The following is a 121,896-nucleotide window of genomic DNA, read 5'->3' on the forward strand; positions in this document are numbered from 1 at the left end:
AACTAATCTTTGACAAACCAGAAAGAATATCCAATGGAATAAAGACAGTCTCTTCAGCAAGTGGTGCTGGGAGAACTGGACAGTGACATGCAGAAGAATGAACTGGACCACTGTCTTACACCATACACAAAAATAAACTCAAAATGGATGAAAGACCTAAATGTAAGACAGGAAGCCATCAAAATCCTCGCAGAGAAAGCAGGCAAAAACCTCTTTGGCCTTGGCTGCAGCAACTTCTTACTCAACAAGTCTCTGGAGGCAAGGGAAATAAAAGCAAAAATGAACTATTGGGACCTCATCAAAATAAAAAGCTCTGTACAGTGAAGGAAACAATCAGCAAAACTAAAAGGCAACTGACAGAATGGGAGAAGATATTTGCAAATGGCATATCAGATAAAAGGTTAGTACCCGAAATCTATAAAGAACTTATCAAACTCAACACCCAAAAAACAAAGAATCCAGTGAAGAAATGGGCAAAAGACATGAATAGACACTTCTCCAAAGAAGACATCCAGATGGCCAACCAACACATGAAAAAAATGCTCAACATCATTCATCATCAGGGAAATACAAATCAAAACCACAATGAGATACCACCTCACACCTGTCAGAATGGCTAACATTAACAACTCAAGCAACAACAGATGTTGGCAAGAACAGATGGGAATGCAAACTGGTGCAGCCACTCTGGAAAACAGTATGGAGGTTCCTCAAAAAAATTAAAAATAGAACTACCCTACGACCCAGCAATTGCACTACTAGGTATTTATCCAAGGGATACAGGTATGCTGTGTTGAAGGGGCACATGCACCCCAAGGTTTATAGCAGCACTGTCAACAACAGCCAAAGTATGGAAAGAGCCCAAATGTCCATCGATGGATAAATGGATAAAGAAGAGGTGGTATATATATATACAATGGAGTATTACTCAGCAATCAAAAGAATGAAATCTAGCCATTTGCAACTACATGGATGGAACTAGAGGGTATTATGCTAAGCAAAATTAGTCAGTCAGAGAAAGACAAATATCATATGACTTCACTCATATGAGGTATTTAAGACACAGAACAGATGAACACAAGAGAAGGGAAGCAAAAATAACAAAAACAGGGAGAGGGACAAAACATAAGAGACTCTCAAATATGGAGAACAAACAGAGGGTTGCTGGAGGGGTTGTGGAGGGGGGATGGGCTAAATGGGTAAGGGGCATTAAGGAATCTACTCCCGAAATCATTGTTGCACTATATGCTAACTAACTTGGATGTAAATTAAAAAAAAAAATAATATTATTAAATAAATAAATAAACAAGTACATGACATAATATTTTTTAACTTGTTTTATTTTTTATTTTTTTAAATTTACATCCAAATTAGTTAGCATATAGGGCAACAATGATTTCAGGATTAGATTCCTTAGTGCCCCTTACCCATTTAGCCCATCCCCCTCCCACAACCCCTCCAGCAACCCTCAGTTTGTTCTCCATATTTATGAGTCTCTTCTGTTTTGTCCCCTCCCTGTTTTTATATTACTTTTGTTTCCCTTCCCTTATGTTCATCCGTGTTGTCTCTTAAAGTCCTCATATGAGTGAAGTCATTTGACTTTTGCAGGACATACTATTTTTAAAAAATAAAAATAAAAGAAATTACTTCAGTAAAAATAAGAGGTGGTGACCCAAGTGTCACTTTTGCCACCAGAAGACAGTTACCTATACCTGCAATATAGGATCAGGACCAGTGTTTTGCCAACTGTGGTCCAAGGATTATCTTCCCTAAAAACATCTGGAGTACTAGTTAAAATATGGATTTCCTGGCCACACCCAATTAGAATTACTGGAGACGTAACCTTGGAATACTTATTTTTAAAAAGGCTTCCAGTTAATTCTAATGTACAATAAAGTTTGAAAATTGGTAGACTAGAAGCACCAGCAGGGGGAGGGGGGAGGAAGGGTGATAACTAGAAGTATTATCTACTTATCTACTTATAGAAGAGCAAGAGGTTAATAGAGGTAATTTTTTTAAACACATAGGCTTACATTGAAAACAACTTAGCTGAAGCTTCTATTTATTTTTACAAGTGTGCGCTATAGGTGAATTGTTTCATAATCTTTTTAGCACTAACCAATTATAGGTAAATAACAGGTCTTGGTTTAATTTTCAAACCATTTCATCTCCAGTTTTAGTTATGTTCTTCCCAACAAAAAATATGTAAAATGTGAATAGTAGAACACTTTCCATGCAAGTGAGTTAAGCTACTGGGAGCTTAGCCATACATTGTAAATTCTTCACCACAAATAGTTTCTTTTTCTACATTCATATAAAAGATTTTTTATAGTAAGAGGTTCAGTGACAGACTCATCTGGATGAAAGACAGCTTAAGGTAATTTAGTCTCACCTTCTTTACTCCTACTCAAGGTTTGTTTCAATTTCCTATACAGCAGACAGTATGAGTTCAGCATTTGTTTAAAAACCATCTGAAATAGGTCGATGCTTCACTTCCTCTGAACACGGCTTATTATATTTGGGATATTCAAATCATGACGAAGACTTTATTCTCTTGGGACACAGAGAAGACGCTCTCCTTGTCATGTTACTATCTCATTGGTGATTCCTTCTCAGTCTCTGGCTCAATTTTCCTGTGAATAATGAGGTTTGATCCTCAGTCTTCTCTTTTCTGTCATCCTTGCCTTAATTAGTCTTACCTGATCCCATGGCTTTGACTACAGGACATGTTGTGACTTTCAAATGTACAATCCTAGACTTTAGCTTCCCTGTTGAGCTCCAAACTCCTACATCCAACTTTCTATTTGATATCTCCATTTGTCTGTCTAACAGGTATCCAAAATTTAACCAGGCAAAACAGTACTCTTGATAATCAAGCCTTCACACTTCCATTCCAATCTTTTTCTGTCTCTGGTCTTCCTTAGCTCAGTAAACCAACCTGGTTATTCAAGGCACAATTCTCTTCTTTGATTCCTTTCTTTTCATCTCCTCCACATTCAATTTATCACCATGTCCTGTTGGTTTTATTTCAAGAATATATCCCAAATTTATCTGATTCTCTCCATTTTCTCTACCACCCTGGTCCAAGTCTTTATCCTCTATCCTAGACTACTACAATAGCCTCAGCCATAAAGTTATTTTTCCTTTGCCCCAGCATTGGCTACTAGGACCCACACCTGACAAAAAAAGAATGGCTAAGTACCCTAAATTCTAAAGAGAATCAGACACTTCCTCCAAGGCTTACTAGGAGGCTACAGAACTCAACTTCGTGGCCATTAACCACAACCCCCACTGCTGGAGCTCCTCCCCTAGTCTTTAGAGGACTTTGGAGGGAAAGGGAAATGGCATCATAGGAGCTGTTGGCTTTGTGGAAACAGTAGTGTTTATGGTAAGAGACTTTCCCCCCTTACTCTTGGGAGAAGGAAAGACAGAATGCTTTTCTTTCCCCAAAGTCAAGTGAGGGAGAGATTTAAGAAAATAACTCAAAGAAATAAGGGACCCTGCAAAAGGGGAAAATTGAGAAGCAATAGAACATAACAGTTAAGAGAAAGGATTCTGATTGCTTGAGTGTATTTTCCAATTCATCACCTACTAGCTGTGAAATGGGCAAACCTTAAACACTCATTTAATCTCTGTCTTTAAAATGGGGATAATAACAATACATATTCCATAGGATTGTTGTGGGGCTTAACATGTATTATAACATATAAATGAGTTAGAAAAGATTTTGGCCCATAGTAAGCACTCCATAAGGAGTAGTGATTATTGTCATCAGAACCATTATAATTATCATCATTATGTTGGTCACTCCATGTTGAGTTTCAGAAAATGCAAACCTAACCTGGAGCTATCTGCTACAATGAAGTTTGAGGAAAGTGTTTCTGAGAGAATTGGACATTTCCCCTTGGGTTGTGGGCATGTAGGAACATAGAAACTGATATGTGCTCATGCTGTATGACCTTTATAAAGTATGAATGAAAATATCTAAAAAGAAGCTATAGTAACCAACAAGGTATGGTTCTGGCATAAAAACAGCTACATATACAAACAAACAAACAAACAAACAAACAAATAAAACAGACACACAGACCAATGGAACAGAATCTAGAGCCCAGAAATAAATTTATACACATAGGGTCAACTATTATTTGACAAGGGAGACAAGAATATTCAATGGTGAAAGAAGAGTCTCTTCTATAAATGGTTTTGGGAAAACTGGAAATTCACGTGTAAAAGAATGAAATTGGACCCCTATCTTCCACCATTCATAAAAATTAACTTAAAACAGATTAAGAACATAACCATAAGACCTGACTAACTCCTAGATGAAAGCATAGTGAAAAAGCTCCTTGACATTGGTCTCGACTATGATTTTTTGGATATGAGACCAAAAGCAAAAACAACAACTAAAACCACATCAAACTAAAATCTTCTGCACAGCAAAAGAAATAATCAACAAAATTAAAATGCAATTACAGAGTGGGAGAAGATATTTGCAAACCACATATCTGATAAGAAATTAACATATAGAATATATAAAGAACTCATACAACTACATAGCAAAGAAGCCAAACAATCTGATTTTAAAATGGGCAGAGGACTTGTACAGACATTTCTCCAAGGAAGGCATTTAAATGGTTAATACGCACATGAAAGGTGTTGAACATCACTAATGACCAAGGAAATGCAAATCAAAACCACAATAAGATATCACCTCATATCTGTTAAAATGGCTATTATAATAACACAAGAGATAACAAATGCTGGTGAGGATGTGGAGAAAAGAGAACCCTGGTGCACTGTTGCTTAGAATATAGGGGCGCCTGGATGGCGCAGTCGGTTAAGCGTCCGACTTCAGCCAGGTCACGATCTCGCGGTCCGTGAGTTCGAGCCCCGCGTCGGGCTCTGGGCTGATGGCTCGGAGCCTGGAGCCTGTTTCTGGTTCTGTGTCTCCCTCTCTCTCTGCCCCTCCCCCGTTCGTGCTCTGTCTCTCTCTGTCCCAAAAATGAATAAACGTTGAAAAAAAAATTAAAAAAAAAATTAGAATATAAATTGGTACAGCCACTGTGGAAGACAGTACGAATGTTGTTCAAAAAATTAAAAATAGAACTACCATATGATCCAGCAATCCCACTTCTGGGTAACATCCAAAAGAATATCCAAAGGAAATTAAACCACTATTTCAAAGAGATACTTGCACACCTGTGTTCACTGAAGCATTACTCACAATAGCCAAGACATGGAAATAACCTAAGTGTCCATAAACACATGAATGAATAAATAAAATGTGATATATATGATGGAATATTTTTCAGCCATAAAACGGAGGGAAATTCTGCTATTTGTGACAACATGGGTGGACCTTAAGGGCATTTTGCTAAATGAAATTAAGTCAGAGAGACAAAAACAAATACTTTATGATCTCACTCATGTAGAATTTAAAAACATTGAACTCACAGAAACAGAGAGCAGAATTAGTGGTTGCCAGGGGCTGAGGGATGGGAGAAATGGGAAGAGGTTGGTCAAAAGGTACAAATTTCCAGTTATAAGATGTATCAGCTCCGGGGATATAAGGTATAGCATGGTGACTATAGTTACTAACATTGTATTGTACACTTAAAAGTTGCTATAAGAGAACTTTAATGTTCTCACCGTAACAACAACAAAAAAATGGTAATTATATGAGGTGAAGGATATGTTAACTAACTTTCCTGTGGTAACCATTTCACAATATATATGTATCAAATCATCACATTGTACACCTTAAACAGTTATATGCCAGCTATTTCTCAATAAAGCTGGAAAAGAAAAAGAATACATCCAGAGTTTTTCTGACTTGAGGGAAGAAGACAACACTCAGAAGAAGTGGGGCACCTAGGTGGCTCAGTCAGTTGAGCGTCCGACTTTGGCTCAGGTCATGATCTCGCAGTCTGTGAGTTTGAGCCCCACATCAGGCTCTGTGCTGACAGCTCGGAGCCTGGAGCCTGCTTCGGATTCTGTGTCTCCCTCTCTCTCTGCCCCTCCCCTGCTCATGCTCTGTCTCTCTCTGTCTCAGAAATAAATTTAAAAACATTAAAAAAAAATTTTGAAATAGCCTGAAACTGGAAGCAACCTAAATATCCATAAACAAATTGGATGAACCAATTGTGGCATGTTATTCAGCAATAAAAGCGAATGAACTGTTAACACACACAACATGGATGAATCTCAAAATAATTATTCTGAGTTAAAGAAGCCAGACAAAATACTTTAAAAAGAGTACATACAGTATGATTCCATATATTATATGTATATATATATATATATATATATAATTGAAATACACATTACAAAAATATAAAGTCATGTATTTTAAATATTATTTTGAAATTATATTTTGATATATTTATATTAAATTGTGTACTGTATTAACTAATTATTACCTTATTCAATTTAAATAATTATATTAAAATTGTAATTTTATAAAAATGATTCTTTTAATATAAATAATTCTAGAAAATGAAAGCAAACCTACAGTGACAGAAACCAGATCAATGATTGCCTAGGAAGGTAGGGACAGGGAGAGAAGGGAGGAAGGGAAAGATTACAAGGGTGCCTGGGGAAACTTTTGGAGAGGATGGATATGTTCATTATCTTAATGTGGTTACAAATCCTGACTATACACACGTCAAAATTTATTATACAGTTTAAAGGTGTGCATTTCATTGTATATCTATTAAATATCAAAAAAGCTGTTAAAAAAATTCACATCTTTATCAACAATGGCCAAACCATGGAAAGAGCCCAAATGTCCATTGACTGATGAATGGATAAGGAAGATGTGGTATGTGTACATATATATATATATATATATATATACACACACACACACATATATATATATATATATATATATATATACACTGTATATATACATACATACAGTGGAATATTACTTGGCTATCAGAAAGAGTGAAATCTTGCCATTTGCAATGGCATAGATGGAGCTAGAAAGTATTATGCTGAGTGAGATAAGTAAATCAGAGAAAGACAAATACCATAGGATTTCATTCGTATGTGGAATTTAAAAAACAAAACAGATGAACATATGAGAAGTGGGGGAGAAAAGAAGAGAGGGGAACAAACTCCAAGAGACTCTTAATGATAGAGAACAAACTATGGGTTGACAGAGGGAAATGGGTAGGAGATGGGATATAGGGGTGATGGGTACTAAGGAGAGCACTTGTTGTGAGGAGCACTGGGTGTTTTATATTAGTGATGAATCACTGAATTCTACTCTCCTGACACCAATATTGCACTGTATGTTAACTAAAATTTAAATTAAAAAAAAAAAAGGTGGGGGGAGAGAAGGTAGAATAATAGGAATTGAAAATCAAAGAAAAAAATGAAAAAATAGAAGTGTTATATAGGTAGAGGTGCAGAGTGATATTTTATTATAATTCTACTCTGTCAACTAGTTGAGTACCTACTATGTGCCAGATACTGTTCTAGATACTTGGACAAAAGTACTGTCTTCATGTTGCTTACATAGCAATGTTGCTTTTGTGAAGGTATTTGAGTACTTCATGTGTGAGATACTGTGGCTGGTATAAGATTGGTAAAATTGGAGATGTTAGTGATGTTCAGATTAGGGATATGTTTCATATGAACCAAATGTTCTATAACTACTGAAGTTGACATTTGGGAAAAGACAAGACAGATTTGTAGAAAAAATATTCAGAATTCAGTTTTTAAGTATGATGTTAGGTTTTCCTTGAATGTTCTTTATCAAGTTGAGGAAGTTCCCTCCTGTTCGTAGTTTGCTGAGATTTTTTTTTCAGAAATGGAGATGGCATTTTTTCAAATGCCTTTTCTCTGATTATTGAGATGACCATATGATTTTCCTTTTTTTATGTTTGTTAATACAGTGAGTTATAATGATTTTAAATGTTAAACTAACCTTGCATTTCTGGGGAAAACCCAACTTACTCATGATGTAATATCCTTTTTATAAATGGATGGATTCGATTTACAAAAATTTTGCTTTGAATTTTTGTATTTATGTTCATAAAGGATATTGGTCTGAAATTATTATTTTCTTATGTCTTTGCCTGGTTTTGTTTTCAGGATCATCCTGAATAGGATAAATCTAGAAGTATCCTTTCCTCTCCAATTTGCTGGAGGTGTTAAGTGTAGAATTAGTATGATTTTTTTCTTTATATGTTTGGCATATTTTGTCAGTGAGGCCAGGGCCTGGAAACTCTCTTAAGCTGGGGAAATTGCAGAGGACTTCACATTTGTTTTCTGTCTCTCAGAGATCATTGCCCTTTGTTGCCTAATGTCCGATCTCTTAAAAATCGTTTCATAAGTTTGACAGGTTCTTTAGTTGTTTCAGGTGGGAGGGTAAATCTGGTCTCTGTTACTTCATCTTGTTTCAGATTGGATGTTGGAGAAAGTGAGGTTGGGATATAAGTTTTTACACTGAAATAGACTTTTTTTTATGTGTATTTATTTTTGAGAGTGAGAGAGAGACAGAGACAGAGTGCAAGTGAGGGGAGGGGCAGAGAGAGAGGAAGACACAGAATCCGAAGCAGGCTGCAGGCTCTGAGCTGTCAGCACAGAGCCCAACGTGGGGCTTGAATTCACAGACTGAGATCATGACCTGAGCCAAAGTCGTACGCTTAACTGACTGAGCCACACAGGTGCCCCGACTTTCTTTTTTTTAATAAGCTACTCTTTAGACCTGTTTTAGGTTCAGAAAATAAATTAAACATTTAATGATGGAAAATTTCCAAAATTACTGCATCTTCTTAAAATATTGTCAGGGGAAGGCAAAGAAAAAATTAATTATGGTGATTTGGAAGCAATAATTAGTAGGAAAAAAATGGTTTATGTTTATAACGCATTAAACTATTCACTGCTCCAAACTCTTCTCTACATCCAGTCTTACCCCCATGACTCATTGCCCACTCAGCAGACAGTGATCTTTCAAAAGATAAGTCAGATCATATCTGACTCAAAACCCGCTACTGGCTTCTCATTACATTTAGAATAAATGCAAACTCATTATTTTACCTGATTTCCCACAATTCTCCCTTTCCCTCATCACTCTCCAGCTACTTACACTCAGGGCCTTTGTTCTTTTAAATCCCTCTGTATGAAATGCTTTTCATATCTTTGCATGGCTGTCCCCTCATCATCATTCAAGTCTCAAGTCAAAGGTCAGTGCCCCGGAGAGAATTTCCCTCATTGCTAATCACCCGAACCCAGTCACTGTCATATTACCCTGTTTTATTTTCTTCATAGTATTTATCATAGTTTGGATTTCTTATTTAGTTTATGTAGTATCTGTCTCCTACTCATTAGAATAAAAGCTCCTTGAGAAGGGCATTGTCTTGTTGCTCATTTCTGTTTCCAAGATCAAAGCACAAGAATACCTAAGATATACTGATTGAATAAAGGATGAATGGAGAACATTTTCATAGGGAGTTGAAAACTCTAGTTAAGTCCTCTAGCAGTATTAGTCTCTTTTCTGAACAGGCTCCATAGTGTCAATATATGCAATAGTCCAATTGCCATCTGACCTAGTATAAAGTAGCAGGACTGCAATATTTTTCAATAAATGCCACTTAGGATAACAGTATCTCTCTTTTGGCAGCTATGTCACCCTATTGGCTTCAAACAATTCTACAGTCAACCAAACTCCCCTTTTAAAAAATAAATGCTTCTATAAGGTAATAACTTCCCCACATTTAATACTTAAACAGTTGGAATTTGCGTATGAGATTTAGCATTGGTCCCTAAGTTTTATCTTGCTAAACTCAGACTAACATTACCACCTATTAGATTCTTTTTAAGTCCAGATTTAGTTAATTCTCTCAGCTTCACAGCATCTACAAACTTGATACACATGCCATCAGAATCCTTACTTAAGTTGTTAAGAAAAATATTCAATGGGTTAGTGCTGAAGACAGACTTCTTTGGCATACATCTAAAGTCTCACCTGTAAGCTAACACCAGTCCATTAATAGGCACATTTTGGTTAGAGCACTTCAGTTCAAGTTAATTCATATAATAACATCCTATCACACACAATGTAATTCCCCATGTCATCCGTAAGGATAGTATGAATACTTATCTTAAGAAATCAATCTCTCTTCAGCCTCTATCTTTAATGTCATGTGATTTCTCCCCTTGAAAGTCTTTCATAATATAAAAAGATCCTTGATATCCTGGCATCTGGCCACTTAAACACTTAAAAGGGATGATGATATTTTTTAATAGCCTTCTTGGCTTTAAATCCAAGATGTAGCTGAACTCTGATTTTCCTTTTAATGGATTAAATTCTGCATGTAGTGTAACAATTTAGTGTTCCCATTTGTCCTTGAACTTTATATGAAAAATAAGATTTGGTAATTAATACGACTGTCCAAATCAGCTCCAAAAACACAACATCTAAAATATGTTACAGGGTCATCAGGAACATGGCCTTTATACCTTATCTATATGTACTATATCTTTACCTTCTGTATCTCTGAGACACTAAACAATACAAAAGTAACTTTTGAATCAACCCAGAAAACTAAACTGAGAGGAGATCTTACTAGCACCAGAGGAAAGATCTTCTGCTGAGACAAGCCAACAAAAATTATCTCCAAGAGAAGTGAAGCAAAATAAAGCATTCAAAAGTGGAAAATTCTTTATGTGTGTGTATATATACACAGTATAATGAATATATAATTGCAACCAGTTTAACTTTGAGTATCCTGAAAGTCCCAAAACACCCTACACTCACTCAGAGTTCCACAAATCTGTTGTACATAGTTATTCACAAAGATTAAAGAGGGAATTTTCTAAAGTGAGCTAAAACCTTTTATCTGACTGCAATCTATTCGTCCCCACAAGATGATCCTGGCTGGGTTGCTCTGGACTTCCCAAAACTCCTGTAGAGCACTCTCTTTCCAACTCTACAAGAGCAGATGCAACTTATCAAGGACGATTAGCAGCTCTTTTCCATAGTGTCGTGGAGGAAGTAAGCTGCTTTAGGATGAAGCCGAACAACTCTTTCCCAGCTACTGGCCGCCATAAATTCACTGAAGTGCAAACTTCATACCTTTTATGATAAGCTTATGGCCAGAGACGTTGCTGTTGATGCCCTGGGTGAAGAATGGAAAGGTTACATGGTCCAAATCAGTGGTGGCAATGACAAACAAGGCTTCCCCATGTTTTGACCCATGGCTGTGTCCAGCTGCTGCTGCTGAGTAAGGGGCATTCCTGCTACAGACCAAGGAGGACTAGAGAAAGAAAGGGCGTTATGGATGCCAATCTCCGTGTTCTCAATTTGGTCACTGTAAAAAAAGGGGAGAAGAATATTTCTGGATTCACTGATCCTACTGTGCCTCATCGCCTGGGGCCCAAAATTGCTAGTGGAATCTGCAACCATTTCAGTCTCTCTGAAGAAGATGATGTCCACCAGTATGTTGTGAGAAAGCCCCTAAGTAATGAAGGTAAGACATCTAGGACCAAAGCACGCAAGATTCAGGGTCTTGTTACTCCATGCGTCCTCCAACACAAACATCGGTATACTGCTCTGAAGAAACAACGTACCAAGAAAGATAAGGAAGAGGCTGCAGAATATGCTAAACTTTTGGCTGAGAGAAAGGAGGCCAAAGAACAGTGCCAGGAACAGATAGATTGCTAAGAGATGGAGGCTGTCCTCTCTGAGAGCCTCTACCTTTAAGTCTGATTCCAGTCAAAATAAGATTTTCTACAAGTAATGAATAAATAAGATCAGACATCCAAAAGAAAAAAAGAAAAAAGAAAAGAACTATTATCAGTAAAAGTTTAAAGATATGCTTAGTAATGTTAAGGAGTATATAAGCAATTACAAGTGTATTTGTAACGCTCTATTTCTTAAACCAAGTCATAGAATGCATATGTTTGTTATATTATCTTTCACAGTTTATATATTCATAATAAATTAAAGACAAGAGTCATTATTAAAAAATAAAGACCAATTATCACTGCAAACAATGCATGCTTATCCCTTCCCTTTCAGAATCTTAATCCTGAAACTATTTTGTAGATTAAGAATTAAATAATGGTCCTACATTTTGCATATTATTATAGGTCAAGCAAATGTTGAGTATTAAGTGTAGAATTAAGAATACTAAACTTTAGGGGCGCCTGGGTGGCTTCGTCGGTTGGGCGGCCGACTTCGGCTCAGGTCATGATCTTGCGGTCCGTGAGTTCGAGCCCCGCGTTGGGCTCTGGGCTGACAGCTCAGAGCCTGGAGCCTGTTTCGGATTCTGTGTCTCCCTCTCCCTCTGCCCCTCCCCTGTTCATGCTCTGTCTCTCTCTGTCTGAAAGATAAATAAACGTAAAAAAAAAAAACTAAACTTTATTTCCAAAATTAATTTCTAATCTTTAAAAGCATATATAAATGCATTTTATATGATCATACTTCTGCGCAAATTACTTTGTGTTCTTTTTTGTCACTGGCACATTTTAACACCAGTTTCCAAAAATTGATACAGAGCACATGTTAACCTCTGAAGTAGTTAGGTAATATTTTATCATATTGATATACCATGGCTTACCATAAAGTCTCTACATCTCATTTGGGGTTACCCCATCTACTATTATATCAAAAACTACTTTTCAACAAATGTATGTTGCAGATCTAATATGTGTCTTATACGTTGTACACTTGATGCAAAGATACAGATGACCATAAGCAGCCGGGCCCTGCCTTCCCAGAGATTAAATTCTAGTGAGGAACACAGATAAGAAAAATAAGATAAACAAAATAATAATAATAATAATAATAATAATAATATCACCGTTTGCGATACATACAATGAAGGAAATAAACAAAGTTGTGTGACCAAGAGCAGGTGGGGCAGGGTTGAGGTAGTCTACTTTAGAAGACATACTCGGGAAAGGCCTCTCTAAGGAAACATCTAGACTAAAACAGGGGCCTGTACTGGCTTTCCACACCACTGTAACAAGTTACCCCAAACTGAGTGGTTTACAACACAAGGGTATTATCTCACAGTTCCATAACTCAGAAGTCCGGTAGGCTCAGCTAATTCCTCTGCTCCAATTTCACAATGTGGAAACCAAAGGGTCAGCCAGCCTGGCTCTTATCTTGAGGTTCTGGCAGAGAATCTACTTCTAAACTCATTCAGATTTTTGGAAGAATTTGGTCCCTTAAGGTTTTAGGGGTGACATCCCTATCCCCTTGCCTGCTGGGTAACAATAGTGGGATAAGTCCTTCTCTGGCCTCTGCTTTTGCCTCATCTCTCTTTCTCCCAGCTAGGGAAAGTTTTCTGCTTTTAGGGCCTCCTGTGATTACATTGGGCCCATCCAGACAATTGAGGATAATCTCCCCATTTTAAAGCCCACACCCATAGTCACATCTGCAAAATCTCTTTTGCTATGTAACAGGTCATACATGCACAGGTTCTAGGGATTAGGGCATGCACTTGAAGGGGGGTGGGTGCGTGCAGGGATGTTATTCTGCCTACCACAGAATCAGCCAGACACTGTTCCAAAATAAAGGAAACAGCAAGTAAAAGGCCCAAGATGGGAAAGAGCTTGGACAAAACGAGTAGCACGGAGGAAGGCTCTGGAACTGTGGCAGAGTGAAGGGAGAACTGCAGTAAATAGTACCATGCACTTCTTTATAGGAGTAACATTTTTTTCCCATTTGAATTGTGTAAGTTTAGGATCTACTTTGAATTTCAGAATTGGGGGCGCCTGGGTGGCTCAGTTGGTTAACCGTCCGACTTCAGCTCAGGTTATGATCACACAGTTCGTGGGTTTGGGCTGTGCTGACAGCTCAGAGCCTGGAACCTGCTTCAGATTCTGTGTCTCCCTCTCTCTCTGCCCCTCCCCTGCTCATGCTCTCTCTCTCTCTCTCTCACACTCAAAAATAAATAAGCATTAAAAAAATTTGAATTTCAGAATTAATCTTCGTCATTCTAAAGTTAAAGGAGCATAAGCCTCCTAACTTCCAGTCCAATTCACCTCCCACAAGACTAAAAGTCATTAATATTCTTTATATACATGGAGAAAATCCTTCTAATTCACATTTTTTAACCCTAAACATTTTTGCGTATTGCATACAGAATTTCTCAATATTGATCTGTATCTAATCACAGTATATGTAAAATTTATATTTAAATATTAGGAGGCAAAAACTAAGTTTAAAAAGAACTTAAAATACGAGGAAGAAACTTCATCCCAAATTCTTTTTAAAAATTAAAAAATTAAGACAAACAAAAAACTGAATTCTCTTTTTTTCCAACGGCTTTCCACATACACTTTATGGTCGTCTCTTGTGGTTAAATGTTTATAAGGAGAATTGCACCTGTGTTGTGGTCTGTTTTTAAATAAACTTGCACCTGCAGTGGCTTTTCACAGAACTGCTATTTGGGATATTACATGTCAGTCGTTTGACTATCATGCAGAGCTCTTTCCTCTTACACGACTTTCTGGGAAGGTCTTAATTTACAAACAGCCTATTTCCAAAAATCCATTAAAAAAATACCAACAGTAATTTCTCTCTAATTTCTCTCGAGATACAATAATAAACAGGTTTTCCAGAAAACTCCTCAAACAACAGTATGTTCCTTTCAATTCATAAAGTCCAGTGGTCTGGTCCCTCACTGCTTTAAGGAAATTCTATTTTCAGGAGAGGCCTCTGCTATCTATTCAAATATGCCTGCTTTCCTTTTCCTATATAGGATTTGCTAATTCCTGTTTCAGAATCTTTTTTACTCTGTTATTTTCCTCACCATAAACTTCTTCCTTTCTGCCAGCTCTTGTTAAAACTCCTAAAATCTTTGAAACTAATTCTAGTGTCTCCCCTGCATAATGTCATTCCACTCTGTTCACTCCTTTACTCTCTGTTACTTCATTGCCCATCTCCTATCTCTTTATATCATTTTACATGAGTGAGCACACTACTTTACACTTTTACCCCTTCTCTTCTTATGTGTGTAATTTATCTAAGTTAATGCTTTCCAGATGCAGGGAGAGGATCTCTTTACAGAGCAATAGCAATTGGCACCCAAAAACAGGATATGAGGAAACATATATAAAGACCCATTCTAAAGAGTCTTTATATATAAATTATAAAGAATTATTAAGACTCAGAAAAATAGATGGGAAAATAAAATTTTTCTTGCTAACTCTTCTATTCATATTTAAGTGCCACACTAAGTCTGTTTCCTCTAATAATAAGAAGAAAGAATAAATCCATGGTGGAGAATATTCAGTCAATTATTTTTAAGATACTGGATGCATTCTTTGAAGTCAATCGTAGTAATTCTTTTGTATCTCTCTTGGAGTTTCAAATAAATTGCTTTGGCCTAAAAGGTATGCCATAATTGATTATTTCCCAACTAATTTTACATTATAGCTATAAATGTATCTTAATTCTAATAATTTACAATACCTAAAACAACATAACACACTGTAAAGATGTGTTTTAAGAGACACACTATCTACCATCTTCCCATTGAACAAAGCAAAGGCTCTGGAGTCAGATTACTTGGTTCCAAATGTGACTCTATTCTCCTCAATTTCATCTACAAAATGAGCGTAACTGTGGTATATACTTCAGGGGATTGATGAGAATTAACAGTTGTAAGCACCTAGAACGTGCCTGCAGCATGTAAACATTCAAATATTTTAGCAAATTATTATTATTATTCTTTTATGTTGAGAAAAGATAGCATCTTCTTTTAGATTTACATAAATAAGTGCTAAGGTATAATGGTAGGCAGAATAGTGGCCCATCTAAGATACCCATGTCCTAATTCTCAGAACCTGTGAGTATGTTACATTACATGGCAAGGAGGAATATAGGTAGCAGGTGGAATTTTGGTTGCTAATCGGGTAACCTTCATATGGGAAGATTATCCTAGATTATCCAGGTAGGTCCAACGTAATCACAAAGGTCCCTAGAACGGAAAGAGGGAGGCAGGACAGTCCGTGAAAGAGTGAAAGAATGAAAGGGAGGCTGAAGATCCTACACTGCTGGCTTTGAAGTTAAAGGAAAAAGCCATGAGCCAGAGAATGAAGGCAGCATCTAGAAGCTGGAAAAGGCAAGGAAACATATTTTCCCCTAGAGCCTCCAGAAAGAACAGAGCCATGCTGACAGTTTGATTTTAACCCAATGAGACCATGTCGGACTTCTAATCCACCGAACTGTAAGGATATAAATTTGTATTGCTATAAGCTACTAAATTTGTGGTAATTTATTTTAGCACCAATCAGAAATTAATATAGCTATCATTTTGGCTCAAAATTTCCTAGTATAATTGGGGCAACCATGTCTTTTTATTTAAAAAAATTTCTCTTTAGGAGGACCTGGCTGGCTTAGTTGGTGGAGCATGCAACTCTTGATCTCAGGGTTGTGACATTGACGATTTGGATGAGAGAAAACGTGACTATTCAAGGAAATGAATGTTCAATATGGCAACAGAAATCCAGAGACAATGTGTTTTATATGTTTCAATATACCTTCATTCAAGTACCTATTACAGTGTTGTGGGCTGTGCACAATTAAAACATTTACATGGATGTAAACTTGGCATTACTGTATGATATGGTTGTAGAGTAGTGATTTTGTATAGATAATTATACTTGATTATTAAATATCTTCATTTAGTTCAGTTCCTTAGCAACATGAAACAAGTTTTCAAGTAGAATATTATCAGTTATTTACATTTATATAAAAGGAAACACTTATGTGAACACTAATGTGTTCACTGCTATTTTAAATATTGTATAGTAGAACATTAATTGTAGTAGCTGGTAATTTACAGTGTGAAGTAATATTCTGATATGGCGATCAGTGTAGACAAAAAGAAATTGAAAGAAAATAATTTATAGCAAATAAACAATTTTACCAAAATCACAGAAGAAAAAAAATAAATTTTCCCAAAATTAATCAATGAGGAAACAACAGACCAATCTCTGAATGAGAGCCTCTAATTATGCCTTATGATTATTTGCTTATACTCTGAACACATCTACTACATGCATAGTTTCCCAGGCCCCAGAACAAAACTGGAGAGATGAAATATGGCTGATGCCTCCTAATTCTCTTATATTTCTCTTTCATTATATTGGTTGAATTTGATACCGTATCTCTGAACGGTCTTAGTCTGTACATGTGAGGGTCCAAGTTATTTCAACACACCCTGAAGCAGAAATGAATGTCTCTGGGCTCTACAAGTTTTTCATTAGTGATAAAATATGAACTAGGAAAAGGTTCAATAAAATGACAAAACCAACTTCAGTGTGAGATAGACTTGGGTTTAAGTACCAGTTATATAACCTTGGGTAAATTACTTCACATTTCTGAGCCTCATCTGTGAAAAGAGGATAATAATGGCACCCTTCTCACTGATATCTTATAGTAAGATAAGGTATTTTAAATACCTAACACAGTGCCTGATACATAATTAGCATCTCCCAAAATATTCAATGTTATTGACAATAGCTACTGGAGACAGCCCAGAGATGTATTCAAACTTTTGGACATGATAAAAATGTGAGTCAAGCACGAATGGAGCCTTTATTCAGGTGTATTTTGTTGTTGTCTTTGTTGATAATTTTTCATGGCTTAGTTTTACAGGGTACATTTAGAATTCTTAAACTTTAATAAGTTTAAATTACATATTTAACTGTATCTAGCTCATTTATTAATCTGAACCTTTTAAATTTGACACTTGATAGACAGATAGATAGATAGATCTATAACTGTAGTGGCAGGCAGGTAGTATACTCCTTCTGGTCTAGTTTATGTGTGCTAGCTACTTAAGTAAAAACAATCCAAACCTTATTTTGTCTGTTTTCAATTATATATCAAGTATAGTCTCATGTTCCAACTGAATGCTGAAGACCCCCAAATGCCTTTTCTAGCTTGGATATTTCTCCCAAGCTTCAGACTTATATATTCTGTCAAAAGGCACCTGAACTTCTTCACAGACACCTCAAATGCACTATGTCCAAAATTTATTTACCCTTGTTTCCTGCACCCTGATAACCTCTTTCTTCTTGAGTTTTCTGTCTTAGTTGGGGGGGGGGGTACTATCATCCACTCAGTTGTCCAGAAAACCTGGGAGTCACTGTAACTCCTTGACCTTCACACTGAAACAGACACTAAGTCCTATAATACCATCTCCCAAAGAGCTCTTAATCTGCCCACTGTTTATATCCTTATTCCCAAGGCCCTAGTTTAGACACTAAAATTCATCACCTAAATGACTGTAACAACCTCACACATAATTTTACCTCTTCCCATAAATTCTCTAATTTTGTCCTGTTTAAAACCCTCCAATGGTTCCCCTTTGCTCTTAGCAGAGTCCAAGTTATCACATAACATCAAAAATGGAGACAGATCAATGTCCCATTTGCAGATGCTTATTAAATTCTTAGATTGTTCTTAATAATTTCTAATATCTTACTGAAATTTAACAGAGCTCAATTTAACTCTCATTTGATTAGCTATTTATCAGTACTTACTATACACAGTATACAGTACTTACACAGTATACAACTGAGTAATTGTATTAGATATTATAAGGGTTAAAGACGAACAGTGATATATCTGGCAGAAAAGATGAATATTCTTAACACAATGGAGAAAATGTTTTAAAATCCCAACATAGGAAGAGTTAAAGGGATATTAGATGCTAATGGAAGAACTATGTCAGAGAATACAGCCTGGAAAAGATAAGCTCTTAGCTGGGCCTTGAAGGACATCTAAGGATTGAGATGTAGGGCAGCATAAGCAAAGACCAAGAGAAAGAAATCTCAAAAAGAGAAAAAAAACAATGAGTGCTTTAGTTTGGCTAGACTGTAGAATTCATTGAGGAAAATAGAAGGAAAGTAGCTGGAAAAATAAGTTGGAGCCAAGTAAAGATAGATCCTGAACATACATAAGGCTAAGAACTAAGGCCTTCATTCTATAGAGAATGAGGAATGGCTTAAAGAAAAATATTCTACCTGAACCATGTTTCAGAAGACCTTCACCATCAAAGCTATAATTATCATTGAATCAATAGTTAATACATAAATAATTGTATCGACAAGGTTCCTCATGATAAAAAAAATCAAAAAGGATTAAAATAATGTTTACAAAATAATTACATAGTATTTAGTTATATTAGAGTTTGGAAAGGGAAGTGGTGTCACAATCTCATTAAATTCTTCATTTGGTAATTAAGGCCAACAAACCAAGTCATCTTTAAAAGCTTCAAAGTGTTCATATATTTATCCCATATTTCAGTACAAGTTCTATATTTTGCTTCACTTTTAGGACTTTTGTGTCTTTAAATAGATATAGACTTTAGTTGCAAAAATAATATATAACCTACTGGTTTCAGAGTAAGTGGTTTCTGAGAGAAATGAAAGCAGATGGCCACTATACCTCCTGTCTTCCATTTTCTTTTTTACACTTAAAAATAATCCTTCTTTCTTTTCCGTACCCAAAAATAGTTCAAGGAGTTTCTGTGATTATATCGAACTATCTGAATGAACTATCAGTGATGCATTTTCCCATTATTGCTATCATATAAAATTATTTTTTACCATTACTACTTCTCTAAGCATTAAAAATTTAAAAAACACACTACTTGTTTTTACTTCAGTCAACGCAACCTAGTCTATGACACTGGCATTGCAAGTAAATGTGCATTTAACTATTAGCTTAAGTACACAAAGCCATACATTAAATATTACATGTTACTTTTACCTTTAAAAGGAGAATAGTGATGACTAGAGAAGCACAAAAGATACTGCAATTCATTGTTAAAGGCTGCCACTTTGATAGGCTGACAGTGAGTATAGCAACATATTTACTCAAGTTCTGACCTAGATTCTGAAGATTTAAAAAATGACTACATGGACCCAGACTTAATGGGGCTCATAGACTTAGCGGAGGAAGAGCAGTAAGTATAAAGAGAAAGATGTACGAAACATTATGGGAAGGCAAAAGAGGAAGCTCTTCACCCTGTCTGAGGAGACCAGAAAAGGCTTTTAAGGTGACATTTAAAATTAGTCTTAAAGGATAAATAAGAGTTCTCTAAAAAGTATAGAAGAAACAATATGTACAAAGGAAAAGAGGCAAGAAAGAGCACAGCCTGTGTGTGTGTGTGTGCATGTGTGTGTATACATACACACATATATAAACAAGGCTATATTATGTATGGTGGCACTGAGCATGGGGTATGATGTAAAGTTTAAGACTCTTGTGTACACAAGAGCCAAATCATAAGGAATATAAACTTGATCCCATAGATATTGGAGGCTTTTAAAGGACTCTCAGTTAGGGACCTATATGGTCATTTTCTGTCTGCTTATTTGTTTTTTAATTGAACCTTAGATGCAAATAATTGATTATTCTCCTCAGTTTCTGGCACATTATCATTTTTTGCCAGAGAAGGCTCCTCTCCCATTCTTTCTAATCTCCAAGCATCATCCCATTCTTTGCCCCTTCATAAGCAATTGTTCTTTTTACATTATTTTGTTTATATGTATTTACAAAACGTGTATTTTTTGTGCATACATTTCTATATGTGAACAATATAGTAGTATGTATCTCATTTTTTGCTTTTCTCCCCAAGCACAATGTTTTTAATATCAATTCATGTTGCTCTGTGGATATATAATCCACTGTTTCCAGTCACTGTTTCTAATTACTATGTAGTTAAGATGGCCAAATAATTTATAACCTCAATCATGAGAGTAAAAGAGTGCTATTAATAATTGTACCAGAATAACAGATTAAACAGGACTGTACCAGGTCCACCCAGATATATGGTCATCCCATGCTTCTAAATTCCACGATGTTCATCCATGACCTTTTATTGATCTGCTCTTCCAGGGACAGGCATCCAGGTTGTCTCTAACTCCCTGCTATCAATAATAGTTCTTCAAAGAGTCTCAAACAGTTTCCCTTATGGACTTATGTGAGATTTCTTTGTTAGCCAAAAAGATATCTGCAATGATTTGTAAATTTCTAACATAAGTAATTATGAAGATACTGAAATTGCAAAGCAATGTTTGGAGACTAGAGCAGTAGACCACATAAGTTAGAATGAAAGGTTTCAATAGGGGAATAATAAAACGTATGGCTGGAAGGGCTACTTTTTGGCAAACTGAGGGAAGGTCATGTATGGTATGAACTTTATCTTGATAGTAACTGAGAGTCATTGAAAAAGGTTTTAAACAAGGATGTGGGATGATGGAAATGATATTCTAGGAGGATATATCGTATGATACTGAATCAAATGTACAGCAGAGACTGGAAATGAGAAAATCTATTAAGAGAATATATGAAAGCCAGTACTAGCTAAGCAGTTAGCTATAGTACAGTGTGGGTTTTAAGCCAGATTGTCTGGGTTCAAATCGAGTTCTACCACTTACTAGCCTTATGACCTCATTTAAGCTCTGTGTGTCTAATTTCTTAAATTGGAGATATTGTAGTACCTTCCTCATAGAGCTGAATTTCGAGAGCTTATAACACTTCTTGGCCCATAATAACTGTTCTCAATGTTATTGTTGTTGCTATTATAATTGCTATTGCTGTATAGTCCATAACTGAGATCAATTTAAGCAAATCTGGTGATAGAACACCTTCAACACCCAGAACTCATGCCCTGAATAAAGTATCCTAATAAAACTTAGTGTGTCATTTACAAACCCCTACCTTCCACAGTAAGAAAATCCTTTAATATTTATTCCTTTTCTCTGGGGACTATGAGTTTTTCTCTTTAATTGGCACAGGCTTATAACAAAGCCGCTAAGCTGTCTTTTCAAAAATACAAGTTTTTTAACAAGAAAAATTTCCTCACCTAAATAGTAAATAATTCTAAGATTAAGCTATGGAAGATCAGGCTATAGGAGCTGCTGGAATTGAATAATTAGCTTCTGAATGGTTCCTTATCAAAAAGATCCGAGAATGTTGGACTATAGCATTCTCTCAATATGCACTGGATATTGCAACTCTATTCTGAATAGTTAGGAAATGCAATCATTAGTATAAACTAAATAATATTAGAGCAATGTGATCATTCCCATTAAAAGTAACAAAAATATTTTTCTAATTTCTCTATAAAAACGTATGCATTCTGGTCCTGAAATATGGCCATAAATTCTCAAATAATTTGCAACAAAATTAAGCAGAAAAACTTGGATTTATGGGCCTAAATAAAACTTAATTTTTAATACATTTAAAGCAAGGATATAATTACAGTCCCACTTAGATGCAACATTTTTTTAAGCAATGTTCCAGAATAACAATCCAGAGGCAATCTCTCACCCCTCTGATCTCTCACAGCACTGGGTTTACATCACACACTGCTCTGTAATTTAGTAATCTGTGTATGCTTGTCTTCTTTTGTATCCAATTATAAACTCTTTAATGGAAGAGACTATGGCTAATTTACCTTTGTATCTACTACACATGTAGTATTCTGCTACAGTTAGTAAGCAGTTAATATTTGCTTAATGATAAAACCTATTAAAAATCACATTCAGAGGTGAATTCTTGCTTACCATCAGAACATAGGACTTTTACCCATACCTTTTTAATTCATTAAATTGTATTTTCTAAAATGTTGTAAAGGTTTTAAAATGCTTAACATAACTTTTAACACTTTAAAAATATTGTTTAGTTCAAAATACCACTTTTCTAAAAATTTGTATTTTTCTTAAAGACACTATATGTTCTCCAAAGAAATTGTGTGTCACTCTTAATTTTAGCATCATATAGAAAGTTCAACTCAACTCCCTACATTTGAAGGTGTCATTAATACTAAAAATCTTAATCTATCATATGCAATGTATGAAAACTTAAACCTTAAATTAGTCTAAGATTATAGGACAGTCCTTTCATACTTCTAGCCCTAAAAACACTTCTAAAGTTTGATTAATTCTTCTCTTATTATCACCCTCCTCCTCAAATATTTTAACCTATGCTCTTGGTTTCTTTCATCCACCCAGCAAAACCTACCCTCAGGAAAAGGTCTGAAACTCATTCACACTGAAGACGCAAAGGACTGATAACAGCTCAGTGTGAAAGCCTGGTGTGGGAGCCCTACCCCTGGTTTCTGTGCCAGGTATGCTAATGTAACCTCCCTAAGTCTGTTTCCACATGTATAAAATTAAAGTAGTTGAATTAATGTTTCTTAAAATCCATTCCAGCCAGGTTATTGCCTTTAGGAACGTTTGCAGCTTTATGCATCATTCATTCACTGTTGTATGTAGCATCTGAGATAAGGAATACTGTAATTTCAATACTTATTCATTAAACTTACTCTGTGCCAGACACTGTATTGGGTCCTTTCAGTACAAGTGCTTGCAGAGATCTACTAGGTATAAAGAAGGGAGGAAAAGACAAGTAGGTAAGTAAAGAGACCACACAGGAAATGCTTAAGATCTCTTCAATACAGTAAAAATTTCCCAAATTTGGGTAGGAGGACTACACCCTTTTTTTTAAATAAGGGGAATGGCGTGTACAAAGGCAGCGATGTGAAAGGCGCGTCGAGTGTTTCCGGCAGCTGAACGCTGCGTAACACTGGACGAAAGTTCACAATCCCTATCCCATTTAGAATTGCCAAGAGTCGTCAGATTGATTAACGCGTGTCCCTCGCGAGGCCACAAATTGCTTAAATGCGGGAACAGCGTCTGCTTTTGCCCACCATTGTCTTCCCAGAGTCTCACCCACTGTCTCATGCTTAATAAATGTTGAAGAATTAAATAAAGGGTCCGCCCCTGAGAGTGACAGGTCCAAACATCTTGGGTGAACTTTGTCCACTAAAAAAAAGTCGTGCGGTGCCTTCTGCAGCCAACTTGAGTTCCTGGGAGAGTCAAATCCTAGAACAGGGCGCTCGGCACCGACACCCCTCGGGGACACCCTGAGAGACACAAATCACCGCCGAGTCACCGAGCCCTGATGGGGCAGAGAGCTGGAGATGGGCTAATCCGAGGCTCTGCCAGGATTCTCGAGGCCAGCGGCGCCGTCACGGCCTCAGGTTATGGTGCCCAGATATAGAGTATTTGGACTTTGTGGAGAGAAAACAACATGTTTAACTTCTAGGCTGATAGGCGGAGAAGGTAGATAACAATTCCAGAACCTAGAGAGCTACCATAGAGCTACGCTCCTCTCCAGGTCGGAAACGCCCGGTACATGCGCAGTACAACTAGCCCGGAGCCTCTCCTACGCGAAGAGATAGAGCCCCCTCTACCGGCCCCCACGACTTCGCCTCGCGGTCCCTCAAGATCCCGCGTCCCATCCACGCCTAGACTCGCGAGAGTAAGAAGTCTCAAAGGGCTCTACGGAACGGAACTTCCAGTATTTATTGTTCCTACACGGAAGGATTTTAATTCACCGGAATAGATTGGCATTAAAGTGCAAAAGCGAAAACGGAAGAGCTCCTAACGTGACAAAGCTTACGGGACTGAGCGGAAGTCTTAGTTCACTCGCCAAGCGGAGAGGATCCTGGGGCCCGGAAGGAGGTGGAATCTATAGCCGACCTGTTTGCCTGTACACTCGCCTGGGAGGAGAGCGCGTGGCTGTTCAAAGAGGCGTGTTACTGGAGCGCGTGGCTTGTGCGCTGAGGTCAGAGGTGGCCAAAAGCCCGACGTCGGTGTAGAACTTGAGACCGTGAGTTATGGTGGGGAGATCGCGGCGGCGCGGAGCGGCCAAGTGGGCAGCTATGCGAGCCAAGGCAGGTCCCGGCCCAGCGGACGAAAATGAAGACGATTTAGAATTGCCACCGTCGCCAGGGGACTCCAGCTACTATCAAGACAAGGTAGATGATTTCCATGAGGCCCGATCTCGGGCCGTCTTGTCTAAAGGCTGGAGCGAAATGGAGAGTGGGGACGAGGAGGAGGATGGCGATGAGGAGGAGGAGGTTCTAGCCCTAGATATTGCTGATGAGGACGATGAAGATGGAGAGAGTGCGGAGGAGGAGGAAGATGATGATGATGATGATGATGGTGGGAGCTCCGTGCAGAGTGAGGCCGAGGCATCTGTGGATCCCAGTTTGTCGTGGGGTCAGAGGAAAAAACTTTACTATGACACAGACTACGGTTCCAAGCCCCGAAACCGACAAAGTCAACAAGAAGTAGAGGAGGAGGAAAGAGAGGAGGAAGAAGAAGCACAGCTCATACAGCGGCGCCTTGCCCAAGGCCTGCAAGAGGATGATTTTGGGGTGACCTGGGTAGAGGCCTTTGCAAAACCTGTACGTCAAGTAGATGAGGCTGAGACCCGGGTCGTGAAGGATCTGGCGAAAGTTTCAGTGAAAGAGAAGCTGAAGATGCTGCGGAAAGAATCACCAGAGCTCTTGGAACTGATAGAAGACCTGAAAGTTAAGTTGACAGAGGTGAAGGATGAGCTGGAGCCATTGCTACAGTTGGTGGAGCAAGGGATCATTCCATCTGGAAAAGGAAGCCAATACCTGAGGACCAAGTACAATCTCTATTTGAACTACTGCTCCAACATCAGTTTTTATTTGATCCTGAAAGCCAGGAGAGTCCCTGCACATGGACATCCTGTCATAGAAAGGCTTGTTACCTACCGAAATTTGATCAACAAGTTGTCGGTTGTAGATCAGAAGCTGTCTTCTGAAATTCGTCATCTACTCACAGTTAAGGATGATGCTGGAAAGAAAGAACTGAGTTTAAAAGTAAAATCCACCAAGGCCAAGCCAAAATCTGTTTCAGAGACTGCTGCTGCTGCTGCCTCTGCTGTTACAGATATTTCTGATGATTCTGATTTTGATGAAGAAGCTGCACTGAAATACTATAGAGAAATAGAAGACAAGCAAAAGTTGAAGAGAAAGAAAGAAGAAAATAGCACTGAAGAACAGGCTCTTGAAGATCAAAATGCAAAGAGAGCCATTACTTATCAGATTGCTAAAAATAGGGGACTTACACCTAGGAGAAAGAAGATTGATCGGAATCCTAGAGTCAAACACCGGGAGAAGTTCAGAAGAGCCAAAATTCGCAGAAGAGGCCAAGTTCGTGAAGTTCGTAGAGAAGAGCAACGTTATAGTGGTGAACTCTCTGGCATTCGTGCAGGAGTTAAAAAGAGCATTAAGCTTAAATAAAGTTTTCACTTAGCTTAAGTTTTTTGGCAATAACTTTAGATCAATAAATTTTTATTTTTAACCGAAGTTATTGTATTGATATATAATACCTAACCCTAAATTTTAAAAATTCTTGTCGATGGGGATATTTGGGTTGTTGTTCAATTTTATTTTATTATTATGATTTTTTTTTTTTTTGGTCCTTTGAAGTCATACTAAAAAATAGTATGGAGGTAGTACTTTTATATTTGGAAGCAATATGAAAGTACTTGGGAAAAACGGAGGTGTTGAAAAAAGTAATCTGTCAAGTAGTAGTCTGAAAATTTCACAGATGGTTGTGAAGCAACAGTCAAACTTAGAACACTTTTAATATTTTTCTTGTAAAGTGAAAAGAATGTACCTTTGCAATCATCTTATTTGTAAGAGTCTGTAAAACAGTTCTGACACATATTTCACTTACCTAAGTGTAATTCATGAGCAGGATACTTGTTAATAGGTTTGTCAACTTAAAGATTGTGTACATTGTGTGTAGTAAAAGCTTAGGAATGTAGAGGAACTTCGGTTAAAAGTAGAAAGAGATATACTTTAATTACATTAATTGTGAATATTTCTATAGTCAATGTGGTAAATAAGGTAAAAATTCCATTTTCCATACTGTACTGGTGACTTGTAGCAGTTGCTGTTTGTATACTCCATTTGCTGAAAATTTGGTAGTTTTACTGCTAGGTAAGTGACAAATTTAAATAGTAAAAAAGTTACATTTTTCTTTAGTTACCCTGGTTTTTACAGTAGGAAAGAGATGCTGCGATGGTGAACTAATTTTTTTTAATATTTATTTTGGGGAGAGTGCAAGGGGGGAGGGGTGCAGAGAGGGGGACAGAGGACCCAAAGCGGCTCTGTGCTGACTGGCTGACAGCAGCAAGTCCGATGTGGGGTCAGACTCATGAACCACAAGATCATGACCTAAGGCGAAGTCAGATGCTCAACCAGCTGAGCCACCCAGGTGCCCGTGAGATGAAAATGAAAAATAGTTGGGATGATGCCAGGAAAGGAAATGACAGGACTAGAGAAGGAATGCACAAAAGATGTTCTAACTATGCCACTGTTCATTAAATAATATCTAGCTGCTAGAGATGCAGAGATGATCACTGGTTAATATTTATTAGACAATTGCCATGTACCAGTTGTGTGTCACCAAATTTAACCTTTACAATAACTTTCTGAGGCGTGGTACTGTTCTCCATGTATCGTTTATGAGGATGCTGAAATTCCAGGAGGTTAACTTTATAAAGGACACACACTTGGGATTTGGACCCAGACAGGCTTAATAGGAGCCTTCATTATCTTTATCTCTGGCTTACAGCTTTCTCAGTAGCACGTGTCAAGTAATTTTATCTTTTGTTTCCTCATAAAGAGGTTGGTTGGAAATAAAATGAAAACTTAGTAAGTGCTAAGGTACTTTTGTAAGCACTTTAGTGTACTTAGTTTCTTATTCCTCACAACTCTTGTACAGTAAATTCTATTAGCCATATTTTAAAGATGAGGAAATTGTGACCCAGAAAAACAACTTTCTGAAGGTCATATAGCTATTTAGTAGAGTCAGGATTTCAATGCAGCTTTTCTGGCTTCAAAGCCCCATCCTACACTTCCTTTTCTGATACAGTAGAAAAAGTAAAGGTTTTGCAGTTTGGGTGTTTTTGTGTTAATTACTTGATGTCAGACTCCTTCATCTGCATGGTACAATTATTATACCTACCTTGGAGAGGTGATATAACAATGGTTAAGAGCTGTGAGATAATAGAAAATAGATGTATTGGCTCTGTCCCGATTCTTGGAACAGTAAACCCTTGTTAATTCCCAAGTGATAAGAGCACTCGGAGCATCTTTTGTTCTTTATTTTTTTTTATGAGAGAGAGAGAGTGCACACACATGAGCAGGGGAGAGGCAGAGAGAGAGGGAAAGAATCTCAGGTGGGCTTTACACTTGCTGCAGAACCCAACCTGGGGCTCAATCCCACGACTGTGAATGATCTGAGCTGAAAGGTAACTGTGGGTGGGCTCCTGGCATGGCTTTTGGATGATGGTGATGGCTCACCAGAAAGACCAGGCCATAATTGGAAGCTTGGAATTTTCAGCCCCACTCCCCATTCTCTGGAGAGAGGAGAGAGGTTGGAAATGGAACTGATGATTGATTATGCTTATGTGAAAAAGCCTCTGTAAAATCCCAATAGTATGAAGTTCAAAGGAGCTTCCAGATGGGTGAATGCATCCACACCGGAGGGTGATGCTCTCCAACTTCATGGGGGCAGAAGCTTCTGTGCTTGGCACCCTCCCACACCTCACCCTATGCATCTTTTCATCTGACTATTCATCTGTATCCTTTATCCATATCATAAAGGTATCATTTATACCTTTAAACTGGTAATAAACATAAGTGTTTGCATGAGTTCTGTGAGACACTCTAGCAAATTAATTGGACCCAGGAAGGGGGTCATGGGAACCTCAGATTATAGCTGATCAGTCAGAACCACGGCAACAACTTGAATTATCTCCAGGTAGAGAGTGTCAGAATTGAGTTAAATTGTACAACACCCAACACAATTGCTTGGTGGGGGGGGGGGGTGGAATTCACATCTGGTGTCAGAAGTATTGTGAGTATAGCTGTAGTGTAAAGGAGAAACAGGTGTAAAACAGTTTTCCCAATTCGAGGGTAGACTAGACTATCCAAGTTCCTAACCCAGTTCCATCACTTAGTCTATGATTTGGGGTAAGTTGCTTCATCTCTCCATTCCTTAGTTTTTCATATAAACTGCAATTAGTAGTAGTAGTACCTACTTCATAGAGTTTTTATGAGGATTAATATAATTAAATTGTTAATTAATGTAAAGCACTTAGAACAATCCCTGTTATACAATAATCACCTAGTAAGTGTTGGCTCTTACTATAGTGTGAGAACACATCTCACACACAGGTGCTGAGTGAAATGTAGCTAATAGTATAGCGATTCCTATCATTGCACAAATATAGAGAATAAAGTGTAGATATATGTAAAAGTGATTCAGATATTTAATGTCCTAAGTTTAGAAGAAGAGGGGAGCTTTGGGTGACTTGAAATACAGAAAATCTGGCACAAGACAAAAAGCAAGGAAATGAAGTTAGACTTAAAAAGATTTTCTATGTCAAATCCCTGCCAGATGTACAATGTTGTGGTGAGGAAAAAATGTTTTAAAGGAAGAAAAGCCTTCCATTTAGGAAAGTGGAAAAAAGTTATGCCTGTTAAGTATTCCCCCAAATGTATCAAGTACTCCTTCAGAGACCTCACAATACATTATAAACGTTAATTCATTCTGGAAAAGCTAGGCCATAGATGGTGCTATCCTGATTCCGAACATAAAAAATGACCTTGCCTGATGTGAACTGATAGCTAATGAAGTAACAAAGACTGCTGTATATGATATTTATGTCACCCAAATTTTGTATTTACTCAGAACTGAGATGTGCTGGGAATCGTCATAACACGGGAATGATAAATTGCTAACTACTCAATGTGATCACTTACCATAGTGACTCCTTTGTGAACTTCAGGGAGTCTCATGGGTAACAGTTCCAATAAAATAGATTACTGGTTTCTGGCATCAGTCCAAGGCAACAACCTGTTTTACGTCAGCATGTTAAGCTATGGGTAACTATTGATAATAAAAATATTAAAAATTAAAGTGGAAGAAAATACCAAATTAGTGATCCAGTGACTTACTCTACCTGCTGACTAGCTTTGAGATAGTTTCTCTAAGCCACTGTTTCTTACCTATATTCTTATGAAGGTATTAATGTATCCTTTAATTTTTGTGTAGAAATAAATTTATTTGCTTATCAGACCTCAATGGTCAAAGCTTTTGGCAAACTGGGAAATTACTTTTTGTGATCCTAAACATAAAAAATAGCTTCGGTAACTTGAATAATTATACTCACATATCTGACACAAAAAAATAAATTCAATCTCTGAGGAGTAGCTGAGTTGCCTATTCCTTCCTTGTCTAAAGTAAAAGAATTTTAAGTTAATGTTACAGTAATATGTTAACATTACCAAAGTAATTCAAGAAAGGTGAAGGTCAGTATAATTTACATCTCAGAGATAACAATGAGGAACATGTACCACTGTCTGAATAATAAATGATTCCCCCAAAATCATGTAGGATTCAACTAAAGTTCCAAATCATTCAAGCTGAAAGTTGCTTCAGGTAATAAATCATACTTTAAAAAATTCTTTTAGGTAGTGATTCTTTTTAACACATTTGCATTTTGCCATTAAATGTGTAAACACAGAAACATAAAAAATTTAACACCACCCAAATCAACAAACATTAACATGTATGTTTTAAATTTTGCTTAAAGTTTGGGGTGCATGGGTGGCTCAGTCAGGTAAGCATCTGACTTCAGCTCAGGTCATGATCTTGCGGTCCATGAGGTCGAGCTCCGTGTCAGGCTCTGTGTTGACAGCTCAGAGCCTGAAACCTGCTTGGGATTCTGTGTCTCCCTCTCTCTGCCCCTGCCCCACTCACACTCTGTCTCTCAAAAATGAGTAAATGTTAAAAAAAAAAAAAAATTAATCAATTTTGCTTAAAGTATATTTTCTCAATATCAAAGTTTTTAATTTGATATAGTTACTTTAGCTATGCATTGCAGATATGTTTTCTGGATTCCTTTATTCGTTTTTGAAGAAGAAAATGACTTTTTTACATGGGTTTCTATTTAAAGCTTTAAGTGATAGTAAATACTAAGAATAAATATTTTCAAAACTACAAACAAAACAACAAAAAACTCTGGAGGAAACGAATAAAATGGTCTGCCTTAAATAATACAGGGTAGCAATTAGGAGTTTGACCTCTGGAGCCAGATTGTTTAAATCCCAGGGTCACCACTTACAGTGTGTCTTTGGCCTACTTAATCTCCATCCCAGTTTCCTCACATTGGATAATATATGATGTTATAGCCATTTAAGTAGTTAAACCATATAATGTACATTTAGAATAGCACTTGGCAGGTAGTTAAGTGCTTAGTGTTAGTTACTGTTAATCCATTTAAAAAAATTACTCCACTTGAGTTAATTTTCTCCTTGGATCTATCATATCACAGTGCTACAATCCAGAGTGCCTAATGTGGTAGGTTTAAAAAGCAGATTTCTGTGCCCTACTATCACAGATTCTGATTTAGCTGACTTGGTGTTGATTTAGGGACTTGTATTTTTAACAGGGACCTCAGATGATCCTGATCCAGATGGTCTACAGAATACACTTCGGGAAACACTGCCCTGGGCACACCAGTTTTAGGTTTCTCTTAGCTAATAACAGGGACATGACTGCAATTAATTACAAGAATGAAATATGGGGTGGTATTAACATGGGACTACAAAACCTCAAACTTAGTCCCGTGAGAATCTCTTGAAAGCAATGGACCTTCCCCGTCCCCCGCCCCTCAGTACAATAACGTAGGCTTAATCACATTTTACATACCACAAGTGGGTTCCTGGACTCTCTGAAGCTAGAAGTCCTTGGGCCTCAGGAAACTTTACACTAGGGGACTGTTCCTTTTATCCTTAAGCATTGCTTTAAATGGCCTATGTTAAATGGCCTATGTTAATATATTAGGAGATCACCTTACCATGGGTGGGACAGGAGTATATTCAAAATAAGTAGATGACTAAACAAAACTTTATTAACACCCATAATTTTTTATACTTATTAAATGAGCTCTTTTAGACACACAGTTGACACTTGAACAACAGGAGGATTAAGGATGCCAACACTCCCTGGCCCCCGCCCCACCTCCTGCCCTTACAGTTGAAAATCCATGTATCATTTTTGAATTCCCAAATACTTAACTACTAATAATAGCCTACTGTTGACCAGAAGCCTTACTGATAACGTAAACAGTCGGTTAACATCTATTTTTATGTTATATGTTATTACATACTATATTCTTACAATAAAGTAAGTAAGCTAAAGAAAAGGAAGAGAAAATACACTCACCAATCTGGACTCAATTTATTCAAAAAATCCTCAGATAAGAGTACCTGTGCAGTTCAAACCCATATTGTCAAGGGTCAACTGTACTTACATTTTTTTTTTAATGTTTTATTTATTTTTGAGAGACAGAGCATGAGTAGGGGAGGGGCAGAGAGCCAGGGAGACACAGAATCTGAAGCAGGTTCTAGGCTCTGAGCTGTCAGCATAGAGCCTGAAAACAGGGCTCCAATTCACCCTGAACCAAAGTCGGGTGTTTAACCAACTGAGCCACCCAGGCACCCCATTACATTTCTAATCACACCACATTCAAAGATACACATAAAGGGAAATTAAGGCTAAATAAATAAGTTTATTCCTTAGACTTCATTTTGAGTCCAACTTCTCTGAATCATTTTTTTTTATTCAGGGTCCTGATGGCACAGAATTTTGAGAAGATATAATTTTTTAAAATATTTATTTGTTTTGGGGAGCCTGGGTGGCTCAGTCGGTTAAGCATCCGACTTCGGCTCACGTCATGATCTCACAGTTTGTGGGTTTGAGTCTCGCGTTGGACTCTGTGCTGACAGCTCCGCTCAGAGCCTGTAACCTGCTTCCGATTCTGTGTCTCCTTCTCTCTCTGCCCCTCCCCCACTTGTGTTCTGTCTCTCTCTGTCTCTCAAAAATAAATAAATGTAAATTTAAAAACATTAAAAATAAATAAAAGTTTGTTTTTGAGAGAGTGCAAGCGGGGGAACAGAAGGAGGGGGACAGAAGATCCTAAGCAGGCTCTGCGCTGACAGGTTGACAGCAGCAAGCCCAATGTGGGGCTCAAACTCACTAACAGCGAGATCATGACCTGAGCTGAAGTCGGAAGCTCAACCAACCTTCTGAGCCACCCAGGTGCCCCTTGAGAAGATTTTAGAAAGAGGAAAGGGATTTTTATTGCTGGTGAGGGAGGTGGCCTGAGAACTACCAGAGGAGCAAACCTGTTGTGTTGTAAAAAGGAGAAACTCAAAGATGTCAACCTTGAGACTAGATACATTGGTGGAAGAGATGGACATGTTGCAGTTGGAGTGATTAACTGCTTAGTTAGTATGCTATGGAACCTCAAAAGAAGCATGTACCTCTTACATAAGGAAGGCAGAGAAGTTCCACTTGATAGAATCTTGGAGGAAGAGTGAGTGTAGCAATATGGGTAATGCCAAACATTTAAGTTAATCCAAAGCAACAAGGGCAAAGCAAGGTTGGGAGATAATATTGAAAAGATGAGGAGGGGTTAAATCATGAAAGACCTTAGATTGGATCCCAGATATGGAGAAGGCAAGCAAGGTTTTTAAGAATCTGTGTGACATAATTAGATCAACCTTCAGATAATTACTCATTCTAACTGCTATAGAGCAATGGGATGGGAATAGATTAAAAACAGAGACAGGAAAACCAGCTAGGTGTCCTTTGCAATAATAAAGGCAAGAAAAGAAGATTTCAGTTAAAGCAGAGAAAACTAAGGGACAGATTTCACAGAAATTTAAAAGAGAATTTAAAGAATGTATGAGAAGCAGAACAAATGGCGAATAAAGTCATAGGTCAGAAAAGCAAACAACCAGATAGTTTCAACAACACTATTGAGATATTAAAACCCCAAGCTGACACAAAATATATATGATAAGCTTCTCTACCGTAAGGCAGTTGAACTCTACTTCACAGCAAACACAAGGAACACCACTTTGCTCTTTGCTATTAGATATTCATAAAAAAAAAAAGTATAATTATCAAACTTAACCCAAATCATCCCTCAACATGTTTTATTTTCTATGATAAAGGTAATGCATTCATTATAGACTACTTGCAAATACAGGAAAGTAGAAAAATGGAAAAACACATCCATATTTCTCCCACCCAAATAAAACTGCCATTGTGTGACCTAGGTTAAATATATTGCTTAAGGGAAATAATTTCTTAAGAGTGCATTCTGGGACACCAAGGTGGCTCAGTCGGTTAAATGTCCAATTCTTGATTTCAGCTCAGGTCATGTTCCCAGGGTTGTTGGATGGAGCCCCAGACCAGTTCTGCGCTGATAGTGGCGCCTGCTTAAGATTCCCTCTTGCTTTGGGGCGCCTGGGTGGCGCAGTCGGTTAAGCGTCCGACTTCAGCCAGGTCACGATCTCACGGTCCGTGAGTTCGAGCCCCGCATCAGGCTCTGGGCTGATGGCTCAGAGCCTGGAGACTGTTTCCGATTCTGTGTCTCCCTCTCTCTCAGCCCCTCCCCCATTCATGCTCTGTCTCTCTCTGTCCCAAAAATAAATAAACGTTGAAAAAAAAAATTTAAAAAAAAAGATTCCTTCTTGCTTCCTCTGCCCCTCTCCCCGAAGTGCTCGAGTTCCCATTCTCTCTTTCAAAAAAAAAAAAAAAATTGCATTACAAGTAGTGCTTATATTTCTAAGACTATTAGAGATAAAATAAACATGGAGAGAACATATATATTTAAGTATTTTTGTAATTAATATTTTGCCAAAGTAAGTTAGTAACAGTGATCAAAATCTTGTGATTGAAAAGTAAAGCTAAGTAGACTCTACAGAGAGCTTTCACACTGAGGCTTTACATTAAATGGTATAAATAAATTTCTGCACTTATAAAATCAGAAGTTGGGGCGCCGGGGTGGCTCAGTCGGTTAAACATCTGACTTCGGCTCAGGTCATGATCTCACAGCTCATGAGTTTGAGCCCCATGTCGGGCTCCATGCTGACAGCTCAGAGCCTGGAGTCTGCTTCAAATTCTGTGCCTCCCTCTCTCTCTCTCTCTCTCTCTGCCCCTCCCCTGCTTGTGTTATGTCTCTCTCCCTCAAAAATAAACGTTAAAAAAAAGTTTAAAACAATAAAATCAGAAGTTAAACATGAAGTGTTAAATTGAGTGTATTATTTTCAAATAAGTCTTTTCCCAAGTACCACACAATGAAACATAAACAGCTCAAGGAAACCATTATTTTTAAATGATAACAAGCTTATATACTACACCGGGGGAAAAAAAAAAAAGACAAACAAAACCGTTTCAACTGTTTCCAAGAGGTATTTTTTCTCTTATCATAGCTCTAAAAAGCTTATGCTATCATCTTGCAGTCATGGGATCAAGACCCATGCCAGCTCCAAGGTAAGCATGGAGCCTGCTTGAGATTCTCTCTCTCTCTCTCTCTCTCTCTCTCTCTCTCTCTCTCTCTCTCTCCTTCTGCCCCTCCCCCACTCGCACACACTCTCACTTTCTAAAAATAAACAAATAAATAAACAGCTTATGCTAAAAGTACACCCATGACATTGATCTTTAAAATGTTTTGTCCTATCGTCTAAGTGTCCATCCTTAAGATCACCAAAGAGTTTCAAAAAAATCAAAGATGGAAAACTAAAAAGAAAATGTAGGCAAGTTGAAAAGAATGTCTTGCTTTATTTCAGAAGAAAATTAATAAGGCTTGATTTCACAGTGGCTTGGATTTTGTCACTTTAAAACAGTATAGTAAGATGTTCTGTGGATTTTCAAGAAGTAACATGTTTAGGCTTGTTTTTATAATCTTGGCTTTCCTAAATGTGTGTAGCAGCTGAATCGACTCTTATTGCACTAAAGTTTATGCAGAGCTGTGACTATATTATTGATCCAAAAGCTAAAAGCATAAGCAACTAGGAACTTGGAGTAGCATCTACCTTTAAAGAAAAGGCTCATAAACAGCCTTACCTATAAATTTTAAAGGACTCATACTTCAACTGGTTTTCTATATTCATTACACTGCCACTTAATTAATGACATAAAGCATAAATATAACTGCTTTTAAATGCAGAGAGGTACACACACACACACACACACCCAATACACTGCAAAATTCCACAGCATGTCAATATTTCTAATACCTCTAGGGACCTTGACAAACTAGAATGGAGAAAGCTGGCAATTTAGATAGTATTTCACACTTTAACTCGGTGTTAAATACTAGATAGTATTTCACACTTTAACTCCCTTGGCTGATTGTGATTTGTGAGGACTTTGCTCTTTTCTTCTACCTACAAAGGAGTAAGTGTATATTCTTGTCAAATTCTTTACTGAAACATTTCAAAACATCTCTGTGAAGGAACTAAAATACTTAAAATTTTCTGCACGCAAAGACAAGATAAAAGATCCAGTGAAGGATGGACATTAAAATCATGCAATACATCTGGAATCTTTGTTTTTCTCTTCAAGGTATTACAGTTTGTAATTCTTAAAAGGCAAGTGTGTTTTTATTAAGACTTGCACCTTCACCAAGACTTAAATGAAAAGGTCCAAACAACCTAAAGATACAATGAAAAGTTGTTTGTTTTTTTTTTTTACCCTCAGTTTTGTTTTACTACTGTAAATTATATGCTGTTTTGCCACGGTGATGAAATATAGCTTATAATAATTATTTTACCCTATGCCAAATCTTGTTTTAAAGGCTTTCCCTATATTTCTTATTTAATCCCCGCATCTCTATGAGTAAGTAATAGGATAATTTTTACAAAAGAGGAATCCTGGCTCAAAAGACAACTCAAGCAGGCAGTAGCGCTGGGATCCACAGGTCAGTGAAATGCCAGAAACTGAAAAGCTACTAAGAAATTGTCAGACTCCTTGAAATCAGCCTCTTGTAAACATCTGTTTAAATACTTTTTGCTTAAAAGTTTTGACGGAAAAGAGTATTAGAAGTTTCATGTTAATTTCTTGTACTTTCGAGAGTGGTTTTCAGAGAATATTAACAGTAAAAAGGTTTAGTTTCCTAGAGAAGTATAACTTTCTCTACAGAGGGAAAGACGGACCAGAGAAAGAGAAAAGCAAGTGGGCAAAATGTTACACAACAGTGATTTTTAATTAAAAGTCAACATGGATTCTATGCCAGCATTTTGCAACCTGAACACAAAGCTAATCTGCTAGGAAATGCAAGGATACATTCACAGAATCCAGCGTAAGAAATAACGATAATACTGCAAATTGTCTTTATTAGAGAAAGAAATGTTTACTTATGGGAATTACTGGATCAGTAATCACTGATTCAAACATTCATAATAAAGCAACAGCGGCCAATTACTAGCGAGACGGAAGCACTATGAAAGTGAAAACTGCCGACCTATAATAGGCGCTTGCCGTATAAATTCTGATCTGTTTGGCTTAAAATGCACTCATGCGCACCCAGAACACCGGAAAACCAGGGAGTTGAAGTCAAAGCAAATACAAGATTTCTACAGGGCGCACAAGAGAGGGAACAAAAGAGGTGGTAAAAGGAAGACACCCACCTCTAGTTTTTCACATAAAAAGCTCAGGAATCAAAACCGTGAATCAACGGTTAAAGTTCTAGTGTGTGAAAGGCAAATGGTACAGTTTAATACCCGGGGGGGAGGGAGGTTCCTTTTTAAAATTAGCTTTGTCCTCTTCTCCCACCCAGATCTTTGTGCCTCCGTGCTACGGCTGAAGTTAGGCTGCAACACAAAACGCCGCTAGCTATCTCGCCAGGTCTCCCACCTTTCAAGCACTGGGGAGGGCAAACACACCTGACAGTTTAAGAGGGCCGTGCCGGGGGCGGGTAAGGACGCGCACTGGGCGCCGTCACCTCCCCTAGGGTCGGGAGGGAGGTCAACGCCGGCGGAGGGAAGCGGAAGGTGGGAAGTGGGAAGAGGAGGACGCCGCCCCCTAGGGGAGCCGCGCCGCAGGCTGGGGGCCGGGGCGGGAGGGGCGGGACAGAGGAGGCGGCCGGTAGGGAGACCGCTCCGTCGGGCGGGGCCGTCGCACCAGCTGGCTCGGACCCCGGCGGGGCGGGCTGTAGACGGCGCGGCGGAGCCCAGACGCCGGCCCGCGGCCAAGGAGAAAGGTGGCGGCGGCGACGCGGACGGGACGAGGCGGCGGCTCGCCGCCGTGACCTTCTACTCCCGGGCCCAGGCCCGGGCGCGAGTACGAGGCGGCGGCGAAGGAAGGAGCGAGCATGGCTGAGACCGCGCCGCCGCCCAACGCCGGCGCGGAAAGTTGCAGCGAGGAACCGGCGAGGGGCGGGGAGCAGCTGCTGGAGGAGCCGAGCCGTGCTCCAGCCGGGGGCGCGGACCGAGAGAGCGAGGCGGGGCCGCCGCTGGCCTCTCCTGCCGAGCAGTCGGATTCCGGCTCACCAGTGGCCGCCCCCTTCTTCCTGCTCTACCCAGGAGATGGAGGCGCCGGCTTCGCAGCGCGCCCGCCGCCGCAGCAGCAACAGCGCTCCTGGAGGACCCCGCCGTCGCCGGGCTCCCCGCTGCCTTTCCTGCTACTGAGCTACCCGAGCGGCGGCGGCGGCAAGCACCGTGAGTGGCGGCGGGAAGGGGGGACTCGGCCGGGAAGGGTGCAGGGGGGCTGCCGCGTTCCGGGCGCCGGACTGTTTACCTCGGAGTCTCCCCAGGCCGCTGGCTCCCGCCCGGCTCGGCTTCCCCTCCCCTCCTGGGCCGGACGCTCGTCCTCGCCAGCCTCCCACGTGCTCGCCGGGTCCCAGCCCCCGGTCCCAGGCTGGGTGCCTTTCCCGGAGGAGCAGAGGAGGGGGCGGCGCCCAGAGACCCGGCAGCCCCGTTGGCCCGCCTTCTGTGAGCTCCAGGCGCTGGGGCCGCGGAGTAGGTGTGGCTGCTGCGCCGCCGCCGCCCGGGCGGCCTCGGTTGTACCACTAAAATTTTTACGAGCGTTCACGCCACACCCGTAAATATCACAGATGCGTCCAAGGGATTGAGAAGAGAAATCAGGAACAGTACGCGAGTTGACATGAATGGAATGTGTGGTTTTGGAGGGGCCCCTCCCGAGATCGTATCGTTTGGCAGGCAGAGGCCTCCACCTTTTAATACCACCGCCTCGGGAGCCCCCTGAATGCAGCGGACCTCACTTTGTGCTTTATCAGTCAACAGCTGTTCATTGCTACTTGCCAGGAGCGGGGTCCTAGAGTAGGCAGTGTGTGTAAAAAGACTTGGAGGAGTGTTAAATCTGGTTTAACATGACAGGGTCTTACAGTATGAAAATGTGGCTGAGGATACAAGGCATGCTGTAAATGCCAAGTACTTTGTTGTATGAGTTCTGAAAAGGGGGAGGAACTTGCCTAAGGTGATGAGGGAATCTCTTTCCCAGAAATAGAGCTAGAGACTTTTCTCACCAGAGCAAGCCTTTTAACTGCTCTACACAACCAAGAAATCCTGACTTTGTCTTTTCTACCCCTAATCCATCCCTTATGACATTAAGAGTCAAATGTTTTCTGTGTGCATATGCTGTGATTATCATAGTTAATCCTCACAGCTGTGAGACAAATAGGATGCCACGTTTTCAGATCAAGCTGAGGATCAGTATTATTGAATGATTTGACCCAAGTAACAGCTTTAGAGTAGGACTGAAGTTGACCCAGATTACTTGCCTACCAAGCCCGTGCTCCTTAAACAAACACCAAACCTCTGAAACTGGGGGCATGGTTCTCTTAGGTTCGGAGTCATTGGGTTCAGCTGGAGGTAATAGTCCAGTGTCACCGTTTCTGTTACTTACCTAGAAAGAGGGCCAACACTGACCACTGACAAAAAGTCTTAGTAAAACCATAGGTTGTGTGTTGGAGTAGTATGTGCTAATCTCAAGATGGGAGTGCCTAATCAAGGTAAAAATTAGTCCTTTAATCAGTAGGGGAAGTAAAGATAATATTCACAACATTACTTTCAATTTTCTAAGGAATCTGCTTTCTACTTTGTTCTTTAAGCATGACCTCTTTTTTCTCCTTAAAATTTTATTTCTGTGTAATCTGCTTATTAACCACATCACTATAGAATGAAGACACTTCTATCAATTCTTTATAATTCTGTAAAGGTTGTGGTACAACCATTAGTTATTTATTTATTTTAATGTTTATTTATTTTTGAGAGAGTGCGCAGGTGCGTCGTGGGAGGGGCAGAGAAGGAGAGGGAGACCCAGAATCCAAAGCAGGCTCCAGACTGTGAGCCGTCAGCACAGCGCCTAATGCGGGGCTTGAACTCACCAACTGCGAGATCATGACCTGAGCAGAAGTCGGAGTCTCAACCCACTGAGCCACCCAGGCACCCCACAAACTTTATGGACAGAGCAAATGCTCAACTGTGGAGGTGTCAGCTGTGGGGATTATCTGAATTTCAGTTAATTTACTTGATGCTTCCTCCTATTAAGGATTAGCTTTTTTTTTTTTTAAGTATTGTTAGAAAATTAGGGCCTAAGCATGATCAAGATCAGGAATGAAGACTTGAAGCTTCATAGGTGTGATCTCTTAGTCTCTACCTTACAATACAGATGTATTGAGCAGTTCTTGTCCTGAGTTTTTATTTTTACCTTATTTTTTGTTTTTTTCTTTTCTTTTTTTTTTTTTTTGAGAGAGAGAGAGGGAGAGAATCTTAAGTAGGCTCCATGTCCAGCATGCAGCTGAACATAGTCTTAATCCTGTGACCACAAGATCATGACCTGAGCCTAAATCACGTGTCGGAAGATTAACTGAGCCACCCAGGCACCCCACCTTGTTATTTTTATATGTACTTCAGAACACATGCATACTTGGAAAAAGGAATACTCAATAAATTAAAAGATTTTTTTGTGGCTGCCCTGCAGAGTCAATGCAGTATTACTTTCTATCATGTACAGTATGCAAGCCTTGGTTTGCAAGCCTAATTCGTTCCAGAAACATGCTTGTAATCCAAAGCACTGTGTATCAAAGCGGATTTCCCTATAAGAAATAATGGAAACTCAGATGATTCATTCCACAACCCAAAAACATTCATATGAAAATGAATAAAATACTGTAATATAATACAAAATAACAAAGAAAATATACAATATAAAGAAGCATAAATTAACCTCCACTTACCTTTGAAAACCTTCATGGCTTGTGTGAGGGAGACGAGAGAGGAGGGTCATTGTGTAGGATGACTTTCACTATCATTAACGGATGTTGAGTACAGTATAAATAAACTCTTGTCATATACAGTATTTAATGTGTCTGGCAAGAAGGCAGCAGAGGAAGGGGTCTCTGTCTGCATGCAGCCTGACTAGAATGAAGCAAAGCATTCCTAAGCTTACTCTTGTTTGGAAAAGCAAGGGACCATCCAGAGGTGCTTTGAAGTGGCAAAAAACACACTACCGCCAGTTGTGGGCACCTTCCAACATGCAAAAATTTCTGCCAAATACTGCGGCCTGAGACCGACATGGGACCATACCCCACAATCCTGTAGAGAGAGAGGGAGAGAGAGGGAGAGAGAGAGAACCATTGGCTCAGTTGTGATCATGTGACATTCAGCATCACGTACTACTTGTATTGCAAGACATCGCTTGTTAATCAAGTTAAAATTTATTAGAACGGTTTGCTCGTCTTGTGGAACACTCATAGAACAAGTTACAGTCACAAGGTTTTACTGTACTTGGATATCAGAACTCTGCATCTCCTGGCTGTTCACTTGAGCAACCTGAGGAAACAGTTGTTGGTGTTTTTTTTTTTAATTGTTTTTTTTATTTAACATTTATTTATTTTTGAGACAGAGCATGAACAGGGGAGGGTCAGAGAGAGGGAGACACAGAATCTGAAACAGTTTCCAGGCTCTGAGCTGTCAGCACAGAGCCTGACGTGGGGCTCGAACTCACGGACCGCGAGATCATGACCTGAGCCGAAGTTGGCCGCTTAACCGACCGAGCCACCCAGGCGCCCCGAGTTCAGCTTTGTTTAAATGACACTGATAAAGAATAGCAAAAATGTGTGAAGGGAAGGTAGCTTAAACTTTTCAGTGTTCATAATGTGTACTATGTCAGTGTAAAATCGTGCTAGATATAATATCCTTGATATATTCATCATGTTTAAATACAGCAGGAAGGAAGGCTTCTGATTTGCTGTGTTGGATTATGTTCCTTTCTGAGTCTTTGAGTCTGCTAATTAGCTAGTCTGCTAATTTTTTATGCTTCTAGCTTTTAAATGTCATAAAAATTCCTAACCATGCCTTTTAAAAAAAAAAATGTTTATTTTGAGAGAGGGAGAGTGAGCAGGGGAGGAGCAGAGAGGGAGAGAGGGAGAGAATCCGAAGCAGGCTCCACACTGTTAGCACAGAGCCCGATGTAGGGCTTGATCTCCTGAACCATGAGATCATGACCTGAGCTGGAATCAAGAGTCAGACACTTAACCAGCTGAGCCACCCGGGCGCCCCCCTACTATGCCTTTTAAAAAATATTTGATCTATAAAAACTACAAGTAACACATAACATAAATCTATTGTCATTGTTTAAATATTTACAGTACAAGAGTACATTGAATACAAAATGAACTTTCCTTTTGGGTAGGAGACCTACCACCTTTTCTGAGGATACCACTTTTGAGTTTGGTGAGTTTTCTTCCAGAACTTTAGCATGCATTCACAGACATGTATGGGTTCATATTTCATGAGGCTTTTTCCCCTTTGGTGTATGACCTTCCACACCAATTTCTCATAAATGATATAAGGAGCTACTTGCATGCTGTGGTACAATGCTTTTAATGCTTCCCTTTTCCATCCTAACTTTAAAAGTCTTCTCATGGATGAGTAACAGATGGCTTCTTGGTGTTGGAGTGAAGAGGCACTCCTGCTGTCTGCATAGTTATCAGCTTCTGACAGTGATTCGTTTCTTCTTCCAACTCCCAGAGCCACAGCTAACATTTATGTTTAGGGCAATGACATGCAAATAAACCCACATCTCTGACTTTGTCTTTTCCATTTCCAACAATGTACCAAAAAAAAAAAAAAAAGTTGTACTCAACAAAGAAGCAACTTTCTTTCTGTACTTGTATGTGCTGTTGTGAGATGGTAGAAGGGCTAGGAGGGGAATAGAAGGAAGAAAAAAAGTGGGAAGGAATGGTAGCATTGCTATGTCCACCCACTGTAAAGTTGAGTATAGCTAATAGTGAATGCCTTGTTGAGCCCTGGGAAGTGCAGAGAATGAGGGTTTCTGGAAACATTCACAGATGTGCTTTCTCACAGATGCACTTTAAGAACCCATGTTGGGGAAGGAACTGTCTCATTTATGTATAAATGCAGTAATGAGTAAGGGAAAAAATAGTTTTATGTTCGGTTTATACACATATATACAATATAAAGATGTGTATATTATATATGTATGTGTGCATGTATATATATTATTAATGTGTGTATATGTATATATTCTGATCTTAATTTATCTTCCATGGACATTTCTATTATTGTGTCTCTTTTCTTTTTTCATTGTTTAATAGCACTCCAGAAAACATTATACCTGGTTAGCAGTTGAATACACATTAATTAGTTGACCTGATGTATTGCTTTTTTTTAATTTTGAAAAGACAAAAATACTCCATTCTATTTTGTAAATATAGCGGCATCTGCTCAAAACTGATAGGTATTCGGGGAAGGATTGAACAATGAGAACCTAAAAGTATTTAAGGTTCATCTTTATACTAGTAGTTTTTAGAATAGCAGATGGAGTTGTGACTTTTTTAAAGACAGCTTTTTGGTATAATTGACGTAGAGTGGTTCCTCCATTTACAATGCTGTGATTCATAGGCTTTCAGCTCTTTTCCAACTGTGTTAAGCATACTTTACCTGTGTTAAGAATCACTTTCTGATCTATTAAATGTTATTTTGTCAAATGACAGATATAAACACCCATAGAAAAGGAAAAAAACCCTTCAGAAATGTAGCATCTTCAGACTTAAAAAAATTTTTTTTAACATTTATTTATGTTTGAGAGAGAGGGACAGAATGCAAGTGGGTTAGGGACAGAGAGGGAGGGAGACACAGAATCCGAAGCAGGCTCTAGGCTCAGAGCTGTCAGCATAGAGCCCAATGAGGGGCTCAAACTCATGAGCTGTGAGATCATGGCCTGAGCTAAAGTTGGACGCTCAAGCGACTGAGCCACCCAGGTGCCCCCATCTTCAGACAGTTTAATTGTAAGTTAGTGACTACCAGAGAACTAGAGTTTAGAACTAAAGAGTATCTAAATACAGGTGGGTCTTTTCCACCCACAGCTGCAGTGACCTGGTGAGGTATGGGGAGCTGGTTCATGCCCCCAATTCCCCCAATTCCTGCATCCTTTGGCTACAAGAGCCTGTCTGCTGCTTCCTTTCCTGATACAGCTCTTATTATCACTGCTGCCTAACTTATCACGGTTTGTCTTCCCAACCAATTTCTCCCCTTCTGCTTCCTTTCATTTGTTTTACTTACACTTCTGGCCCGGCATTATCAAAAAGCTCACACTCTGATTGACAAAACAACAATTTCAGAATATTAGATGTAATCTTTGAGACTTTGTTTTGACTGCCCCCCTCTTGATAATCGTAGGTTAATTCTTTATACACAAGAGTTTTCTTTTTTCTTATTTCTGGTCTTAGCTTCATTTTGGATACTAGAGGATCCTAAAAGGCTCTCCATTAGATGAAAGAAGCTTTCCTGTAGTTCTGTAATCCAAACAGCTACAAAGAAAGAATGTGAGTAGTAAGATAATAGTAGTAGTAGTTAGTGGCTACCATTTTATGGAATATTTTTATGTGCCCTGCAAAGAGCTAAAAAGTTCACATTTATCAGTACGTGCTGATTTTTATTAAAATTTGCAACAGATAGAAGAGCTGATACTTAAAAACTACTCTCTTAACAATGAAAACTGAATGGGGCGCCTGGGTAGCTCAGTTGGTTAAGTGTCTGACTTTGGCTCAGGTCATGATCTCGTGGTTTGTGGGTTAAAGCCCCACATTGGGCTTTGTGCTAACAGCTCAGAGCCCGGATCCTGTTTCAGGTTCTGTGTCTCCCTCTCTCTGCCCCTCCCCTGCTCGTGCTCTGTCTCTCCTTCTCTCTCAAAAATAAATAAACATAAAAAAAAAAATGAAAACTGAAAAAAAATGAGTCCATGTAGAGCTCATATAAGTAGATGTATACAACTTATGTTTTTTGTCAGAGTATTTGGTTCAGTATCTCTAAATGACTTATCTAAATTATTATAAAATACAAAAATTCTGATAGAGTAGCCTTAGATTTGCATTTGCAAATCTGGAGACACAGATTCTGTGGTTTTAGGATAGTTCTTAACTCAAATTTTGCACCTATCAATCACCTGGACATCTTGTTAGCACAGATTTCTGGCCCTATCCCCAGAGGTGTTTTGTTTGTTTATTTTTAGTGAGGCACAACTGACATATAACACTACATTAATTTCAGGTATACAACATAATGATTCAATATTTGTTTATATTGCAGTTTTTTAAGTGAAGGACAGAATGAATTCATATTCCTGCATAGTGTGGTGTCACAGCTCATGTTCTTAATCACTGTATGCTCCCTCACCAAAGCATTAAATCAGTTTAGGTAGAAAGCAGTAAGTTTGGTGAGAGAGAGAGCAGAGCAAAAGTGGCAAAGAAAGCAACTTTTGGAGCTAAAAGATTAGTATTGGCCTCAAAACATATTCACTTGACTTACTCTGTCTTGCATCTTTTTCCTTTTTGTTTAGCAGAAATCTGTGTTAAAGAGATGGAATCTGACAAAGAAGCTAAGAGAACATATTCTTCTAGTATAGGTTATAGGTAGTAAAAAATCTGGGAGAATAACATAGCAGAATTAACTGGATGAAATAATGATATTTTCTTGTTGTCTAACATACTTGAAAATTCCTTAAATAATTAAGTGTTGCCTAAAAGACACGCTGCCTCTTTACCATTGTACAAAAGGTAATGGGTCCCCATCATAAATTAAAGAGTCCCTATTTATGTATGTAAGTAAGTAAGTTCTACATCCAGTGTGGGGCTCAAACTCACAACCCCAAGATCAAGAATCACAGGCTCTACCGACTGAGCCAGCCAGGCGCCCTAAAGAACCCCATTTTAGGGGTGCCTGGGTGGCTCAGTCGATTGGGCATCTGACTTCAGCTCAGGTCCTGATCTCGTGGTTCAGGAGTTCCAGCCCTGAGTCAGGCTCTGTGCTGACAGGTCAGCACCTGGAGCCTGCTTTGGATTCTGTGTCTCCCTCTCTCTCTCTACCCCTCCCCTGCTCACACCCTGTCTCTCTCTCAAAAATAAACATTAAAACAAAAAAAATTTTTTAATGAGTTTTGCAGGATATCTGAACTGTTGTTTTTCCACCCAAACCTTATTAACATGGAAACTTCTTCCTCTAGGGTAAAGTGGCTCAAGTGTGAGCTGTAACATTTATTTTGGGAAGTCAGTAGTGTAAGATAGCATGACTTAAAATTATGAGAAAGGAAATGTTTTTAGAGTTACAGAGCGGTGGTACTTGAGAGAGTATCAGTATGATCCCGCCCACCTACTGTAACTACTTCCGAATAATGGGAAGGTTCATGGTCTTCCTAAAGCCCACCAGGCAAGGGCTGCTGACCAAGGTGGGTATCCCTGATTGCAGGGACCCTGTTAGTGACTGACTGGTTCTATACTTGTTCCGTACCAAGTAGACATGACAGGCAGCATGTGTCAGAGGGAGTGGCATGGAAACTGAAAAGAAGTTTATAGGGGCAGAGGTGGGGAAATTTGAAACCTCATAAAACATAGGAAAAGAGCCTGTCAGACTGTGACAGCAAGAGGCATGTAGAAAGCAGAAATTGTTTGAGCATGTTGCCTTTTAGAATATGGTTCCTCTAATTTTAGAATCTGTTTAGGGACTCTACAGGCATAAATATCTGCTTCCTCTGCCTTTTTTATGAACTTAAGAAATCTGGTCACCTGATATGAATGCCTGGTAAAGTTCTGACCCATGTCTTCCTTCCTCAAGGCCTGAGAGATGCCCCAGCATCCCCTTTGCTCACATCTCCTTTTGACTTTCCTCTACCTCAGTCCTATGAGCTTTCATCCTTACTGACTTACGCTTCATGTGATGGTAGCATTTTTCCCCCCAGAATCCTCAAGCACCTATAATGATGATAATGGCTAGTATTTACTGACTGCTTACTTTGTACAAAGTGCCATGCTAAGCATTTTACTTAACATTACTTACGTGAAATCTGAAGTAGTTAATATTATTATCCCCATTCTGTCAGTGAAGAAACAGGCACAGAAACAAATACTATGCCAAAGTTATTCAGCTTCTAAAGGTGGATCTAGGATTCACTGTGGGCTTTCCGACTCTACATGCTCTCAGCCTCCTTTACTGCCTCTCATTACTGGAATCCCATCCTAAACTGAAGGCTCCTTTTCAGACAGCAGCAGTCCTTTAGTTCCTCATTCTGCTCAGTGAGGCCCTACTTCCTAAATGAATAAATAAATGTGAAATTCAATAGTTATGTATGTAAACAACACTGAATAGCCGTCTGTGCACCTGTAATTGCCTGTTTTTTGTCTACTACCTTGTTCTTATGTCCCTCGTGACTAACACATAGTAGGTGCCCATTGCATGTTAAATGAATGAATCTGTTAGGTACAAGTGACTAAAGCCTGCGTTAGAATGACTTATTTGTTGGGGCATGAATATAGCTTGGTTTTGAGGAACTTGGAAGTTTTCATGGTTAAGGTGAAACAGGAGGGTGAAAATATACCATTGCAAGAGTATAGAGTGCTTTGGAGTTACATATCTATACCAACAAGTATCTTTTGAGACTGATACTTGGTAGGTCCTGTTTTAAGCAGATGTATAATGGTGTGTAAAGCAGGCAAAGTTCTCATGGAGCCCATGAGCTTTGTGAAGCTAGCTTTTTAGTTTCATTTTATAGTTGAGTAAATCAGGACAGGAGCAGGATAAATTTCCAAAGAGATCTACTAAGTTGCTGGTAGCTTTACATCTGTAAATCATTACCTACTGCCACTTAGCCATGAAATCAGTTTTAGTTACTAAGATAGGAGTTAGCTCTAGCCTGATGCTGGTTAATTTTAATAAGTGAAAAGATTATGCATGGTAATACTCCTGGTGGTTTTTGTTCCTAACAAAATAATTAACTCAGGTATAATCATTTTTTAGTACTTATTATCATTCTTGGTTAATATCTACAAAGTAATACTGAGCCTTTCAAATGTATAAATCTACAATTGTAGAAATCTCAGCATCAGAGGTAAACATAATAGATTTTTGTCTGAGAGAGGGAAAGAAGTAAGAGGGACGGAAGTGGGTGGAAGACTGGAGCATGTGAAAAAATCATGATCATTCAACTGAATAATCTTATACTTTAGCAGAAACATCTAGACTTTCCACCAATGTCATCATGATGGCATTTCATCAAAGAAACCCTTTTGTGCTGACAGCACCTAGTAAAATGTGGGGGTGGGGGTGGGAGAATTATTTTCTTAAATTGTAAAACTGTGATCCCAGAGGCTTTGGGAAGTAGAACTTGTGAGGTTTACAAACTGATTTAGTTGCACAAGTCAATAAGTTTTAAAAAGCACCAGTGTGTGCCCAATAGGAACTAGGTAATAGGAGACAACTACCTATAAAAGAAATGTGAAATAGTTTCTTACCTTCAGACCTGTTGAGAATTGGTATACCTACAAGAAATCTATTTCTGGGGGCACTTTGGTGGATCATTCGGTTAAGTGTCTGACTCTTGATTTCGGCTCAGGTCATGATTTCACAGTGGTGACATCAAGCCCCAAGTGAGATTCCCTCTCTCCTTCTCCCTCTGCTGCTCCCCCACTTGCGCCTCTCTCTCTCTCTCTCTCTCTCTTTCTCTCTAAAAAAAAAAAAAAGAAATCTATTTCTGAAAAGTATTTAAATAATATTATTTAAAACAAAAAAAAAATTAAAATTAACCCATACATGCTCACCAGCATGAAAATGGATCAGAAAATTTTTTACACATACAATGGAATATTACCTCATAATACAGCAGCCAAAAAAGATAAATTATAGCACACTACAATGTGGATGAATCTTTAAAAATGCAATGTTGAGGGGCACCTGGGTGGCTTAGTAGGTTGAGTGTCCAACTTCGGCTCAGGTCATGATCTCACCTTTCATGAGTTCAAGCCCCATATCAGGCTTACTGCTGTCAGCGCGGAACCTGCTTCAGATCTTCTGTCTCCCTCTCTCTGCCCCTCCCCTGCTTGTGCTCTCTGAAAAAATAAATATTTAAAACATAAATAAAATGCAATGTTGAGCGAAAGGCTTTCATACAGCATGAAACGCTTTCTATAAAGTTAAGATGAAGCTAAATATATTGTTTAGGCATCCATATATTCATAATAATACTTTTAAAGTAAGGTAATGATATACACAAAATTCAGAAGTAATTGCCTCAAAAGGGGAGGCAGGAATTCAGAAGAGAGAAGGAACACATAAATTTGTTGGTTCATTTCATCAGTTAGGCAATGATTTCATGGATATTGGTTGTATTTTTAAAGTATTAAAACTATATTTTGAAGTTTGCTATTTGAAGAAGTTCTGGAATAAGTCATTTGAGAAAATAATTTCCCTTTCATTAATCTTTTCACACTACTGACTGTATTAAGCGTTCTTAAATTTTTTTTTTAATGTTTACTTATTTTTGAGAGAGAGAGAGAGAGAGAGAGAGAGAGGGAGGCACAGAATCCAAAGCAGGCTCCAGGCTCTGAGCTGTCAGCACAGAGCCCGATGCAGGGCTCAAAACCACAAACTGCGAGATCATGACCTGAGCCAAACTTGGACACTTAAAACCGACTGAGCCACCCAGGCGCCCCTCAAGTGTTCTTAATATGCCCAACTAAGTTAGTGGATGAGGCGGGAACTTGGTAAGATGCTTATTTCCTGCTCTTTCCTCAGAGTGGTAGTACAATAAGTAGTGTATCATCCTTTACTATGATCAGGAAGAATTTGGTTTACCCTTTGCCAGCACACAGCAGGAAAGATCTATGCTGGGATCCCAGTTTCTCAGAAAATGCCCACATATTAAAAACCTGAACTGAATGTATAAGAGAAAGTGGAATATGTGGTTTGTAAAGTGTGAAAGCTAATACAATTTTTTTCTTCCTCAAATCTTAAATTTGTTCAAATTCATATTTGGGAAATTTTGTGGGGACATTGCTTGTGTTATTTTGTTTGTGCTTTTTGTTTTTTGTTTTTCCTAAGTAAAATTTAATCCTTGGATTGGAGTGCTGACTTTTCAGGGCATGAAAGAAAGCATGGACTTTGGTTTGAGGGCATTAAGACAAACCTTGGAATCCCAGATCAGCCACTTGTTAATTGTGTGATCTTGGGCCAGTTACTTGGCTCAACTTTGGTTTCCTTGTATGTAAAGAGGACATACCATATCTCCTTGGCCAGATTCTTGTGAGGATTTGATACAGTATTTATAAAGCACCTAGGGGCACCTAGGTGGCTCAGTCGGTTAAGCCTCTGACTTCAGCTCAGGTCATGATCTCACAGTTCCTGAGTTTGAGCCCCATGTCAGGCTCTGTGCTGACAGCTCAGATTCTGTCTCCCTCTCTCTCTAACCCTCCCCTGCTCGTGCTCTCTCATTCTCTCTCTCTCAAAAATAAATAAACATTAAAAGAATTTTAAAGCACCTAACAGAAAATAGAGATTCAATAAATGATAGCTAGCTTAAGTAATTTTTCCCTATTGTATAACAGGGACATTGGGCATGACAAATAAAACTTTGTCTTATAACAGTAGCTGAGTATTCTTTAAAAGTGACTTCTGACTTTGACAGTGAATCTCATTTGCTTTGAATTAATTATAAGATGGAAAATTCAGGCTGTGTAAGCAACTAGAACATAGTATTATTCAGATCATCACCTTGGATTTGAATTTCACTTAGGCCTGTTAGTTCTACTTCTAGGGCCACACACTATACCTCAACCCTCCTCACAACCATCTTACAAAGATGTGCCTTTATTCACAGGTAGGATCAAATGAGAAAAAAGTTCAAGGTTTGTCTCACTGATGACTTCATGTTACCTAAGCTAATATGTTTACCTAGTAAAGACCCAAATGTAAAAACAGTACTAAACAACGTTTAGAATTATTTGTTAGTCTTCTACAAACAGTGCTTGTTCTCATAGGAAATTCCTTGCCTGTGAACAGTGAGTAAGTGTCCACACTGAAGACTCAAAGGTGTTTACCTGCAAGCAGGTATGACTGAGATAGTGGAAAGACAGGTTTTCCTGCTCACCCACAGTTCTTATTTCTGAAATGACTCCTAATGCCTCCTTAAACTGAGAGATAACCAGTGCAGGAAGGTTTTTCTCTCCTTGGCAGAAGTGTTAGTTGCTTTGGGCTTCCCTCCTGATATCTTCTACCTGGAGAGAAGGACCTTTGGAAGGAATGTTGACCAGGTCTTCTCTGTTTATTGACCTAGATTTTCTTGTATGCTAGTGTCTTGTAATCAATCCAAATCTGTTTAAGGTTATTAAATGCATATTGGTTGCTAAAAAGATTGTCATGGTTTGTGATAGGCTCAATTCAGATATTCATGGAACCAGGAAATCTCAAAGCATCCAGATTTTTCTTTGTTTTCACTATTCTATATTTCAAGAATGTGTCAATGACCTACAGTCTTGGTGTTGTACGTACAGAAGCCAGGGCTCTTTGGCATTGTGATTCCAGGAACTATTCAGTGTAAGTTTAAAGATTTTAATGACTGCTTACTAGGTTATAAAGTATTACATGGTGAAACTATAAACTGTCCCCTTTAAGCTTTAGTGTATAAGATGGAAGTATGTATGTCTAGAAAGGAATCGACCTATAATTAAATGTGAATGTGTTAAACGAAGACTTGTGTTCAGTATTTGGGTACATAAATTCTGCTTCTTTGAAAGGGTGATTTTGTCTTACTGCATGCCCAATGCCTGGATCGCTGCCTGACATGTGGAATACTCTGACTGAATATTTACTGAATGAGAAAATTAGTGAATGAATAGCTTTGGGTCCAGATGTAGGATAATGTTGAAAGATTTTAAATAGAAATGAATAAACCTGGGGTATTTTGTTTTCCTTAGTAATTTACTGATTTTCTTCCTAATTGTAAATAATCATATACGTATATGCATTTTTACGTTGTACCAGTTTGCTTTCCCTCTAACAGTATGAGAAATGCCTGTTTACCTACAGAACCTGATTCTTAGCATTTTTTCTTTGGGCTCAATCTCAAGTTAGGATGCAACATTTGTGAAATTTTAACATTATATTTGTATGTAATATACATATAAAATGTCATTATAATATTCAAGGAGAATTTTTTTCTTTTAGTTTTCAAAAATCAAGGTATCCTTCTGAATGAAATTCCTAAAATAGAATAAATCGTCTTGGCATATATTTCTTGAAGTTGTAGCTTCCACCTTAAAACCAGATCCTTAAATAGAAAAAATACTTGTTTTCAATTGTCCAAAACATTTTCAAAGAAAATTGTTATCATCCCTTATCTCATTATTTATTGCAGCTCAGAAAGGAAGCACCTAACTTTTTGCTATCAAGGTATAAATGCCTCATTGGATAATACAGACATGTATGTGGGTAGGTGAGTTGGTTGGTTGGTGAGTTGATAATATATGATAATATGCCCTTAGGATGTTCCAGGATGGGAGGCTTTTTAAAAATATAACATAGTTTTATCCTTTAATTAGAAACATAATACATATTTTATGCAGAAACTTGGTAGGGGCATCTGGGTGGCCCAGTTGGTTAAGCGTCCGACTTCGGCTCAGGTCATGATCTCAAGGTTCATGAGCCCCATGACAGGCTCCGTGCTGACAGCTCAGAGCCTGGAGCCTGCTTCAGATTCTGTGTCTCCTTCTCTCTGTCCTTCCCCCACTCACCCTCCGTCTCTATCAAAAATAAATATTAAAAACAATTAAAAAAGAAATTTGGTAAATACAACAATTTCAAAAGCGGGGGTGGGGCAGGGGATTGCCATTAATTGGAAGGGATTTTACTTTTTTAGCATCAAGGTTTTTTTCTTGCACTTCTATCCAGTCTAAAAAGTCAGGTTTTGTACCTTGGAAAAGGAGATTGTAAATGCCTGAGAGTATGATATTTAACTTGAAAATCTGCTTTGGCTTTTCTTAAAACACCACCTTTAGTAAAGAATTTTGATAGCTAGGTATATGAGGGTAAAAGATGGAAGTGAATTATGTGCTTACTAAATTAATCTAACTGCCTCTTTCATCATCTTTGCAATGAAGTACTACCCAGTGTTAATTGTCCTCCTGTTATCTAGCCCTTTTATCCCAAAGTGAGGGAATTGATGAGGATAGGTGCATTGTGTTATGTCTGATCACAGTTTGACTAGCATAGTCTGGAAGTGGGTTGTACAGGATGAGAGCAGCAGCTTAATTGCTCTCCCTGCATCAGCAGCATCTATAAAGCATCCTGGGAATTGCTCGCCCTACGTTCAGAGCAGCTGGTCACATGAGCCTGGATTTTCAGTTCAGTTCATTAGTCAGCCATTTTGGTCAACACCCTGCTTACTGCGCACAACCAATCCTATTAGAACTCAGCATCCCGGCTCATCTGAGCAGATCCTGGAAGTGATTTCTGCAGTTCAGGATATTTTTTAAGCTAAATTGAAAATATTGGTTTATTTTTTGGGATTTTTTGGGGGTATTTTTTTTCCTGCACAAAGGAGGATTTTTCACTTATTCATTCAGAGACCAGTTTTTTAAAGCCAGCTAAGGTGGCATCGGCTGTGCAACGTTTAAAGCCTATAGCCCAGCTGAAAAAGGAGGGGGCAGGGAAGAGAAGATAAAAGGACAGAAGCTAGAGAAAACAGGCATCATTTTATTTTGCTATGTGGTAGGAACTATCTATGAGAAAAGATAGTAGAGGATTGCTTGTCTTGAACAGTTGGTTCTTAAACCGTAAGGTATTTTTCCTTGTGTTTTGTTTTAATCTCCCCCACCCCTTTTCCTGAGAGCTTTGTTTCAGAGCTTTGGATTTGGGGTTTTGGGGTAAGGAGGTTTTATTTATTTTTGTTGGGGTGAGTGTGTGTGTGTTTGTGTGTGTGTGTTGTGGTCCCAGCTGAGTCATCATGTCTGCTCTGACGCCTCCAACTGATATGCCAACCCCCACCACTGACAAGATCACACAGGCTGCCATGGAGACCATCTACCTTTGCAAATTCCGAGTGTCTATGGATGGAGAATGGCTCTGCCTGCGAGAGCTGGATGACATCTCACTTACACCTGACCCAGAGCCTACCCATGAAGGTATGGTCAGAACCCGTCCACTAGTGTCTCACCAGCGTCCTCATTGTTACAGTAAGCTGGGAGGGTCAGGGAGAGGTAGGAAGAACCCGTACTCTGTACTCTAACCTGTTAACAACCATGACAACCTTTTTTCCTTACCTACCACCCAGTTTACCTTCTCTACTTTACTGGGAAAAAAATATTATTTCCCTGCCCCCTGAGGTATCCTTTCAAAAGATGCTGGTGCCTATTTAGAGCTCTTTGTCTTTAAGCCCCTAAAGAGAACATGTGAGGTCACTTATCACATTTGGCCCTAATTGATAATGAAAAAGCTATTAATATTGATTATATACTAAAATATTATAGAAATTACAATAATTCTTAATAGATTAAGTTAAGACAGCATGACTTCAGGATTGTACTTGACATAGTTGAAACACTTGAGGTGTTTTACCAAGGGATATCAGGGTATAACCTGTGAAATAGGCTATGATATCTAGAAAATAGTTGATCAAACATTATCTTTTTTTTAATAATATGGACCGTAGATAAGCAGTTTTCCATTCAGTGCTTATTTAATGAATATGGATGCTTTAAAAAGCATAATGCCTCAAAAAGGTTAAACATGATTAATAAGGTAATCTCTACCCATAGAATCTATTGGCCATTGCTTTTTATAAGTTATTTGTGGTAACTGTGATGACCCATTTGAAATTTCCACTGTCAGTACCTTTGAGACCTTTGAGGTTGCTTGACTTGTGACTTTCTCCCAGAACCTTTTCTAAATTACCACAGGTTTTTAGCTTGTACCTTTAATTCTCTTAAGTCAATGCCATAAGGAAGAGAGTTAATTTAAGTCATAGCTACAAATATTTTGTTTTTTATGTAATGACCTTTTAACTAGTGTTTATTCTCCAGCTTTGAAATAATGCAGAAATGCTCACAAATGAGAAATTCTTTATCAACATCTGCCTGGTATTTAGGCATATCTGCTGAATGGAGGGCATAAGGTGAATTGCACATAGCAGATTGGGTTAGGAAAAGTGATTCCTTGCCCTTGACCTTGTGTTGCAATCTTAGCGTGACTCAGATCTCACCCTTTATGTCTGAAAAGGATTTTATTTCCCCCGTTAGGCTTAGCCTTGAGAAAGTTTTAGAGAGAATGAATACCACAGAACACAAAGCAGTCATTTTGGGTGTGTCTTTAAGGGCAATATTTAAGTAGTTTTTAAGACCCGCTGCGTCTTTTAACAATTGGTTTGTCAGTTGGACAGCTTCCTTGGCTCTAAGTCTCAGAAATGTGCACAGGGGTTGGCAGACATCAGCTGGAAATCCATAGAATGCCAGTACTGTTTAAAACAACCCCCAAAGGTTTAGGAATCTTTAGGGAAGAAAAATACGTTTCTAGAAGGCTACCAAGAAATCTTTTAGTGAATGCCTCAATTTACATATTTTGTTTTTAAAAATACTCTCATCCATCTTGAAAGTAATATAATATGAAATATTCCTTTAATTATAAAATCCAGTATATTAGTGTTTCATAAATAATTTTTAACATTTTTAGTACTTTGAATTTATATTTGTTTTTTGAACAGGATTCCTATGAGTGGGCAAAAATGAGCTCATGGTTCATGTAAGCATTTATAGTGGTTCTGTATGAATCCTTCATGGAGAAATCTGTGATGGAAATCTGTATGAGGGCTGCAGCCTAAGCTCTAAGTGGCACATTCTTTGATTAAGGAAAAGAGACAAATAGGAGCTTCCCAATACCTTAAAATCAGCTATAGAGGATGTGAAGGAAAATACGGAAATACTGTCCTTGAATTTTGGAATTTTGCCTTAAAGTGGGCAAGAGAAACAATAATTTCAAGTGATTAGAAATGGATATAATAAAAGAAAGTCCAGACATCTGTGGGTTTGGGGACCTGGGAAACAAGGTGATGCTTTTCAGAGCTTTTATTTCCTTGCTCCACTGGCTAACTCAGGATGTCTGAACAGTCATTTGGACTCAAGAAGTGTCTGCTTTAATATTAATACCAGTGATAAGTATTAGGTATAATTTAGCTATCAGCATGTAAGCAGTTATCGCCAGGCCAGTGATACTGTGAATCTCTCACCTTGTTGACAAAATGGAGCACCTGGTACCTGGACACACAGGAGGATTCACATTATACTTCCCAGCTGATTCTTGGAGGGAAAGCCTTCCAACCACACAAATCCTGCAGTGAGGCACCCTGACTCCCACAAGAGAAAATGGACAAAAAGCATCATATACCCTCTTAAGACAAGAATAAAGATTGGGCATGGCCTCAGTTAGAAGATTTGTAGTTTCCAACTTTTGTTTTCTGAAAACAGCTCATGCCTCTCACTGTGCAGCCCACAGTGCAGGCCTGGACCTAGAGTTTCCGCCTGGCTTAGCCCTAAAATACATGGGAATAGAAACATTCACGTCATCATGTCAGTGCTTGTTGGTAGTCAAGGAAGTGATCTCTCTCTCAGTACCCTTTTTTTTAAAACCAGGAGGATATCTATAAATCTGTGTGAGTAGATTTCCCCTAAGACGAGAGCCCAAGACCGATTCCACAGAAGAGGAGAGGGTTCAGGAAAGGCTTCATTTAATGAGTGAGACTGGCCTGGACATTGTACATAGTTAGGTGATCATCAGGCAGATGCAGGGTGAAGCGGGGGGACATTTCCAGCAGTACAGGGTGAGCTGGTCGAGCTGGAGAATAGCAAGTAGTTATGGGTGGTAATTATCTGATTGTAGGTGAGAAAAATTGGGATAATTAATGTAAACCCTATAAATGTTACTAATGTGTGTAATAGTTATTCATGGAGCCTTAGGTTGAACTGCAGCATGTTTTTGAATACATTCCCATTTTAATGTATATTTTTGTTTTTATGTCTAATTTTTTGGATCACTCTGAACTAGTTGTTTACTAGACAGACTAAAGTAGACCATTAGTAGCTTAAATTCATGTTTTAGCATTATCCTTTCTTGGAGCTCTATAAAACAAAGTAATTGATTAAAAATACAACTTAGTTATCAAGCAATACTTGTTTTCCTATTAACCTTTTAAAGAATGGGAATCTGATGTTGAGAGATGATGTCCACAGATGATCAATTTAATACAGTAAAATGTACCATCTGGTTACAAAGACAGGTATAAGCTTTGAAATTACTTTTTTGACTTAGGAAACTTCCTTTTCAAATACAGATAATAAGAGACAGACTATGGAGGCAGTGACATATTGGACAGACACGATAGTTTTCAGGTATTGTAGAGAACTATATGTGATGGCAGACCTAATACATGCTATTATTGCATAACTCTGCAGTTGCCCTGGTGGTGTCATTTTGCTTCAGTGTTCATTAGAATAGCTGGCATTTTACTGTAATGTATAAAGAGGTAGTTTATATGAAACATCTGTCCTTGACATACAAGGACGTGTTCTGGTCTGCCTGTTGGTCAGAAATATTTATTAGGCATTCCTTGATGCAAAGTCCAGTTCTAGGGACTAAGAAATAAATAGACACCCCTTCACATTTCCCGAAGGACAGTCTGGGTGTAGATTATGGGTGCAGATTTGTGATCAGGTTTTTCCATTTGATAGGAACTACTCTACTGATCAGATACAATAGGGAATATTCTACTGATAAGATATAATAAGCAAGGAAAAATCCCCTAAAGATGTAATGGAAAAGTGTTTATTATTCAGTGACTGTGGGAAGTGTCTCATGCTGAGATCACTCCATTGACGTTTACTAATGTACTTTTACTCATCAATATCACTGCACCCTAGTATAACCCCATCCTGCTTGGGGTGAAATGTGTATGTTTTAATGAAAAAGGTGCCTGTCCCAATGGGCGTTTTGGCAGGGGAAGCCAAGGGGCTATTTACCAAGAAACTTCAGAGCATGAATTCACTATAATGCAGAGCTTCTAAACCTGGGACCCGTGATCCTAATTATCATTCAAAAAATTTTATATCTGTACATTTTTTTCCTGTAGAAAAATCCTTAGTGTCCATTAGAACCCTCAAAGGAAAAACGAATAATGCTTTAAAAACTCAGCTTTTATCATACAGACCTTGGCCCTTCATTCAACATGCATTTAAGTATCCTACTTATGATTTATGCCCCACACTTATAATTTATGTCCTAGTACAGTGAAGTGAACAAGTATGGTCCTTTGGATTTTCTGGGCTTATTTGATAGGTTGGGAGTGTAGGGTGGGGTACTTCAAGCAAGTAAAATGACAGTCATTGCAGTACAGTAGTACAGAGTGAAAAATCTTATTCCAGAGAAGATTTCCAATTGAAGTAATGTTTGAGCTAAGACCTAAAATATGTGCAGGAGTTATCTGGGCATACACTGGAGGCAAGGGAGTCTTAAGGGGTGGGGATGGGGAGGAAGAACTACACAGACTCAAATGCCAGAACTGAAAGGTGGTTAGTATTTATTTTCAGCCCCTTTCCAAATTTCCTCTCCAGTAAGTTTTCACGTGCTTTACTGGGAACAAAATGTTAGGAGTAGTGATGAAAGTAGTAGGTTTTTTTTTTCCCTTCTGGTTGTGCATAATGTTAATTTTTTAACATTAAAATCTTAAGTGTTTTAACAGTAAGTTCATTATGTATGTGCATTTACTCCTATACTTTAATAAAATAAGCATATATTATATGTGAATTTTAATAGCTCTCCTGAATAAGACTTAATAGTCATTTCTCCCAATTAATAGAAAAACAAAACTATTAATCTTAAAAAAAATTGTTAAGCTTTATTTATTTTTGAGAGAGAGAGAGAGAGAGAGAGAGACAGAACATGAGCAGGGGAGGAACAGAGAGGGAGGGAGACACAGAATCCAAAGCAGGCTCCAGGCTCTGAGCTATCAGCACAGAGCCCAATGTGGGGCTCGAACCCACGAACTGCAAGATCATGACCTGAGCCAAAGTCGGACACTGACTGAGCCACACAGGCATCCCAAAACTATTATTCTTAATGTCGAATCCCAGTAACCTGCAGATTTGTGATCAGAGTTCCTATTTTCACTTATTTATATGTGAACATTCATTTATCTTTTTTTTTTTAATTTTTTTTTCAACGTTTTATTTATTTTTGGGACAGAGAGAGACAGAGCATGAACGGGGGAGGGGCAGAGAGAGAGGGAGACACAGAATCGGAAACAGGCTCCAGGCTCTGAGCCATCAGCCCAGAGCCCGACGCGGGGCTCGAACTCACGGACCGTGAGATCGTGACCTGGCTGAAGTCGGACGCTTAACCGACTGCACCACCCAGGCGCCCCTTATTTATCTTTTTGATGATGAACATGTATTTACTAAGAAAATTATAAGCATGCAATACTCAAAGGTTCTTACGTGAAATGACTTTAACTGAAGTTGACGAAAAATCAGGGCTCCAATTTTCATAAGTGAATATATGTCATTTGTATCAAAAGTAGCACTTTACTAAACTATATATAAATGATCTTTCTGAATTTAACACAACACCTGTAGACACACAAGGCATCTGGCTATTATAGTTTTCTGCTATGATTAAACAAGCAAATAGTGCTACATGTGTTAGGGCGTAAAAGAAGGATATATGTGCTGTGTTCCACAACAAAGTCTTAATTTTGTCTTTTATTTTCATTTGTACAACTACCAGGAGCTAATTGTGTCACATCTAGATTCCTACACCTACTTTCAGCTTTTCTCCAAACCCATTTCTCTTCCTATACTGATTCATTGTTCATAAAATTGCCAAATGAGTCTTCATGAAAGCAAACTTTTCATTCTTGTACAAGAGCCCTGTTTCAGGCAGCCTTCTGTGTTACATGTAGAGTACTCCTGAAAAAGTGGTAATGGTGTTGGAACAGGAGGAGACGTCATCATTTATTGAACACTTATTTTGTGCCAAGAACTGTTCCAAGTAATATGTATATAGTATGTCATTTAATCATTGCAACAACCCTTTGAGCCTAGGTACGATTATTACGCCCATTTTACTAATTGACATTTGGGAATGTAGTAAGTGATAGAGCCAGGATTCAAACTCAGGCAGCCACAGTTCAGTCTGCTTGGGGCACTCCTATAGCAAAACTCAGTAAAATGTAAGTCTACCAATAGACCTGCATGTAACAAAGGGCGTCTACTCTGGTGACCTATTTCTAGCAGTTTTGTACACGGTTGATCACGGCAGTGGCCAGTGTAAGTCCAGTGAACATCAAAATGAGGCCAAAAGCATGCCAGTTGGGGCATGCTTGGTGATTGCCATTAATTGAAGTGGAGATCTTAGCTTTTATCCACTTTTTTTCATTTTCTTCTTTCCACTCGTTTTTATGAAGTGCGTGAAAATATTTACATAGTTGCAGAGATACTCCCAAACAGCGGCACACTGCTAAAACTGACCTGGCTGGCAGGTCAGCACCTTTATGTGCTAAATTTAAAATGTTTCTCAGGTAGACGTACAAAATGATGTGAAAAGCTGTTTGTGGTAAGAGAAATGTTCATGATTATGGATTGAAATAGTAACTACATTGAATCCTTAGTCTTTAGCCAAGTATTTCCATGCCCTTCTTTGGGTAATTTTACTTATCTAATGTTTTTTCATACTCCTGTTCCATACTTAACCTATTTCAGCCAGGTTGTAGATTCTCACTTCGCCAGGACCCTGATTATTCTTGCTGTTACACTATCCCCTCTTGAGATTCTCCATGCTGACATCATATCAAGAAATGGAAAGGCCCCTTGACTCCCTTCATCCAGAAGGCCTTCTCTAGCATGTCCGTTACTCTTCATCTCCTGAATCATATGCCTTGAATCATTGGGTAGTGTCTGTGCCACTTGATTGAATGCACTTGGAATCATTCTCCAGTGATTCATTTTAATCTATGTGATCCCTCATTTATGAAATTATATAGAAAGTTCTTTGGGCAAAACTTTGTTTTGCATCCTTCAGAAGGCCTCGTAGTACCAGGTACTGCTTACGGTAGCTATCCAACACACTTTGGGTGAATGCAGTAATGCCCCATAACTCCAGAAAATAATCCGTGGTGAAGGAAAAGATTATTGGAATACCTTCCCTCCATCACACACAATTTGTGCTTTTTTAGGTTTTTTAAATATTTTTTTTAAGTTTATTTGAGACTGAGCATGAGCGGGAGGAGGGCAGAAAAAGAGAGGGAAACAGACTAGGAAGCAGGCTCCAGGCTCTGAGCTGCCAGCACAGAGCCTGACGTGGGGCTTTGAACTCACGAGCTGTGAGATCATGACCTGAAACCAAGTCAGACACTCAACCAACTGAGCCACCCGGGTGCCCCTTGAGTTTTTTTAATTTAATTCTTTTAGTCATTTATCTCCTATTCCAGATTGACTGTATCCAGTTTTGTACAATGTAATAGTTTCTTATTGTTGTTTTCTACTAAATCCAAGCATACTATTCAGTGCTGATGAAAGCAGGGGAAGCGTTGGGCACAGGCTCTGCTGGTAGGCGTGCACATGGGTGCAGCTTTGTTGGGGTTTACTTAACCCTGTGAATCAAGAGCCTCGACAAGTTAAATCCCAGTGATTATACCAAACATCTGTCTTAAAGAAATAATCAGAAATAACAGGCAAATCCCGTTTTAATGATTTATAGTAGCAGGACCTTTAAAAGCAACCCGAGTCGCCCAATAGGAAAGTGGTTCAGTAAATTGCAGAACATCTATACAACAAGCCCTAAAAGATGATTGTGGAGGAATATTTAATGGCATAGGGAATTGTTTAGAATATAATTTTTAAAGTTTATTTTACTTATTTATTTTAAGAGAGAATGAGAGAGCGGGAGAGGAGCAGAGAGAGGGAGAGAATCCCAAGCAGGCTCCACGCTGTCAGCACAGAGCCCGATGTGGAGATCGAACTCACACTGGGAGACCAAAGCCTGAGCCGAAATCAAGAGTTGGACACTTAACCAACTGAGCCACCCAGGCGCCCCTAGAATATAATTTTTAAAAGCTGTTTCCCAAACTACATACACTATGGTCACAATTTGTGTTAAATGCAGGGGTACATATCCACCACAAGTAAAACAAAATGTACCAAATATGTAAAAAGTAATTACCTCTGGACAGTGGAACGACAGGTGACTTTTGTGACATTATTTAAACTTCATGTCTTCCAAATACTCTACAAGAGGGTATATTAGTATAATCAGGAAAAAAAAATGCTCTTTTTTAAAGCAAAAGGCTATATCAGTATAGGTGTGCGATCATCCGCCTGACTTGTATTTAATAAGTACTTTCCTTAACAGTTTCACATCCATTGTCAGAATAATTTTTTTTATATTTCTAGTAGATATTTTGAGTTTTTCTGAGTCCTAGGCCTGTATTTGTGTACTGGCATGCTTTGTTTTCAGAGCTGTCTAAAGGCTGCCTGCAGTACACCAGGTGACCCACAAGGTCTAGACTTAGATGCATTCAGTACAGCATTTGATTTATTCCTTTCAGAAGTGTTCAGAAAATAAAGCCTGAATTGTTAGGATTTAAACGGAATCCTGTTACTGTTCTTGGCTTTCAATATGGCACACTCCCTTTATAATCTGCCCTCGGTGAGATTATGGGAACATTTGTTGCCACCAGCCCTGATAGCCTCAGATTTATATTGTCAGGTTCTCCAAGTTGTGATTACGTGTGCAGAAGGCAGTCTTTGTGAACTTTTCGAAGTGTGGACGTGGTAGCTTGTAATACCATCTTGGAAGCCTATTGGGCAAAGTTCTTTGGACAAAGTTCATCCCTTTCTTGTTGCTCTGCTGTGGAAGAGCTTGGCTAGTCACCCTTTCAAGGTAAGTTTTACCCAAGTTTTGTAAAATCCTTCCTGGGAGAGAAATATCAGCAGAGCTTTGTGCTGCCTCTGAGCTGACTGTAATGTGCTCTCCCTGAAGTCAGCACTCTCCTTCCCATTCCAGTTCCTTCCCAACTCCTTCAAATGCCTGCACTGGTGTCCACGTTAGTGCACTGTCGTAATCACAGTGCCTTACTGTCTTTGCTCTATTGGTGAGCCTTTCTGGACCTTTCTGAGAACAGAGCTTTTTCTTTAATCTTTAATTTGTGCCTTTCTTAATGGAGTTTATAGTGACTCTTCCTTGGGTTATCAGCTTCCAGTGCAGAAGGTCATTCCTCCTAAACTTCTCTTTGACATATTTATCATTTTCCAGAGGTAAATGCTGTACCCGATTAGATAACTACTCAGTGATAGAGCTCAGATTGGAATTCAAGTCGTTGGATTCCCAGACCTGGGTACTTGTAAGACGTGGCTGGAAAGGGCAAGTGCTATCATCTGAGAGTACCCACAGTATTCTTTGCTTTTCAGCTGTGGTTCTGTATTTTGAGTTTTGTCAGTACCTCCTTTTTGTGGGGAAATAGAAAGCATAATGGGGCGCAGTTTTCCACTGTGGTTCCTCCAACCCCCACCAATTCACTCTGACTGCTGTGAAGTGCTTTTGAGTCCAGGGGAGTAAACACAAAAAACTGTTCCTTGCAATTTTTCATAGTTGAACTTTGCCAGAGAACAGATAGAAAGATTTGATGAGCTTAGAAGCACATGTATAGAGGAACAGGGAAATAGATTTGTTGACAAATGGCCCCTAAGGAATTATTTATTTTTCATTATAATTAAATATTCTCAAAATAAAATGTATATGTGTCAGTCTGCTGAAAATAATGTTTTTTTAGAAAATATTTATTATGTATATAAGTATTTTATGAAAGCAACTTTATTTTTCTAGTTATAGAAATGATATATTCATATTGTAAGAGTTACAGAATACAGAAGAGTGTAAAACACAAACTAGTAGAATTCACCTAAAGTTCTAGCACCTATTTTTTTAAAATTTTTTAATGTTTATTTATTTTTTGAGAGAGAGAGAGAGAGAGACAGAGCATGGGTGGGGGAGGGGCAGAGAAAGAGGGAGACACAGAATCTGAAGCAGACTCCAGGCTCTGAGCTGTCAGCACAGAGCCCAACACGGGGCTCGAACCCACAAACCACGAGATCATGACCTTAGCAGAAGTCAGATGTTTAACCGACTGAGCCACCCAGGTGCCCCAGTTCTAGCACCTATTGATAACCACTAATAAGATTTAGTAACCAGATTCTCTTTTTTATTAATATATACACACAGTTCACTTACAAGCTCACACACTTTTTATACATGCAAAATCGTACCATTCCTGTGTTGTGTGACCTGCCTTTTTTCCTCTGCGGTATCTTTCTACCACAGTAAATAGAAATCTGCATCACCTCACTTAATGTCTTCAGTTTTTTGGATATGCCATAATTTCTTTGACTTCCTTATTACAGATGTTTAGATTGTTTCTAAATTTGGCCACCACTTTCATTTGGGGTATTTTTACCCAAATTATGTTTACAATTTGAACAGTTTACCAATTTTCATCTTTAGAAGTGGAGTTTCTGGGTCAAATAGTAATATATTTTAATTTTTTATACACATTTCCAAGCTGCCATAAACATTTAAAAAAATTTTAATAGCATGGTATCGTGAACTTTCGTATTAGCTTTTTCTTTTTGTCTTTCACTACTGCAGTTGGTTGTGGTTTCTCACAGTACTAAAATCTGAACTTTCCAAATGAAACAGTTGTGGTTTTTAGAACAGTTGATTCAGCAGCTGTAAACTCCATGATTATGTTTTATCTGTTTTTTTTTTTTCTTTAAGCCAGTGACAATATCTTAGGTAGAAGACAATGAGTTTTACTGTTAAATGTACAATGAGAAATTATATGATTGCTGGAGTTTGTTTTCTGGGATGAAAAGGCTGCTGAGATTTCTCTTTCTCCTAGAGCTGTAAAATTCAGGGTGTACTACATTTCATCTGAGAATCCCACAATGTCTAGGCCTGTGGGCAGCAAGCTTCCCAGTTGAGGTATCAGACACCTCATGATTATTTCTTCCATTGCAGCCATTCAGGTAGGTGGCAAAGGCTCTACTAATTTGGGGAGGCCCCCTTTCCCTCATCCTCTCACTCTCCATCAGGCCGTGTCCTCCTTAGCCTTCCAGTATCATGTAGCTGCTCACCTGATTTAGGAATCCATTTTATCTTCTCTTATCTCTCTAATACCAATCTCTGTTTACCTCATGTCGCAGTTACTTAGTTCTGAAGGGAAGTGCCTGTGATATTTCATACTTGTGACTTCTGTACAAACTCACTGTACTATCTGCCTTAGTAAAAGCCTTTGTTCAACATAAAGCCTAAGTATTAAATGGCCCAAGTGTTGATAACTGTATTAGGAAAACCTATAGTTCTCTTGTGTCTTTCTCCTTTCACTCAGGACGCCTCACTTCTAACACTTCTGGTCACCAGATGTATGTGTGTGGGGCGGGTGGTCCAACACCAATCTGTGACACCGGCTGGGTGTACAGTTTAACTCAATTCTGACTTTGCCTACCTGGAGGTAATGTCAGATCCCACAGGTTAAGAGCTCAGCCCCACAGAACTGCCCCCCACTCTAGATACTAATCACAAGTAGTAGATCCCCAGGTTACCCACAACTTTTGTCCAACTTGGCTACAAATCAGACGTCCCCATGACCGCTTTCCCCTTAGATTCAGTGATTTGCTAGAACAGTTCACGGAACTCAGGGAAACACTTAAGTTTGCCAGTTTATTAAAGGTTATGAAAAAAGGATACAGATGAAGAGGAGATACATAGGGTGAGGTCTGGGAGGGTCCCAAATGCAGGAGCTTCTTCCTGGTGGATTTGGGGTGTGCACCCCCCTGGAAAGCTTTCAAACCCCATACTACTAGGATTTTGTGGAGGCTTCCTCCATTGGCATGATCAATAAACTCCATTTCCAGCCCCTTTCCCCTCTCTAAAGAAGTGAGTGGTGGGGCTGAAAATTCCAAACTTAAAAGCATGGCTTGGTCTTTTTGGGGACCAGCCCCCATCCAGGAGCCCACCTAGAATCACCTTATTAGAACAAAAGATGCTTGTAGGGCTCTTATCACTTAGGAATTTACAGGGGTTTCAGGAGCCCTGTGCCAGGGACTGGGGAAGAAGACCAAATAGATATTTATTATAAATCACAAGATCACAATCACTTACTATTACTTTTTTTCCAAGACCATTCGTGTTTCTTTGCTGATATTTTTGTTTTTAACTCTACTGTGGGGAAGAAATAGATCTTGGTCTAAACTACTGGTTTATTAGAACAGAACCTGTTTGTACTTTTTAAAAATTAGTTTGGCAGTTCCTTTACTAATTTTTATATTACTAAAGCTAATTATGTTACTAGTTAGTTTAAGAGTATCTCAGCTGTTAAACTTGTCATTTGGTCTGCTTGTGTTGGCTTATTTTTACCCTGTTTAATATTAGTTGTTTTTTTTTTTTTATTTAACCCCACTTCCCCCTATTTTTTTTTTTTTTTTTTTTTTTTTTTTGGGACAGAGAGAGACAGAGCATGAACGGGGGAGGGGCAGAGAGAGAGGGAGACACAGAATCGGAAACAGGCTCCAGGCTCTGAGCCATCAGCCCAGAGCCTGACGCGGGGCTCGAACTCACGGACCGCGAGATCGTGACCTGGCTGAAGTCGGACGCTTAACCGACTGCGCCACCCAGGCGCCCCCTATTTTCTTTTTTAATTGTGGCAAATATACTTAGTGGAATCCAGCTTGTTAGTTTCTTGTAAAGGTAAAGTTCACATTGAATCTAAGGTGTGCTAAGTACTTTAAATGAGTTAGCTTTCATTTTCATAACAGTCCATTGAAGAGTGCTTTATGATCAGTAGTTGGGGCTTCAAGAAGGCTTTCCCCCAAGAAACTAATAAGCTTTTTAAAAATAACACTCTAAATCAGAGTCACCTAGCATCAAGGAGACAATGTAACTTGGTTACATATTTCTCTAAACTTGGCTGTAACTTTGTTGTCCATAGTTATAAGACTCCTGGAAAAAGAATCTATCAAGAAGAGAGATCTCACAGCCCTGGTTACATAAACAATGGTGAGGCACTTTGAGCACATTCAAGCATTTCTCAGGAGAGAAGGAGCTTCAGCTACTTCCCTCATCAGAGAAAAAAGATGGAACTACACAGGGCCCGAGGCTTTGTGAGAGCAGTGGTCCTACCCCAAATATATATCAGTACCAAAGCCAAGGTCCCTCCTACCAGGCCACACAGCCATTGCCATTGAGTCACCATGTTCTGTAAGAGCAAATATTTTACGGTACTTGCTAATTAGTTATTTATAGTGCCATATATATTAGTTTGCTGACTTACTCATTCTTAGACTTGAAACAGAATGATAGCCAAGAAAATAGTTCATTAAACCTCAGATCAGCTATGCTTCCTTAATTCGGGGCCCTCGTACACTTCCAGCCTTGTCTCTTATTTCTTGACTTTAGAAAATGTCTTTGTTCACATTCTTCTCCTGAATCTGTTAGGTGCACCATTTTTAACCATGTAATCCAAGCATTTAGAGTGGTGTGGTGGTCCTGATGTTTCATTACCAGACTTGGGGCACCACACACAGTGACAGTCCACTTGGCATTTCTTTTTTTTTTTTTTTTTTTTTTCAACGTTTTATTTTTTGGGACAGAGAGAGACAGAGCATGAACGGGGGAGGGGCAGAGAGAGAGGGAGACACAGAATCGGAAACATGCTCCAGGCTCTGAGCCATCAGCCCAGAGCCCGACGCGGGGCTCGAACTCACGGACTGCGAGACCGTGACCTGGCTGAAGTCGGACGCTTAACCGACTGCGCCACTCAGGCGCCCCAACTTGGCATTTCTAAGCTATGCACTCATAAGGAATCAGTGTTCTGAGTGGGAATGAGGCTGTCTGTTTAGCCAGAGTAACCTTGGAAGCTCCCTTTACTATTTACTTTAACATTTACAGTGTACATTCGACATAGTTCTGACTGGTACAACTCTGAATTATTCATTATCTATAGCAAGATTTTAATTCAGGACTATCTTCTGTAGCAACTAGCAAACCTTTAGGTTACCGCTCTCTGAAACTTGTGAATATGTATTATTATGACACAAATTAAAGTTACCATAGATTTTTAGATCAGGCAAAAACATGCTGAGAGTAACAAAGTATAATCCCTAGAAAAATGAAACGTTCTGGCGAAAAGACCAGAGTTATCCATGCTAGTACTTTCTTTGATTCATGTATTAGACACTTTCATTGTTGTTTTGACAATTTGAACATATTCCAGATAGCATAATTTTTAAAATATTTTGTAAATCCTTCTTTGAGGAATGTAAAAGAACAGCACAGTATCCATTCTTTATTGCAATGAAATCCTGAGCGTGCCGAGGTAAGGGGAGAACAACTTTAGAAGGAGAAAACACGCCTCTTATCTTTCAGGGGAGGAGGGCTCTTTTAAATTGATTCCATCACCCTGATACTCAGAACCTTTTTGTTTTAAAAACAAAACAGAAGATATGTCTGGTCAGAGTAGACTGGGAAACTTGTAGATGGGACACGGAAGGGGAAAGTCAGAGAGGTCCCTTGTACTCACCAACCACTCCTACCTAGAAATTCACTTTCCAGAGCTCTTCTGTGCATGAATCTCAGAGGATCTTTATATTTCATTTCGATAATTAGGTACTTTTATTTTATTAGGTGACAAATATAGTTTCTAGGTGAAGAAAATGAAGGATAAATGGTAATATTCACCTTGCTGACTTCCACAAGGTGAGCATAGCAAGTCTGTAAACTATTGTGATGGTTAAGAGTATATTCTTATTGGGGCGCCTGGGTGGCTCGGTCGGTAGGCGTCCGACTCCAGCTCTGGTCATGATCTGGCAGTTCGTGAGTTTAAGCCCGGCATGGGGCTCTGTGCTGACAGCTCACAGCCTGGAGCCTGCTTCAGATTCTGTCTCTCCCTCGCTCTCTGCCCCAGCCCTGCTCACACTCTGTCTCTGTCTCTCAAAAATAAACAAACATTAAAAAAAATTTTTTTTAAAGTACATTCTTATAAACCTATAATCCTATGTAATATAAATCTGTAGCATATTGTCAGGATATTGAAAGTGATATATGGAAATATATCTGTATGTAATGTATTTTAGCACTAATTTACTATAAAATAATAGTAACTAGCACTTATATTATGCTTTTTCTATATGAAACACCAAGTGCTTTGCACATACATATACACAATTGCAGAATCCAAAAATGCTCTGAAAACCAAGAGCATTTTTCATAAATTCGCCTGAATTCATTTGGTGCTAAGACATGACCTGAATTTATTTGAGGTTATTTATAGTCTTTATTTATCCTATTTAATTTGAACATTCATTTATTTCCTGCAGAAATATTAATGTGCTTGATTGTGAAGTGCTGCCCCGGAGCCTGCTAGTTCTGCATGGTTTTGTGGGGGGTTTGGGCCTCAGTATTTACCATTTTGCCTTTCTAAAATTAAAAAAATAATCTGAATTTCAAAATATATTTGGCTGGAAAATATTAACATGAAGGACTTGGCGTGTGTTACTCTTTTGCTCCTCACAACAGTGTTGTCAGATAGGTACTGTTCTTTTCCCTGTTTTCCATAGTGAGGAAACTGAGGTAAGAGACATGAAGTACAGGGACAAGGTCATTGGGCGAGTAGGGGTGGAGCTGGGATGCCAGCCCCAGTGATCCTGAATCTGCTCTCAGAACTGTGCTCTCCTGCCTCCCTTTGTAAGGTGACTTCCTTGGGATGTTGATGCAAGTTAGGGATTTAATCCTATTTCCCTGTGCCCTACATCTGCGCTTGGTTTTCTAATTATTAATTTCTAGACTTTTTAATCGGGAGACAGTACAAGTGTAAAAGGTTATAGATACTTGCATTCTTCTTGCGTTGCCTGTCCCCATGTCTGGCCTAACCAACAATCTATATATAGTTTTCAAAAATTGCTACTTTAATCACATATCAACATATTATCATAATCACAACATCACAATACCAACATAATCACATATTACATCCTCATCTGCTTCCCTGTTTTCTGAATTTAAAGTGAAATGTTTTACATACTTGTATGTTTTTTGCACATCTTTGTAGGATAAGTGATCATATATTTATTTATTTAACTAGAATGTGCCCTTACAGCCCACTTGAATAACCACTATACCACAGCAGAGCTAGAAATTAACCAGTTGAATTGAAGAATTGCAGTGATGATATAATAAACTAGTGAAAAAGCAGGACAAATGATAAATTCCTTTCCTAGATGGTGATTTCCACTTGTTGCTTCAGATCCTGTGCTGGTTTCTGTGATACATTTTTCAAGACGGAAGGCTTATCGTGCCCATTTTCATTTTTGTTATGCTTCATCCTCTGAGAATGTCCCTTTATTTGCTGCATATTTACACACACAAAATTCACCTGATTTTGTGAGTTTGAATATGAATATTGCAGGTGTGTACAATATAATAGCTTCAGAATTACTGAACGATGAAGCTGGTGTACTTTTTGAAAAATTTCTATAGGTTCTCTTATTTCCAAAGTCATCTTACAGCTTTAAGACACAGAAGTACCTATTATATTTGTAATCTTCACATTCTTTCCTGTCCTTCTCCCTCACATGGAATATTCTGTGTACAGGAATATTGAATTTATAGAAAAAGGAGAGAGTACTATACTTTTAACTGAAGGCACATCTGTATTGAATTATAAATGATTTATTTTGTCTGTCTTCAAAGCAGCATCTTTTCCTTTATTTTTGGTTTGGGGAAGAACTGTATGGGTGGAGGGTTTTGAGAGAGGTATTTGGACTTTTCTGTAGTTATTTTAAGAAAAGTCACTAGTTTGTATCATATTTGGCCTGATTCTAAAAAGCATTCCACATATTTTCCAGCTCCACTGAAGTGGTCAAAACAAACGTTGAATGAGGCCAATGTTGTATGCACTTAAACTACAAAGAGCCTAATCTTGCTTTTCAGTGGAAAAAAATCTGTTATTTTTTATGGGATATGAATCCTTGTTTCCTTTTGTTAGAAACTTTGAAATGATTTTAGCTTTGAAACAAATTTAATAGTCGTAGTCGATGTCTCTGCTTAGAGTCCTGCCCCTTCTCGGGAGTATTTCCAGCCGTTTTCACTGTTAATCTCTGGTTAAGCTGAAAGAATTCTAGGAAATCTCCCTTTCAGTTATCCTTTTGAAACCTTGTTTTTAATAGCACTTTTCTTTCTTGGCTTGCATGACATTTTATCTTTCTTTTCCTTTCTTTTTGCCGTTTGCAAAGACTCTTGGGAGGATTTGACAGATTTGGTGGAGCAAATGCGCGATGATACAGAAGGTGCGTGCCACACCAACATCTTTCAGCTTTTTTTCCTTTCTTTTCTTTCTTTATTTCTTTTTTTATTTTTTTTTAATTTCTAACCACCTTTTGATTGTTTTCCATAAGCGAGACTGTCAGCTTTAGGTTTTATTTCCCATGGCAATAATTGGAGTAATAAAAATATTTGCTACATTTTCCATACAGGTACTTCATTTGTACAGGATTAGGGTTTTCAGAGTCTTGCACTTAAAATCTTTATCCTTGTGGTTCCAAGTAAAGCATATATGTTTATGCTGTTCCTTTAGGATATTTGTTAAATATCCTAATAATAAATGTTTTAAGGGGACTTTATTTCAAAATTATATCAAATTTTTCTAGGCTGTTTTTTCATTTGTTGGGAAGATGTAAACACATTTTTTTATCATTTGTGAAAAAATATATTTCTGTGAATTCCACAGTGGCCAAAAACAAACCAATCCCAGGAATCTGAAGTATCCAGTCTGGAATGTTGTTCTGATTTGTAGATTTCCATAACATGAAGCACTTTCATCTTGGTCCCGTATTAGCATTACTTTCCAGTGGAATTACTTTCAAAAGTAGCACATATGCTCCAATATATGAAGTTTCCCTAAACCAATCGTTTCTTCTGAAATCGGCACCAAACTTTAGGGAGCTCAAGGTAATTTATACATTTTATAATAAAAATAGAAAAATTGAAGTTTGGCTCCACTGCACTCTGTCATTTACATTCTCCCACTTTGCCTGGGCATAAACGTCCCCCAGCTTCAGCACACACTCTCCTAGCACACACAGGAGACTGGCCCTGCACGCAGACTGGCCTTTTCATTGCCTGTGCCTGAGTGCCTTGAGTGCCTTGAGTGCCTTGAGTGCCGTCAGCCTCCTCTCCTGCCTTGTACCTGCAGCATTCCACCCAGAGCACTTATTCCCCTTCTCCCTTACCTGCCCTGCGCCCCGCTGTGCTTGGGGCACCGCCCTCTAGCCCAGATGCGTGCTCCAGGAAGGAAGTGCTCCTTGACAGCTGTGGCCCACGTTCATTTCTCCATTCACTCAAGTTCTTCAGAACTTGGAGCTTAAGGCTTTTTACTTGTTGTCTCCTTTTTGTGTTTATCGTCCTAGTTCAAGTGTAATATCCTTGAACAGAGGTTGTCTTAAACTTCTTGGTGTCCATGTGAGATCTGGGGTGGTACTGTGCTCAGTCCATTTGGTCCCACCAGACAAGACTAAGGCATTCTGTCTCTACTGATGCCCAGTAGTTTCTTCTTCACTTTACTTTGAATGAGTAAATTATTATGAGTTTCACCTCATTTCCCACAGTCAAACTATGTCTTTATTCCATCTTTTAATGTAACCAGTTACATATAATTCGATGAAAAAGCAAATCAGTATTACCTAGTTGACTGACAGTTCATAGACAACGAAAAACAAAGAGGAGGGTGTTGATTCATTCAGTGAGTAGCGTTTACTATTATGTTAGTTGCTATTACTATTATTTACCAGGCACCACACAGGTATAAGGTTTCGATTCCTTTAATAGAGTAGGTACTAAAAAAAATGCTGCATAAAAGCCAAAAAATCTATGTCCTTCTTGAAGACTTCTTCCCTAGGACTCAACCTGACAAAATTCCATTTCTTTAATACAAAGTACTACTGAAAGAATCAAGCCTACTGTGAGAGTCAGCCTCCTCTTTTTCATCTTGTTTTTGTGGGAATTTTTGTGAATGATTGCCACAGGTGAAATCAGAAAGGGAAATGAGGTGAATTGTAAAAGTATAGCACATAAAAAGCCCAGAAGATGTGAACTGTCAATACTTTGATGATAGTAGTAAATTACCAGTCATGTAGTGTATGGTAATGTTGGTCAAGAACATATTTACAGAAAAGTCTTTCTGGAATGGAGTTTTTTAAAAGAAATGACAATCAGAATGGTGGAAGGGAAGGGGCTTTACTCATTAACTTTTTTGAGTCATTCATCCCTGTCTTTTTTATTATCATTTTCTACTTCTCTTGCCTCATTTCAGTTATGTAAAATGCTAGAGTTTTACTATGTTATTACATAACAAGAGTTTTTATAAAAGTGCTTGTTACAAGAATAAACATGAGTTAAAGAGTATTGCCCACATGTAACAGAGTTAGCAACTCAGAGCCTGGGGTGGGTTCTGGTTTCAGATCTGAGAAAGCTGAGATGTATGTAGACTCAGATCTTTTCAGGAGACCTTTACCGCTGAACTGTTTCAATTCTGTCTCTTATCTGTTATTATGGATGTGTCATAACAGTTGACTTTTTAATAGATGAAGTGTTAACACCGGCCTCCCGCCTCCTGAAAATTTGCTTTTTAACATAACAAACTCTAGGAGGTTGCAGATTAGAACTATTAGCTTTTGGGTTTTGTTTTGTTTTAAATTTTGTCAAGATTGAAGTTTCTTCTGGCAAACTGATTTCTTACAGTGATGGTTGTTGGTTTTACATTCAGTGTGTCTGTCACTCCTGTCTAACAGAATATGAAATGTCTTCTGAGGATGAAAATGTATCTTGCTTACAACACTGATCAATCATCTGGCATCCCATCTCATTATACACTATTAATTTGTGTCTAAAAGTTTGGAAACTCACGAGAAAATTATGAAGATTAAATGAAATAATAAAAGCGGATAATTTACTATCTTTAGTTTCTCAAATATTAAATTCCTTTCTGTACTCATTACCAGCCTCTTAAATGGACTCAGTGAATTTGCAGTTGTCCAGATTATTGCCCATCTTTCTGAGCATTGAAATAGTTGGGATGTTACTTGAATTAGGGAAATGATACACCTTTGTGACATACTATTTGATCAAGATTGCTTACTGGTTCCTTGACATTTTCTTTTGGGTTAAGACTTAATGTCCACCATCGTGAAAAATGGAAGGAACATATCTAACAGATATTCTTAGCATGTAACACTGTGTCACATAGTCATTGAGTAAAGGTTTATTTTAAATAAAATTGTTGCACTTATACTTATGGAAAACCATAATAATTTTAATCACTAACAATGTTTTATTCTTAGCATGTCCCAAGCATTTCTAAATATTTAACACATACTAATTTGTTTAGTCTTCAAAACCCTAGTATTGTTTTATAGATGAGGAAAGTGAGGCCTACCCCATGAAGAAAATTGCCAGGTGGAATACTGCTCGGCAATAAAAAGGAACAAGCTATTGATACACCCAACAACTTGGATGAATATAATGAATTATGCTGAGTGGGGAAAAAAATGCCAATTTAAAAGGTTACATACTGTGTGATTACATTTATATAATATTCTTGAAATGACAAAAGTATAGAAATGGAAAATAGTAGTTGCCAAGGGTTAGGAGAGGGTAGGGGGCTGGAGGAAAGTGAGTTTGGCTTTAAAAGGGCAAGATGAGGGATCCTTGTGTTGATGGCAACATTGTGTGTGTTAACTGTAATTCAATATGAGTATTCTGGTTATGATAATGTACTCTAGTTTTTGCAAAGTGTTACATTTGGGGGAACTAGGTTAAGGGTACACACAACCACCACAATTTTTAGAACTGCATGTGAATCAACAATTATCTCAAAAAAAAGTGCAGAGAAAAAAGAGATAAACTTTGCCAGAATCGCACAGGGTAGAATTCAAGTAGAGTTCAAACTCCCACAGGCTCACTCCAAAGCTTGTGCCCTTGACCACTACACCAGAGTTCAAACCTATTTGACCTAAGACCCACTGTAAAAACATGTTTTCATCAAAACTCAGTACATACATCATTTATTTGTATGTACCTAGAACATGACCTCTAGAACATGTATCAATACATGACCTTACTATGGTGAGACATAGTAAATCAATTTTATACTCCACTAAGGAGTGTGACCTTTAGTTTGAAAGCTGCTGTAGGTACTAAGCTCTAAGAAAGAGAGCTCTTCCTGAAATGGCTCTATTTTAGATTCTGTTTCCTGCATACAATTATTGTCATCCTCCAAAGGCTGGGCAACTAACCCTTCATCCTTCTGTTTCTGTATAAACCATCTCCTCTGGTGAAAGCATCTAATAATTGCCACTATTATCCCTATGCTAATGATTATCCAACCTCAAACTTTAATTTGTATTTACAGCTATGTGATGAAAAAATATGTTGAGAATACTTCCACATAAGTGTCCTTTACCATATCTGAAACCAACCTGATTTTACCCCTTACCCCCAAATAGTTACTCAGTTTTTTCATTTTCATTTCCAGTCTCACGGGGCAAAAACTTTGGCTGTTCGTGACTGTTCTGTTTCCTTAACTGGTACAGTCCTTCATGGCAGGCAGTTTTGGTCCTCTTCCCCCCCCCCCCCGCCCCCCGCCCAAATTCACTGTGCATAATCCTCTCAGACTCATCATCTTCAAAGTTTTGATTACACCACCTCTCTGCTCAAAACCTAGAGTGGTTCTCATTACCTGTTTCATTACCTGTCTGCTTTTAGAGACCTCTGTCACCTGACTGCCTTTCCCGTGCTTGCCAGCTCTCCCCATGCCATTCCGATTCTCTTTACCTCATTTCACACACCCATTCCCACCTTTTGGAATGCTCCTTCTTCTGTGTTTTCTGTGATTTCACCTTGAGGGTCTTCCTCAAATCCTACAGTATTTGGTGGTGTCTCATTTGGAACACAGGTGTACAGTATTCCCGGCATTAACCTAAAGATCGAGATTATTCCAGGTTTTTGGTCAGGTCTGGAGTTTACCCTGTTTACAAGCTGAACAATTAGCCTGATTCTGTTCTTAGATACTGGCAAAAGATACAAGACTCCTAGTGGGAGACAAAGGACTTTATTACTCATGACGCTGCAAACAGCCTGAACATCAGCATACTGGTGTCTTGCACAAGAGTCCCACCTAGTAGACACCATAAGGCTCAGCAAGATGCTCTGCATATGGTGGGTGGGTGTTGCAGCTGAGGAACACTGACTTTGGAGAACTCATTGCTTCTATAGGAAGCAGTAAGGAAGCCTCACCTCTCATGACTATCAGCTGCATAAACAGCCCTGACAGATGACCCAGATAAAAGAGTGGTCAAGGTCTTGTTGCAGTCTTGATACAACCCAGTAAAGATGTGTAATGGCACAAGAGGGCCAAGGAGGATTGTCTCTCCCAACATTTTACAGGTAAAATATAAAGAAATGAGAAATTTTCCCAGTATCAGGGAATGTGAGAAACAGAGATCTAACTCTTCTAGATCAGAGCTCTAGCTGTCCTAAGTCACAGTGGTGCCCTCAACATTTAAACTATCTCTGTGGAATAAGCTGAGCAAAGCAAGGAACTTTTGGGTTTGTACTTATCTCCTAAATTTCTTATGTTGCCTCAAAACAGAGACGACTGGCTGTTGTCCTAACTTATAAATGTTCCCAGAAATTTTCTAGGTATTCTTCTGTGATGTTGAGTTTGGGAAGCTCCCAAAACAAAAATTGATTATATTATGATATGGGAGCCTAATGAAGAAGAAACCAGTGCATTTTCATAGGAAACTCTTGGAAAAGAGTGTATGTAAATGGACATCTTTTAAACATTAAAGATAGTGGATGCCTAAAAGAAAAACACTTTTCCTTTACTGCTCACACTACTTCTGACACCAACTATGCAGGGGATTTTCCCACACCAACCAATTCGCTAGCATCAGTTCAATTCTGACACCATCTACCTGGAGTTAGTGCAGACTCCACGGGTTAGGAGGTTACTCCTACAAGGTGCCCCCTCATTTCAGATGCTAATTGCTAGGCCAGGTTGTCACCTCTGCTTCTGACCAACTAGGTCTAAATCAGAGGTTCTTGTGACCCCCTCATAAAGTTTGATAATTTGCCAGAATGGCTCAGGCCTCAGGAAGAGAGTTTACTTGCTAGATTATGGTGTATTACAAAAGAATACAACTCGGGAACAGCCAGGTGGAAGAGGTGCATAGGGCTAAGTGTGTGGGAAGGAGCGCAGAGGTTCCATACTCTCTCTGGGTGCTTCACCCTCCTGGCACCTCAGTGTGTCCACCAACCCAGTGGCTGTCTCATCCCTTTTGGTTAGGATTTTTATGCAAGTTTCATTATATAGGCCTGATTGATTAAATTATTGGTCATTGATGACTGAACTCAATCTTCAGCCCCTCTCTCCTCCCTGGAGTTGGGGGGTGGGGTACAGCTGAAACTTCCAACCCTTTAATCACATGGCTATTGCTCCTGGGTAACCAGCCCCCATCCTTAGGGACTTTTCAAAAATGCTTCTTTTACCCTTAACTCTGGAGCTATTTCAGGAGCCAGGGACAAAAACCATATATAACAAAAGATGTTTCTATGGCTCTTATCACTTAGGAAATTTTAAGGGTTTTAGGAGCTCTTTGTTCAGGATATACATATAAAGTTCACAATGCCTTATCAAGAATGAGTGATAGTATATAAAAGAATGGTTTGGAAACATTAAATCACCAAATAAGATCATTCAGTTCAGTATTAATGCCAATCAGAAGGGGTTTTTGGTTATTTTCAGAGATGGGAAAACAGTATAGAGGTAGTCTTCTCATTGGAGGTTGGCAGTTAAACCTTGACCTGAAGCAAAAGAAAACAGAACTCTTTTTTATTTTTAATTATGGAAGTTTTCAACTACATAGAGTAATGAAGCCTAAAGTTGCCATCACTCAGCTTTAACAATTGTCAATATTTGCTGATCTTATTTCATCAATTTCCATATTTTTGTTCCTGGAGTACTTACAACCCCCAACTTAGGACTTTTTTACTTTATGGTGGTGTGAAAGGGATATTCATTCAGTAGAAACCATACTTCACGTTGTGAATTTTCACCTTTTCCCAAGCTTTCCCATGATGGTGGGCAATAGCAGAGAAATGTGGCTCCCAGTCAAGCCACGCAGTCACAAGGGTAAACATCTGATACACTTAAAACCATCCTGTGCCATACAGCCATTCATTTTTCACTCTCAGTACAGTATTTAATAAATGACATGGGGTATTCAACACTTTGTGATAAAATAGGCTTTTGTTAGATGATTTTGCCCAACTCTAGGCTAATGTGACTGAGTATGTTTAAGATAGGCTAGGTCTGTTAAAGGTTAGGTGTTAATTTATGATATTTTCAATGGAAAATGCATTGGTTGGGATGTAACCCCATCGTATCTTGAAGAAGATCTGTATTTTTTTATTTTTATTTTTTAAATTTTTTTTAACATTTATTTATTTTTGAGGGACAGAGACAGAGCATGAGCGGGGGAGGGGCAGAGAGCAAGGGAGACAGAATCCAAAGCAGGCTTCAGGCTCTGAGCTGTCAGCACAGAGCCCAACGCGGGGCTCAAACCCGTTAACCATGAGATCATGACCCAAGCCAAAGTCAGATGCTCAACCGACTGAGCCACCCAGGTGTCCCAGAAGATCTGCATTTTAAAGAAAACTCCAAACAGTATTCCTTACCACTTGTAAGCACTTCGATATTAACAATAATTTCTTTTTTTTTAATTTTTTTTAACGTTTATTTATTTTTGAGACAGAGAGCGACAGAGTATGAACAGGGGAGGGGCAGAGAGAGAGGGAGACACAGAATCTGAAATGGGCTCCAGGCTCTGAGCTGTCAGCACAGAGCCCGACACGGAGCTCGAACTCATGGACTGTGAGATCATGACCTGAGCCGAAGTCGGACGCTTAACCGACTGAGCCACCCAGGTGCCCCAATAATTTCTTAATAGTACCTACTATTTATTCAGCTCATTTTCAAAGGTTGCTTGTCTTAAATATGTCTCTTTTTAATTGGTTTATTCAAATCAGGATCCATACATAATATACATTATTATATATCTTAAGTCTCTAGTTTTTTTATTTTTTAATTTTTTAATACTGCTATTATCTTCCTAATTTTATTTATTTGTTTTTTCTTTCCAAGTTGTTATCTAAATTTTTGTTTGTTAACATAGAGTGTAACAATAAGTTTCAGGTGAAGAATTTAGTGACTCATCACTTACATACAGCACCCTGTGCTCATCAAAACAAGTTCTCTCCTTAATACCCATTACCTATTTAACACATCCCCCTGCCCCCCTCCCCTCCAGCAAGTCTCTAGTTTTTTGAAAGAACTGCCTTATTGAGATATAATTCACCATACCATAAGAGTCATACCACAATACCATAAGAGTCACCACTCTCAGCTGTATCATTTAGTAGTTACTATATTTATAAAGTTGTACCTCCATCACGACTACCGGAATATTCTCATCACCCTATACAAGACCAGTGCTGAGCTACTGAGCCTTCTCCTTCTCATCACCCTACAAAAAAAACCCTATACATATCTATTACCATTGAGTTCCTATCCCTCTTTCCCCCAGGTCCTGGCAACTACTCACCCACTTTCTGTTTCTATAGATTTGCCTGTTCTGGACATTTCATGTAAACGATCATTAAACATGGGGCCTTTAGTGCCTGGCTTCTTACATTCAGCATGGTGTTTTCAAGGTTCATACATAACATGGCATGTATCAGTACCTCATTCCTTTTTATTGCTGTGAATGACATTTCATTGAACATACCACATTTTATTTGTCCATTCATCAATTGATGGACATTTGTACTATTTCCATGTTTAGACTATTATGAGTAAAGTTGCTATGAACATGCATGTATGAGTTTTAAATGGACATGTGTTTTCCCTTCTTTTGGTTATACACCTAAAAAGGAAATTGCTGGGTCATATTGGTGACTATGGTTTAACCTTTGGGGAACTGCCAGACTGTTTTCCAAAGCAGCTGTACCATTTTACATTCCTGCCAACAGTGAACTAGGGTTCCAATTTCTCCACGTTCTTGTCAACACTTGTTATTTTCCTTTAAAAAAAATTTTTTTAATTACATCCATCTTAGTGAATGTGAAGTGGTATCTCATTGTGTTTTTGATTTGCATTTTCCTAATGAGCATTATTTCATGTACTTGTTTGCCATTTATATGTATATCTTCTCTGAAAAAAATGTTCAAATCCTTTGCCCATTCTTTTTTACTGGGTTGTCTTTTGTTGAATTGTAAGGGTTCTTTGTATATCTAGATATTGGCTATAATGTGATTTTTTTCTCCCATTCTGTAGGATCTCTTTTCACTTTTTAATGATGTCCTTTGAAGCACAAATTTTTTTAATTTTTATAAAATCCGGTTGTTTGTTTTTTCTGTTGCTGTGCTTTTGGAGTCATTTATTATTTTTTTTTTAGTATTTATTTTTGAGAGAGAGAGAGCAAGAGCGAGCACAAGTGGGGAAGGGGCAGAGAGAGAGACACAGAATGTGAGGCAGGCTCCAGGCTCCGACCTATCAGCGCAGAGACCAATGTGGGACTCAAACCCTTGAACCATGAGACCATGACCTGAGCCAAAGTCAGACGCTTAACCGACTGAGCCACACAGGTGCCCCACTTTTGGTGTCATTTAAAAAACCATTTGGTCATGTTGTATAATCCTTTTTATATGTTGCTAGATTTGGTTTGTAAGTACTTTGTTGAGGGTTTTGCATCTATATTCATAAGAGGTATTTATTAATCTATAGTTTTTTTATATAGTTGCCTGATTTTTATCTAAGGTAATAATTGGTTTCATAGAATGAAATGGGAAATGTTCCATCTTCCAGTTTTTTAGAATTGTTTATGAAGGGTTATTTTCATTCTTTATTTTTTTGAATGTTTGATAGATTTCAATAATGAAGCCATCTGGTTCCAGCTTCTTCTCTGTGGGATGTTTTTTTTTTCTTTTCTTTTGTTTTGTTTTGTTTTGTTTTGTTTTTAAAGAGAGAGAGAGAGAGAGCGAGCAGGGGAGAAGGGCAAAGGAAGAGAGAGAGAGAGAGTGCCCATGTTGAGCCTGATGTGAGGCTTGATCCCACGACCCTGGGATCATGACCTGAGCCGAAATCAAGACTCAGATGCTCAACTGACTAAGCCACCAAGGCAACTCTATGGGATGTTTTTTTTACTGACAAATTCCGTATCTTTACCTGTTACGGATTTTCTGTTTCTTAAGTCAGTTTTGGTGATCTGTATCTTTGTTAGAAAATGTTCATTTTGTCTAGGTTGTCTAATATTTTGGCATACAGTTGTCAGTAGTATTCCCTTCCAATCCTTTTTGTTTCTGTAAGGTCAACAATAATGTCTCCTCTTCATTCCTCAGTTTAGCAATTTAAGTCTTCTCTCTTTTTCTATTGGTCAATCAAGCTAAATATTTGTCAGTTGTTGATCTTATCAAAGAACCAACTTCAGGTTGCATTGATTTTCTCAGTACTTTAATGTGCTGTTTATTTCTGTTCTAATCTTTTATTACCCCTTCTTCCTGGGGCTTTCCACTGGTATATGTGTTTATTGGTTGCCCTTGAGGAAGCTTCTGTGAAATCATGGAATTAAGTTATGCTAGAGCTGGAAGAGTCATGTAGGTCAGTGCCTTGACAAACTTTAATGCACATATAGATCACCTCGGGTCGAGTTAAAGTGCAGAACCTGATTCAGTAGTACCATTGGAGCCTAAGGCCTCCCATTTCCAAAAGCTTCCAGGTGATGCCAATTTTGATGCCAGGGCTACATGTGCAGTGGCAAGGATCTAGTTCTTTTGGTATCAGGGTCATTTGTGGGGTTTTCCAAAACCTGTTGTTTCTCTCCATTCCAGAGTTAATAATATACTCCCCCGACCCCTTGAGAATTGGTGCTGCAGGGAGTCATTAGGATCGATATGGGTGTGTGTTGTTTCCACCAGATAAAAGAATTACTGAACAAGCTTAACCCTCATTTCACAGATGAGGAAATTGAAGCCCCAAAGAAATGAGACTCCTTGCCTGGTGTCATAAGTTAATTGGTACAAAGAAGTGATTAATATCAAACAGATTAAGAGTAGTGGGTGGATACAGTGTTCCTGATAATAAGGATGGATTTTAGTGAAGCACATCTTTGATTACGCTATTACCAAGGAAAGGTAGCAATGAGGATAAACAAATTTGTTGTTAAATTTTCTTGACTAACGTCTTTAAGATTTCAACCAGACAAAATGTTACTTAAGTGTATTTCCTCTTTATTACTCGAGTAGAATTTTATATGGTATTTGGAATGGCATTAAGGAGAATAGATAGATATGGGTACATAGATAATCTAAGGGTCCTAAGACTCTTGATTATTTTTACATTTTTGAAAAGATTTTTTTAATGTTTTTATTTATTTTTGAGAGAGAGAGAAAGAGACAGAGCATGAGTGGGGGAGGGGCAGAGAGAGAGAAAGATAGAGATACAGAATGTGAAGCAGGCTCCAGGCTCTGAGCCCTCAGCCGAGAGCCCGACCTGGGGCTGGAACCTGAGATCATGACCTGAGCTGAAGTTGGACGTTTAACCGACTCAGCCACCCTAAAAAGATTTTATTTCTAAGTAATCTCTACACCCAGCATGGGGTTCAAACTTACAACCCGGAGATCAAGAGTTGTATGCTCTACCGACAGAGCCAACCAGACACCCCATCTATTGATTATTTTTTTAATACTATTTAGGTTTACTTATTTATTTGGAGAACTTATTTATTAAAGTGAGCGAGGGGAGGGACAGAGAGAGAGAATCCCAAACAGACCCCATGCTGTCAGCGCAGAGCCCAACATGGGGTTGGAACAAACCATGAGATCATGACCTGAACTGAAACCAAGAGTTGGACACTTAACTGACTGAGCCACCCAGGTACCCCATCTATTGATTATTCTTAAATGAGGATTGAGTCAAAGTTCATGATTCTCAAGTGTCATTAGAATAGTCAAATTGTGTTTTATTATAAGATCTTCTAGTGCTTTCAGTAATTTGTTCACTATCAAGGACTAGCAATTTTACGCCCAGTTTTTAAGAAATAGTACAGGGGTACCTGGGTGGCTCAGTTGGTTGAGTGTCTGTCTAGCTCAGGTCATGATTTCGTGGTTCGTGGGTTTAAGCCCTGCATTGGGCTTGCTGCTGTCAGTGGGAAGCCCGCTTTGGATCCTCTGTCCCCTTCTCTCTCTGCCCCTCCCCCACTTGCGTGCTCTCTGAAAAATAAATAAAACACTTAAAAAATCATAATAAATATGTTAAAAAAAGAAATATTACAGAAAAGGTTCAAAATAGATTTATTTAGGAATTATTGGCCTTCAAACATTCTGAACACAGTAAGCTTTCCTCTCTATATCTTTGTTATTTTGTCATTTTTAATCTCATGTTAATGTTCTTAGGTATCTTTTGAAAATCTCTGTATGGCAACTTTTGTTTCTCATATAGTATAAATTTTTGATCTATCAAATAACCAGGAAATTCTAAAGAGTAACTGCTTGTGTTACATACGAATTATTCCCAACTTACCCAGAATTGGGTACAATATAACATACTTAATATTAATATATGTTAAGTATAATTTAATTTTCTTCAATTATTCTTAAAATATTTCAAGATTTCTCTGTATGAACATTAGTCATTTCACTAAAGAGATGGAATGGGGTCTTGGTCAGATGATGGGTTTGCAGAACAGTGTGACTCAGTGTCACTCTTAGCTATGTGACTTTAGGTTCACTTTTGTCATCACTATTAACTAAATGAGCCTCATTACTCTGTAAAGTTCATTAATATTTCCTCATATAGAAATTAGCAGTCTTGAAGACCTATAGTAAACATACACATATGCTTGAAAGAACTTTGGTTTGAAAATCAATTAATATAGTTTATTATTGTAACTATAGTCATTTCTGTAGTTTCTTTAGTCCACTGCTCCTGGTGTGTTCCCCACCATGGTGCTTTGTACCCCTGCCCATCTATTCACCAAAACTAGAAAATTACTCTCCATTCTTCCTCCTCCTCCTCTCACATCTAAGTGGTCATCAAGTCCTGAAATCCTGACATCCTACCCCTAGAACAGCCCCCAAAGCTAATTAATTCCCTCTTCTCCCCACAGCTCCGACCGCTCTTCCCTTATTGTTTCTCTCCCCAACTATTGCAGGAGACCCTTCCTTGCTCCACAGCATTGAGTTCTAACACCCTTCCAGTTTGTCTTCCATGTGGCTGTGACAATGGCTTCTCTAAAATTCATATCTGTGGGGCGCCTGGCTGGTTCAGGCGGAAGAGCATGTGACTCTTGATCTTGGGGTCATGAGTTCAAGCTCCATGTTGGGTGTAGAGATTACTTAAATAAATAAAACTTTAAAAAATAAATAAGATTCAAATCTGTAACATCACACCTCTCATTAAACTCTTTACTGATAAAGTAAAATCCAAAAAAAAAAAAAAAAAAAAAGTAAAATCCATACTCCTTAACAAAGATCCTTAGCAGTCTCTCTTTTACCTATTTCCCTCATCTCATTTCACAGCATTTACTCATATGTACCATAAACTATGGCACTTTTTCCATTTTATTTTTCTTAGTGTGCCAAGTTCTTTTCATTCTTCAGTGCCTTTGCCCCAGCTGTTCCTTCCATTCTGCTCCCTTCCCAGCTCTTTGCCAAACCAATGTCTTTCTGTCCTTTAAGACTGAACTCAATTGGGGTGCCTGGGTGTCTCAGTCGGTTGAGCTTCCGACTTCAGCTCAGGTCATGATCTCACACTCTGTGAGTTCAAGCCCAGCGTTGGGTTCTGTGCTGACAGCTCAGAGCCTGGAGCCTGCTTCAGATTCTGTGTCTCCCTCTCTCTCTGACCCTCCCCCGTTCACTCTCTGTCTCTCTCTGTCTCTAAAATAAATAAATATTAAAAAAAAATAAATTAAATTAAAAAAAAAGACTGAACTCAAAAGTCTCACCCTCTGTTACCGATGTGTATGGCACCTAATAATGTCTTGTATATTAACTTTGTACGCTGTTACCTTAATGAATTATATTTTTTTGCATATTTTGTTTGTTTGATTTTCTGGGTGTAGAATCAGAACATGTGAGAGGAGTAATGTTTGACCCACTCTTTCACAGGTTATATGTCTCCAATTTCTTTATCTTCTTTAATTGCATTCTTCCACTTTCAGTACAGTTTTCAGAATTAGCCATGTTAATATGTATTTCTTAATTTTCTTAAAATGCTACAGAGTGACTAAAAACATTTTATTAGCTGGAGAGAAAAAAAACAGTCTCAAGGTGCCTGGGTGGCTTAGTCAGTTGAGCATCTGACTCTTGATTTCGGCTTAGGTCATGATCTCACAATTTGTGAGTTCAAGCCATGGTTTGTGAGTTTGAGCCCCGAATCAGGTTCTGCGCTAACAGCATGGAGCCTGCTTAGAATTCTCTCTCTCCCTCTTTTTCTGCCCCTCACCACTGTCTCTCACTTTCTCTCTTTCTCACACTCTCTCTCAAAATAAATAAATATTTTTTTTAAAACCAAATAGCCTCATCTCTGAGAACTTAATATATACATACCTGCCCTTTAAATTTGAAGGGAAGGGGCATCTGGGTGGCTCAGTCGGTTAAGCATCTGACTCGGTTTCAGCTCAGATCATGATCTCACAGTTTCGTGGGTTCAAGCCGTGCATCAGGCTCTGTGCTGGCAGCCCTCGCCCTACTCACATTGTCTCTGTCTCTCTCAAAATAAATCAATAAACTTAAAAAAAAGTTCTTTTGAAGGAAAAAGGGAGCCAGGTCAGGTAGCTTTCTTCTGTGCATATTCTCATAATATCCTGTGTATACTTTTGTTAGTGTTCTTATTACAGTACGTTTACACAGCCTCTCAAACTTTTCCACATCCAGTGGCAGAAGAAATTGTATTAGACTTGTATACAGTGTGTCTGAAATTTTACATTAATATTGCATCTAGTATCTTAGCCTTATAATTTATATAAAATTTACATTTGATTCCATAGAAAGAGGATACTTGACCTAATATAAAAACATTTTAATTTTATTTGTTCTGAAATAAAATTGATCTTTGTCAAAGATGGTAATGTTTATTGTGAAATTTCAAGTGTTCTGTGTAAGTTGCCCTGTTTTCGTTCTCCAGACATTTGTGTAAACCAAGTTTGATAAATAGTGAGCACTTTGATGTCAGGAACTAGGTCTTTTATCTCTGGAATCCCAGCATTAAATATCTAACACCAAGTAGATGGTCACTATTTATAGAAAAAAATGAATGAATGAACAGAAGTTCAGATTTTGAAATAATAGTGTTAAATGTTAGCATTGTTAAACGTTTTTAGTTATTTTTCTCCTGGAAAAAATACAACATAACATTGTGAAAGTCATGCATTTGTTTTCACTTTTTTTTTTTTTTTTTTTTTTTTTTTTTTTTTTTTTTTTAGCCCATGCACGAGCGGGGGAGAGGGGCAGAGGGAGAGAGAGAAAGAAATCTTAAGTAGGTTCCACGTTCAGTGCAGAGCCCGACACATGGCTGGATCCCACAACCCTGGGATCACGACCTGAGCTAAACTTGAGTCGGACGCTCAAGCAACTGAGCCACCCAGGCACCCCTGAAAGCCATGCACTTTTAAAAACTATTTTCTGGGGGGCACCTGGGTGGCTCAGTTGGTTGAGCGTTCAGCTGCAGCTCAGGTCATGATCTCACAGCTCGTGAGTTTGAGCCCCGCGTCAGGCTCTGTGCTGACAGCTCAGAGCCTGGATCCTGCTTCGGAGTCTGTGTCTCCCTCTCTCTCTGCCCCTAACCCATTCGCATTCTGTCTCTGTCTCTGTCAAAAATAAATAAACATTAAAAAAAAAAATTTCTGGGCTATACAATATAACAAAACTTTAAAATGAAAACTTTTATGGTTAAAAGTATAAAATATACAGGAAATATCACATTGTAAGTATTCAGTGTAATGAATTTTCACACACTCAACAATTGCACACCAAAATCCAGAACCCCAGAAGTCCTTCCATGCTCCCTTTGGGTTGCTGCAACCCTTTTTAACAGCATATATTCGTTCCACAAAATCATTTTACACTCGAATACGATTTAAGACAAGTAACAAACTGATTGAATAGATTATTTTTTATTTTGTGACAAATTAAGTTAGTGATTTGGTGATCTTTACTAGTACCCAACATTACAAAATGGAACAAAGAAATAATTAATTTTAAGTGCTAATTATTTTCAGTAGTTTGATTTCGTACTAACCAGGAAACGTAATTAAAATGATTTGTAATGCCCATACTCTTATATACTATTAACAAAAATGATAATAATAAGCATTAAATAATAAACATTTTACCTTCTGCATTAAATAATTAATAATGAGCAGTGAAGTCTTTTGAGCTTTTTATGCCTAATGTCAAATTACCCTGATTTTTGTTTGACCTTCTTTTATTTGTTTAGAGTAGTGGTTCTCAGTGGGGAAGCAACCTGATTTTGTCTTCCAGGGGACAGGCATTGGGCAGTATCTGGAGATATTTTTGGTTGTCATAACTGGAGGATGCTACTGACACCTAGTGGGTAAAGGCTTGGGTTGCTACCAAACTTAATTCACAGAACAACCCCACACCCCCCTCAAAAAAAAGAATTATCGGGGCGCCTGGGTGGCGCAGTCGGTTAAGCGTCCGACTTCAGCCAGGTCACGATCTCGCGGTCCGTGAGTTCGAGCCCCGCGTCGGGCTCTGGGCTGATGGCTCAGAGCCTGGAGCCTGTTTCCGATTCTGTGTCTCCCTCTCTCTCTGCCCCTCCCCCGTTCATGCTCTGTCTCTCTCTGTCCCAAAAATAAATAAACGTTGAAAAAAAAAAAAAATTTAAAAAAAAAGAATTATCTGGCCAAAACGTTAGTAGTGCAGAAGTTGAGAGCAGTATTTTCTAAAGAATGAATGGGTTGTTTGTGTTTGATGTAGATTAGTTCAATAGGGTATAGCACCATACTGAGTCATCCGAGGTATTAGGAATTTAATTTCCCTAGGCATTAGTTCATCTTTCTGCATGGTTTATGCACCCCAGGCCACAAACAGATGTCTTGAACATGTTGCTACTGATTGTAAGAAGAATGGCATGAGGCAATGTAGAAGTGTAAATCCATCACCATTCTGGCAAGAGTCTCCAATCCAGCTCTCCAATGACATTTTCTTGCCATCTATTGGGAGGTTAAACAGAATCTAGTTGCCGTCCACAAACATTTATGCACACCCACACACGTTTATCCCATTCATTTCTTCCAGTGATTATGGGAGGTTAGAAACACTGGAGTGCACATAAATGCCAGTAACAAAGTTGGGAATTAATGTCTGATAAAACTGGTTTTAGCGGCTGTGTTTTAGGGGTAGTTTTGTTGTGCATTTTACCTTGTGAGCTTATTCTGGTCTCAACACTTACCTGCCCTGAGGAAAGAGAGTCACATTTGAGGCCTGGTGTTAAAGGATCTGTTGTGCAAGGAAGAATTAATGGCAATATATATACCAATTCTGACTTTTTTTTCTTTAAAACTACTACCTCAGAGAACAGCACAACAAAGCCAGATTTATATAGTTGGAACTCTGGCTTTGTTGTCTCTTACTGGCTGGGCCCAGGGACTGGGTCTTTCACACGCTTAGCCTCATTTGTAAGTTGGTGCTACTGGTAACTGTATCACAGCCTGAGGTAAGGAGGGATTGAAATTGTAACTGTCAGAAGCAGCCCACAGTACCTGGCACAGCATAGGCCCCAGTAAGTGAAGGTAGCAGGTGCCTGGATTGTGCCGAGTTCTGTCGGATAAAATGTGGTACTTAGTCCCTTTCATCAAATAGTTTATCACACTGTATGCTAAGTCTTAAAATTTTGGGAGTTAATACGGTTAATTATTTTTAGTTTATGTAATGTTTAGTTTAAATAATAATAATGCTAATTAACATAAATAGTAATACTAATAATGTCAATCGTATACTTGGAACAAAGTTTAAGTACTTTTTTTTTTTCTACATTGCCTTTAATTTTTAGAGCACTTCACAAACTGTGTAGAGAATGAGGTGGGCAGGGCCAGGGTGGAATCATAGAGACCAGTGTGAAGGTTGTGCAATAGTGAGGGAGCTAGGATGGGCACCCAGGTTAGGTTAGGGCAGAGGTGGTGGTGAGATTATTAAGACTGTACTCAATGCTTGAAATTTGATAAAATAAGTAATTTTCACTGTTGCATCAAGGATATTCCTAAAGGAAACTGGCATCTTTCTTTTTTTTAACAGCAAGTACTTGGCAGAGAATACAAAACCACTGTCTCCATTCTTGCCAAGACACCCAACAGTCCTACCCACCATTGCTTTTGCACCTTCGATGCTAACATCAACACAGTGAAACATTGAATTTCTAAATGTGCTGTTTCCACTAACCAGGCTCCATCCTCTCCCTCTTTGGCCGTAGATCCTAATTATCTCATGGCTAACGAACGCATGAACCTGATGAACATGGCCAAGCTGAGTATCAAGGGCTTGATTGAATCAGCTTTGAACCTGGGAAGAACTCTGGACTCAGACTATGCACCCCTCCAGCAGTTCTTCGTGGTGATGGAACATTGCCTGAAACACGGCTTGAAGGGTAGGCCATGGCCCCAGAATGCAAATGTGCACGCAGCTATTTTCTAGCAATACGTGTTCAAGAAAAGTGTTCTTTCTGGAGCCAAAGAATAAGAGGCTTGAATTAATAATATTAATCTATTGGAACGCACCCTATATGAGCACAGACAGGGAGACAGGGATGTGGTTGAATTAAAAGACATGCAGGGCTTAAATCCTTAAATGCTAGAGCTGGAAAGGACATTACGAGTATCTAGTCCAATACGGCAGTTCTGTTGGACAGGTGGAAACAGGCCTAGAATGGGAGGTAATTTGCCCAAGGTCACACAGTGAGTGGGGGCAGAGCAAGTGCTAGAATTCATATCTCCTGAGTCTTGCTTCTGTGTTCTTCCACTTGACCATAAGCTTTTGAGGGCAGAACCTGGTCTAGTTCACTTTGCTTCCTTTCCTGCTCCCTCCCCAGTCGTTAATAGCCTGTTTCCAGGTTACATATTCTTTCCCATTGGACTCTTTTCTTCACTAATACCACACAGCTTTAAGTACTATATTGTTAAAGCCTTTTATTGTTATTATTATAGGCCTAGTTATAAATTCTTCCTGAAAGAGGAAGGACTGAGTCTTGGGGAGTGGGGGATTTTTGGTTTTTACAAAATGTTATCTGTTCTGAAAGCATGAATAATTTCAGAACTGTCTGATAATGCAGAATTAATTCTCTGATAAAAAAGGATTAAATAGATGAGAGAGAAGTGTGTATATGTGTTTGTGTGTGGAGGGCATGTTTATGTTGCAAGGGATATTAAAACATTGCTTTGTTTTTATCACCTTAGCTAAGAAAACTTTTCTTGGACAAAATAAATCCTTCTGGGGGCCTCTAGAACTGGTAGAAAAGCTTGTTCCAGAAGCTGCAGAGATAACAGCAAGTGTTAAAGATCTTCCAGGACTTAAGTAAGTTTAAGGTCCAGAATTCTGCTAGGAAAACATTAACCATTGCCTTCAAGTCTAAAGATAATGATGACCATAATCATTTATTTCATAACAGTCCAGAATGCATGCTGTTTTTGTGAATATGTACTACTACAAGAGACTTGCTAATATAGAATATTAAGAGAAGTGTGTCTGTGAGGGATAATTATCACTAATTTAAAAGAGGTTGTATTCATATTAAAATGCCAAAATTTGTCTTATTTTTTTAAAAGTACTTGTGGGAATCAGTTAGAGTCTCAAGAAATCAGATCTTAGGAGGGAAGTTGCTAGACCCAACTAAGAAAAAGAATGTGTTCAATGAAGTTTTAAGAGCCAAGATTAAAACCGTTGTCAAGTGGACCTCAGGAACTGACACTGGGAACCTGCCTCAGAACTCAAAAAGAGGACTGATCATTTTCCCAAATTAGACTGGTTTAACTTTAATCAGAGGCCTAAATGGACTGTGTCCACATTGCGAGTATTTGGACACTTACATGATCCACACTAAGTTTATGAGGATTTACCGACGCTAATGTGATAGAACATTTTCATTTTGGCCTCCCAGAGGTTTTTATCTTCAAATTGTAGTCTCAGTAATTCATTCTTCACGAGAGCAGTTGTCCCAAACACACCCCTAGTCCCACCAGCCCACACAGAACTCCTCACATAGGAATGTGGGAGAATAGGTTGTAAGGAGCACCTCGGTGTGCATGTTATTACTGGGGACTATTAACAAGAGTAAGTGAATCTGTCCCACTATGGCCTCTGTCTCTGCTACTTGTAGTTGTTGGATTCATGTGTTTCTGTAGGACACCAGTAGGCAGAGGAAGAGCCTGGCTTCGTTTGGCATTAATGCAAAAGAAACTCTCAGAATACATGAAAGCTTTGATCAATAAGAAGGAACTTCTCAGGTATGAACCTCTTATTGAACTTTGTTCTTTTCTTGCTATGTTCTATATTTTATATGAGGTCAAATCATATAAATTTGCTGTTTTTGCAGATCAAAAACAGTTGTTTCATGACAATTTCACATAGTTCAACTAATACTTCCTCCCATACCTCACACACACATACCCAAGAATAGATGTTTATTACATGTGTTCAGTCTGTCACTGTGGCATGTATATGGTCCTTTGCAGGGTAGGCTAAAACTTAATACCCCCAGAAAACAGGAAAGGCTTTTGACTCAACCTTAGCATTTACCCAGATGCAATAAGACAGGAAGTTGACATGTTACATTAAATTTAAAGACAGCACACAAAATTCTAGATGGATTATAGACACAAATGGCAAAGAGGAAACAGTAAAAATTTTAGAAGACAATATAAGGTAGACAAAAATTTCTTAAACAAGACATAAAAAATTCTCCCTGTTAAAGAAAAAATGGATACATTGGTCTACATTAAAATGAAGAACTTCATTCATCAAAAGACACAAGATTAAAAGGCAATCCATAATGGCCAACAGGCACATGAAAAGATGCTCAACGTCGCTCCTCATCAGGGAAATACAAATCAAAACCACACTCAGATATCACCTCACGCCAGTCAGAGTGGCCAAAATGAACAAATCAGGAGACTATAGATGCTGGAGAGGATGTAGAGAAACAGGAACCCTCTTGCACTGTTGGTGGGAATGCAAATTGGTGCAGCCACTCTGGAAAACAGTGTGGAGGTGCCTCAGAAAATTAAAAATAGACCTACCCTATGACCCAGCAATAGCACTGCTAGGAATTTACCCAAGGGATATAGGAGTACTGATGCATAGGGGCACTTGTACCCCAATGTTTATAGCAGCACTCTCAACAATAGCCAAATTATGGAAAGAGCCTAAATGTCCATCAACTGATGAATGGATAAAGAAATTGTGGTTTATATACACAATGGAGTACTACATGGCAATGAGAAAGAACGAAATATGGCCCTTTGTAGCAACGTGGATGGAACTGGAGAGTGTGATGCTAAGTGAAATAAGCCATACAGAGAAAGACAGATACCATATGGTTTCACTCTTATGTGGATCCTGAGAAACTTAACAGAAACCCATGGGGGAGGGGAAGGGAAAAAAAAAAAAAAAAAGAGGTTAGAGTGGGAGAGAACCAAAGCATAAGAGACTCTTAAAAACTGAGAACAAACTGAGGGTTGATGGGGGGTGGGAGGGATGGGAGGGTGGGTGATGGGTATTGAGGAGGGCACCTTTTGGGATGAGCACTGGGTGTTGTATAGAAACCAATTTGACAATAAATTTCATATATTGAAAAATAAATAAATAAAACAAACAAACAAAAAAGGCAATCCATAGAGTGTGAAAGGAGATATTTGTAACACATATATTGAATAAATGGTTTGAATCAGGGTATGTGAAGAGCTCCTTCAATCCAGTAAGAAAAAAGCAAGGGTGCCTGGGTGGCTCATTTGGTTAAGCCTCCAACTTCAGCTCAGGTCATGATCTCGCAGTTTGTGAGTGTGAGCCCTGCATCGGGCTCCGTGCTGACAGCTGAGAGCTTGGAGCCTGCTTCAGATTCTGTGTCTCCCTCTCTCTCTGCCCCTCCCCTATTCGTGCTCTGTCTCTCTCTCAAAAATAAACATTAAAAAACTTTTTTTTTCAAAAAAGGATAGATGAGCAAATGTAAAAATGGGTAAAGAATTTGAACAGGCATTTCACAAGAGAAAATCAAAATGGCTAGTAAACATTAAAAAGAGGGGTGCCTGGCTGGCTCAGTGGGTAGAGCATGTGACTCTTGACCTTAGGATCGTGAGTTCAGCCCCACATTGGACATAGAGATTACTTTAAAAAAATATAAATGTAAGGGCACCTGGGTGGCTCGGTGGGTTGAGCATCCAACTCTTGATTTCAGCTCATGTCACAGTCTCATGATTCATAGGATTGAGCCCCACATGCTTGCAGCACAGAGCCTGCTTGGGATTCTCTCTCTCTCTCTTAAAATAAACTTTAAAATATATATTTATATATATATGTGTGTGTGTGTGTGTGTGTGTGTGTGTATATATACACACACACACACACACACACATATATATATATATATACACACACATAAGTTCACTAGCCATCATGTAAATGCAAATTAGAACAACAATGTGATACACACCCACCTACAAATAAAGCAGATCTCCAAGGCAAATTTTTAAAAAACAATTTTTTAAAGATGCATTAAAGATTGAAAAATCATCCCTTGCATCTCAAATACAAATATGTGGGGAAAGTATAAATAATCACTTCAGTGAAACTACCATTCTGGTCACTTCTCTTTCAGCTAGACTGTCTATTATCTAGAGTCTATTCATGCACCTATTATCTAAAATAAAGTATTCAGACTATCCCCCCCCTTTTTTTTTAACCTTTTCTCTATTATCATAGTACCCATATTCAACTATGAGGCCAGCATTTTCTGCTTGTCTCATGATTACATCATTGGATTCTTGAGGTTTTGTTACAACATAGCATTCTGTGGATTTCTCTTACAGCGAATTCTATGAACCCAACGCCCTCATGATGGAAGAAGAAGGAGCCATAATTGCTGGTCTCTTGGTGGGTCTCAACGTCATTGATGCCAATTTCTGTATGAAAGGAGAAGACTTGGACTCTCAGGTATGCACAATGTGCTCAGTTATGAAGTGCGTCACTCTGAGTTTTGTTAGCTCAGAATTTGGGTTGATCAGATTACACCAACCAAATTAAGAGAAATTCTGTGAGTCATGAATAGTATTTGTAAAAATTTTGATGTGAATATAAGCAATTACTTTGTTTTTTCTTCTAATTTGACTCATTTATGTATTATGAGTGTTTTTTCAAATTTTCTCTTGACTGTGACCCCTGTTTAAAATAGTTTGTACAGACTGGCGCACCTGGGTGACTTAGTCAGTTGAGCGTCCAACTCTTGGTTTTGGCTCAGGTCACAATCTCATGGTTTGTGAGTGCAAGCCCCTCATGGGGCTCTGTGCTGACAGCTCAGAGCCTGGAGCCTGCTTCGGATTCTGTGTCTCCCTCTCATCTTGCTCCTCTCCTGCTCGCACTGTGTCTCTGTCTCTCTCAAAAATAAACATACGTTAAAAATTTTTTAAAATAAAAATAAAAAAAGAATACAGACTGAAGCCAAACTGTTTAGGTTCAGATTCTGCTTCTTTATTTTCTAGCTGAATAAATTTTGTAGTTTCTTGATGCTTCACATTTCTTAGCTGAAATACAGGGATTTAAAAAAGAGTATCTGTATCTATGTCTTATAGTTATTGTGTGGAATAAAAGAATTAGTAATGTAATTCACCTAGTACAGGGCCTGGCACATATTAATTGCTTACTAAATAAAGCTGTTGCTTTCATTCTGACTCGTTCTCACCCCTTCTCTATGAAATACTACAGCAAATTTCTGTTACATTTTACTCTAAGAAAATGGAAAAGGAAGTACGATATTTTGACCTGTATTAAAAAAATAAGTAAACTGAATCATGAAATAGCAGTCCTGAAAAATTTAGACATAATGCATCAATGAAAGTTTGGAAGAATAGATATCAAATTGTTACAGTGGTCCTATCGGGGTGGTTGGGACTATGGGTGTTTTGTATTACATCCTTTTATTTATCCGTGTTTTCCAAAACTTCTTTAAGGAACTGTGCATTCTCTTTGTAATTATCATTTTTAAACTATTATTCCTGTAAGTGAATAGGGATTCAGTAGCAAAATACTTGAAAGACACAAAAGAGAAAGAAACTTTAAACCTTAAATTTATATTAAGCATTCTCTTGACTTTCTTGTTAAAATCTTCTGTTGACTTGCATGATCTGGTCTTCTGGTCCTATAAAAGTAAAACATTACATTTTCATCAAAATTCCTAATAACTGTCATGACTTCATTGCTGTTCTGAGTGCCCAGAAAGAGATATTGTATTATGCCTCGGAAAAAGTATCTAATTTTATGTTAAATTCTGAAAATTCTCTTTGTAGGTTGGAGTTATAGATTTTTCAATGTATCTCAAGGATGGGAACAGCAGTAAAGGTAGTGAAGGGTATGTACAAAGAAAATTAAATTTCTTTTCTCTTTAATGTTCTTCAATAGCATTTAATGTTTACAACAGTAGTGCTTTAACACACTTGCTGGAAGAATTTCCGATGATATAGCTTTAATAGAATCTTGCCAAAAGTATCTGACTATTGTGCATGCTAAGCCCTAAAAGGGTTTTGGTTAAGTGGTTTTCTACTGTGTGGTTCAGGGGCTAACAAAATAAAATAAAAAGGTTTATAAAAGGAATCCCTTGCTCCTTCTCTTGAAGTAGTGTTTGAAAACGTGGCCTTCTTGATAAGAAAATTGCATTCTCCATTTCTTAAAATTTGAAATATTAAACATACGATATGGGGTTATGTACAATGTTAACATTCGGGGTAATGAGGTGAAGAATAAACGCAAACTCAGCACTGCTTTTACAGCTCTTGTAAATGTAAAATTACTTCAGAATATCCACATGGCCCTTAGAAATTAGACCTCAGAGGGGCGCCTGGGTGACTCAGGTGGTTAAGCACCTGACTCTTGATCCCCACTCAGGTCTTGATCTCACAGGAGAGTCGTTGTTATAAGTAATACCAGCAAAGCTAAAAAGGCTACCAGTTGTGAGATGAAAATTTTTATTTTTAAATGCCTCTGATAAATTATAGTGTTATACCTATAACCTGAGTTATTAAGGGACTTAAGCTATAGCAAAGGCTTTATTAATATGGAGAATTTTTTTGTTTCATTTTTAAATCTCTGAGTCTTTCTTGTTTGAGGGCATTATACATCAGGTCTGTCTTCTGGTTTCTGTGCTACAATTTTCTTTTCTCTGTTATATGAAAATATTAATGGAGGGAGGATCTTGGTGTTTCTAATGTTATTTATTTTATTTCTGTTTTTTCCTCCCATCCCAGAGATGGCCAAATTACTGCAATTCTGGATCAGAAGAACTATGTAGAGGAACTCAACAGACATCTAAAGTAAAGAATGAATCAATACTTTTACTTTACTGGGGATCTTGTTGCAAAGGAAGGAAAGAGTAAACTGATGAGCCATGAGATAAATTCAGGCAATACTCGATAAAAATAAATTGAATTCCTGCTTACCAGGCACTGAGCTAGGCACTAAATAAATGGCATTTAACTGTTTGGGTGACCTTTAGTGAAAGGCAATTTAAGATTAGTATGTAATTATAACTCTAGTGATTGACTATGTTCAGTTAAAAATTCTTAACCATGTGACATACCCAGCTGAAACTAGCAGCCTTCTTGGTTCAGTAGATCCAGCCACATATTTCAAGAGTGATCTTGGGTAATCCACTCATTGCCTTGGGACCTTTCGATTAATCTTGTTGGTCCCTTGGATTTGTCATTTATACATTGAATTGACAGTATTAGTTTACCCTCTCTTTGCCATCACTACCATTATTTTCCCAAATACTAAGTATTTTTCAGAACTTCCGGAACATGAAACCATCTCCTCTTTCATGAGGAGAGCGATCCAAATTCTGTTGGTGTTCTCAAGTACATTGATGTTCTTGTTATGCTAAAGACTGTTGAATAATTCAGAAAAATTGATCTCTCCATCTATTAACTATTATCTTGCTTACAATTCTTTTAAAAAGATAACAATTTTAATAAAGTAAGACCTATTATATGATTATACCAGTATCAGTATAAATTTTGAGTAGTCTTGGTTCCAGCTAGAAAATTCAAGAGCAGTTTAAGTATATTTTCTCTGGAGACCGAGAACTAATAATGACTACAGTGAATTAATGGAGATATTAGTCAAGCAGAAGTATGCTTACATTTGATAGTGAAATAGAAGCATGACAATTATTTACTCTTTCATGCGTCAGCTTTGTTATCTGTCTTTGGGGATACCTAATGCATAGGGTTGTTGAAAGGAGTAAATGAAATAATGCAAATAATATAATTTAGAAAAGTGCTCAGTGTATGGCAAGCACTTAATTCATGTAGTTTATTATTATATACTGTGCCGTGCATCAGCTCCTTAATTTCATCCAACAAGTACTTCTTAAGTACAAGCTTCAGTGGCCAGGATGTAACAGTTAAGACACACAGCCACTTGTAAACTGTCTTAGAACCTGCAATTCTATCACAAATTGTGGACTTTAGACAATGAATGATAAATGCGATGGGTGTTTAAATGGAAAGTACAAGATATTGTTCTGTTTTTCAAGAGAAACCATTATGGGCTTTTTTTTTTTCCTTTCTTGATAGTGCTACTGTAAACAACCTTCAGGCAAAAGTGGATGCATTAGAAAAATCCAACACTAAACTGACAGAGGAGGTAAGTGTTTTGGAAACACTTTGATTGACATAGAATTTAATAATGTGCATTAGTGGAACCAGTCATTTCTATGGAACTTTGAAAATAAAGGACTTGGCTTTTTCAGATAATGTCTGTAATAGGACATAATCCCTTGTTCTGACTGAGAATGGCCAGCTGGCTTATCTCAGGGGTGTCTGTTATCCAGTTGGACTATGAAGGCGTAGAACCTGGGCCCATCATATATCTTGCTTTCTTTTGCATGAATGTTTTGTCTGGGCTAGCCTAGAGTTAACCTTTAGCATATAGCTTGATGTTCGTTTGTTCACTCAACAAACATTTGGTACTGCTTACGTGCTAGAGCTAGAGAGAGATTTATGTGTGCATTGGTTGATGTGTGCCAGATTGGCAAGCTCCCACCCTCAAGGATCTCATTTTCTCCTTGGGGTGGTAGTGCAGATAATATAAAGAGCTCTGCTCAGAACACCAGAATTCCCCTCTTGTATGTCACGCTGCTTACAAGTCATGTGCTTCTGAGCAAGTAAGTCACTTGACCTCCAGGAGGCCCCATCCCTCACTGGCAGATGAGGGTATTTATACTTCCCCTTTCAGCCTCACTGTTGCTTTGAAGATCACAGGAGAATATATATGTGAAAATCCTTAGGAAAGTCCCCAAAATAAGAATAAATATTAACCTCATTTTCGCTTCTGATTAATAAAGACATTTTTTAACTTGCCAGCGGCTAAGCCACATATTTTTTTTTTCTTCAATAGCATTAGATGTTTCTATGAAAAATGTTACATAAAATTTTCTGGTGACAAAGACTTTCTCTTATGTATTTCTGATTGTAACTACCCTGTTATATACTGTGAGATAGATTTGGTCTAAATAAAACCCAAGTTCAAGCACTGGTTGGGAAGATGCTGTTTAAACATTTTCCTTCAGAACATTTTCATTGTTACAACTTTCAAACACCTTCCTTATTTCTCAGCCTTGTGGGCTTCACTTTTGGATATAGATTCTTAAATTAAAACTTAATGGAAACGGTCCTTAGAATTTTACTCTACAAAGGTTTTTTTTTTTTTAACGTTTATTTATTTTTGAGAGAGAATGCGCACACGCCAGCAGGAGAGGGGCAGAGAAAGAGGGGGACAGAGGATCCGAAGCGGGCTGTGTGTTAACAGCAGAGAGTAGAGAGTGTGATGTGGGGCTCCAACTCATGAACTGTGAGATCATGACCTGAGCCCAAGCTGGAGGCTTAACTGACTGAGCCACCCAGGTGCCCCTCTACAAAGTTTCTGAAATACTCTGCATAGAAATTTTCTGCTGTGTTTCTGCTGCTCCTCTGTTGAGGCAATAAGGCCCAACAGTGAAGCATGTTCTCTAGAGCTGGGCTACATGGATTCATGTCCCAACTCTGGCACTTGCTAACTTTCTAATCCTGGCCAATAACTTAAGCCTCTATTTCTTGATCTATTTCTCTGTAAAATGGGGATGATAAAATAATAGTAAGGTTTTTGTGTGAATTAAATGGTAATACATAAAGGCCTAGACCAGTGTCTGACACATCATAAGCACCCAGTAAATATAGTTATTAATTTTATTCCCTCAGTCACAAGACTTGTCCTTCTGACCTAGATTTATTTTATTAGCAATATTAATTTATTCATTCATGTACTTATTTTACCAGTAACATTTATTTTATTGAAACCTTGGATTTGTAGAGATAGGTAAGCACTGTGTATAGGCTTTATAAAGAACAGAAAAGGCAAGTCAGATCTGTTTCTTCCATATGTCTCATTTCTTTTCCATATATCTATATCTGGATGTCTTTTCCACCCAGATCTCTTTTCCATATATTTTGGATTTAAGAGGGCCAGTAAAAAAACAAAAACAAAAAAACAAAACAAAACAAAAAACCCTCTTTTCTTTTCCTGAATGAATCAGTGTGATAAAGTGAGAAGTTATAAACAGATGGTGATATAAAAATATCCACTTTATTATTGATAAAGCGGAATTAGAAGGCCCACTTGGAGATACAGACATAGTTTCCTAAAACTTTCTCTGATGTTAAAATCTTGGAAGAACCCATTTGAGGGTGTCTTTGGATCTAGAAAGCAGACCCACTTGTCCAGAGTTAACTTTTTTATGTACCGTGAGGCCCATGGAGGAGAGGGAAAAATGGGCTTCCAGACCCATCTCTAGAAAGCAGCCTGAGCCCAGGTTCCTCTGTACTTACGCACTAGATCCAGAACTAAGCAGAACCTATGCTCACTGCTCATGAGGAGATCCCCTCCTGTTGGAATAGGGATATAAATGTTTCCCCTTAGCAGTGTACTGCTAATAACATTACCTTACCTGTTTAGGTGCTGAAATAAAAAAGTCTCTTTGATACTTAATGGTATCTTTTAGAGCAAGGACTTAGTTCATTTCTTTACTCTTAAAAATCATCTATCAAAGTTCTTGTGTATCATTTATAAGATGAATCCCAAGGCATGAGGTGACTTCTTTTTTTATATAATGTTTATTTATTTATTTGAGAGAGAGAGTATGCATGCATACTTGCATGTGTGCGAGCAGGGGAGGGGCAGAGAGAGAGAATCCCAAGAATGCTCCACGGTGTCAGCACAGAGCCCGCGCAGGGCTCCATCTCACGAACCGTGAGATCGTGACCTGAGCCAAAATCAAGAGTCCAACAGTTAACCACCTGAGCCACCCAGGTGCCCCAAGGTGACCTCTTTATTAAACATTTTAGAAATAGGTATTATAACAAAATATAAGTTACCCATGAGAATACCCTTGAGGTAAACAATCTTAAGTTAACATTTTGGTCCTGAAAAAGAGTTTACACAAAAAGCAACAGTAGATATTTTGTATTTTTACCTAACCTAGTTTAAAAATACTTTTCCTAACTTCCCACACCATGAGAACATTTTTATGCAGTCATAGATAACTTTATTTCCTTCTAAGAATATCCAAGCCTGAAAATGATGTCCTAGCAGATCATGAATTATCTTATCCTCTGTTAAAAAAGAAAAATAAAAGATTATCTTTTAAATTTTTTCAACAGCTTGCAGTTGCAAACAACAGGATTATTACCTTGCAAGAAGAAATGGAACGAGTTAAAGAGGAAAGCTCCTACATATTGGAATCCAATCGGAAGGTTAACCTTACTGGATTTATAAAACATTCCTAGAGATGTGTTAATGTGTTAGCGGGGTGGTGGGGAAGGCCTCTACTCTAGAGGACTGTTTGGAAGTAGCAAACGTATAGCTACTTGACATATAGCATGCTGTTTTTACTAAGACTCCATGTAGAATCGAGTGAATAATGGAGGTTATGCCAGGGTGAGTCCCCTTCTCCTACAGATGCTCCTTGGCTTCTGTGCCACCTACATCTGTTTAAAGATTCCAAGAACAGGTCTCATTCAATTTCTTGTTGTTTTGTACTAATGATTTGCACTGTAGTTCAGGGTTATATTTATTCTATTAAATATATCATTGTTTTTAGTCCGTGGTACTATTTTGTAAGAAGTGTTTATCTGGTACCACTGGGAGTTACCATGTACATGAGTTTACCAGATAACTTAACCCCTTAAAGTATCAAACTTTTTATATATGTCTATACAGATTTTTTTGCAAACCTTTTATGTACTACACAATTCTAAGCAGTCTTAGATAGAGGACATAATTTAACACATTTAGCCCTTTATGATGACTGAAAATCATAATTACCAACAGTGGCAATTCTGTACTAAATTACAGTGATGCTACCGTAGGGGCTGTTGGAACTGATAGAGCTTCTAGCACCTATACTTAAATGTTTCCAGGTTGCTCTGGGTGCTTTTTCTCTGCTATTATGATGTCACTGACATCTGTTGCTTCTCCCTGAAAGTATTAGTGTCTCCACACTCCCTTTTATCTTCATATTTCTAACCTTCTGTGACCTAAGAATCCAAATATCCATAGTAATTAAAATTATTCTAAAAAGGAAGGAACTAGGCTCTGAGTGGGGATGAAGTCGTTTGCTGTGAGTAATGGGTTTGGCTTTAGTGTGTGGACTTTGTGAAAACAAATGTGATTTCTCAGAACAGAATTTTTTATTTACTAAGCTTCTTCAATCTCTTTGTTGTCTTCATTCATTGTTACACCCGTTTAACCACATATAATCATTTTTCCTTACTAAACAGCAGTACTAGTGTCAGCTAACGCTGTACAGGGTTTTGTTTTTTTTTTTAATCCTTAAATATATTTACTATTTCATGTATCTCTTCAAGGGTCCTAAGCAGGACAGAACTTCAGATGGGCAAGCACTGAGTGAAGCCAGAAAGCATTTAAAGGAGGAGACACAGTTGCGACTGGTAAACTTCACTTACGTTCTAGTAGTTCAGAAACCCGTTAAACATAAAGGCCCACTTAGAGAGGTTTGATCTTACAGACCAGGGTCAGGAACATTAATAGTGACCTAACAGATTTTTGTAGATCCTAAAAAACTGTTTCTCACTCTTCTTTTTTCTTTTTTTAATTTTGAGTATGTTTATTGTGAATATGGTTCTACATAAAGGCAAGTTTTCATATGGTTGATTTTTACCTTCACTGGGCATTAGTTGTATAAAACACTCTTAACCAAGGATATTACCTTCTTCCATAGGAAGGGCTAGCTGCTAATTGATTAGTACAGTGCATATTAGAAAACCATAGGAAATTTTGGGGGCGCCTGGGTGGCTCAGTCAGTTAAGCATCTAGCCCCGGCTCAGGTCATGATCTTGGGGTTTGTGGATTTGAGCCCTGCCTTGGGTTCTGTGCTGACAGCTCAGAGCCTGGAGCCTACTTCGGATTCTGTGTCTCCCTCTCTCTCTGCCCCTCCCCTACTCACGTCTCTCTCTTTCTCTCTCCCTCTCTCTCTCTCTCTCAAAAATAAATAAACATTTAAAAAATTAAATGAAAAAATAAGATATTTAAAAATGGTAGGAAGTTTTTAATTATCTGACTCAATTAAAATGACATCTAGAAAACCCTCTTAGCTAAGTCTTAGCGTGGATTTTTTCATATCATAATATTTGCTAATGAGAATATTGTGCATACAGAGCTCTTCTGTGACTCTTATAATGATACTTGAATTAGTTGTTTCTATGACTTCTTTTTTTTTAATTAATTTTCTTATTTGAGTGTAGGTCACACACAGTGTTACATTAGTTTCAGGTGTATGTTTCTCACTTTTTTTTTAATGTTTATTTTTGAGAGAGAGAGAGACAGACAGACACAGAGCATGGGTGGGGGAGGGGCAGAGAGAAAGAGGGAGACACAGAATCTGAAGCAGGCTCCAGGCTCTGAGCCATCAGCACAGAGTCCAACGCGGAGCTCGAACTCACAAACTGTGAGATCATGACCTGAGCTGAAGTCAGACACTTAACCAACTGAGCCACCCAGAACCCCGTTTCTCACTCTTTTTGAACCCATATTCCCTATAATGCTTTCTCAGTCCATTTTCTGAGACAGCTTTTGTAGTTTTATAGTTTCTGTTACAAGAACATAAGGTATATGGGACCTATTTTTTTAAACTTTATGATCCAAGCCCCTGTGAAGATTCTGATTTGTCTCCTTAGAGGGTGTGTGTGTGTGTGTGTGTGTGTGTGTGTGTGTGCATAAATGTATAATAATGAATAATACTCTTGTAATAGATTTTATATAAGTATTAGTATATTAAGACACCCCTTATTATACTAATAAGTATTAGTATATTAATAGTATATTAATATTAATATATCAATGGTATTGATATATTAACTGCTGCAATTTTGATAATATGACAGACAAAAGGATCTCTCCCCATCAATAGTGTTCCTGAAAATAGGGAAAAGCCTGCAAATAAAGGTGACCTGCTTTGTACTAAAAATTATCACCAACTAACAGTGTAAGAATAGAATTTCAGGAGTTCTGAGAAAACAGCAATATAATCTTAGTATCCTTGAAATGACTATCATTTTCCTTCTATGTGTTTATGGATTAGACCTCAAAACACTTTCTATGAGGAAGATTCTAGAAGTAATATATGTCAGCATTTTAAGAAGCAGTCTCATTTAATCATGCTACCCATGCACAGAGAAGTACCTCAGATGGCACATCAAAATCAAAGTCTTACACAAAATTTTCCATATTCCTTATGTCACAATAAGATACATGTTTGTTAAAAAAGAAAAGAAACCAAGCAAGTAGGTCCTAGATATGCCCCAGGCACAGCATGGATGCAGAAGAACCTCAGGTCTTTGTATCTTTGATCATCCAAATAATGTTGCACTAATAATGGTTGAAACAAAAATGGGTTTCATGTTAAGTGAATATAAAAATTCAGTTAGCCATATCAATCATTCCCCGTTATTGAGATGTTTATGCTGGGGACCTAAAGTATCTTTTGGGTTTCTTGAGCTCTTAAATATGTCAGTAACATCCACATTGAAGAGAACTGCATCTATTTCATTTTATGGTAGCTACTGTAGCACTCTATATACATTTCCATAATAGGACATGACATCCCTTCTCTTACTATCACGGAGTGTCTCAAGTATGTGCATATTTTACACAGATTAAATAGCAGTATCTTGACCTACCAAGTTTTTCAGATTTGTAAATTATTGAGTAAATATTTTTGTGATGATCCTAGTTATTGTTGTTAATGTCTCTGCATTGAATGATAACTTGTAGCTATTTTGCCAAAATATTCAGACCTGAGAGTTCACACCTTTTCCTTTGGAATTGCAGAGTTTGAACTTAGTTGATGAAAGAGAATAAGCAGTTTATTTACCTTTGGGGGCAGGATGTTGAAAAAGAACTGGAGATCCAGATCAGCATGCGACAGGAGATGGAATTGGCTATGAAGATGCTGGAGAAGGATGTCTGTGAGAAGCAGGACGCCCTGGTGTCTCTGCGACAGCAGCTGGATGATCTCAGGGCTCTCAAGCATGAACTTGCCTTTAAGCTGCAGGTAGGGGGAATAAGAGGAATAGGCTCATTGGCTCTCCAAGATCCCTGGGCTTCCCAGAGTCGCATCTCATTTTGAGGCTAGCTGCCAATAAACCACTTTAAGAATCAGACCATTGCAGGTTCCCGTGTTGCTGTTCTGGAAAGCCATGGTCACTTTTCAGATTGTAATGGGAAAGGGGGTCTGTTACATCCATAAGATAATTTCTACTCTCCAGCCTAACCTGCCAACTGAGTTCTGTCATCCATTAGCTTTTATACTGAAATGTGATAAATTGATGAACCTTCTGATGTTCATTTTTGTGGCAAAGATGCTTACAGCAATATTAATTTTAAACATTGCTTTTTGTTTCTTCCCCATCAGGAAATTAACTGGTATACAAATATATGAGCATTTCTATTTCTCTATTTCCCACTTACTCGTAAGGTTCAAGAGGCCTGTGTGATTTATTTCAGGACTTTATGTTATATGTACATCACTCATACTTCTTTTCCGTAACAGAGTTCAGACTTAGGAGTGAAACAGAAAAGCGAATTAAACAGTCGCTTGGAAGAGAAGACTAATCAGATGGCTGCTACCATCAAACAACTCGAACAAAGGTAAAAGTGCTGTTTCTTTAGTGAAACACTTGGGGCTTTTAGTGCTGGAAGTAAGAGAAGTGTGCTCTGCTTTTGGCAAACAAAGTGTATGAGATTCTCCCAACTTAACACCAGGCATGCTGGTAGAAAGCCAGTTAAATTTTGTGTTTCTCTAAGATGTCACTAAAAACATTTTTAAGAAACATATCAGCCTCTTGTGACTGTTTTGAACAGCAGAACAGTAACCCTCTTCCATCATCCCATTTCAGTGTCATGTTGGAGGAGGGATAACCTGTGAGGATGAAAGCACTTTTAAATATGTTTACAGTTGTTATTTTCTTCTTCATCATTGAAGTCTCGGAATGCGTTGGTGCTAGTGATGTCAGGGGTACTGAGGGCCCTTCTAATGCTTTAGCTCCTTTCTCTCCTCCCCACCATCTCCCTCTTGTCTCTCCTTTCTTCTGAGCGGTTCTGTGTGCCCACTGTCACCCCTGCCCACTATCTTAAATTTGTCTGTCTCCAGCTCTGTCCCCTCTGGAGACCAGTCTTGGGTTTTCGTCTTCTGACTGGCTGTTTCAACTGGTACCTACAATTCAGTCTGCCCGAAACACATCCTCTTGTGAAGGAGTTGTGGCACCCACTGTCATTCTGTGTTGCCAGCCCGTGATGCCACCTTTAACACCCACTGGTCACCCTTCTTTTACTTGAGCAAAACTACACAGTTGCTGGTCCCTGCACATGCTTCCACTTTCCCCATCCATTCCTTCCCTAGTGGACCCACCAACTAGAAATGCCCTTCCTCTTCCCACTCCCTTGTTCTTGACATACATTTTTTACATTCAGACTCAAATGCCACCTCTCCAAAGCTGCCTCTGATACTTCTCTGATAACAGTCATCTACCCATTTGCCCTTGTTGGAATTCCCAGAGCCTTATATCCATACCTGCCCATAATGCTTACTTCTCACTTTCTGCCTCACGTGACAGCCGTGTGTGTGTGTGTGTGTGTGTGTGTGTGTGTGTGTGTGTGTACCTTCTGATGAGAGTGTGAGTTCTCAGGGTTAGTTAATGAATTTTTTAAGTTCCCTCGTTGGATCTGCCTCAGTGCCATGAAACATGCGAGATGTTCACTTAGCTGGTGCGTGAATGAAAGGATGAATGGGTTACTTCTTTTATTCAGATGATGCTTGACCAGGGGGTGGTCCTAAATGGCACTGCATATTAATGGTAACTCACAAGTTAATTGCAAATGAGCAAATAAGTTTGAAACTTCTGGTTTGACTGGTTTTTAATAAAAGAGTATCAGGTCTAACTAGGACATTCTCTAAGTGCTTGCTCATGAGCACTTACATGTTTATGATTTAACAGATTAATTTTGGTGTTCATAAGTTGTATTTTTGAAATGTTGTGCAAATTATTTTTTGATAGTTTTTTGACGTGGCACTTAAAGTAGACAGAACTAAAACAATGACTTCCTTCTTCATATATTAAGCTGACTTTTTCTCTTGTTATTTTTGTCTTTCCCGTTTATTCATTTTCTCATTCCCCTTTCACTCCATTTTTATTTTTATCTTACTAATTTAGTGAAAAGGATTTGGTGAAACAGGCAAAGACCTTAAATAGTGCAGCGAATAAACTGATCCCCAAACATCATTAGGCACTTTGCAAGTGGTCACCTCGCAAGTCTGACGTACAACTTAATTGTAAAGAAAGAAATCTGGAAGTTACTACATTTAGGCTCTGATTCTACATAAAATGTCACCAAAAATTGACTTTGAATTTGTTGGGACTTTAAAAAAAAAGAAAGGAAAAAAAAACCAGTTTGATATATATAGGCTGTGGGTTTTTTTCTTTATTTTCTCCCCAGAGTTAGAAACCTTAGTATAAGTTCTCAATTAATTGCCAAATAAACTTTGAGAAATTACTTCTGAGTTGACCAATAAACACACCATTTAAAAAACACACACACAAGAAAAGCCTAGGGAATTAATTAAAACCCAGTGTGCAGATTTTATTGATGCCTTTACAAGCAGTCCCTGACCATATCAGATTCTAGGTGCATTGTGTGTACCAGCAAGCCTGCTCGGCCACTGCGACGTAGTGAACAGGAGGTGACAGCGTATGGACTAGCACTCTCCTAAAATAGCTCTGTGTCTCCTAGGCCCTGGCCCCTTTCCACTTCTGTTGTGTAGGTTTACTCCCCAAGCCACGGATAAGTACTTAGCATCTCACTACAGTTCTATTCTCAGTAACCAAGATTGCTTGCAACTTTTTTGCCTTAGTGACTTTGGGGGGGGAGGGGGTGGGAAACCCGCATCATTACATTTCTTTAAAGTACATAGAGATAAAGGTAGTGATTAGGTAACTTATGATAACGTAATAATGTGGAAGCTTGGAAAACCCTCCTAATATTTGTCATCTTCTACCTCTGCCATTTTCCTGCAGTGCCACTTCCTATTTAGGTAGCTCAGAGAGAACAATTTTAATGAAAAACTCGTCTATTAAAAAAAAACAAAACAAAAAAAAACACACAAAAAAAAACACTACACAATTTTCAAATCTATCTTGCTTTTCCTTTTGAAGCAAAGACAACAAGGTATAGACATGAGTGATGGTTCCCCACCTGTCATTCCTTGCTGGAAACATTGACTTAAGAGCTTCTATTACTTTCTGTTCAGATGGGGATTTGCTAGTCTCTAGGAAACTAACTATCTAATTTTATTAGAAAACCATCTCAAGGTAGGAAATAGATACATAATAAACTCTTTATTATTATTTAGTCTAAAAACAAACATTCCCAGTAGATAACCACAAGAGTGATTAATTAGCAGGGCTTCTTTTTCTAAGTGACCCCAGATCTACCCCTTTCTAGGCTTTGCATTGTAAATAATCCTATAAATACTTGGATTTTTTTTTTTAATGACTTTTGATATGGGGGAACAGGCTGTACATAAGCCTTCATTCCTTCAAAAAGTCTTGACAAAAAAATGTTTTTTTCTCATTTTGGTATGATTTGCAGCATTTCAGCTGCTTAGGTGGGAACAAAGATAACCCCCCTTTGCTTCCAGCTTTTGAAACTCTTTACCTTCTTCTTGGAAAAACCAGAATTAAGAGAGTAAGATAGATTTCACTTGTGCTTCTATAGGTCCTTACAGACTTGAACCAAAGTCAAGTCAAAGAGCATATGACTAACCTCATGGAATATCCTGTGCTCTTGAACTTATTTTAGTTCTTATAATTTTGCACCTGTTCTTATCTTCATCAACCTTTTGTGGTGATGAATTGCCTTTTCTATGAGCATTTGGGAGGAGTGCTCAAACACTAAAATAAAACATTTTAAAGACTACAGATAGCATGCTTTCAAATTCTATTATATAGAGCCCCAGAGGTTTCACCTTTTAGAACATGCTTCTTTATAGGTGCAAAGTTATGGGATATATAGAAGAAAACATTCATTAGAATTCTCCAGAGAATACGATCAGGAATCTTACATAGGCCCGGTGCTGAGTTGTTTGTCCACTTAGTCACACACAACCTGGTGGGAATGGAAAAGGAAAGAGATGGCCAAACTCTGGCAAAGGCTTTTCCTTATAGAAACAGCCGAAAAGCCTTGGTAAGGGTTAATGTGTAATGTCCGTGATTTAATATAATTTGTGGTTTAGGGAAAGGACCAGGAACATGTTCTAATTCCACATATAATAAGGTAGTTGCCCATTTGCAAGTTCCAGTTATGTGTGTAAAGCAGAAATATGAAGTACCAAACCTATTAGGAAATAAACACAAACAAAAGGTGGATTTGACTTTAATTACTGTGTACTTGAGGTTGGCTTTGGATATGGATTTTCTAAAAAGTGATGTTTTATTGTTTATCATCTAATGGCTGTAAACTGTAGTACTAGAATAAAAAAAAATTGGAAAATCAACTTTTCCTCTGCCTGGTTCACCTTCATCTTACTTTTTGTTGGAATTTGTTTCTTCTCCATCTTTTTTCCTCCATATAATTTCTTCCCCTGTGTCCTGCAAAGCTTTTTGTCCCCCCCACCCCACCCCGCCACGTCTCTCCATGCCTTCTTCCTTGGGTTGCTTTATTTTGTGTTGTAAACTTGGTCTTCCTCCCCACCATGGCTTTTGTTTTTTATCACAAGTTCATGTGGCTCACATCCAGATTGCGCCAGGCTGAGCGAGACCGCCAGTCTGCTGAGTTGGACAACCGGCTGTTCAAGCAGGACTTCGGAGACAAGATAAACAGTCTGCAGCTGGAAGTGGAGGAGCTCACCAGGCAGCGGTGAAGAGAGGGCAGCAGGAGCTGACAGGGTGGTCATGGGTAATTCTAAGGCTAGCCGCAAGATTAGGAGGTCCCAGGATCCAGCCCCCTCTGTTCTGTCTTTGTAATGTCCTTTCTCTGGAATTAGACTCAGAAAGCTTCACCTGTATCAACATTTCCAAATCTTGTTAACATGCTTTGCAACCAAAGAATTAGGAAATTAGAATTCAAGGTCCCAAATAAATAGAAAGGAGTAAGAGAATTAATAGCCAACCTAACACTAATAATGGTATTTCCTAAATTTTTACTGTGTGCAGAAACTTCACAAAGTACTTCACAGGCTTTCTGTCCTAACATCTTCCCATCAACCCTATTAGTAGTTGACTATATTACCCCCCATTTTCAGATGAAATTAAAGCTTAGATGGGTTCAGTTTGTCCAGATTGACACAGTGCAGCTAGTCAGTGGCAGCATTCTCAAAGCCTGTCTCTCTCTTGACTCCCAAGTCCTTAACAACTCTTCCATATTATCTGTCAAATGAGACTCAATTCTCTGCAGAAGCCACTGACTTCAAACAAAGAGAACTTTGTTGTTAGATATAAAAGCACATGGCTACTAAGGACATTAGTGGCTGATGATGTAACTGGGCATTGAACACATAACTGTAAAGAGAGACCAGCTAATTAAAACGAAATGGGACTACAGTGTTAGTGCTTTCATATTGTTTCTTGTTGAAAATTGGTAAATACTGTCTTTCATTATAGCAAATCCTACTAATTGCCATTCAGTTGACCACAACTCTTTATTAACAGTTAATATTAGGAGTTCCTGGGTGGCTCAGTCGGTTAAGTGGCCGACTTCAGCTCAGGTCATGATCTCACGGTTCATGGGTTCGAGCCCCGCATTGGGCTCTGTGCTGACAGGTCAGAGCCTGGAGCCTGCTTCGGATTCTGTGTCTCCCTCTCTCTCTCTCTCTGCCCCTCTGCCACTGGTGCTCTGTTTCTCTCTGTCTCTCAAAAATAAATAAATGTTAAAGAAATATTGTAAGACTCTTAAAAAAAAAGAGTTAATATTAATACTGATATTCAGAGAGTGGTGACCCTTGGGTACTAGGAGATCTTAAAGTACATTCTTAGTTACCCAAGAAAGATTTAAAAAATGTCTGTATTTTAGTGTTACTGGTTTTACTGTATTATATTTTAACACCTTAAAACCTGATTGCCCATATATATCTGGTATCCTTTTATTAATCAAGTATTAAAATGTAATTGCTGAGCTTTAGGAAAAGGGTTGGGCGTTCTTTAGAAATTATGAGTGCAGAAACCCAAATTTTCATCCTTTTCCTCTCCCATCTGTCCCAGGCACCAGCTTGAGTTAGAGCTAAAACAGGAAAGAGAAAGAAGGTTACAAAACAACAGGAACATCCCAGGAAAGGGCTTTCAGAAGCCAGAACCCAAAACGGTAATATTTGTTATTCCCTTATTCATTTACTTAATTTTTAGAGGCTACTTCGATGGGCTGGACAGTTTTCTCTCCTGGAACATGAGCTTAATTGCTGTGGCCTTCAGTATGTAGATGGCAGACAAGACCTGGGGTAAACACAAGACTTGATTCTCAGTCTGTCTCTGGACACTCTCTCTGACTTGATTTCATTTGGAAAAGAAGATAAATAACCGTGATTTCCAGTGATCCTCTTAATCCCTTTCGCTTTAAGATTGTTTTGGTATCTTAACAAAAACTGGTGTTCCTTGGGATTCTACTGGCTAACATCTTCAATAATATGTTATAGTAATCTTTCCCCACCCTGATTTTCCATTTAACAGAATTGTCTTAAATACGGATTTGCTTCTGTATACCGTTTTCAGAATCATGAGGATTCCAGTTTTACTTTTCTTGGGAAATTAGAAGAGGGAACATAGAGTGATTAAAGAGCAAGAGTAGACATTTCTACAGGACAGTCTTAGGAGTGAGACTCCCAGCTCCTGTAGTGGTTAGGAAGCTAAAATGGAAAAGTCCATCTCTGGGATCCATGAAACGGGAGCCAATGTCGTTAAATAATAAAATCAGAAACGTATGAAATACATTTTCTGTCAAAGACAAACACAGGGAAAAAATTATCTTCTTTGTTTACATCATATATAACAAAGCAGGACAAATTTATAAGCTTCTTAATTTAAAATTGCTAGAGAAAGAGATGCTAATTTGCTGGAGAGCAGAAAATAATGGTAAATAGAAATTTATTATGTAGTAGTATTCACTGCAATTTAAAGTGTACAAAATATCACTCCTTTTGTAGCATGCCAACTTCATTATTTTAGTTTAGCAAACATAAAATCTACTTAGAAGGGCTTATAGAGATTTACTTAAATTCTTGGCCTTTTTTACCCTGCTTTTCCAGTGAGGCCTTAAGTTTCTCAATCTGGAATTGTCCTGCGGTAGGGGTTCCAGGAGTGTAAATGTTGCATTAACCTCCTTTCCTTGACACTTGAGTGGTCTAAGAATGTGCATTCTATTTTTGGAGGCTGATGGACAGCAGCTCAAGGCAGACAGCAGTGTCCACAGAAAGAATTTGTCACTGAAAACTGCCTAGGCAGGGCTTACACACTTTGGTAGAGTGGATGTTTGGAACTTTACATTGGTCCTTCAAAATACAAAACTCAAGTGTCTAGGCTATGCAAGTTGTTACGGTGTTGTGGCAGCTGCTTGACTGAGTGTCCACAGGGCTATAGTCTGCTATATATGGCCATGCTTGGTTTTACCAGTTATCCAGAGCTCAGTGGGGAGTGGGAGGTGAAGATATATAGAGATAGACAGAAGTAACTAAGATACCCTAAGCAGTAACTGATACCTTGAGCTCACTTTGCAAGTAAATAGGATATATTCCAAATTTTATTTGAATTGCAAGAGTTAAGGAGAATACCTACTCTGAAAATCATTTGTTGCAAACCCTATCAGAATAATTTGTTAAGAAAGTAATTAGAGTAAAGAATGAGGAAATATTCTGGAAGGTAAATTCCTTCCATATAATAATAAAGCTGCTTAGTGTTATGCCTAAGCTAAGTCAATACAGAAGAAAATGTCTGCAGCATCATCACTGCTTAGCATTCTGAATAATTAATATACTGGGCTGTTTTCTTTTGGCAGGATGGGAAGCACAAAATTCAAGAGGAAAATGCTAAACTTAAAAAGCCCCTGGACGAAAGCCACAGGTGTTTGTTAATAAAATACTAAGATATAAATGTATTTTGGGTGGAAAGAGGGACCTTTCAATACATATGGGCAATGGCACTGACCAGACACTGACTTGTAATAGTAATACTCCAGCAAGTTATTTCAAAGGGGGCATGAACAAGTCAAGCAGAGAGCACGTATTAAAACCAAACCCATTTAGTCCATTTTAGAAGAAAGCAGGGTAATAATCAAGCTGTCCTCCGACTCTTCCCCTGGTTAGTCCTCAAACTCACATGATCACTTCAAAGATTATGTTTCATCTTTACTGGATCGGCATCACAAAGGAACGAAGTACAAGTCATAGCATTTCTCAGGGTCTTTAGTGTACTTGAGTAGGACTTGTTTCCACTTGTGAGCTAGTGGAGGGCAACTATGTTTCACATAAATCCTCTCATTTCCCTCGTGTCCTTTCTCTTAAGGGTCTCAAACAGCCTAACTCTTTGTCTTTTTCTTAACTCTTCATCTGATTTGCTCACTATGAAAAGTATTAGGATAGTATCAAGGAAGTGAACTTTTAACAATTATTTTAGCAAGTAGAAATATAACAAAATATTACACAGTGCCACTGCATTAAAAAACAAAGGTGGTTCCATCCACAACGTGGATGGAACTGGAGAGTGTGATACTAAGTGAAATAAGCCATACAGAGAAAGACAGATACCATATGTTTTCACTCTTATGTGGATCCTGAGAAACTTAACAGAAACCCATGGGGGAGGGGAAGGAAAAAAAAAAGAGGTTAGAGTGGGAGAGAGCCAAAGCATAAGAAACTCTTAAAAACTGAGAACAAACTGAGGGTTGATGGGGGGTGGGAGGGAGGGGAGGGTGGGTGATGGGTATTGAGGAGGGCACCTGTTGGGATGAGCACTGGGTGTTGTATGGAAACCAATTTGACAGTAAATTTCATATATTGAAAAAATAAAATAAAATAAAATAAAATAAAATAAAATAAAATAAAATAAAAACAAAGGTGGTCCAACTGTATAACATTCTGGAAAAGCCAAAACCATGGAGACAGTGATTGCCAGGGGTTAGGGGATATGCATGGATAAGCACAGTAAAAATTTTTTAGGACAGTGAAAATACTCCTATGGTATTGTAATGCTAGATATATGTCTTACATTTGTCCAAACCCATAGAATGTACAACACCAAGAGTGAACCCTAATGTAAACTGCAGACTTTGAGAAGTTATGACGTGTTAGTGTAGGTTTGCTGACTGTAACATTGTCTACCCCTCCCCCCCTTCCCTGTTACAGAATGTAGATATTGGGGGAGCATGGGGGACCGGTAAAGTATATTGGAAATACTTTCTGGGAAATGTCAGTACTTTCTGCTCAGTTTTTCTGAACCTAAAACTGCTCCAAAATTCACTCTGTTACAACAACAACAACAGCAGCAAAGGTTAATAACAAGAAAGACACCACAGTGGGGGTTGGAGAGAACAATGCAGTGTACATTTTTGGCAGCTGTCCCTGTCTAGGCTTTGATGCCTCAAGAATAAGGCTGTGTGTCACCTGAGCAAAGTAGCTGCTGGAGAAGATAAATCAGAGTCCCAACAGTAGACTGATTATGCGGGCACTTGGCCTCCAAGGCCAGAATGATTCCAAAGCCTTTAAGTTTACTCCCAAAGAGAGCATGGTCTGATGTAGGACTAACCTTAAACTACCCCACAGATCAGCATGGGCCACAGAAAGGAACTAGAAAGGCTATAAAATTAACAAGGACTTAAAAGAGCCTTTCAGAATTGGCCCCATTCCAGCCTAAAACCAAGTACTTTACAATCAGGAGGACCTTACATGCCAGGTTTTGATTTAGGCCCTGGGAATATAAGACAAGACTACCTTATGTCTGTGTCACGTCACATTCATTATTTCCTTAACATTTTAATTCTTAGGAAAGTTTAATCATCTGTTCCTACTTTACAGATGCGAAAATTGAGGAGCAGAGAGGCAAGGTGGCACACCTAAGTTGCCTCTACTTACCATGTCTTCTGTGTATAAGTCCTTTGTCTAAAGCAGCTCCCAGATCCTGAACTACAGTCCTAAAACATACCCAGGTTTCTTGGGATTACGGTCCAAGGAACAGCTGAGAACCTGGTCACTCTGGTGGTCACCCTGCCACTCGATGGAAGAGAACTGGAGCCACTGTGGATGTGTGGTGCATTATCCCCAGAACTGTGACAAACTCATCCATTCTCTCCCTATTAATTTGCTAAAGTTCACATCTTAAGAATATTTGGAAGAGGGGATTAATACATGACATATAATAGGTTTCTATAATATCAGAAAAAAGAAACTTTTAAAATGTATAGCATTGGCCACTGGAGTTTTATAGGCTGGGATACAAGTGCTAACTATTTTCTTGGCAGTAAAAAGAAAACAACAAATGTAACTCCAAATCCATTTTTAAACAGGAACCATAATGTAGGTCAAGGATCAGATTCTAGTAATAGGTTTAACTACAAAAATTTCTTCTCCTTGGAGGTCAAGATTAATAATTATGTCAGTCCCAACAACATAAAAGAACCATGGTAATGCTTTTTCTTTGCTTTTGAAATGATTCACATGGAAATATAATAAGTTGCTGTTTGTTACTGTTTTTAATTTTCCATTGTAGGCTGCCGTCTCCCCCTGCGAATGAACAGGTAACCGAATCTCCTGTTCTCAAACATCTCGTGTAAATGATGTAGTTGGCTGTCCCATTCCTAGCTGAACACAGGCGGCACGGGAAGTAGATGAATGCACACAGGCCTCAGTGCCCCGTCCTTTTAACAGTATCCTCAACAAACACGCATTGGCCTGAAACTCTCACAGGAAGTAGTACAGCTCTGAGCAATTTACTAAGGAAATGGCACGTCTCACTTCTTAGAAATTCTCTTTGACCTAAGAGAGTGCCTCCTCTTCCCTTAGTTTTCTCTTCTATAAAACAGAAAAAATACTTCTTGCTCACTTGGAAATAAATATAAATGGTTGTAAGATACTTTGCATATATAATAGGATATGACAACCCATGAGAAAGAAGACACAGGCTGCTATGATTGAGTCACCCCTTTCATTTATCTGTTAGGAATTTAAAAAAAAGAAAAAAAAAGAAAAATAGAATATTGCTTTCTATTCCTGATGATATGATAGGAAAAGAGGGATGGGGCTTTTTAAAACTTCTTACTTCATACTTGTATACTTGAATTTTCTTTTTATAACTGAAATCACATGTTACTTTATTATAAAAGTGAAAAGAGCTCCAAGGATAGTGATAGGATTAGTAGAGTTGTATTAAGGCGCGAGGACCGTATACAATTTGTTTCTTTAGTTTCCAGATAGCCTGTAGCGTGGTTGTATTAATTTTGTAACTTAAAAAAAATGAATATTCTGAAAGTATTCATGTTTCTGAGACCAAGAGAAACTAACTGGCTCAATATGTGGTTTAGGACCAGCCGCTGCTCTCTGCAAAGCCACAGATGTGTCAGCTGTGCCAGCAAGACGGCCGCCTTGCAAAGGTAACGATGCTGAGAACCAAACAGGTTCTTCACCAGGATGTCCGTTACACCACTAGTCCCTTTCAGTAACAGGGACTTTGCTGTGTAGAGGGCAGAGTGGGGAGAAAAAGCAAAAGGAGCAAGCATTTATTGTGTACCCATTTTTTTCAGTCATAGTATGTCATGTCAGTAAATCCCCATGAACACAAATATAAAGAATTTAAAACAAATTTATAAATGTTTATTGAGTGCCTGCTGTGTAGAATGTGCTATCTCGTGTGCTGGAGAAAGAGTAATGAGCAAAGCATAGACCAAGTCCCTGTTGTAAAGCTTATCTCCTCTGTGACATCATTTTGTAGATGAACCTTGGCTCAGAGATGTGAAGCACATTTCTCAAAGTTACTCAAGTCATAAGTGGCAAGGCCCAGCTGCAGCCTGACTTTGGCCCCAAAGTCTGTACTCTTCCAGTACTCCATCCTGCTTAGAACAAATCAGACAGTTTTGGGGAAGGGAGATTCTTTGAATTATTTGGAGAATCAGCCTCTGAGAGGGAAATGAGCTCTCTCCACCAAAACCACTTGTTTTCCCCTCGGATCCTCAAGGGTCTCTGCTTGAGCGCTTCCCCAGTTTGCTAGAGTAGGCAGAGTGAAGGAAGTGTTCAGATACAACAAGTGTTCTGATAGCCAGGTCTTTGACCTGCTCATAGTAATATCCATCCCCCCACCCACATGTCATGTGGTCCCCAGTTCATAGATGTTCAAGAAATGGGCAAATGACTGTAAGAAACAAGTGCTTGGAAGAGATGAGGAAATGTGCCGAATTCTGCCTTTGCAGCCTCTATGCCACCCTTTGTGATCATGCTGAATTTTAACAAGCAAAACTATAATATGACCTAGTCTTAACGGAATCAGATAAAGATGAACTGCCTTTATAGAGTTGGAATTACAGAAATAATGTCTGTTTCTGGAAGAGAATCTAATTCTGGCTTTTCTAATTCTGCACAGTAACTACAATATGTCAGAGGAAAATTCCTCTCGGGCTTTCAAATAAAAGTGACCCCCCTACCTCTGCTGCATCCTCAGGAAGGTGAATTGTTTGGGAGAAAGCAGCATTATTAACCGGGGGAATTACTCTTCACAGCCTTTACTAGGGACCCTTGGAGCTATGTGTGTGCCACCCTATCACACAGCCTTACCAGTGACACTGCCATAATGACCCACGTGCTGTCCCATTGCATGACCACTAAATATTCAAAATGCTTAATAAAGAGACTGATTTCCCTATAAAGAGGATGCAGGGAAGCTGTCCTCCTGCTGCGCTGATATCCCAAAAGATATGTCTGTAGAGTATTACAGGGAAGCATTAAGCACATCAGTGTATTAAGAATTCTACTTTCACTTCATGCTCAGCAAGTTTTTTAATCCTAGGCTGGCTACCGCTACCCAGTCCATGGCTAGGTCACTCACTGCCTGCCCGCCTTATTTGGAGTATTCTTAAGTACTTGCAAACTAATTTTAGAATTAGCCCACATAAAAGTGAATATAATGGGTGGGAACATTCTAAAAGTAAGCAATTTGTGTATTATTTGTTCTTTTGAATTCTGTGGCACTGCTTCTCTTCATTTAGATCTAAGAACTAGACAGGCTTCCTTGTAGACAGAAACTGTGTTTGGTCAGATACTATCTGGCACATGGCAGACATTAGTCAATAATTAGGTATTGAGCACTTACCATATTTGGCCTTTTCTATTCCATGCATCTATATGCCCTGCTCCTCTATCCCCCACCTAACCTCCTCTTCTCCTTGTAGAATATGTGTAAGAACTGCAGAGGAACGTTCTGTGATGCCTGTTCAACAAACGAACTGCCTCTTCCCTCGAGTATCAAGCCTGAGCGAGTTTGCAATCCCTGCCATGAGCATCTGATGAAACAGTATTCCGCCAGCCCATCGTAAGACTGGAAGCCAAGGCCTGGACCAGTGTATGTACCTGTGTTAGATGTCAAGATTTCCTAGAACCCAGACCTTAGAATCAACTCCAGAATTGATAGCAATGATTTAAATAAACCAGGTCCAGGGAGAAAAGGCAGTGAGTAGTTGGGGGTCCTGGAAATTTTGCTCATTTTCCCTAATGACTGTATGAATAAAAGTTACTCAGTTGAGCCCCTCTCTTCTAAATCTAAACAATCCCACCTTGAAGGCTTAATTCTGTAGCTTGTCTTTGGAGGGGCTATTCATTTTTATGAATAGTGATAATAATACTGGGGTGAATATAATAGGAGAGAGAGTCCAACAGATAAGAAAAGGAAAATGATTATCTCCCTCTATTGTGCAGACTCAAGGGGGAAAGATAAATGTTACCTGAGATCAAAATAATAGATATTATATATTTTCCCTGGGTGCTGCTAGACATAAACATTGTTTCCTCTTCACCCCCACTAACTACCTCTTTCAAGTATCTCTACCAAACTGTGAACCCAAACTCAGGGAAAAGAAATTAAAGAGTAATATAAATTTTGAATGTACTTAAAACAATATTATAATTTATTATAGTTTCAGGACCAGAAAGGCCCTGGGCTATAAATGTTTTCAATATCAGAACAAGAGAAACACTTGACAGTTTATCCACTTAATGACTTCAAAAGTAAATATCTGCCCTTTTCAGAATGTCCTACTAAAAAATAAGCCAACTCCCTTCCTCATCCTTCCCTGCTCTCCCAAGTCCTAAGGAAAATTGTAAGATATTTTAAAGATAGGGTTTGACTTTTGCAAGTAGTTATTGAAAGCAAAGCTAAGTTGCGTGTAAAACAAATTTGTCCATGTCAGAGAACAATTAGATCAGAATATTTATTAAATTTTCTTGAATAAGCGATACCTTATTCTGAGCCAAGAATTTGAACTGGTAGACAGGTTTCTTGGAAAACGTGACACTCAAACATCTCTTCGTAACAAACCCTTTGGGGGAAAAGAGGAATGTGCTTTCCACAAGGGAAGGAAAGAAATGGTATATGCTATTTTGATTATGTTACATGTGCCTAGATTGTTTGATTCCAATTAAGACCTAAGAAGATACGATTCTGTAACTGGTTTAGAATTCTGGGGTGAAAACATCCTGGAACCATGATACTTGATAAATTCTGTCTCCTGAGAAGGGTGATAGCCTGGGAAAGAGTTGTTATTCAGGAAGTCTGGCTTGTTACATGGTGAAGTTGAGCTATAAGAGTACTAGGAAAGAATAAAATCTAATAGTCTTGCCTAGGTTGTTGACTGGTTTTTTTCCCTTTAAATATTTCTGTGTGTGTGTGTGTGTGTGTGGTTCTTCATTCGTCTTATTTTTGGCCACCTACATGTTTTCAGCACTGTTCTAAGTGCTACAGATAATATGGGGAATTATCCTAAACTAGCAAAAGTTATTTATAATTAGTTTTGAATTAAATTGAAAAGAGGCAGCTCTGTACATGGAATATGAGGAAGAATAATTAGCCACTGAGATTTTATTGAGACTTACACATAAGCTATTTAGCATTTTTTTCATGTTTTATTTTTTTAGAGAGAAAGCACTCAAGCAGGGGAGGGGCAGAGAGAGGCGGGGGGACAGAGGATCTGAAGCAGGCTCTGTGCTGACCACAGATGCAGGGCTCAAACTCATGATCCGTGAAATCACCACCTAAGCCAAAGTCTGACGCACAGCCAACTGAGCCACCCAGGCGCCCCAGCCCTTTCTCTTTTTGAAACAAAGCTCCAACGATCTGTTATTAGTGTAGCTGTCAACAAAAGCAAGGAAACGAAGTCATGAAAGGCTTGACTTCATAGGTCTGTCTTCCTTAAAAACTGTTCTTTCCACTATTCACAGTAGCAACAAGAATACCATTCTTAGGACTAAACAACCAGAGGCAGAAGACTTGTACATTGAAGACTATACAACACTGCCTAAAGAAATTAAAGATACCAACAAATAGAAGGACACTCCATGTTTATGAATTGGAAGACTTAATATTAAGATGTCAATACTACCCAAAACCATCTACAGATTCCAAGTATCCCTACCAAAAATACCCATATTTTTTGCAGAAATAGAAGCATTTGTCTTAAATTCATATGGAATCTCAGGGGACACCCAAATAGCCAAAACAATCTTGAAAAAGAACAAAGTTGGAGGTCTCACTTCTGAAGTCAAAACTCACTACAAAGCTACAGTGATCAAAACAACATGGTACTGCATAAAGACCTGGACCAATGAAGTGAAAGAACTTAGAAATAAACCTTCAGGGGCGCCTGGGTGGCGCAGTCGGTTAAGCGTCCGACTTCAGCCAGGTCACGATCTCGCGGTCCATGAGTTCGAGCCCCGCGTCGGGCTCTGGGCTGATGGCTCAGAGCCTGGAGCCTGTTTCCGATTCTGTGTCTCCCTCTCTCTCTGCCCCTCCCCCGTTCATGCTCTGTCTCTCTCTGTCCCAAAAATAAATGTTGAAAAAAAAATAAAAATTAAAAAATAAAAAATAAATAAAAAAATTAAAAAAAAAAAAAGAAATAAACCTTCACATATATGGACTAAAGATTTTTGAGATGGGTGCCAAGACCAAAAGGGGCTTAAAGGACAGTCTTCTCAACAAATTTGTTGACAAAAATTGGATGTCCACATGCCAAAAAAAAAAAAAAAAAAGTGGGGCCTCTACTACATAACATACACAAATTAACTCAAAATTGTTCAAAGATCTAAACAAATGAGCTAGAACTACAACTCATAGGAAAAAAAGAGGAAAAAATTCATCACAACTATTTGGCAAAAATTTAGGTAAGACCCCAAAAGCACAGTTAACAACAAAAAATAACAGAGGTTGGACTTCATCAAAATTAACTTGTGGAGAAATTAGAACCCCTTGTGCATTGTTGGTAGCAGTGCAGCCACTGTGGAACAGTGTGATGGTTCCTGAAAAAATTAAAATTAAGACGTAATAGAGCAATTCCCCTTCTGGATATACTGTAGTCAAAAGTGAAAGCAGGGACTCAAAACACATTTATACACCTATGTTCACAGTATTATTTACAATAGCCAAAATGTGAAAAGCAACCCAAGTGTCCACTGACCAATGAAAGAATAAAATGCAGTAGATACATACAATGGAATATTATTCAGCCTTAAAAAGGAAGGAACATGCATGAGCCTTGAGGACATTATAAGTGAAACAAGCCAGCCATAGAAGGACATATAACTCCACTTGCAAGACTCCTTAGAGCAGTCGAATTCATTTAATTTTTTTTTTTCAACGTTTTTTATTTA

General features: G+C 38.5%; 2 protein-coding genes and 1 pseudogene across 7 annotated transcripts; all 3 read left to right on the forward strand.

Annotated features, from left to right (window-relative positions):
- The first annotated feature begins 11,026 nt into the window (after positions 1-11,026).
- On the forward strand, positions 11,027-11,756 carry LOC124521081 (40S ribosomal protein S6-like; annotated as a pseudogene).
- A 12,658-nt stretch (positions 11,757-24,414) lies between these two features.
- UTP3 (UTP3 small subunit processome component) lies at positions 24,415-26,180 on the forward strand. The gene has a single exon (XM_047092234.1). It carries the CDS (start codon positions 24,675-24,677, stop codon positions 26,112-26,114), a length of 1,440 nt encoding a protein of 479 aa, XP_046948190.1. The 5' UTR covers positions 24,415-24,674; the 3' UTR covers positions 26,115-26,180.
- An 11,789-nt stretch (positions 26,181-37,969) lies between these two features.
- Positions 37,970-119,876, forward strand: RUFY3 (RUN and FYVE domain containing 3). 6 transcript variants are annotated; one of them, XM_047092227.1, is made up of 18 exons: positions 37,970-38,405; positions 89,686-89,859; positions 90,665-90,782; positions 91,610-91,711; positions 94,289-94,412; positions 95,762-95,823; positions 96,716-96,781; positions 98,045-98,114; positions 101,165-101,257; positions 102,371-102,454; positions 104,908-105,075; positions 105,574-105,671; positions 109,815-109,934; positions 111,275-111,374; positions 113,058-113,122; positions 115,763-115,790; positions 116,574-116,642; positions 118,431-119,876. In XM_047092227.1, exons 1-18 carry the CDS (start codon positions 38,060-38,062, stop codon positions 118,572-118,574), a joined length of 2,031 nt encoding a protein of 676 aa, XP_046948183.1. In that variant the 5' UTR covers positions 37,970-38,059; the 3' UTR covers positions 118,575-119,876. The 6 variants fall into 6 exon arrangements, with proteins under 6 accessions (XP_046948183.1, XP_046948184.1, XP_046948188.1 ...); XM_047092230.1 differs by lacking the exon at positions 37,970-38,405 and adding an exon at positions 52,866-54,175; XM_047092228.1 differs by lacking the exon at positions 109,815-109,934.
- The last annotated feature ends 2,020 nt before the right edge of the window (positions 119,877-121,896 follow it).

This window comes from Lynx rufus, unplaced genomic scaffold (assembly GCF_022079265.1).
Source record: "Lynx rufus isolate CCGP_SWC_20201006 ecotype Redwood Valley unplaced genomic scaffold, mLynRuf1.p SCAF_3, whole genome shotgun sequence".
NCBI classification, from domain to species: Eukaryota; Metazoa; Chordata; class Mammalia; order Carnivora; family Felidae; genus Lynx; species Lynx rufus.

Coding starts and splice junctions, on each gene's coding strand:
- RUFY3 (XM_047092227.1), top strand. CDS start 38,060: ATGGCTGAGACCGCGCCGCCGCCCAACGCCGGCGCGGAAAGTTGCAGC. Junction 38,406..89,685: donor CGGCGGCGGCGGCAAGCACC/GTGAGTGGCGGC, acceptor CTTTGGCCGTAG/ATCCTAATTATCTCATGGCT. Junction 90,783..91,609: donor AAAGATCTTCCAGGACTTAA/GTAAGTTTAAGG, acceptor GTGTTTCTGTAG/GACACCAGTAGGCAGAGGAA.
- UTP3 (XM_047092234.1), top strand. CDS start 24,675: ATGGTGGGGAGATCGCGGCGGCGCGGAGCGGCCAAGTGGGCAGCTATG.